The sequence below is a fragment of the Hoplias malabaricus genome, chromosome 4, assembly GCF_029633855.1.
Source record: "Hoplias malabaricus isolate fHopMal1 chromosome 4, fHopMal1.hap1, whole genome shotgun sequence".
Classification (NCBI taxonomy): domain Eukaryota; kingdom Metazoa; phylum Chordata; class Actinopteri; order Characiformes; family Erythrinidae; genus Hoplias; species Hoplias malabaricus.
In genome coordinates, this window is record NC_089803.1 from 48,661,033 (window position 1) to 48,805,211 (window position 144,179).

A 144,179-nucleotide genomic window follows, 5' to 3' on the forward strand; every position below is an offset into this window, starting at 1 on the left:
CTGGAATCACTGGGCGCAAGGCAGGTATACACCCTGGAGGGGGTGCCAGTCCTTCACGGGGCAACACAGACACACACACACACACCCCTACGGAAACTTTTGTGTCACCAATCCACCTACCAGCGTGTGTTTTTGGAATGTGGGAGGAAACCGGCGCACCCGGAGAGAACACACCAACTCCTCACAGACAGTCACCCGGAGCGGGAATCGAACCCACAACCTCCAGGCCCCTGGAGCTGTGTGACTGCGACACTACCTGGTGCATCACCGTGCCGCCCTCTTCCTAGAATCAATTTCCTTTTTTTTTCATGCTTCCCCTTAGTCCCCCACCTAAATTTATAAATTAACTTAACTCCAAGATTACAAATTTCATCTGAGATGGGGGGCGTGCTAGAATCAGACAGACTACTCTGCAGCGACGAAAAGAAGCAGGTGGACTTTCCTTGCCTAACCTAAAATTTTATTTTATATCCTTTCAGATTAGGGCCATGGCTTGTTGGTTAGAGAAAGATTCAGGAGTTTCTTGGCGATCTATTGAGGAAGCTATGATAAAACCTCATAGGCTTCAAGACTTACCATATACTGGGCTTGGACAAAAGCAAATAAGACTTAAGTTAGGAAACATTATGTCAACTACACTGAAAGCCTGGGAAATAGTGAAAAAGATTACAGGTGCCCCGGTTAACCTGGTTAAATTTAACTTATTTACACCATTGTGGCATAACTGCAGCTTTGTATCTATATATCCCCCTGGAAGGAAAAGGGTATTTTTACTTTTGGTGACTTGTTTGATGACTCTTATGATGGCTTATGTAGATTCTCAAAAATAAAAGAAAAATTCTCTATATCTGATACATCTTATTTTCTGTATCTCAGGTTCAGATCTGCCATGAAGGCATATGGAGTTCCCTGGGAGTGTCCAACCTCTTTACATCCAATGTCTGAATGGTTTAATTGTCAGACTTGTAAACAAGGGCTAGTAACAAGTATTTACAATTCTATATTAGACAGATCTTACTCTCCCTTGGATATAACCCTTAAATTGGAAAGGGAATTGGAGCATTTAGTGTTTCAGCCTATGTGGGATAAGATATGGCTTAATTTGACTACTACCTCGAAGAATCTAGCTCATCAATTAATCAACTATAAATGTATACACAGGGCTTATTTCACTCCATACTTAAGATATAAAATGGGTAAGGTTCCTACGCCTTATTGTACTGTTTGTAACAGTAAATCTACTGGTACATTTCTGCACGTTTTGGGACTGCAGTGTGATTTCTAAGTTGTGGGATTACATTCTATCTACAATTTCTGATATGCTTGTGATTCATATAGAGAAAAATCTATGTCTCTGTTTGTTGTGTGATGATAGTTCTTTTACCTTTACATTAGCTCAAAAGAGACAAATTTTCCTGACAGCAGCAGCTAAAAAGACTATTATATTTAATTGGTTTAATCCCAAAACACGACTCTCAAAACAATGGCTACTATTTTATTATGACATAGTCTCTCTTGAACTGACTACTGCAATGGTTAATAAAGCCAAAACAGCTACACTTGTGGGGTAGGATACTTTTAGATTAGCCCTTAAGGACTCATTACCCTATACCCTCCTTGTACACTTCTTTTCCTACTTCGCGTGACTGTGAATTGGATGCTTTTTTTACATCTGGATATGTTTATTTACTTCTTTCTGTTTTGCATTGAGTTGTATTTTTTTCTCTTTCTTTCTTTTATACATGTGTAAAAAGCAAATAAAAAATTGATCAAAAAAAAAAAGTTAAACTTTCATCATTGTCTGGCTTCCAGGCCCCTTTCAATAACAGGATTCCACAAATCACATAAATTCACCTATAACTCCAATATGCTTTCCCCCAAAAAATTACAAACCTTCACTTGCTTCATCAATATGAGGATCAGACGACATGATTAAATTGTGCCTAGAACAATGTTTACAGAGGTAGGTTTTGCTAATTATGCAAATTAGCTCAAGATCTAAGTGGGCGCAGCTTAATGATCCGAATTGCAAATTAGTTTGTCTTAACCCAAGGAATCAGGGAAAAAAATTTTAGTCTAAATGCCTCAGTGTGGAGATACAAACCTCAATGCGTTTCACTTTGCTATAGGGCCACCATCAGGCCAAGGAGTGTAATTGGATGAGTGATTTCACACCTGTTGTACTTTGCTGCCAAGTGTGATGTTTCAGGGCCTTATGGTTCTTGCTCCACATTGCATTTTGAATAGGATTTCAAACACAGTATAGAACAATATTTAGTCTTATACCTGCTAGCCAGAGAAAGTACTACATTCCTATAGTGTTGCTGAGCCATTCATGTTAGGAATGCACATTCAGAAATTTTTGAGCGAGTACTGCTATGTGGATATGTTTTTTATATATAGCAGCACAATGCCAAGCTGATCAGACTTGTGGGTGCTGAGATATGAATTTCTAGCTTTTACAGCTTTTTAGCTTATACTATATGTATTTTTGCACCAGCATTGACATGCTACTTCAAAATCATTTCAGTGTAGAATCTGAAATTTGAACACATTTGAATAAAGAAAGAAATTGTTACAGATTTTTAAGTAAATCATGCAAAAAAACAAAGAGATTCAATTTGGCGGCCATCGTGTATCAAAATTTTCACATTTATTTGTAAATTATTAATTATTATTAGCCCCTTTGTCTAATTCCCTAGCCTCTCTGTTCCCTTTTGTTAATTAAAAGCCTCCTGCAATTACCTCAGTTCCCATTCTCTGACCACCCTGAAACTCCCTGACACCCCACAATGTGACAGAATGACCCACCAAATCAAGGAGGTAGCGGGAGTTTTTGGATTGTCTATAGGACTAATCAAACTAACTGCTAGTAATCAGGGCAGGGACTCTCTATTGGATGGTTCCAGATTTCAGAAAAAGACCAAAAAGAAGTCCAAGAGTCCCGCTCCAACTTCCAGTCCCGCTCCTGTCTCCAGTCCCAGAGTCCACTCCAGAGTTCGAGTACTTTGGACACTTCTTTTATATATGTATATTTTATATAGGTATATGCCCGATAACTAAGGGCAAAATTAACTGAACTGGTTGGGTCTATTAGGCAGACATTGCCTGAGTTTAGAGCCATCAGCAATGGAAACCTCTCAGACTTCATATTTAAACTAACTATCTTGGTGAACTTGTTCCATGACGAGCTCCAAGTTACCAAACCTGAATGTCCAGAGCCCCCGGTTGCTCCAGAAGATCCAGAGCCTCCGGCCACTCCAGAGGATCCAGAGCCTCCAGCTGCTCCACAGCCCCCGGTCACTCCAGAGGGTTCAGAGCCCCTGGGCAATCCAGAGGATGCAGGGCCCCCTGCTTCCGAGGTCATCTCCGCAGGGCCCCCTGTTCCTGTGATGACGGCGAACTCAACCACTCCTGTCCCTATGAAGGCAGCATCCGCTGCTCCTGTTCCTGTAATGGCCGCAAATGCAGCCGCTCCAGTCCCTGTAATGCCGGCATCTGCTACTCCTGTTCCTGTGAAGGCCGCGAACCCTGCCAATTCTGTCCCTGTGATGGCGAAATCTGCCGCTCCTGTTCCTGTGAGGGTGCCTATTTGCTGCTTCTGTTTCTGAAATGGCTACGAAACCTGCTGCTCCTCTTCCCGTGAAGGTGGCGAAACCCACCGCTCCTGTTCCAGTAATGGCGGCGATATCTGCAACTCCCATGACTGTGGCCCTGGCCGCTTCTGTTCGTGGCCCTAAGTCAGCTCCAAGGACTTCGGGGCTGACTCCTAGAATTGTGCCCAGGCTTGCCTCTCAGGTTTTGCAACAGACTGATGCCAGTCCTGGGCACTCCCCTATGTTTGCTTTTGTCCCTGTGTCTGTTCCAGTTTTGGTCCCTGTTGTCTGTGCCTGTGTCTGCCCTTGTCTCTGTCCTGGTCCCTGTCACCATGTTCATGTCTGTCCCTGTAAATGTCCCTGTTCTTGTTCTCCTGCCTAATCCAGTCCTGTCTCTAGTCCAGTCACCTTTTCAGTCCCTTGTCTGAGCTTCTTTCCTTTGTCTTGTTTGTCTTGATTTCCAGGCTCCTCTCCTTTGCCAGCTCCTGGGGGGGTCTAGGTCTACCTCGGGAGTTGCGCATTTAGGACTGGGCTTCTGTCATGTATAGCCCTGTCTAGTGTTTTCCTGCTGTCTGTGTATCATTGTTTCCTTTGTCTGTCATGTATTTATAAGCACATGGCTCTTTGTTTTTGTTCCTGTCTTCCTGGTCTCACCTTTGCTCCTCCCTCTTGTGCCTCCTCTGTGTTCCTGCCCCCTAGTTATTTGTCCCAGGTGTTTCTTGTTTGTGTTGCCTTTTTATAGTCTACATCAGTGTTTCCTGTTTGTGGGTCATTGTGGTTGTATGTATGTTTGTGGTTCATGTCCTTGCTTAAGATTCTTGCTATGTTTTTGTTCTATGTTTATAGCCTTTGTATTTAGCCTCTCTGTTTTGTGTTTAGCCTGCTACTTGTCACGGATCACGGGGCGGACTGACAGAAGCGGACGCACTTGCTAAAGCACAGATAAAGTTTAATTAAAACAAAAGATATAACAAAACAACGACAGGCAACAGTAGAAACAACACAACTCGAAATGAAACTAAACTAACACATAGACAGACTAGACTGGGGAGCGCTACGGTGAAAGGAAACAAAACAACTAGATTTGAAACAACTAAAGTCAAACTGCAGAGACAGACAGACAGACACTAAATAACACGACTGATATGACAACGGACAAAGGAGAAATGTACGACAAACAGGACATGAAACAAGAGGGCTTAAATACTGACACAAATGAGACATGCCTGGACAGATAACGAGGAGGACGGGTTAACACATGACACGGACGAGGAGGTGGAACAAAGGCGGGACGAGGGCGGAGACAAGGACATAAACAAAACATAGCCATGTGCTAAAAGGAGCACATGACCGGGGACAATAGACTTGACAGGACGAAGGCGTGACAGATGCCCCCCCCCATGAACGCGCAACTCCCGGGGCGCGTACTCCTAAAGATCCCAGGAGTTGGCACAGGAGAGGGCACGGAAAACAAGACTCAAGACTAGACAGGAACAGACACAGGAACTGGGGACACGACAGGACCGGATAAATGAGATGGGACATGGGACATGACAGGAGACTGACAAAGGGGGGCAACAAGAGACTGAAAAAGAGACGAGAACGGACTGGACAGGACAGGAGTGGACACATGAGACTTGACGGGAGACTGGACAGGGTCTTTGACATTGGATGGGAACAGGGACTGGACAGAAGGCGGAATGCGGCATGGATAAGGGGACTGGACCGGGGGCAAGACAGGTGATTGAACACTGGACGGACACGGGGACTTAACATGTTTGGGGATAGAGGACTGGACATGATTAACAGGGGACTGAACATGAGGCAGGACAGATGACAGGACTGGTTGCTGGGAATGGACGGGAGCAGAGACTGGTGACGAGACAGGGGACAAGGCACTGGACCCGACAGAAACGTTAGACTGGACAGGGGTATGTGACTGGACAGAAGACAGGACAGGTGACATGACACTAGACTGCAACGGGGACTGGACTGGAGAGGGGACAGAAGGTTGAAACAGGGACTGGACTGGACTAACCGGGTACTGGACAGGACTAGGCAGGGGAACAGGGACAAGAACATTTACAGGGACCGACACAAACACAGTGACCGGGACTGGGACAGAGATGAAGGCAGACATAGGTACAGGGACAAGGACAGAGACAGGAACCAAGACAGGGACAGACAGGGGAACCAATATAACAGGGGGGTGCCCAGGACTGGTAAATGTCTGTGGGGCAGTCTGAGGAACCAGCCTGGGCACAGTTCTGGGGATCGGCCCCGAAGTCCTTGGGGCCGTCCCACGGACACGACCAGGAGCGGCCGGGGCCACAGTCATGGGGACAGGAGCGGCCGTAGCCACAGTCACGGGGACAGGAGCGGCCGAGGGAGCCGCGCTCACGGGGACAGGAGCGGCCGAGGGAGCCGCGCTCACGGCAACAGGCGCGGCCAAGGGAGCTGCGCTCACGGAGACAGGAGCGGCCGAGGGAGCCGCGCTCACGGAGACAGGAGCAGCCGAGGGAGCCGCGCTCACGGAGACAGGGGAACCTGCGACAACGTCCACGGAGGCAGAGGAACCTGCGACGCCGTCCACTGAGATAGGGGAACCTGCGACAACGTCCACGGAGGCAGAGGAATCTGCGACGTCGTCCACGGAGACAGGAGAAACTGCGACGACGTCCACGGAGGCAGAGGAATCTGCGACGTCGTCCACGGAGACAGGAGAAACTGCGACGACGTCCACGGAGACAGGAGAAACTGCGACGTCGTCCACGGAGACAGGAGAACCTGCGACGTCATCCACGGAGACATGAGAGGCGGGCGTCGCGCTCACGAAGACAGGAGAGGCGTGCGCCACGCTCACGAAGACAGGCGCGGCAGGAGGCGCCGCGCTCACGAGGACAGGAGCGGCGGGCACCGCGCTAACGGAGACTGGAGAGGTGGGCGCCGTGCTAACGGAGACAGTAGCGGCCGTAGGCGCTGTGCTTACGAAGACAGGCGCGGCTGGAGGCGCCGCGTTCACGAAGACATGAGCGGCCGTTGTCGCCGCGTTCATGGAGACAGGAGCGGCCGACTGCGCCGCTTTCGTGGAGGCCTCCAGACTTGCCAAGATTTCAAGCATCTCTTGGAGGTCAGGAGGGAGTGCAGAGAGGTGCTTGGAAACTGGGGCCCTTGCGACGATGTCCATGGAAACAGGGGGCCCTGCAGTGACGCCGTCCACGGAGACTGGAGAGGCGGGCGCCGCGCTCACGGAGACTGGAGAGGCGGGCGCTGCGCTCACGGAGACTGGAGCGGCTGGAGGCGCCGCGCTCACGAGGACAGGAGTTTGTGCTGCTCGTCGGGCTCACGTTGGAGCTGTAGAGGGTTTAGGGGGTTTCACAGGCGCACCCATTAGATCCCTCAGAGGTGCGCCCCTGTTAGCCCCACTTCCATAGTCCTGAGGTTGGAGGCTAACAGCCCCTACCCTTAACCCCCCCAAAAAATTTCCCCGGACCTGAGGGGGTAATCCAACATTGACAGGGTTACTCCAGCGCGTTTCTTACGGCGACTCCTTCGATTTCTCCCGTAGGAGCAGTCAATCGATTCAGGAGTCGACTCTATTGAAGTCCTTGACTCGATTAGAGACTGGATTATATTCGCCTGGACTTCTTTTAGCTTCTCGCTGGAATAATCCATTGAGTCTCGAATCGAGTCCTCTGTAGGAGGGAAAGGAACCGCGCCGGGCCTGGGCTGGAGCCGTGGACTCCATTCTGATGCTGTTCTTAAAGCCTCCTCCACTGGATATTTAGGGCTTGTTCGAAATGGAGTCCGGCAAATAGCACCCCTCCTTACAAAGTAGTCCAAGCTAGCTGCATCCATGTATGGGTCGTACATTCTGTCACGGATCACGGGGCGGACTGACAGAAGCGGACGCACTTGCTAAAGCACAGATAAAGTTTAATTATAACAAAAGATATAACAAAACAACGACAGGCAACAGTAGAAACAACACAACTCGAAATGAAACTAAACTAACACATAGACAGACTAGACTGGGGAGCGCTACGGTGAAAGGAAACAAAACAACTAGATTTGAAACAACTAAAGTCAAACTGCAGAGACAGACAGACAGACAGACACTAAATAACATGACTGATATGACAACGGACAAAGGAGAAATGTACGACAAACAGGACGTGAAACAAGAGGGCTTAAATACTGACACAAACGAGACACACCTGGACAGATAACGAGGAGGACGGGTTAACACATGACACGGACGAGGAGGCGGAACAAAGGCGGGACGAGGGCGGAGACAAGGACATAAACAAAACATAGCCATGTGCTAAAAGGAGCACATGACCGGGGACAATAGACTTGACAGGACGAAGGCGTGACACTACTCTGTTAAGTGTTTAGCCTGCTCTGTTTAGTTCTTGTTTAGTTTCCGTATTCTGCTCTGTTTAGCCACCTTGTTTAGTTGTCTTGTTTAACCTTCTTGTTTAGTGTTTACCCTTCTTGTTTAATGTTCAGCTTACAGTTTAGTGTCTTGCCCCTTTTGATCTGTTCTTGTTTAGTGTTTAGCTCCAGTGTTTAGCCTTTTTGGTTTAGTTCCCTTGTGTTCATTAAAAGTCTCTGCAATTACCTCTGTTCCCATTGATATCTCTGACCACCCTGATACTCCCCTACACCCCACAATGTGACAAGTGGTTGTACCAACCTTTTTGGTTTGGCAGGACCCAAGGAATTAAGGGGGAAATTTTCAACTTTACGCCTCACGTGGTAGGAGCCCTGTAAGAAAATGTGTTATCCCTTGCTGTAGCGCCTCCTTAAGGTCAAGGTTTTTTTTGCACCTGAGTAGCTGGAGGGTTTACTACCTACTGACCAAGTGCTTATGGTTTGGTCTGTGCAATCGTTTGTAGTTCAGATAAATATGGAGCTCCTAAAGGGACTGGGGGAAAACGACTATTGATTTTGCGTTCCTTTACAAAGATAATGCATTCCCTTGCAAATAGTTTTGCATTCCCTCGCAAACACAATTGCATTCCGAAATACTTTGTGGGCTCTGTAGTACTGTGCTTGCTGTTGATTAAGTGCTTGTTTTAAAGTGCAAGTGCATGGACAAAGGTTACGTGGACAGTATAGGCATACAGACAATGAATACAGTGTTGTTAACTTTGCTGTATTGTGAAGACAGGTGATGGAAAAGAATCTCTGCAGACATAGTTAAAGGTGTAAATACATCTTAATTTACAGAAACAGTGTCTTACGGGTTCTTAAGGATCCCGTGAGAGAGTTTTCCAACTCAGTGCACACACGTCTCTGGTCTCTACCCATTCTCTCCTTCTCTATATTCTCTCTCTCATCTCTATTTTCTCTCTCCCCCTTGGGTAAGACCCCTGCCTGTCTATATGATTCTTTCTCCTTTCCAAATATGGTGAACGTAGAGGTTGGTCTACATTTGCATGTTTAAGGGACTAAGGGAGGGGTAAAATTTATAGTCTTCAACCCTCATTGACAGCTTATCCTAAACATTTCTCTCTTTGGAGCACAGACACAGAGGATGCGTCTAAACATACAGAACAGTGAACATTTCTTAATACTGTGTTTAAGGCCTTATGTTTAAATATACCTTAACAGTTTCCAAACAGTGGGAGAGAATGGAGAGTGAACACCTGAATAAATGTGTAGCTATTGGTAGTGTATTGGAGTAATGTGTGTGTGTGTGTAAAAGTCAGTTCTGGCAGAAAATGGTATCCTGTTTTTACTGCAGCTTTAAAAAAACAGAATTCCCTGATAAAACAAAATGCATGGTGTAGCGACCGGCTCTAGCACCACAGCCATGTCTGGAGTCACGTATCTGTAAAAATCAGTCCGCAATATGCCCTGAGATCTGTGTTGCGTCACTGCCTTACACCATCCATCATGTTATTGAATGACCGGATATTTGCGAGAGGCTTTGCTTGGTAAAGGTTTTTCGTTAAGATTCTTAGCTTGACCCCTACCCCAGTCAATAACAATAAAAAAAAAACCAAGCTGTCCACAGTTTCACTTTCTTTCACAAAGCCGCCTACGTCTCATACACCTGTTAATATGGAGATACATGGAACTACGGCGTTCTGACTAGCACTTTCAGGATGTTACCAAACGTATATAAACTTGTTGTTCACAACCTCTCTGATGTTAGGCAGTTCCTTACACATGTATGAATGATGCGCACTGGCAATGAAACTATGTGAAAGTTGAGACAAATACATATATAATATCTGTTTCAAGTAGCTGGATTTCCCTGGAAACTGTAGTGTCCTGATGTGTTGACTGAGCCACAAAGACAATTGTGTATCATAAAACATTTGCAAAGGAGCGCAATGTATTTGCGAGGGAACACAGTTGTGTTTTTGCGAAGGAATACAATTATGTTTGCAAGGGAACACAAACCAAGTTTTTGTAGTGTTTTTAGGGTGGTCCTTGGTGTTATGATGTCTCTGTGGAGATGGAGTGTGAGATGGAGGAGTAGTGGGTGACAGAGAAATCAAAGAGCACAGAAATCACTCTGGAATTTCACCCTGGTTTCTCACCCAAATGTCCAGGAACCCCAAAGGGCAGATAAGCTGTGGGTGGTGGATCTTTCTCAGCACTGTAGTGACACTCATATTGTGGTGATATGTCAGTGTGCATTGTGCTAGTGTGCATAGGGGTAGTGGATGAGTGGGGGAATTTCTGGCCAGCAGACACATGACAGTGAGGCTTGAGTTACAGAGACAGCACAGAGCACAGAACTCACTCTGGAGTTTCACCCTGGATTCTGAACCAATGTTGAGGACCCCCAAAAAAGCAGATATGATTTGGATAATGGATCATTCTCAGCACTGCAGTGACACTGACATTGTGGGTATATGTTAGTGTGTGTTGCAGTCTTATGAGTGGATCAGACACAGCAGGGGTGCTGGATATTTTAACACCTGTGTCAACTCACTGTCCACACTGTTAGATACCCCTATTTTGTTGGTTCACTTTATAGATATAAAATCAGAAAGAGTAGCTCATGTCTTGCAGCAGTTTGTGTTGGTTGTCTCAGTGGACACAGGGCACTGTCAGCTGAATGTGTTTGGTTGGTATAAAATCCCCCTGTTGAAAAAATGAATACGAGAAATGGTTGGAGACAGGGTGGAGGTGGGAGTAAGTTTGTCCAACGCAGATCAACGTGGATTTGCGGGGTATATATAGGGCTTAGAGGAGGTGTTTGGGCATGGTCCTACTCCCAAAATTATGTTATTACATAACTTTAATTGTACTGTTGGAGGGTTTATTGTCTGTTGACCAAATATAAAGTCTGTCTTCAGTGCTTGGACCCCTAAAAATCCAAGCAAAAGCAATAGTGGCTCAAGCACCTTCAGTGCTTGGCCCCCTTAAAAAATGACATTACCCCATTACTATGTTTAGAAAAGTCTGTGTTTCTGGATCTATTTAAGGCTGGTTGTATAGCTCAACTCAATTACTAACATCACAGAACAAAACAACAGCAGATTGTTTTGAAGGGGACAAAAATCAACCTTTGTTTTTAGTCCATTATGTCTTCTGCTTTGATATGCTTTAAATACAGCCTCTTCGTAGGTAAGTCACAAAATGCATTTTGTCTACTTCTGGCCTCAGCAATACAGTAAATCCACAGGTATTTACAAATCATACCTTTGTGGAATTTGCATTTGTTTCAACTTCCAATAAATTATATTCTAACATAAAATATTTAAAAGTTCACCATAACATAAATATCATACAAAGATGCATGTGTAGACGACATAATGTTGCATATAACTTTTTATAGACAGAAGAAAGATATATATGAAAGACATTGACTACTAAATGTGGTTGTGGACTAAATAAATGGGTTGCATGCCACTTTTATTATATTTCCCATTGATTCAACATATATTAACTTCCATTTAAAAAAATACTAATGCCACCAGGCATGACATAATTACTCCATAATAATCTGAGAACTGTTATTTAAACTGACTGCAATCATTTCATATAGTTGTTAACTTTTACATTTATGTTTATGTTAATGCTGTCAATAAATGGGTGTTTTTTTTAATTGGTTTAATTCAAGTGTCATTGATGCCAAGCACACAATAGCATTAGGCTAATCCCTGAATGTGAATGAGGATGTGTGAAATAGCAACCCTTGTGGTTCATTTACTAATCATGAGTAAGTTACACTTTACAATAACAATCTACCGTAAAAAGTCTCTTAAAAAATAATAATGCTATAATGCATAATAAAGGCATCGCCGCGAAAATGTGGCCCAAAAATTCCAGTTTCAATCTGGCACTGCACATATAATATGTATGTCAAAACCTCAAATGAAAAGTGTAAAAACAATAACCAGTAATGTGTTCATTCAATTTTTTTAAGTAACAAAAGTACAAGGACAAGAATTTTTTTTTTTATTTCATGCCTATAACACATTCCCAAAATGTAGAGACGTAGACATGGGTATGAGTGTGCTATGTCACCTTTCCTTGCAATTACAATTTTTAATTTAGGCCATTCAAGCACCTGCCTTCTTTGTCTATAAATTCACACTGCTGTAGCAAGTGCAAAATTAGGTCTAAGTTTGTCTTGCTAAGATAAAAATTTGTCCCGTCTTCAGCTGAATGCTCAGTTAAAAATGAGCCCCGTCAGATTCAAAATTCTGCCTTTATTTACTCTCTCCTCAAACTGAACTATTAATGTTTTAGTCTATTAAAACATGGATGTAATGTGTAAATAAGGAATGGACAGGAGAGATCAAATGTGTGTTATAATTATAAAAAAGATAAAATTATAGCCTGTGTAATGTTTGTCTAAATTAAGGGAATGAATTACTACATCAAGGGAACAAATTATTAAATTGAGGGAATGGATTATTAAATTGAGGTAACAAATAACTAAAATGAGGGAAAGGATTACTAAATTGACGGAACAAACAAAGTCTCTAAATAATATTTTTCCACCAAGAGACTTTAGGGGCTCCGTACTTAGCTGAGTTTCAAACTCTGTCAACTTTTTTATTTTTTAATGGAGAAACATAAATGCTTTTCAGGCTTGTACATGTAAAGTACCTTAAGAGACTGAAACCTCTTGGAACTCACTTATTAATTTACATTCACTCACATCTGATTAAGATATGCACCAAAAAGAGTGCTATATTTTATTTCTGCTCCAGGGCTGATATTGTACTTCACATCAGTGACAAATTGTGTCTTTCTTTTGTAATTAAATTTGTACACTTTGTGAATACAGTTCCAAGACACTGGTGAACAGCGGTAAAAAAAAAAAAAACACCTTCTTTAGTAGCAATGGAAATTGCATTCAAGCTGATATATAGTCTATAGACGTGGAGGAAAAACACCTAAAACAAAATAATAAAATGTATAAAAAAATCCAATATCTATATTTGTTTTCTTTACCCACCCAAAATAAAAAAGAGAGAAAAGAGTGTGCTGAACACTACTTGGAACTATAGTATAAATGTATAAATACAGAAATGGCCCATGTCTTGGCTTGAGGATGACCAGCCTGCCTCATGATGGCTTGTTCACTGTTCTCTCCAACTCAATGACTTTAGGAGTCTCATCTGACAACTGAACAGTACTGCAGAAGACAAGAAATACAACACATGTATGTTAATATGGTCATGCTGTATATTTAACACAAAAATATATAAATAAATATATAAATAAAGATTTGTTTTTACATACAGGAATAAACCCATTATTCCAATATATTAATAATTTGACCAAAAGTTATCTACGTGCCCAAAATAAAAGTGGAAAATATTTTTTAAAGCTTGTTTTATTTTACAACCCTGTTTTCCAAAGTTATGTAAAATGGTGATAAAAAATAGTAAAAGAAAAATGTGATGTGTTCATTCACTTTTTAAATAAACAAGGACAAGATCTCCAATATTTTCACCCATGAACTTGTATGTATTTTGTAAAATATAAATATATATATATATATATATATATATATATATATATATATATATATATATGTGTGTGTGTGTGTGTGTGTGTGTGTTTTTGTTTGTTTGTTTGTTTGTTTTTTTCCTATAACACATTCCTAAAATGTAGACATGGGTACGAGTATGCTATGTCACCTTTCCTTTTAATTAGAATTTTTAATTTAGGCCAGTCAAGCACCTACCTTCTTTGTCTATAAATTCACACTGCTGTAGCAAGTGCAGAATTAGGTCTAGTTTTGTCTTGCTAAGATAACCAGAGACTAGTTGTGACCTTGATGGCTCTCTATATTTCTAATATATGCTTCTGATTTGTATAATCCACTTGAATTTAAACACACAAACCTCAGTGGCATGTCTGCATAGATTTAATGTATAGCTTTCTCTTTATATAATAGTGTTTCAAATTGCATTTCTTGGAGCATCAGCATACTTTTTCCAAGTCTGTGAGGCTCATTGTCACAGTAGTATGATGTCTCATAAAATATCTTGTCAGGGCTCAAAGATCACACATTTTCAACAGTGATTTCTGGCCCTGCCCAAAACAAACTTATTTTTATCTTGAATAATTTCACAAAATCTTGTGCTTTAAATGCCAGTAAATGTTCTTTTTGTGATCTCTTATGAATTTTCTTAGAATTAGTGATCCGTCTTGTCTTTCAAGAATGGAGCCTTTTGTGGATGTGTTTTTAAATAACTTCTTAAAATTAAGCCTACATTCACATTACAAGCCTAATTTAAACATTTCCAATGTTTTTTGTCACATTTTGCTCAGATTTGGTTACATTGACAGGACATAGTCATTAATGTACAGCGCCCTTCCTAAATATGGCACCCCTGGTTAAGAAGTGCTCTTTGGCTTCTAATAAATTATTTTTTTAATAATACAACAATGCAAAAAAAGAGAGAAAAATCTAAGCTTTAATTAAAATGCCTTTATTTGGTGTGAAAAAAATCCCACATTAAGAAATAAATCTTTTGAACAAAATCATGTGTGCCACAATTATTGGCGCCCCCTGGTGTTAGTACTTTGTACAACCTCCTTTTGCCAACAAGACAGCACTTAATCTTCTCATATAACTCTTCACAAGATGGGAGAATACAGAAAGAGGCCTCTTCGACCATTCCTCTTTACACAACCTCTCTAAATCGTCCTGGATCCTGGGTCTTCTTCTATGCACTCTCCTCTTCAGATAACCCCATAGGTTTTCTATTGGGATGAGGTCCGGAGACTGAGATGGCCATGAGAGGGGCTTGATTTTGTGCCTTGTGAACCATTTGGCCACATGTTTAGGGTCATTATCTTTCTGAAAGACCCAGTGACGGCCAATCTTCAGCTTTCAGGCAGAGGCCACCAGATTCTGATTCAAAATGTCCTGATATTTCAAAGAGTTCATGATTCCATGTGTCCTTACATGGTTCCCAGATCCTCTGGAGGAGAAACAGGCCCACAGCATCATCGATCCTCTCCCAAACTTAACAGTGGGCATGAGGTGTTTTTCTGTGTACTCATCCTTGGTGTTTACCCCAGACCCACTTATAGTGTTTGTTGCCAGAAACCTCTATTTTGGTCTCATCTGACCAAAGCACACGGTCCCAGTTAAAATCCCAGTACCGCTTGGCAAACTCCATCTGTTTACACTTACACAGTATAACTCAGAAAAGGCTTTCTTCGTGCATGCTGCCTGATGGTTGTTTGGGAGACCTCATAACCTCAAGAAGCCACCATTTGATTCAGTTCTCTTACAGTGAGTTTGGAGAACTTTTTACTTCTCTGACCATCCTTCTCACTGTGTGTGGTGCAAGATACACTTGTGTCCTCTTCAAGGCATTGTCACAGTTGCAGATGTTTTGAACTTTGTGATGATTGCTCTGACAGATTGCTCAGATTGATAAGGGCATCTGCATGTGAGTGGCTATTTTTTTGTAGCCATTGCCTGATTTATAAGTCGACACACATCTGCTTTACTTGAATAGTGTGTTCTCTTGTCTTTCCCATGTTTAAGAGTGAGTAAGAGAAATAGGCCTCTGTGTAACGCCATATTTATACCCCAGGGAAACAGGAAGTGATGAATTACTAATTTAAGGTTCCTAGATACTTTGATCCACTTCATACACTACAGTAGAAATTACATAAATGGTTCAAATACATTTATTTCCAAGAAATTGTTAAGGGTGCCAATAATTGTGGAACAGGTCGTTTTTATGGGAAATAATTTCTTAGTCAGGATTTTTTCTTGATTTATTTTTTCACTTGAGTTGAATGTTGTTTTTTCACATTTTTTTCAGAGTGAGATTATGCTTCTGCAACAAAACATTTATTCATTTTTTAAGGCTTTTAACACATTTTAACTAGGGGTGCCAATAATTATGGAGGGCGCTGTAAGTAACATTTATCTGGCTGTATTGCTAACATATCAGTCCCTGAAATGGCATGTATGCACACATACATGCATTTAGGTCAAACTGGGTCTCCAAGCCCTGTGTAGTGCATGACTTAGATCCTTAAAATAATGGCATCTACACACATACTCTGCAAAATGTCTAACACAATGTTTTATATGTAGCTATCACCCACACTGAGTGTGAGGCCAGCAATCAGTGCTGTAAACCCTCTTGCATATTGTCTCAGCAGTTTCACATCTGAAGAGTGCTGGTATTCTAGCGGTAGCAGTGAAAAATTAGGAATTTCATATGCAAATATTAATTTGTCTGAACATTGCTATATAAATAAAAGTTTGACAGATTTATTGGTAATGTGAATGTAGATTAATTCTATACATTTTTTTTTCCTAGTGTTTTGCAGACCTCAAATTTACAATTTTTAAATACAAAATTACATAAACAGGGTCTAAATCTAAAATATAACCAGGTTGGTCAATGTTAACACCGGAAATCTTTTATTGTACCTGATTTCTTTAAATACCTTTATAAAGAGATCTTAGATTTTATTTTATTGCATTTTACAAAATGCCTCAGCTTTTTTGTAACATGGGTTTGTACATACAAGTTAACAAACACAAGAATTTTTCAAGGGATTTTAGCATCTAATAGTCACCTGTGTGTGTTCATGTTTATGACAAGGGGTTTTTGCATATTTGTTCCATTGTTCTGAATGAAGGGTGGGTGGAGCTCTGTTGCCTGTGTCTCTGCCTGTTTGTGTCTGAGCTGCTGGTCCAAGTGCCATACGGCCATGACATTTACTTGACCATCCCACTCTGGATAGTCCCCACCCAGTCCAGAGGGTTGTAACTCCTCAATCCCCCGATGTTCCTCATAGGCTAGCAGGTTCCTGGATTTCACTGTTGAATTTTACACAAATTATAAATAACAGTCAACATTATGAAACTGTTAAGTGAGTTTATACAAATATAATGGTGTTTTCCACCACATGGGTCCAGCTCTACATGACTCAACACGGCTTGGTTTGTTTAAAACTTGCCACCTTTCCACTGGCAGGACTCACCCATGAAATGGAGTCGGTGACGTCAAAAAACCCTGTCCATAACAGGAATGGCTGGCTTTGAAAACCACAACAACTTTAGGCACTGTTTACACATCCTGTATTTGCATTTTGGACGGAACACAGCTCCACGCCCCATTTTTCACAGTTTTACTTTAACTTGTTCAGCTTTCACTGGAAATGTTTGTCTGCAATCAGCCTAAGGAGCATATAAACCTTTTAAAAATACCTCAAGGTAAAGTTACGAGCTGCCATTGTGAGTCCAATAAAAATAAATGTGAAAGCTGCTGTAACTTAAGAAATGTTATCCAGTGTGTTTGTGCTGAATTTGATTGAGCTCTGCATTTTGTGGTGATTGACATGGCTCTGGCCAATCAGCACTCTGTAGGCTTTACACGTCACCATTTAGTACCTACTCTGCAAGGTTGGAACCTCAGGTGAGCTGGGACTGAAAACCTACCCAGTTCTAGGGAGCAGATTTGGCCAGTGGAAAAGTCAAAGAGCTGTGCCGAGTCTTGTAGATACATGTATGTTTCATACAGACCACACCCGTAAGGGTTGAAATGGGTAGGTGAACTCAGACGTATTTTTGGGCAGGAGTTCAGGGTGGCTTTGCAATATATATATATATATATATATATATATATATATATATATATATATATATATATATATATATATATATATATAAAAACACACACACACAGTGGGAAAGTACATACACACTCAATCAATCACGCTCCAACTTCTCCACCATGCCCAAGACCAAAGACTTATCTAAGGACAACCTAGGACAAAATTGTAGAACTGAAAAAGGCTGGGATGGGCTATAGGACAATAGGGAAGCAGTTTGGTGACAATTGTCGGTCTGGGGTTCAATGCAAGATCTCACCTTGTGGGAAAAGGATGAGATAAGTCAGGAATCAGCCCAGAATTACATGGGAGGACCTGGTTAATGACCTGAAGAGAACTGGGACCACAGTCTGAAATCTGACCGTTAGTAACACACAATGCCGTCATGTATTAAAATCCTGCAGGGCGCACAAGTTCCCCTGGATCATGCCAGCAAACGTCCAGGCCCATTTGAAGTTCACCAATGACCATCTGGATCCAGAGGAGGCATGGGAGAAAGTCATGTGGTCAGATGAGACCAAAATAGAGCTTTTTGGTATCAGCTCCACTCGCTGTGTTTGGAGGAAAAGAAGGATGAGTGAACCCCAAAGAACACTGTCCCAGGCATGAAGATGGGGGTGCATTTCTGCAAAGGGGACAGGATGACTGCACTGTATTGAAGGGAGGATGGTTGGGGTCATGTATCACAAGATTTTGGTCAACAACCTCCTTCCCTCAGTAAGAGCATTGAAGGGTGAGTCTTCCAGCATGACAATGACCTGAAACACAGCCAGGGTGACTAAGGGGAGGCTCCGTAAGAAGCAGTTCAAGGTCTTGGAGTGGCCCAGCCAGTCTCCAGACATGAACCCAATAGAAAATCTTTGGAGGGAGCTGAAACTCAATGCTGCCCAGCGACAGTCCTGAAGCCTGAAAGATCTGGAGAATATATGTATGGAGGAGTGGGACAAAATTCCTGCTGCAGTGTGTGCAAATTTGGTCAAGAACTACAGGAAACGTCTGACCTCTGTAATTGCAAACAAAGTTTCTGTACCAAATATAAGTTCTGTTTTTCTACTCCCACTCCAGGGTGTATTCCCACCTTGCGCTCAATGAATCCAGGTAGGCTCTGGACCCACCACGACCCTGAACTAGATAAGGGCTACAGATAATAAATGAATGAATGTAAATGAATGAATGAATGTTTTTCTATTGTATCAAATACTGATTTTCCCCACTGTGTGTGTGTGTGTGTAAAAAAAAACATATATATACATATATATATACACAGGGTGGGCCTTTTATATTATGGATACACCTTAATAAAATGGGAATGGTTGGTGATATTAACTTCCTGTTTGTGGCACATTAGTATATGGGAGGGGGGAAACATTTCAAGATGGGTGGTGACCATGGTGTCCATTTTGAAGTTGGCAATTTTGGATCAAACTTTTGTTTTTTCAATGGGAAGAAGGTCATGTGACACATCAAACTTATTGTGATGGGATTATTCACAATTAAAAAACAATGGTGTGCATGGTTTTAATGTAACTTTATTCTTTCATGAGTTATTTACAAGTTTCTGACCACTTATAAAATGTGTTCAAAGTGCTGTCCATTGTGTTGGATTGTCAATGCAACCCTCTTCTCCCACTTTTCACACACTGATAGCAACACCGCAGGAGAAACGCTAGCACAGGCTTCCAGTATCCGTTATTTCAGGTGCGGCATATCTCGTATCTTCACAGCATAGACAATTGCCTTCAGATGACCCAAAAGATAAAAGTCTAAGGGGGTCAGATCGGGAGACCTTGGGGGCCATTCAACTGGCCCACGATGACCAATCCACTTTCCAGGAAACTGTTCATCTAGAAATGCTCAGACCTGACACCCATAATATGGTGGTGCACCATCTTGTTGGAAAAATTTAGGGAACATGCCAGCTTCAGTGCATAAAGAGGAAAACACATCATCATGTAGTAATTTCGCATATCCAGTGGCCTTGAGGTTTCCACTGATGAAGAATGGCCCCACTATCTTTGTACCCCATATACCACACCATACCATCAAGATGTGCAGCACCTAAAACTATGGATTCTGGAAACCTGTGCTAGCATTTCTCCTGCAGTGTTGCTATCAGTGTGTGAAGAGTGGGAGAAGAGGGCTGCATTGACAATTCAACACAATGGAATTGAAGAAACTTGTAAATAACTCATGAAAGAATAAAGTTACATTAAAACCATGCACACCATTGTTTTGTTTTTTTTTGTGAATAATCCCATCACAATAAGTTTGATGTGTCACATGACCTTCTTCCGATTGAAAAAACAAAAGTTTGATCCAAAATGACCGACTTCAAAATGGCCACCATGGTCTCCCACCTCCATGGTTTCCCACCTCCCATATACTAATGTGCCACAAACAGGAAACAGGAAGTTAATATCACCAACCATTCCCATATATATATATATATATATATATATATATATATATATATATATATATATATATATATATATATATATATATGTATGTATGTATATATAAAATCCCTTATATTAGTGCAACTACAGAAATGTAATACCTGTAGCAGTGTAGGACTCCTGCATGTTGAGTTCTCTGGAAATGTCAGTTTTTGTGACTATTGAGCAAGGACTCAATCCCTGGTAGAAGCTGCCCAGGAACACAGCAAAACAGAGCACTACAACCTAAAGAACAACAAATTAGATGCATTTATCACAGTGTCCCCACTTTATAATCCTACTGTTCTATTAGACTCAAATGAATATACTATCACTGGTATAACTTTTTTAGGCATGATTATGGTTTAACTAAAGCAAAGCGGACCAATACTAATCTATTGGTACAAAGGCAATACCCAATTTGCCCAAAGCAAAAGTTATTTTATTATCAGCATCAGTACTGTAATTGTTATGGATGTGTATGTCTTACATTTTACTCTCACTATCCATATGCTACATATTCTCATATTATAATCTGTATTATTTTTTGCAAGACTCTCTATATCAATACAACTACTCTGTGTCAATATGGCAGGTGTTCCCACCATGAGACATGTGGATGTCTGAGTGCTGGCCATTCTGCAAGAGCGAGGGACTTTCCCAGTCACCATGACTTGCAGAGTTTGTAGCTGCTGCAAAAGAGACCTGAGAAAGAGAGAGGGAGAGCGAGAGAGAGAGAGAGAGAGAGAGAGAGAGAGAATTTGGTACATTGGAATTTGGAGGCCTAGTCAACACCTTGAAGCATTTGTCATGTTCCTGGTCCTTAAATTATAATATATAATATACACTAAACAAATTGTCAAAACAAAATGAATGCAATGATGTGGAGATGGCAAATGTCAATATTTTATTCGTAATAGAACATAGATGACAGATCAAAAGTTTAATCTGAGTAAATGTAACATTTTAAAGGAATAATATGTTGATTCAAAATTTCACAGTGTCAACAAATCCCAAAAAAGTTGGCACAAGTAGCAATAAGTGGCTGGAAAAAGGAAATTGAACATATAACGGCTGGAAGACCTATTAGCACTAATTAGGTCAATTGACAACATGATTGGGTATAAAAAGTGCTTCTCAGAATGTCAGTGTCTCACTGAAGCCAAGATGGTAAGAGGATCACCAATTCACCATTGTTGCGCAGAAAGATAGTGCAGCAATACCAGAATGGCGTTACCCAGCGTAAAATAGCAAAGACTTTTAAGTTATCATCATCAACCGTGCATAACATCATCAAAAGATTCAGAGAATATGAGACAATTGCTGTGCGTAAGTATTAAGGCCGTAAAACTCTACTGGATGCTCATGATCTCTGGGCCCTTAAACATCACTGCACCTCAAACAGGAATACCACTGTCAAGGAAATAACAGAATGGGCTCAGGAATACTTCCAGAAAGCATTGTCAGTGAACACAATCCACCGTGCCATCCGCAGTTTCCAGCTGAAATTCTACAGTGCAAAGAGGATGCCATTTCTAAGCAAGCTCCACAAGCTCAGATTTTGGACTGGGCCAGGGGTCTTTTAAAAAGGAGTGTGGCAAAACGGAAGACTGTTCTGTGGTCAGATGAGTCATGATTTGAAGTTCTTTATGGAACACTGGGATGCCATGTCATCCGGACTAGAGAGGACAAGGATAACCCAAGTTGTTATCAACGCTCTGTTCAGAAGCCTGCATCACTGATGGTATGGGGTTGCATGAGTGCTTGTGGCATGGGCAGCTTGCATGTCTGGAAAGGCACCACTAATGCAGAGAACTATGTTCAGGTTTCTAGAACAACATATGCTCCCATCTAGACATCATCTCTTTCAGGGAAGACCCTGCATTATTCAACATGATAATGCCAGACCACATTCTGCAGCAATCACAACATCATGGCTACGTAGGAGAAGGATCTGGGTATTGAAATGGCCAGCCTGCAGTCCAGATCTTTCACCTATAGAAAACATATGGAACATCATAAAGAGGAAGGTGCGACAAAGAAGGCCCAAGACGATTGAACAGTTAGAGGCCTGTATTAGACATGAATGGGAGAGCATTCCTATTTCTAAACTTGAGAAACTGGTCTCCTCTGTCCCCAGACGTCTGTTCAATTTTGTAAGAAGGGGGGATGCCACACAGTGGTAAAAAATGGCCTTGTCCCAACGTTTTTGGGATTTGTTGACGCCATGAAATTTTGAAACAACATAGTTTTCCCTTAAAATGATACATTCTCTCAGTTTAAACTTTTGATCTGTGATTTGTGTTCTATTCTGAATATAATATTAGATGTTGGCACATCCACATCATTGCATTCAGTTTTTATTCACAATTTGTTTGGTGTCCCAAATTTTTTGGAATCTGGTTTGTGTGTGTGTGTTCTGTTTGAAAAATATAGAATGTAACTTACTTATTAGTACTTTCTAGATTCTGAACTTTTCTGCGTAGCTCACTGTTCTCATTGGAGCATGTTTCCACCCTGTGTACAGAAAAATGTATCATCATTTACAGTTGTACACACAGCAAAAATTCATTCATTCATTATCTGTAACTGCTTATCCAGTTCAGGGTCACGGTGAGTCCAGAGCCTACCCGGACACACCCTGGAGGGGGCACAAGTCCTTCACCGGGTGACATTACACTCACACACGGACACTTTTGAGTCGCCAATCCACCTACCAATGTGTGTTTTTGGACCATGGGAGCAAACCGGAGCACCTGGAGGAAACCCATGCGGACACACTAAGCTCCTAACAGACAGTCATCCGGAGTGGGTCTTGAACCCACAACCTCCAGGTCCCAGAGCTGTGTGACTGAGAGTGTCTCAGTCACACAGCTCTGGGGACCTGCTGACCTGCTGTGCCACCGTGACATCCAGTTAAGGCAGTGCTAATTCTGTTTTTCCTTATCATATGCTGAATGTAATCTAAATCTATTTCAATAATAATGCATTTTAAAAAATCAACCAGTTTTCAGTGTGTATTAAATATTCTATGGACTGGTTTCCCAGACAAGAACTTAACCTAGACACAGCATTTTTCAATTGTGATTTGCCATTGAATGGAGGATATAGTTCAGGATTAGGCTTAATCCTTGTCTGGGAAACCTCCCCTATATGTGTGGTAGTTACAGGGAAGAAAAGAGACATACTTTTTTTCAAGGGCATCCATGTATTCTTTCTTCTTTCTGCGGCTTTCTTGAGCTGAAATCTGTGATAAAATTTATGGTTTGATATTAAGTTTTCATAATTCATTCATTCATTCATTCATTATCTGTAACCACATATCCAGTTCAGTGTCGCAGTGGGTCCAGAGCCTACCTAGAATCATTGGGCGCATTTTCATAATTCAAATTAGCCTAAAATATATATTAAGCACATCTATTTATATATCATATAATTTTAATACATTTTCCTATTGAGGTATGATGATTTTAGACTGCCCCTAAATATCTTCTGACTTCAACTAGCCCAACGACAACCCATCAAATGTTTCACTCTGAAATAAGCTAATATACTAAGAGCACTTAAATATGTATCTTAAAGGCCCAACAACCATGTTCTCATAGAGCTGAAGGTAGACACAAGACAAATAGGCAACACAATGGATTTCATATTTTTTCACAAAGGATTGTATTTATCCTTTAATTAAAGATAATGCTTTTTCACTGTAAGTGTTTTGATTCATTCATTCATTCATTATCTGTAACCGCTTATCCAATTCAGGGTCGCGGTGGATCCAGAGCCTACCTGGAATCATTGGGCACAAGGCGGGAATACACCCTGGAGGGGGCGCCAGTCCTTCACAGGGCAACACAGACACACACATTCACACCTGCGGACAATTGGAGTCGCCAATCCACCTACCAACGTGTGTTTTTGGACTGTGGGAGGAAACCCACGCGGACACGGTGAGAACACACCTCACAGACAGTCACCCGGAGCGGGAATCGAACCCACAACCTCCAGGCCCCTGGAGCTGTGTGACTGCTACACTACCTGCTGCGCCAAGTGTTTTGATAAGTAAAGTAAATAAACCCTAACCCTAACCCAAGGAAGGACAAGAAACACTAAGCAAAGTTTTGATTATCTGAGAGGAGAGCTTTTCTTTCCCTCTTTGGTGTTTCCTTGTTGGCCTGCAATAAACTTCATTTAGGTCAGGACCAAACCTGGGTACTATACATTCACAGAAACTGTACTATACACTCACAGAAAAAATGTACTGTACATGTACATCATTGTCTCTAATGGTAAAAACAATGATAATGTAAAAGGTACAACAGTGGTTTTAAAGTCCAGTTGTGTTCCCTACATTCCATACTCTACTCCAGAAGGAGAGGTGAATATTTGTAAGCATTCATTTTAGGACTGTGTAAAATAAAACAACAACATATATGTCCTGGAGATTAAATAAAGCCTATGAAATTGACTAAATTTAAAATAAAAAAATAAAACTATACAATTAATACATAGAATGAATGAATATGAACCCTTGAGGGTACAGAGACAGTGAGTTTTTCAAAGTGTTAGACAGGAAAATACATTATGATTTTGATTGACATAGATATTAAATCTTTACTTTCTACAGTAGATTTATAGTAGATTTTCTAAATTTTCTGAATTGCTTTGTTCACAAAGAGTAGGTGTGAAAAAATGATCCCATACATCCACAGATACCTTGTTTTTTATTTTTCTGCGAATCTTTTTGAGGGCCTTCTCCTCAGACTTGGACAGAGGCAGTTTAGTTGGGACTGGGTATCCCTCAGCAATCAGAGTTCTTCTTTCTTCCTCTGTCAGCAGCAGAGGCCCTGAGCCCTGCAGTTTCTATCAGCAGAAAAGAAGCCACAAGTGAAAAGTTGTACAAGTACAAGTGAAAACTTGTACAGCAATCAAAATGCGACAGAAAATATAAATGGATAAAATTATGTGCATGAGTAAAAGTGAAAAGATGGAGAGAGGGAGAGAACGAAAGAAGGTTGTGGAAGGATTTGGGAAAATGGATGGAGAAATTATCATACTCACATGTGGGGCAGTCAGCAGGGGCGAGTTAGCGAGTGAGTTGGAGGCACGTGGTGCTACCTTGAGGACAGCAGGAGTCTGTGTTGGGCTGGCAGGGGCACAGGGATGAACAGGGCTCTGACTGCCCTCTGTGTCACTGCCATGAGAACTTGGGGGAGTAGGAGGCATTTGAAGGGCTTCCAGCTCTGCAAACAGAACATTGCGCTTAACTACCAGTACTTTGATGAAAGTTGCCAATCAGATTATGCTAAATAAACTTCAGATTTTTTATTCTTGTAATGTCAAAAACTGTTTGCCTTGTTTAAATGAAATCTGCATTAAATCACAAGTGTACCTTTAGGAGAGAGATTGAGGAACTGATCCACCTCATGTGGCTCCAGCTTAATATGAGGGCTAAATGTATTACCATCCTCTATCTGCAACACAGACCAGGTAAAAGCATTAACAACAAAAACAATAACTAGAGAATGCAGCTCTTAATGAATAAATAAAATAAGAAAAATAATTTAAAAAAAACATACTGTGTTGTGCCAGCTGCAAAACCTCGGACAAAGACTTTGTCAACATCTTAGCCATTTGAAAAAAAAAGCATGGAATAATAATATAGAGATTAAATATTGGAAGAACAATATTGTGTTTCTCAGTGGAACAAACTAATAATAGAAAAAATATTTTAGTACTGTTGCTAAACCCCTGAATCACAGATATATTGCTCAGTTACTAATATTTAAACTTTGAAACATAGTGAGTGACTATATGTATAGGCATTCAAACTTTAGATGTGTTTTATGCTAAATAAAATATGCATACATTACATAGGAATTTTAAGAACAATCCAAAAAATAAACAATGCAAAGAATTCCATATTTGTGAAGAGAGAAAATTTGGCACATATGTTTTACTTTATGAAGAAAAAGCTTGGTTAGCTAGATGGCGAGACTGGAGAAGATGTTCCTCTGCATTTTATCATTGCATTCATGATAGCTAAAACCAAATTATCATCTCCATCTGGATGGATTCAGCAATCTATGGATGAGATCAGTTGTTCCATTGTCCAACTTGGAGAGTCAAGGGGACAGAGACTTGACCATATGAAACTGAAGGGAAAATATCTGCTTTTAAGCACAGATTTTGCCCATCTTTAGAAAATAGTGTTAACTTTGACAGCAGTGTTAACTTTGACAGCAAATTCTGATTTAGTTTTAGTTATAGTCTTTTGATTAAAATGCCATTCAGTTTTAGTCATAATTTAGTCATCTGAATAGTTTTTAGTTTTACATTAAATTAAACATTTATTAACAAGATATGGAATATTATTGGAATATAATATTATGTTTGAAAGACCAATACACACACAAACAGAAATAACAAACCTTACTTATTGAGCATTACACTAACAAAATATTGATGACAAATAGGTCTGCTCTGCCTGAAAAATATATGCATTGTTCATTAATTATAATCATTCACAAGATAAGATGTAAAATATCCTATGCCAATCCATTAGAGCTTCACATAGGGCCCACCCCACCCTTTTCCTACCAGCAGCCACACAACTTCTATTGTTCCAATCCTACAGCTACACCCTAAGTTTGCTGTGGCTGTTTATCATCTGATCAGCAACCAGCTACTCTTAACATCTACGGTTATTCATCGAGCCAGTCACAAGTCCGCAAACCACCTACTACATCACTAGCTCTTCTTTCCATGTATATCTCCCCTGCGACAAACTAACCTTACAAGCTGATAGAATATGCTTCAGCAAGCTAACCCCTGTACATAATCTACAACTAGGATCTTCACCTACCCACTGTCCAAGATTTTGTGGAGTTGGAAGGACATCATAAGTTGCTCCAAGCAAAAATTTTATATGACCCACAATTTTTGCCAAGTGATCTTCCGCTTCTCTAGATTCTCCCAGTGGCCACTGGCCTTGTTTTGCCTGTGATGCTGCTGTTGTGCACCGCGCCTCCTCTTCCTGATAAAAAATAAATGACGTTCAACCAAAGAGGGCAGTGACTCTTTACAATTATACTCAAAGAAGAAATTAGTAAAATATTGGAACTATCAGTAAAGTGTACACAAGAATGGAGTTCTGCGCATGCGCCTTCCAAATCCGGCAGCATCACAAACTGGGTAGTGTCAGGGCTTTCCAGCCCAAAGTTTTGCCAAAAGGTTAATTACCAAAGCCTCATTGAAAGGTTCTCACTAGTTACACCTACTGTACAAAGGGATATGTGACAGACTAAATTAATCCTGAGCCAGAGTATCCTGGAATGTTATCATCCTCATCTTTGCCGCTTAATTCAGGGTCTAGGTCCTGTTTAAAGTAAACTATTTTTGCCACTCTATAAATATAAAAGTGTGTGTTTGCATGGAAATATTAGTTGAGTGTTGTGATGGTGGACACTCAAAATAAATACATCAATGATGTACACTGACACTGAATGCAGGAGTGCTTATGGAACCAGGAGTGCAAAAATGCTTATGGAACTGGAAGTGAAGAACCGTAAACTAAAATAATAATAATTATAATAAAAATAATAATATAGATAATAATATAGACCTATAATAGGTTTATTTTATATATATTCCATACTCTACTCCAGAAGGAGAGGTGAATATTTGTAAGCATTCATTTTAGGACTGTGTAAAATAAAACAACAACATATATGTCCTGGAGATTAAATGAAGCATATGAAATGGACTACGTAGAATGAATGAATATGTACACTGACACTGAATGCAGGAGTGTTTATGGAACCAGGAGTGCAAAAATGCTTATGGTGTGAAAAAGAAGTGAAAAAGAGTAAACTAAAATAATAATAATTATAATAAAAATAATAATATAGATAATAATATAGACCTATAATAGGTCTATATTATTATCTATTAATATATATATATATATATATATATATATATATATATATATATATATATATATATATATATATATATTGTCAAGTAGCCTACAAAACATTAACCTAATAATATAAGAGTTTTATCTTTTTCGTTATCTGTAACCGCTTTATCTGTAGTCGTGGTGGGTCCAGAGCCTATCATTGGGCACAAGGCGAGAATACACACTGGAGGGGGCGCCAGTCCTTCACAGGGCAACACACACACACACACACACACACACACACACACACACAATTGAGTCGCCAATCCACCTAACAACGTGTGTTTTTGGAATGTGGGAGGAAACCGGAGCACCCGGAGGAAACCCACGCGGAAATGGGGAGAACACACCAACTCCTCACAGACAGTCACCCGGAGCGGGAATCAAACCCACAACCTCTAGGCCCCTGGAGCTGTGTGACTGCGACACTATGTGCTGCGCCACCGTCCTGCCTAACAGTTTTATGCACTATAATTATAATAATAATAATTTATATAATCTATGATATAGTAACTGAACTTTAACCGCTAACTCTGACACTTAACCACCAAAAGCACCAAATAGCAACTCAAAACCCATCTATGGTGTCCCATAGAATCCAAGACCTCATTTGTCATCAATTACATGATTTTTACGGTACCAATACAAGCCTTGAGCCAGGGCTTCATCTGGCATGCCCCTTTTTGCTTGACACAGGTTCCGACGCCTCACTTCATATGTCACATCACTAGCAGCTAGCAATCTGATAAGTACGACTTTCGTAAACTTCAAAATACTTTTTTTTCTGGAACTCCTGCACCTAAAATAAAATGTCTGAAAACTGAAGAGTGAAAAACTTATTTAATTTTTTAATTAGCGAGTAGTGATAAAGCTGGTTTCTCTTCAAAATATATGAGAGGGTGACTCAATGGCAATATATTTGTTTATGACCACAGTTGATTATGGACTCACTGTAGAGGAAAAGTCATTTTATTAAAGACGACCTTTATAATTAACTCCTGGATAAAACTCTCCACAAATACGGCACAGTATGTAGATAAAGAGAAAGCTTTATCAATCTAGTGGTTACTTGTGTTATTTCTACATGAAGTGACCACAGAAATAAAACTCTTCAGCGTTAGATAACACTTTCGAGTTAGTTTCCTGATAAATTTGTACAGTGCAATGTGCCAAGTGTCTAGATGGCTAGCTTTTAATTTGTCCACTGAACAAGTCACCTTAGCGGTTATCGCAACAACTGCGCAGGAACTGCATACTGCAAACATACATTATCTGACTGCAGAAGCCAGTATTTTAAGACTTGTGTAGTGCACTGCATAACATATAACAAGGGAACAGATGACACTCAAAAACAATGGTTAGAGGTAAAATTAAGAAATGGGATTTACTTTGGTCACCTTTATGGCTATATCTGTATAAAGCAACATGACAAGTGTTATAGTTATACTTACCTCTTATTAATGAACCTATTCTAAATAGTTAAATATTCCAAAAAATGTCTACAAAGTAATACCATAGCACCTGCATTTTATGCAAAGATTATTTTTAGGTCATTTAAAAACACTGCACTAGTCTATGCAATAAAAGATGTAAATTCAACTCATTATTTCGGAAATATGTAATCTTTGTTCTTGATTAGAAAGAAAGAAGCCACAAAGGCCCGGTTTGCTGAAAGAGTTACAATATCATAAATTACATAATAGTGTGTGATGTCAAACGGTTTTTACCTTTACAACACTTGCCTGTGTGGTCTGTGGAAGGGTGAGTGTTAGAGCTGATTCAGTGGCCTTTGGCTCAATGGCAGGGCCCTCTGGGGACAAGGTGAGAGCCAGATTGGGCAGCAGGCCTGGAGACTCACAAAGGAGATGCTCCATTTTCAGCTGCTTTTCCTCCTGTTCCGCTGGCCAGTCTTCGTTGTCTGAGTCTCCTGCAGAAACAGCCCAAGTGTTCATCTTGATAGCAATGCAAACCTACACAATCACTGAACATTAAGTTGAAAAACCATTGATTTTGAAATTATGTCTAGAATTAAGTCTTAGATAAACCTGAGCCAAAAACATGGAGAATTTTATGAGAAAATGTATCAAAATATTTTGCAGGCACTGCAAAAAACTTAAATCACATCAGAATTAAACTTGCTGTCTGACCAACAATGACCAGGTACCAACAATAGGAGCTGACTAGGTAATGTAATGTAAAAAAATGGAATAGTATGGAATATTTACAAAAACATTTTTAATATTTAACAGTTAAAAACCAACAACAGATATCACAGTTAAGCATAGCCCCCTTGGATTTGTAAATATTAATATTTTAACACTAACTTTAAAATTGAGTGCAATGAACTGAAGACAGTGTTGTAAAATATTTACATAAAAATACTGAAAATGTGTATAATGCCCACACTTAATTAGAGAAAGCTGCTCACCAGATCTGCTGCCTGTTTCGACAGGCAGGTGTGACAGAGGGGACTGTGGGCGCGAGTCGCCACTCAGAGAATAGCTGTGCTCAGCCTGGATGTGTGGTGGCACTGGAGAAGATGGGATCAGCTCCTCCTCAGTGTCCATCATTTGTTCTTCTCTCCCAGATAAGAAGGGGTCACTCAGCAACTGGCCTAGCAAGGCCTCTTGTGATAGGTCATCCAGAAACTCAGTGAAATGCTGCAAGGACAAAACAGACGATGAAGTCAATAACTGGAGTATAGATGTGCATACAAATTAAATATAGTCACTTCAGCAAACAAAGTCCCTCAGGTCCAGCAGTAATCTATACTATATGGTAGGGGTGTAACACACCATTGTGACACAAATTTCATCACATGCTTCTTATTTAATGACCTTTAATCTAACTGTATTTTTTTAAAATCAGAATCACAAACATAATGAAAAGGCTCCAATCAGGACAGAAAGTAAGTAAGTTCTTAAGAGAGAAATGACTGTCTGCAGAGCTGCAGCACATCTGACTGAAAGGGTAAGTTAGAAAGTGCTGCCCTGCAATTGGAAACCAGTTGGACATCTTTAGGTAATATTTTTGCATTACTTTCCAAGTATAACAAAAGAGGCCAAACACTGGAGCCCAAGTACTGTATTCTATTATGCCTGTATTTAATTGCTCTGTACTTCCAGCATTGTACAATAAAGCATGTCAAACAGCACATGACTGTTAAAGGTGTCAAAGTTCTGTTACAATAAAAACACTTCAAGTTTTTGTTCCTTTTAATTTCTCCTTTTTTAATTGCAGAAAAAAATATATTTTTCTTTACAATTTTTTTTTGCTTCAGAAAAAAAACAGTTAAAGATACGGTTATCACAATCTATTCCTGTTTTGCCTTCATAATGTTGTAATCACATGTTCAGTTCTATTTTTCCTGTGTGAAGGGAGTTTTATATGTGTATGTTTCTTCAGTAAACATGTGTGCTCATTGAATCACTATTATTTAGTAGTAATCACTAATAATTAGTAGTAATCACTAATAATTAGTAAAGGTCTTTGTTTTTATATAAAGATGAGCTGTTTTATGAAATGTATGTTGCACTATTCTGTTTTACAAAGTGTTTCACTGAGTCTTTTCTAGAAAAGGAATGTGACAGGAGGATATGGGGGTGAAGTTTTAAAGAGTTACACTTCTGCATACAGGAGATCAAGGATATTTTTCTCATTCTAACTGTCACGGGTTTTAGTTGATACTTAGAATTCAGTTTCTGCACAGAACTGTTATCTCTTTCTTACCTTATAGGTGTCTCAGTTACAAAATAACCCCTTATATGGCAATGAAGTGTGTATAAGGTATTAAAAGAGTTTTTTCTTTTGTTAGAGCAGAGCAGAGTAGAGGGTTAGTGCATGCTTTTAGCTGCTCTCAATAAAGGTTACTCAAAGACCAGTTTCAGTCTCATTTCTTATTAGTTGATAATTTCCATGACACCTGCCATGATGTCAAAACAAGACAAAAAGATTTTGAGTTTATAAAACAATATTCACACATATACTGAAAAATGCAGTTGTGTTTGATCAAATAAGGATTTTGTGCCCTGTTTTTTTGGCAAATTGATGGACCAATAGGAAAGCTTTAACTGGTCCAATCAGATAGCAAGTTTGGTTTATCCAATTACAGTACTGCAGGCACACAAAGCTTTGGATTGCTGTCTGCCTCTAATGCTCTATCATTGCATGTGGACCTGCCTGCCATGTATCCACCACCCACTAGTAAACCTACCCAGAGCAGCGCCCACAGGTACAGAGTGATAAAATGTGGAGTTTAAGCAGCACTGGGCACTGTTGGAGTTATTCAAATTAATAAATATGGTTATGACATAAGTAAAAAAAAAAATTATAATTATTTTATTATTATACCAGACACATTATGTTTATGATTTACCAGACACATTATGTAAATGTATTTGCACAAAGTATTGGTATCGGTGATACCAGCCTGAATTTTACTCAGTATCGAATCTGAAAGGAAATCTATGGTATTGAACATCACTAAGGACCAGTGAGAGAAACTATCATAGTTTCATGTCTCATCATACACCTCCCCTCACACCTCTTGTTCCTTATTTCCTTGACCATCACCCTTATCACACCTACCCCCTCCCCTGATTTCCATTTTCTCTCACCTTTTCCCCCCTTCCTCTGTCTTACACGTTCTTCATCACCCTAATTCTACATACCCCTCCTTTCACTCCCCGTCTTCCTCCAATTCCCTTCCCCCACTACTCCAATGTATATAAGGCCCTCCTAAAATATTTGGTGTTAGACTGGATTGGGAACAGATTGGACTGGCAACAACAGTCACAGACTGGATCGGGACCAGACTGGATCGGGACCTGACTGGATCGGGATCAGACTGAACTGGTGACAAACTGATGACCAAGCTGTGCCCGTGCTTTTCTGCATGCACGTGAAGGAAACCTCTGAACCTCCAGTTTCTAAACTTCAGATCATCCTGAGATCATCCAGCTGTACTCATACATGGTCCTGTGTATGTGTAAATAAACTCCAGTCAACGCCAAACTCCAGTCTCCTGACTCTTCAATGCCAAATTTCTAACAGTTGGTGCCGTGACCCGGATGGCATACTGAATCCTTCTTGGTGAGTAACGCCATGATGAACTAAAGAGAAATTCTGGCAGAACCTTCCCCTATGCAGACTAGGATATAAGGAATATGAGTCAGTAAAATTATCCTGAAATTGTAACTGTGTTGTTACTGTTATCCCCTCAGGTGAGGAAAGACCAGTAGTTTGTAACTGTTGTTACTGTTATCCCCTCTATATGAGGGAAGGCTGGTATTTTATAAGTATTTAGATTTTCTGATCAAAAGAGGCCTGTTTGTGTTTCGTCGAAACACTGGCGTGTCACTGGTAAAAACCTAGTGTTTTGCGGCTGTTTTATATTCTTTGATCAAGAAAGATCTATTTGTGTTTGTTGAAACACTAGTGTGCCACTGGTAAAAACTTACAGTTTTGTGGCTGTTCTTATATACTTTGATTGGAGGAAAACAGTACTTAAAGTTACTGTTATCTATTAAGGGAAACTTTTGTTTTGTTTATTTTGTTTGTTTGCTTGTTTTGTTGTGTTGCCTCACCATGACTTCAAATGGCCAAAATGCTCATAAATATTGTAAAGTCTCCTGGAAGCCTATTAACTATAGAAATAGCATTAGTTAACATTAGTTAAGGGTAGGACTGAAATGCCTCAATGGACTGAACCAGATTTTGAAAAGGTAATAGACAGCATAGTCAATAAGCACATCAATGAGCAAAAGAGCAGTCAGTACTTTTTATCTAAAGGCTTTTCTGCAGACACAGAATGGAATTTTGAAGAATGTAGATCAGCTTTAGGATATGGTCATCAAACATGACTCTGCTAAAGAGTGCCATTATGTCTTTAAGCAGTACTGGAAGTACAAACTGAAGTCCATGGAACATAAGCTAGGAGAATCTGAGGACAAGATCTCTGAACTAGCTGATGAGTGTAAAAAGCATAAACAAGCTGCTATTAATGCACAGAAAACCTGTGAAAAATTTCAAAGATCACTGAAATCTCTTGAACTGAAACATGTCAAATGTAAAAGTCAGTCTTGTCCTTCACCAATAGGCCATCTACAAAATAAGTGTTGTTACTCAGATTTAAATCCTCCAGCAACAGCCAGATTGTATCCGCAACTGGTTGCAACCAACATGGATGAAGAGACTATCTTCTGAAGAGGACTCTGAGCATGGGCTAAGTACTAGCCATGGTAACCGTGTCTGTAGAGATTCTTTTCCATCACCTGTCTTCACAATATAGCACATAAACAACACAGCATACAGGAATGTACATGTAGAAGGGCTGTTGCCAAGCAGCACAGAATCTATAATTATGCTGCTCTGGGATGGATCATGAATGAGATCTGTCATTATGTACACTTATGGACACGTGGCAAGATGATTATGATCATTTTGTCCCAAACTGTGGCATAGCCTCCTGGAAACAGACTTCTGAGAAGAAAGTGGGAGGGAAGCGGGGCAGGGGAGGGGAAAGTGTGTGTGTGTTTGTGGGGCAAGGGGGTGATGTGAGAAGATGGCAGTGGACATTTTTAAGCATAAATCACAGAACCAAGTTGTGATATTCTAACCTGGATGTGACATACACATATCTACTAGGCCACTGTTATCATTTTAATTGCCTGGAAAAAAATGTATTATTTAGTACACACACACATACACACGCACAAACACAAAAGTCTTTAAAACACATGTATTGCCATTTTGCCTTTCCTCTGATAAATAACCTGTACAGTTAGGTAAACAACTGAGCCAGCATGCATAATTAGAGTATTCTACACTTTTACTTGTGGATGGAGCATTTTAAAAAATCTGTTGCTGGTATACATTTTTTAAGTAAATTAACCTTTCAAAATATCCAGATATGTGTGAACAAGACCTGGAAGTATTATATGTAGTCTCATAATTCATACGGGTTCTCTAGCGCTGCTTCTTGACTGTGATTGAAATTGATAAATTTAATATAATTTATTCTTTGTGCCAATAAAAGAGGCACTAATTTTGCACAATGTCTCTATGTTCTTTCTCTTATGTTCTCTATTATCTTTCTACAATATAATTGGAATCAGCATCATCATATATATGTGACAGTTTAGGATTGCTCAGGGATGGATGATCAGATTGTTATACCAGCATTCTTGAGTATATCAGCATATTTATAGAAAAGTGAGAACAGGATAACTTTAGAGAATAGGGCAAAGTGTAGCAATAGTATGAAGAAGGAAAGACACAGTCAGATATTGAATATGTGGGCCAAAGCTAAGACAACGGTCAGAGAGGACACCAAAATTTTTAACAGCAGCAGGACGGACTGGAGAATTATTAAGTGCAATCAAGAGGTCAAAGTGCACAAAACCTGATTTGTTACTAATCATCAATATTCATTTTATTAGCATTTCATTTTAGAACATCCTGTGCTAAAGAGTGTTAGATTTGTGCCTCTGAATAGAAACTGACAACTATCTGTTGGGCAGAATCTGTTTCATAATAGCATTGTATCAGTAAGGGCAATAGTGGAAATGAGCATGACAACAGAATACATGCAGATAAAGAATCAAGAGAAAATTATAATTTATATCATTGACTTCAGGAGAAATCATTAAGTTCAGGAGAACTCGCACACAATATGCCTCTCTATCCATCAACGAGGCTGCTGTGGAGAGGGTGAGCAGCACCAAGTTCCTGGGTGTGCACCTCACAGAGGACCTCTCCTGAACCATCAACACAGCATCACTGGCCAAGAAGGCTCACCAATGGCTCTACTTTCTCTGCAAGCTAAGAAGAGCAAGAGCTCCCACCCCGATAATGATCACCTTCTACAAGGGGGTATCCTAACTAGCTGTTTCACTGCGTGGTACAGGGCCTGCACAGCATCATGCCGCAGAACCCTCCAGCGTATTGTGAGAACTGCTGAGAAGATCATTGGTACCTCTCTCCCCTGCCTTCAGGACTTATACAGCTCCCGCCTCCTATGGAAAGCCCTCTGCTTGGCGGGTGATCCCACCCACCCACTACACAGTTTCTTCGGCCTGCTGCCATCAGGGCGGAGACTGCGTAGTCTCAGGGCTAGGACCAGCAGACTGAGGTATAGTTCCATCCATCAGGCTGTGAGAATGCTGAACTCTCTCCCTGCTCTGCACCCCATCCATGCACCCCCGCACACACTACTCAGCAACCTCATCAATTACCACCAATACCCAACTGTGACTTTGAAAATCAGGCAGGCACTCAACCATTTTAACCAGCCTCCAGGCTTCCTATCCCTATATTTGCACTACTGTTTACACCGGTCCTGTTTATATTGGTACTGTCACTTAAGATCCTCATCAGACCTAACTGTGACTTTTTCAATAGAACCGGTATGCACTTGTTCACTTTATTTACTTGTTATACGGTTATCTTGCACTATTGTCTACTCTGCCTTGTACATCCAGTATCCTACCTCCTCCTATTACGATTATTTTGCACTATTGTTTACTCTGCCTTGTACATCCAGTATCCTACCTCCTTCTATTACAATTCTTTGCACTATTGTTTACACTGCCTTGTACATCCATTATCAAATCAAATCAAATTTATTTGTATAGCACTTTTTACAACTGATGTTGTCACAAAGCAGCTTCACAGAATTCACATTCACAGAAATGTGAACTGGGAAAAAACCCAGGTGAGCAAGCCGGGGGCGACAGTGGCAAGGAAAAACTCCCTCAGCTGAGGAAGAAAACTTGGGAGGAACCAAGGCTCACAAGGGGTGACCTATCCTCCTCTGGTCAATCTACTGGTAATAATAGTAATAATTATCCTACCTCCAAATCAGGTTATTGTCTTCAGTCAGTGTCCCATTGTCTCATGTATGTCTATCAGTGAGCTGCTGGTATTGTATGTCCTGCACTTGTCTTCTGTTTGTTCACTTTCATATATTTATATACTTAGCTTGGTTGAATTTAATCTAATCTTTTGTTAAATGTTACTGTATCTTGGCGAGGAGAGTAATGTAATTTCAATCCTTTGTATGTCCTGTACATATGCAGAATTGACAATAAAACTCTCTTGACTCTTGACTTGACTTGATAAGAAATGGGTCTAAAATTTTCTGTTTATTTTGGGGGAATTCTGTTTATTATGGGGGAAATAAGACTTATTGAGAGCACAAGTAAAAACGTTTGATGTGAAAGTTTAATGAGATGAGAGAAGTGGAACTATCAGGGAGACAACACTGTAATGATGAGGTGGAAGTAGACCCAACACAATCTAGGGCAGTATTTTTAGTGGTTATAATAATAGAAAATATCTACTACAGATCAGAGAATGGCTGGGCTTACTTGGTCCTCCCCCTTTCTCAAGAAGGTTGCTGGACTATGGCTTATGTCAGTGGGTTCTTGAACCTGTTTTTTTTTCCCCCATTGATAGCACAGAAGACTTCTTTGTTTGCAGTGCATGAGTGAGGGCACAGTGTGTGCGCATGTCTGCAACAGATTTGACCTGTTCCCAAGTTCATTGCCAAATATAGAAGATTGCCAAATATTGCCAAGAAGCAAGCTCTTGAAGCATACATGCAGTATGTCTTAAGCATAGGCCTGAGCGATATAGGCAAAAATGTTATCAAAATAATGTTTTCTTTTTTGAGCGATATCAATAATTATTGCAACATAAAATGAATAGTCAGAGTTTCCATTGTCTGTAACCGCTTATCCAATTCAGGGTCACAGTGGTTGATATTATTATATTTTATTTTATCAGAACACAGTAAACATTCACAATATGCAAAATTACTCAAAATCACAAGGAAATAATTAACTAGACATATGTTTTTATATCACAAGCATCCCCTCACAATGTGTGACTCAACCAGTTGTCTAATTTCAAATTGTGATACTTTGAGCCCTGTTCCATTTTGCAAAGCTTGTATGTTTGTTTGGTCACTAAGTAGACCCCAATATTCATCATCAAAATACTTTTGAAAGTAGTTCTGAGGTGTCCGGTGTTCTCTGTCTGCATCAGGTGTGTACTGTGGATCCACATATGCTGGAACATCAAAAGGTTTAAATGCTGCATGCTTGAATAAGTGCCTTAATTGTCAAGACTGTTCAGCTTCCTGTAAAATATTTCATAAGGACCACCTTAATTAAAAAACAATATTTACAATTACAACTATACAGTGTACATAGCCATTTGTTTCTCAATCCCCTACTACAAAATATTCAGTATACACATGCTTGAAATTAACAAATTTTAAAATTCCAATGCCGTTTATTTTAACATTAAGCTCTGTATTGTTTAAGTTACCTCTTCCTTTCCATTTGGCATGTCCTCTGAATCACTGGAGTCCCTATAACGTTCCCTATTCTATGTATATTCATCCTCACTACTCTCAACACTGCAGTCACTGACGAACATCTTCTACTCTTAGGCCTTATCTTCTCATGTTACAGACATGAGAAGACAAGCATACCAGGAAATCTATGAACAATAATGTAATATCGATCATTAGAAGCACATACTCGCTATACATAGAATGCTAAAGTCAGCAACATTCCATAAACTAGTTCCAAATGTCCATATAGCTGGACATAAATTAGGGTGACCAGATGTCCTCTTTTCGGGACCTAAAAAATGTGTCCGGCCAGGATTTCAAAACTGTCCGAGATTTTGCCGTCCACGCTCTTCCCCCTGTCCCAATTCTAACAAAAAGCCTTAATCCCTTTCTTGAAGTGTGCACTTCGATGACATATGATGACATTGTTTTAGGTGAGCAAAAAGGGCACGCCAGGATCAAGTGTTCAAGGGGTCTTAGGTCAGAGCAGAAATGGGACACACTTCACCACACACACTTTCTTTTGCTTACATCTCTTTCAGCCAAGCTCAGCTCCACATCACAGTGTTTTATTGGAGCCTCAAACAGAAATGTGTTGAAAGTTGTTAAGGTAATTTATCATAGTCTCTTCTTCATATTTGGATAGCATTTCTGTGTCACACGGCCCTTTTACTTTCCACTCTGTATTTTACAAAAACTGAAAGTCGTCACTTCTGTCCCTATAACGGCAAAAATACACAGACACACCTGACCGTATTATTAAATTTTATTATGGATGCATTATTATTAAATTTCAGCAGCATAATTGCATGATCATTTGTGCTGCCAACCTGCCCCATGTGTCTCTTTTTTTAAATCTCAAATATGGTCACCAGTAGGTTGACCAGCAAGTGCGAGGGACATGCAGGCCAGAGAGCAGCACGTGGGAGGGGTATACACAGGAAGTATGCAGATACCGGCAAGTGGGAGGTTATGGTTAGCATTAGGGATAGGTTTAAGGTTACGTTGTCCCTCCCACTTGGAGGTGCCTCTGGCCTGCAGAGATACTCTTCTCCCAGAGAACAGGCAAAAAAGAAGATCCAGAACTACAGAGGCATGCCATCCTTGCTGACTTCAAGCGATCCAGTAGCTTGGTGGTGGGAAAAGAAGGAAGTGATGCCAATTCTGTCAGACCTTGCATGCAAGTATGTGTGTGTACAGGAATCTTCTACACTGATTTTTTCCACAGCAGGTGATACCATCAATCAGAAAAGAGCGAGCATTTTACCAAAGAAGGCTGACATGCTCATAGTTCATGAAAAGAACTTACAAAAACTGAACTGCAGTTCAGTTTAGGGAAAAAGATTTATAGTTTAAGCACAAGTAATGCCACTGTTTTTGCCACAAACATGCTCATTGTTCCAACAAGATCCAAATATAAAGATGGTAGCCTCTCATGGTGACAGTATGAGAATGAGATTACTCATATTGCCTGTTAAATAAATACGGTGTGTGAAAATGTGAAACTAATTATCCCTTTTTGTATTTATTTTTTTTTATACAATTAAGACAAAGGTACAGAAGAAAGCATAATTTGGGTATCGGTATCGAATTCAAAGTATTGTATCTGTATCAGTTTTGGAAATTCGAACAACACCCACCCCTAACTGTAAGAAACAATAACCTACTCTTCTTTGTATTAACACCCCTTCAGAACAACAGGTGCCAGCACTAGCTACTTGGACACCTCATATTTCTGCTCCTGCTCCACCTTTGAAGCTGTCAGATACATCCCATCCATTACTACATCACACAGAAAGTAGCACTTTGCCAGATGCACACAATTCACTTGCACAAAGGCTACCAAATGTACAGTATCCTTTTTGCTCTTTACAGGCGCTTAGAAAAAATTTGCTTGCACACATTTGTAGAATACATGGGGACTCTGAAAAAGACATTACTAAGGTCTCACATCTCTATAGTGTTTGTATCAATGCTCAATGTATCAACTGTGATTATTAGCCACCTGTTGTGATAATTGACCTCCACAAAAATGGAGTATTCAGCATGGCCAGTAAATTAAACGTTTAAATAGTTATATTGCATATTAAGTCATGGTACTTTACAGTAGAAATGTGAGAAATACAGTAGAAATGAAGAGTACAAAAAATATACCAATGTACAAATATGTAAACTGTATTGTTTAAAATCAAATGTAAACAAATTAAACAAGCTTATTTTTACTTTTCTATTTTTTTCTTCTTACAGTAAGTGACATCAAGGATCCAGCTAAGCAGTCTAATTTTGGGACATTAAATTAGAAATAATTGCCTGTGATTTTGTACCAAGTAATTATGTTTTATTGTATTTTCACTGTTAACTGTATTCATGTTACATATTTTTTCCTATGCTGGATGGGCTCCATGGATTGGAAGACATACAAGGAAGTATGAGAAAGTACTGAACACAGAATATCAGAAATTCTCCTTTGTGAAATCCAATAAAGAAAGTGAATTGTTCATGGTAACCCAGGAGCTGCTTGTAGACAAATTAAGAAAACAGAAGCTAGTTTATCGTAAACAAATGTTTACATGACTGCTATAATGCTAAAACACACAATGTACTTAATTTTTTTATACATTTTTAATTTTTACAAAGGTGGGCATTGTTGGAAAGCTGTGCAAAGCATGCAATATTGATGACGATCTCATTTTGAGACTCCATCGTGAAATGAAAAACAAAGAACAGACACACTTATGACAAAGTGTTTTTGGTAAGACTATTTAATTTTGAACTATTTAATGTCCCCATGGCATTGTATACAGCCTAAAATTCAATTCAATTCAAACAGAGTCCTCCAAACAAGTAACATTGTATAATGCTATACTAACAGAAGGTCAATGTGGAATGCACTGTGAAGCTCCCACTAAATTTGACAACATAAGAGTCTCTCAAACCTCTTGGGCACAGGCCATCAATCAGATTAAGATAAACTGGTATGTGCAAATATACCTTTATCTTGTTATTAATTTTAATAGGTTATGGTAATGAGATAAACATGCACTGAAACATGATTGTGTGTGCAGCTCTCCTATGTCCTGGACTCTGTATGGCCAGATAATGAGCTCATTGTCAAGATCACAAAAACCTGTTTGACAAAAGGAGACTTTCTGACTTTGGGTTTGTCTAAAGACCTTGACCTTTTTTTTTTTTTTTGCACGTGTTATGTCTCTTACTGATTGGAAACTGTTGTTTTGAAGTGATTGGAGAAATTGCCAAACCATACATAAGTGTAACTTTTCCAAATTTACTTTTTTGTCTGTGTGGGTTTCCTCCAGGTGCTCTGGTTTCCTCCCACAGTCTAAAAAACACACATTGGCAGGAGGTGGATTGGCGACTCAAAAGTGTCCATAGGTGTGAGCGTGTGATAGCGATGTGCGGCTCGATACTGGAATATCAATACCTCCGATACCAGATCTTTATGCTCTGAAATAGATTCTCAAATCAAAATATTGATACTTAAATCATTTGAGGTAATGTGTATCATTTACAGAAACACAGTGGAAAGTAACTAAATTATAGAGATCTTGTCTATATTATTTTAGCTCCACAAACAGCCAAGGAGCGGTTTGTGATTTTGTGGCAACACAACAAACACCTCAGGTTAAACCACAACACAGAATACAAGGAATTTATGATGTGGTGTATAATAGATGAGAGTACAGTGTCAGGTGCTGCTGCTAGGGCAAGACAGATGTCTCTTGTGGAGCCTGGTGGCAGGTGGCAGGTCTGCAGCAGGTAGCAGGCACTCTATCCAGAATACTAGGCTAGTGTTACTCAGATACCTGTTGGCAGACATCTTGTGAGTGTGTGTATATATAAAGCACATGGTGCAGTAGGTTCTTTGCGAAGTCTTGTTCTGGGTTCTGTCTACAATTCTAATCAATATCTCTATCTTATATCCTTTTCTCCTGGTTTTGGCACTCTGCTTTGGTTTTTGGTTTATGAGCTTTGGGAACGTATTTTTTGGATATTCTGTATAGATCTTTGAACTGTTTATTTGGTATTGGATTGTGGACCTGGATTGTTTCTGACTACGTATTTGGATTATTAAACCTGCACTTGACTTCTTTTTTTCTGTGGAAGCGATCATTATGCACTAAGCATTGTTGCTGTTGGAGTTGTTCAAATGTATAAATAGGGTTATGGTTAACGAAATAAACACATGCTTCAACAAATACTAGACAAGATGGATTAAAATATAACATTTTATCTATAAATGTAACTATAATTATTTAGAATCAGTATAATTTGTTTTAACTGTTAAATATTTTAAAATGTAGTTATTGACAAACCTATGCACTTCTTGTGACATTGTCAAAAATGTTTCATTTAATTAAATATTTTACTGGCAATTTCAATTTGAGTCACCCATGTGTGAGTGTGTCGCCCTGTGAAATACTGGCGACCCCTCCAGGGTGTGTTCCCTCCTTGTGCCCAGTGATTCCGGGTAGACTCCAGACCCAGATAAGCGGTTACAGACAATGGATGGATGGATGGATTATTGCTATAGATGAAGCAAGCCCAAAAAAGCAACTCATGCATTCATTCATTCATTATCTGTAACCACTTATCCAGTTCAGGGTCACGGTGTGTCCAGAGCCTACCTGGAATTATTGGGTGCAAGGCAGGAATACATCCTGGAGGGGGCGCCAGTCTTTCACTGGGCAACACACACACTCACACATTCACTCACACACTCACACCTATGGATACTTTTGCAACTCATGACTTCCAATATTTGTAAGTAACTTTACTAAAAATATAAAACCAAAGTCCCCTATAATATGCAGACCTGACAAACTTTTACATGGGGTGAAATTGTGCTATGTAAGTCAGCTACGTATTGACTAGTCAGAATAATAATTTAAGATATCATAAATCCAAAAGGCGAATTAGTTCAAGAGATCTGTAATTTATTTTAAGATATCTTAAAAGGAATTGAAATACCATTTTGAATATCTCTAACTTAGTTTTGACCAGTCATTAGTGTCATTCAAGATTAATTTAATTACAGATATCTACAATTTAGCTTCAGATATCTTAAAATATATTTAAGATATCCTTAACATATATGAAATTTAAGATATATTTAAATGGATTTTGACTAGTCAGAACAAATAGGCAAGATATTTCTAATTTACTTTTTGTTGATATCTGAAATAAAAGTTTAATGATGAATTTTTTCATTTACACTAGTCAACATGTAATTTAAGATATTTCAAATTGTTAGTTCACCTAGTCAAAATATTATTAGAGATATCTTAACTTTGAATGGTGGCACGGTGGCACAGCATGTAGAGTTGCAGTAGAGGTGCCAACCCCGGCCAACTGAGGTAGTGGATGGATGTAAAAATCTCACAAATGAATGGCTTTCTATATTGGTTTTTATTTGTTTGTGTTAAACAAATCTATTCCTTGTATTTACGTCCGCCTCTTCGTGTCTCTCTCCATCCAAGACAGACTTCTGCTCATGCTACTCCTTGAATATAATAAACATTTGAAGAATTTTAAAAGATTTTACTTGAGCAAGATGCTCTAGATAGATTTATTTGTACTTTTTTTTGTTTTGTTTTTGTGCAGCAACTGAAAAGTTGAAAGATGGATATCAGTTGTTTTGTCCTTATTTTTATTATTTTATTTGTACCATTTTATTCTTCCAGCTGTTATTTGAAAATGCATTCCCATTAGTGGGGAAAAACAATAAAAAAATAATTAAAATGTCTGTCTATTTTGTATTTTTTACAGAAATAATCTGTATACTCTTAATAACTTTATGTAAAAATACTTAAGAAGTAAGAGTTACTAATACAATGCTACAACGTTATTAGTATTCATATGTCATATTAAAAGCCATGGCTTATTTTGACATTGCATTGTTTGAGTAAAATCTACTATAGAAATTAAAATATATTTAAATTAGGGTGTTGTATAGTAACATTTACTGAAACATTTCTAGTTAAATCCATGAAGAATTGTGAGTTGTTTTTTTCTCTTTTTTCAGTGTATCAATAAGTAAGAGATCTTCACTACTTGGGGGGTATAAATCAGTAATTAATGGTTAAGTGTATCAGTAATAGTCATACATTAATCATAAGTTAATAGTATAATTAGTAGAACAGATCGTCACTTTACTTGGGGGGACATTAGTGGGGAGTTATTAGTGGGGAGTTATTAGTGGTTAAGTAACAATTAATGGTAAAATAAGGACCCAATGACATTTATAAGTCTTTATAATTAAGATGCATATAATGCAGATTTAGTAGTAGCATGTGAGCCATAGGTTTGAGATAGAGAGCTGTGACTGCATTTCACCCTCTACTGATCACACTTTTTGGTAAAATGAGAAAACATGTTTTCAGAAATGTCTCAATGATTTTATGGTATTTTGTAACTAATATTATTAGATGATTCTGTTCTGTATAGTCAGCTTGTAAAAGGTTTACACTGAAATGCACACATTCAGACAAGAATTTGATCGTACAGACACCAAATATAAAACTGATGACAAAACTGCAAAATTTACATGCGCTCATTTTTTATACAGATGTGAACTAAAACATGAATTAAACATACAACTTTAATGAATATGGACCACTGTGAAGAAATTGTGACAGTTTAATGTGTGGAGGTAATGGCAAGTCAATTAACTTAATAATTGTTGGAATTAACACATAAGTATATCAACTACAAAAGACTAATGCTCAGTGAACAGTAAAATAGAGTATGATGAACGGTAATGAAAAGAAAATGAGTAATTAATTATTAGTTAACTTATAATTAATATTTATTTGGCAAACCTAATCAGGATTAACACATAGGTACTAGTGAGTAATCTCAGTAATTCTTTTAAAAGGTAAAAATAATTAGTTAATTAGCAGTTAATTAATTAACAGTTAGTGAGTACAAAAGCTTTGAACCAATGAAAAATTAACCTATCAATTACTAATTAATTCTTAATTAATCAATAATTAATAACAGTTAATGCTGATTGAACAGTAATATGTAGATAAATGATGAGTAATTAATTAGTTATATTATAATCATTGATGATAATATGATATAATCATATCATCATACATATGCTGATAATAATTAATGATTATTTTGTGACCCTTATTTTAAAGTGTTACCAGAATCTGCAAGAAGATTTCTCTGGTACCCCTTCTGAGGAGTTTGAATGCCAGTTTTATCATGGTCTGAAGAAACTGTATTCATTGTATAGTGTTAACATACTGGAATGTTCTAGTAACTTAAGTCTTTAACCATTGATTATTTCTTTTGTCTTGTGATATAGCAACAGCTTTGACCTGGTTACTCTAGAGAGCAGATATGCTGGCTTCTATTGGTAACGGAAAGAAAGCAAAGTGGGCACTACGGTGGAATTAGGATTCTAAAGTACTGCATGCTAAATCATCACTCTCCAGCTGAAAGTTTAACAATACCTAAAGCAAATTGCAAGGTCTCATCTAGTGAGTGGAAAACAGTAACCGAGCAGAGTGGCAGGGTGTATTAGTTTCTAAGTGCATGTGCTGCAATTGAACATCAGATGACACTGGACGTGTGGCAAACATGGTCAGTGTTGTTCCCTTTAATTTATATTTTTGCAACATGCTCAATAGAGCAATGCAGCAGTAATTCTACACCAGGTCCAATTTCAACAGCCAACTCCACCCATTTTCTCTGTCAGAAAATGCTAAACTGTCTTTTCCCGGTTGCCAGAGCCTCTGATGTATTTGTGTGTTTTAAATACAGAATATGCGTAATCCTGACTTCCAAATCTGCATATGCATTTTTGTTTTTACTGGTGCAAACATAACAGTACCTTCCTGGGTATAATTTTTTTCACTAAAGTTTCAACAGTAATTTGAGTATAATGTAAATAAGTAAACAAACAAGAAAAAAAAATACTCACCTGTGCTGTTTCATAATTTACATTTTTAAACAGTAATTGTTAAACAATATATATATATATATATATATATATATATATATATATATATATATATATATATATATATATATATATATATGTTGTTCTTAAACTAAAGGGACTGAAAACATACCCTTGAGAGTATAGTTTTCACAGCTGGAAATGTTCTGCATGTCTTAGGCATGGAGTGGCATCTATGCAGCATACGGAAGAGATACAGTGGGATTCCAGGGAACATTCACAGGTCTATTCACACATATGCTGACTGTACACACATATTACCTAGACTGTAATAGGGGGCTAGCAGGGTAATGACCAGGACACATGTTATGGAAAGCTCCTCTGGCTAAAGTCTAGAAGGTTTCTGGGTTACAGTACATGTGTGTAAGAGGATTTAGTATGGCAGAAGTGTAAACAAGCAGGATGGTGTGAGTGTCAGAACAGTAATATGTGCCATCACATTTTACTTGATAAGAATGGAAGAAACACACTTTCACCAGAGACATCATTCTCAACCATTGGATCTGTTGTCTAACCTACAGAAGGTTTTAAGCTATTTAATTCTCCCAGAAGCAACAAAATTTACTATGGCCTATAGCCACCTCTAAACATCACCTCACCTCAAAATGAAAAACTAATATTCCAGCCTGTCACTTGTTCTTGACTGCCCATATAATGTGGTATAAACAAAGAAAATCTAAGGTCTTAACAGATTTAAATAAGGAATAAAACAAGAGAGGAATTAGAGACAGCGACAGAAAGAGTTTGTGTGTTTATACAAGAAACAGGCCAAGCCTAGGCTCTGGTTGCAGCACACAAAGAACACTGGATCAACTCAAGCAGGTCGACGTGCTGAGCTTGTACATACAGGAGAAAGGGGTAAAGTGAGTATGCATTATACAAACATTGCACATCCGCTAAGCCTCTGGCAGCACAAAAACAGGACAAGCTGTGTCCTCTCAGCCAATAGGGAGGGCACAAGGACAAAAAGGACTGCTCTGTGACAAGAGGTCTAGTCCTACTTGAACACTAGTCTTTTTCATATGATGTAGATGGTGAAAGACCTTAACTTTTTGCACTCAGTTGCCTTTTTGAACTATTGTACAATTCCCTCACAAATTTTGAAAGTGGTGAGCCACAAGATGTTCAGTATATGGTTCTTTTATACCTTTTACATTTAATTGTTTACAGTGCAATGTTCCAAATTATTTATCAAGAATATATATATTATTACATTATATATAAAATAAAATTATATATATTACACTGTTATACAGAGTAATACCATAACATTATTTCCACTTCCTCATCTCTATATTTACTGTCCATTCTCCAGCACTTTGAGGTTTTACAAGTTCTTCTTCATCAAATATGTCCTAAATGCATATAACGGTGTTTGGAGTTTGACTTTGGGCTGCTATAAAACATAACTTTTAGACAAATAGAAAAATATTCAGTTAATGTACAAGCAGTCATTCACTCAAGTCTCAGTCATTCAAGACTTTGTAAATGTAGGCTAACTATGCTTGGATTACCACTATTCATAGTGTCTGTGTCCTTCATCTGACTTTTTCAATTCTTAGCAGTGTAACAAGACTAAAGCCACTAAATTCACACCTATTAATATGCATCTTGGGTTATCCAATCACAAATGATTGCCAAAATGTACAGCCATTCACACCTTGTATTTAAATCCCATGGGAAGGATAAAACATAAATTTCATATTAACAAATTTCTCCATAATATTTTGGCATAAATACAGGAAGACATTCACTCAGTTTCTTGAAAACAAAATGGAAATGTGTGAGTAATGTGATCAACACATTTATTAGACTATTGTGTATGTGTATGTATGTTGTAGGATATGTTTAGTGTAAGATGTGCTCCTATTTTTATTTCAGTTATAACTTTCAATAACCTGTAGTGTGTGCTTAGCAACAAGGCATATGCATGCGGACATCTGACTTTTAGTGTGTTTTGATTTTCAACTCTGTTAATATTTCCAGACGTGTACTCCAGTCTTTAGACAGACTCCCACACCACACACAATGGCACTAACCTAGGCAAGTGGAAACAAGAACACGCTTCTTTTGAGTCATGCAAAACCAACCGCTGATTCTTATTTCAGAACCACTGCACAGCTGAATGCAATGGAGGAGAACAAAATCTGATCAGACCTGTCATGCAAGCAAACAGACATTTGCGCTAATTAGCTCTGTGCTTGTGTGACTGGAGAGAAGGAAGGCCACTCAGAGAGGGTTGGGTGGGATCTGTGTGAAACAGTGCCCTATTCACTATTCACAGTGCATTATTTGGGATTCTGTCATTTTGTATTTGTACCCAAAAAAAATTTCGGTGCAATCAAAAAAAATTCCACAGTCACAGCAATAAGTTGTGTCACTTTAGAAGGTAGCAGATACCTATAATATACTACGCTGTATAAGATTCAAGGGGGTAGGTGGAGGGTTTACAGAGTGCAGAAATGGCGTTTATTTCACATACCTCTAACAAATGTATGTAGCTGTTTCACTTGAATAAATAAATTAGGAATTAATACTACAACCATGTACACTGAGTTTAGAATGAATACATCCTGTCTGAAATAATATTATTTTGCATGACAGAAATATAGGCAGTAAAAAGCAATCTTGTAGAGTTAAATACAACAATACAACCAGGCCCAGAAATATATTTTTAATGCAATAGATTTATTAGGTACTTCATAAAAAATGTGTGAATTCTTTCATATGTGCAACAAAATTCACTGGTTATAGAAGGCTGGTTGCATGAAGTTTTTTCATTCATTCATTCATCTGTAACCACTTATCCAGTTCAGGGTCACGGTGGGTCTGGAGCCCACCCAGAATTTTGGCCACAATGCACTCTATAGGGGGCACCAGTCCTTCACAGGGCGACACACACACACACACACACACACACACACACACACACACACACATTCACTCACACACTCACACCTACGGACACAATTAAGTCGCCAATAGTGGAATTAAGGATCAGTACCATGTCTAAACACTTTTCCTTAAAGGAAAAATACAATGTAAGAGAATTGGCTTGTTTGTCTGGTGGGCTCCCCCTACCTGCTGCTGATTGTAATACACATTTATAGTATAGTCGTGAAATCAAGTCTCACATCCATCTATCTATCTATCTCTCTCTCTCTCTCTCTCTCTCTCTCTCTCTCTCTCTCGCACTGTGCACAGACAAGAACTAAACATATAAGTACACAATAGACAAATAGGACAGACAATAGATGAGACACTGTATATGTCAGTTAGTGCAGATTCCCATTTAGTAACGAGATAGATTTGGGAAAGAAGCTGTCCCTGAGTCTGTTAGTTTTGGTCGGTATGCATCTGTAGCGCCTACCAGAAGGCAACAGGTTAAGGAGGTGGAAGCCAGGATGGGTGTTATCCTTCAGAATGTTCCTGGCCCTACTGAGACAGCGAGAATTATAGATGGAGTTTACGGAAGGCAGAGAGCAGCCAATGATTTTTTCTGCAGTATTGGTCACCCTCTGCAGTCTCCTTCTGTCAGCCTTTGTGCAGCTGGAGTGCCACACTGTCACAGCATAGGTCAGTAGCCTCTCCATGGTGGAGCAGTAGAAGGTCACCAGCAAGTGTGTATGTAGTTGCTCCTTTCTGAGCACCCTCAGAAATGAAGCCGCTGCTGGGCCTTCTTAACTAGTGCAGAGGTGTTGACTGTCCAAGAGAGGTCTGCAGAGATGTGAACTCCAAGGAATTTGAAAGATTCCACTTGCTCCACATGTTTGCAGTTCATGTGTAGGGGGCAGGAGCAGTCCTGTTCCGCCGGAAGTCCAGGATGAGCTCTTTAGTCTTGGTGAGTGGAGTCACCAAGTTTCAGGACCTCATCTCTGTAGGCCGTCTCGTCTCCCCCTGTAATCAGTCCCACCACCATTGTGACATTAGCAAATTTCACTATGATATTCTTTGGGTGGGCAGGACTGCAGTCGGATGTGTAGAGTGAATAGAGAAGTGGGCTCAACACACATCCTTGGGGGGAGCCAGAGCTGAGGGTATGGACGGAGGAGAAATGACAACCCAGTTTAACCTGCTGGGGTCGGTTGATCAGAAAGTCTTTGATCCAGTAGCAGGTTAATGGTGGACGCCCCAGACTGACTAACTCGGGGATCAAAAAGTCCGGGATTATTGTATTAAAGGCAGAGCTGTAGTCAATGAAGAGCATCCTGACATAGCTCCCCCGTTTCTCCAGGTGACTCAGCCCTGAATGGAGAGCGATGGCTATTGCACCTTCTGTAGATCTGTTAGTCCGGTATGCAAACTGATGCGGGCCTACAGTAGGGGAGAGACAGGCTCTGCTGTGTTTCAGAACCAGTTTCTCAAAGCACTTGTCATTGAGACTGGTCATGGGTGATTTTTTGGGGACTGGGATAATGGTGACTGATTTCAAGCAGGCTGGGATGACGGCCTGCTACAGTGACAGGTTGAAGATATTGGTGAAGACCTGTGCTAACTGTTCAGCACATGCCTTAAGCACCTTCCCTGGTACACCATCCGGGCCAGTAGCCTTCCTGGGGTTCACAGCACGAAGCACCCATCTCACATCCTCAGCTGCAAGAATGAGTGGGGGGGAATCAGAGACAGAAATGGATTGTAGTGGGAGGGTGGGTGGTGTTGTAGTTAAGAGCTCTGCCTGGGACTCAAAGCAGGCACAGAAGCAGTTCAATTCCTCTGCCAGTGACCCACACAAGATAGGCATCAACACACCGCTATGCAACTGGATATTGGACTTTCTCTCCGATAGACCCCAGACAGTTAGAGTGGGAAAGAATACCTCTCAAACCATCAGGACGAACACTGGGGTTCCTCAAGGCTGTGTTTTGAGTCCCTTGTTGTTTACCCTGATGACTCACGTCTGTTGTGCAAAGTACATTTCCAACCATATCATCAAGTTTGCGGATGACACGACAGTGGTGGGCCTCTTTAACAACAATGATGAGGTGGCCTATAGAGATGAAGTGAACCAACTGGTGGACTGGTGTGACAAAAACAACCTGTTACTGAATGTCAGCAAAACAAAATAAATCACAGTTGACTTCAGGAGAAAACGCACGGTTCACACTCCACTCATAATCCGCGGCAGTATCGTGGAATCTGTTAAAAGCACCAAGTTTCTTGGAGTTCAAATTACAGACAACCTCAGTTGGACAAAACATACTACCTCTCTCAACAAGAAAGCACAGCAGCGCCTCCACTTCCTGTGAAGGCTGCGGAGGGCACATCTCTCCCCTCCTGTCCTCACCACCTTCTACAGGGGCACCATTGAGAGTATCCTGACTTGCAGTCTCCCTGTCTGGTATGGTAACAGTACAACTGCAGACCAGAAGTCTCTCCAGAGAGTGGTGAGAACAGCAGAGAGAATCATCAATACCCCATTCACATTCCTATACCAGCTGCACCAGTCACGCTGTCTCAGCAGAGCCACAAGGATAGTCAAGGATACTACCCACCCTGCACACGAAATATTCAAGCTTCTGCCCTCTGGGAAGCGTTACCGCAGCATCCAGTGTAAGACTGCCAGACTCTGCAAGAGTTTCATCCCTCAGGCCATCAAACTTTTGAACTGTAAAAGCTCATACAACACACGCTGACAATTACAAAAAAAAAAAAAAAAAAACATCACCCTTATCTTGATATAAATCCATGTATACTATGTATACTACAATAATGCAGACGTGCAATATCTGATGTGCAATATATTAATATTTTATACAGCACAACTTACATTCATTTATATACCTGATGTGCAATATTCATTTGCAATATTTTTCTGCTTCATGCATATATTACATTCTATGCGTATACCTATTTATTTATACACACTGCCATTCCTATTATTTAATTTCATAGATATGGTGCCTTATTCTGTGTAGTTGTATCGTCTATAGTTGATTGTGAGTTTGTCTATTTAAATTACGTATTGTCTTATTTTACATAGCACATTGGAGTTTAGAGAACTGGAATCTCGTTTAGTTGTGCACTGCTGTGTTGTCTAAATGACTATAAAGTTCACTTTAAATTGATCTGAGTCACCGGATGTCGTAGCACAGCCTTTGTAATTGCTGATGGACTGGATGCTCTGCCAAACCTGTCGAGGGTTGTTTAGCTGCTCCTCTTTTGTCCTCTTGTGCTGTGCTTTGGTGATTCTGATGCCTCTCCTCAGGTCGGCGTGAGTGGGACTATATAGTGCTCTGTCACCCGATCTGAAGGCTGCATCACGGGCCTGGATGAGCATGCGGACTTGGTTAGTCATCCATGATTTTTGGTTTGTATATACCCGGATTGATTTTTACACATTGACCATATCCATGCAATATCTGATGTAAGTACAGTTTCTGTGAATGTTGCCAGGTCTTCATGGTGGAAGACTTCCCACTGTGTTTGCGCAAAGCAGTCCTGTAGTGTGGCGAGCGCGTTGCCACAGCTAGTTGTAATTCTAAATCGTCCATTTTGTGTATCATGGATCTGGCATTTGAGAGATAGAGGCTTGCTCTATCTTAGTTTCCTTAGCTTATTCAGCCGTCCAGCCCTGCAGCCCCATTTTTTCTTCCTCTCGCCATCTGAGTCGCTTGCCAGACCCGATAACAATCCACGGAGACCCTGCTGGTCTCATTATCTCATCCAGAATGTTGTGAGTGCGATGAAAATCGCTACAGATGGTCGTTTTCTGTTGAAAACTGATGTTCAGTAAGTCCACATGGTTGTAATATTTGAGTTCGTAGAAGACATACAACATACCAAGACAACACACAAAAAAACACAAAATAGTACACCGTATTATTATAATCATAAAGTTATAAAAATCATGTAACTTTGGCAGTGGTCTAGCTGTTATAACCACAGCAACTGATAGAAAAGCACCTTTTCAGAATCAATGTTAATGCTAAAAAGTGAGTTAATGTAGGGAGCTGTGGTCTAATGGTTAGAAAAGAGGTATAAAAATTGGGGGCGGTGGATCTCCCTCAATCCACGGCTGAGGTCCCTTGAGCAACTGTTCCCCAGGCGTAGGGGATGGCTGCCCGCTGTTCTGGGTGTGTGTTCACTGCCACAGATGGGCTAAATGTGGAATATATGTTTCGTTGTACATTGTACAATGATAAATAATTACACATTAATCCAGCTAAAGTTAGCAGGTGCTACCATTGGCCCTCGTTCATCAGTAACTCTCAAAAACCTGATCCTAACACAGTCCCCAACAAAGTGTGGGTTCCACCAACACAAAGTGTAACTCTAGCTATTTCATTCACACAGCAACCAGAGAAAAGCAATTATTACCAGAATCAATGTCTAAAGTGAAAATGTGAGCTAATACAGCTAAAGTTAGCTAGGGTGACCAGACGTCCTCTTTTACCTGGACATGTCCTCTTTTTTAGACTTAAAAAAATGTCCGAGCGGAATTTCACAAACATCCAGGATTTTGTTTTTCTAGAGCTTACATAGAATTGAGAGAAGCGTTTTGTTCACAAACGTGTCCCCCCCTCCCCTACTCCGTTTGGTTCACTTGAGTGAGAAGGGGGAGTAGTGAAGTAGCCTAAAATCTTCAGATTGCATGGTCTGACTGTAGAGCCATCGTTATTGATTGATAACGTTCTCTGTAAACATTTAATTGGTCGGTCTGCACGTCAGTAGTCCTTGTTTACGTCAGGCAAAGCTCATGTACCTACCCTCATCTCGAGCAGCTATATCGAAACGTAAATGTAAGTTCTCAGATGAATTAAAAAAAGAAATTCCCATGTTTTCCCGTGTGTAGCAAATAAAGGTGTAAAGGACCTAAAAGCACACATAGGTTCAGCTAAGCATACAACGGCAGCAAGGGGCGAGAGTTCTTTTTTAACTCTTGTAATTAACTCTTGTACAGCTGCTCTCTTGTTCTCTCTTTCTTGCTCTCTTTGTCATAATGTCTGTACTGGGAAAACACAGCTAAAATCTTCTTGTAGCACTGTAACCACCCATGAGAGTTGTGCCATAAAGCATTACGCTTTTAAAAATGATAAAACATCAATAAAATAATGTTGGCTAATGTTCTATGGCTAAATTAGTTTGCATTGTAAATGCAGGTGAAATAAGCTAATAACATCCTTACCACTAGTGGCTATTTGTAAGACATTGTGTACACTGACTGGATGAGAATATAAGCCTAGGTTAGTAGTTTTATGTCTTCCATTCTCAACTGTATAGTCTTAAATATAAGAACACTTTTTTAAAACCACCATTCACCAACAATACTTTGGACCACATTGGTCGTCCAGTCCTTTTTCTCATTGGCCCAGGTAAGACGATTCTGGCATTGCGTCTGGGTCTTGAGTGGTTTGACACAAGAAATGCGACAGTTGTAGCCGATGTCCTGTATACATCTGTGTGACTTCAGCAGCAGTCCACTCCTTGTGAATATCCCCCAAATTTTTAATGGCCTTTTCTTGAAAATCCAATTTCAAGGCTGCAGTTATCCCTGTTGCTTGTGCACCTTGTTCTACCACACTTTTTCCTTCCACTCAACCTCCTATTATTTACATTTACATTTATGCATTTGGCAGACGCTTTTATCCAAAGCGACTTACAAAAGAGGATCTAACATTCGAACTACAGTACAAATTATACAAAATACCTAACAATAAGTGCAATATGCCAGGAAGTAATAAGTGCATTAAAGAAAGACATTCAGTGCAAAAGATACTCTCGGAAGAGCTGGGTTTTCAATGATTTCTTGAATGCAGAGAGGGTTTCTGTTGCTCTGATAGTGCTTGGAAGCTCGTTCCACCAGCGTGGTACCAGAGATGAGAATAGCCTAGACTGACCTGTACGGGGGGTTGGTCGTGTTAGTTGGCGCTCCTTTGAGGAACGGAGAGGGCGGGCGCTAGCGTATGGTTTTAAGTGTCTATTGAGGTAGATGGGAGCAGAACCAGTGAATACTCTGAAGGCCATCATTAGTGATTTAAATTTGATGCAAGCAGCTAAGGGTAGCCAATGCAGCTCAACTAATAGGGGCGTGACATGTGCTCTTTTTGGTTGGTTGAAGACCAGGCGTGCTGCCGTATTCTGGATCATCTGTAGCGGTCTCACGGCACAGGCCGGAAGACCTGTCAGGAGGGCGTTGCAATAGTCTAGACGGGAAAGAGGAGCTGTGTTGTATGTTGAGTTAGGTATGGCCTAATCTTCCTTATGTTGAATAGGGAGAAGCAGCACGATCGAGCTACAGCGGTAATGTGATCTGCGAAGGTCAGCTGGTCATCAACCATGACACCTAGGTTTCTTACAACCTTGGTGGGAGCCACCTATTAATGTATGCTTGGATACAGCAGGAGTGTGTCAATGACTGCATTCTGGTCATCTGTCAAGTCAGCAGTCTTCCCCATGATTGTGGAGCCTACTGAACCAGACAAAGGGGCCATTTTAAAGGCTTAGGAAACCTTTGCAGGTGTTTTGTGTTGATTATTCAAATTTTCAGAGATAATGACTTATTGGTTTTCATTGGCTGTAAACCATAACCATCAACATTAAAAGAAATAAACGCTTGAAATAGATCACTCTGTTTGTAATGAATCAATGAGTTTCATTTTGAATTGATTTACTAAAATAAACTTTTTGATGATATTTTAATACCGCAACCCTGAAATAGATTAAGCAGACAGATGATGATGATATTTTAATTTATAGAGATGAACCTGTATGTTAAGCACAGGGCTCTGCTGAATCACTCCTCTCAGCAACTCACTATGCCCTACCAATAAAGTATATATATTATATGTACAGTGCCTTGCAAAAGTATTCGGCCCCCTTGAACTTTTCAACCTATTGCCACATTTCAGGCTTTAAACATAAAGATATGAAATTTAAACTTTTTGTGAAGAATCAACAACAAGTGGGACACAATCGTGAAGTGGAAGGAAAAGCACATATGCTTGATATTCAAAGCATTTTTAAGAGTTTCGTTTCACCAGCAGAAGATAAGTTACATATTAAGTTGGGGTGTAAAGTATATTCTAAACCTTACACTGAAAGGAGGTAATGTAAATTTAATTTAAAGTTTTAAATTGAAATTGTAAACTTAATAATTGAATGTAAATTATTATTATATTTGATTTAACCAGGCAAGTCATTAAGAACGGCTTCTTATTTACAATGGCAGCATGGCAAAAGGCAAAAAAATATGAAAGAAAAGGTCAAAGCAGAGGACAGAGGACAAATACAAAATGCAGACAACAAAAACTAAAGTGGCATAAGTGAATGTCTCACTTATCAGTTTCAATTATCTTTTAAAAGTTTGCAAGAAGGATTTTTAAAAGCAGACTCATGGATATATTTATGTGACACAGTAAATTCAATCTGCATCACAGACAGTTACAGTACATCCTACCCAGTAGTGTGAGTTTCACAATGAAATGTTTTAATGAAAGCATCCGTCTTTTAAGTGTTTGTGTGCGCATTAAACACTTCTCTTCCTCTGAACAGAAGCGGAAGACTTCTAAAGACCTTTAATTGTGCTTTTCCACTGCATGTAACCTACACGACTCTACTCAACTGGACTCGTTTGCGTCCAGGACCACGAAATGCAGAGCTCATTCACATCCAGCACCATTTGCTGGTTGTTAAATCTCTTAAGTTACAGCAGCTTTCATGTTTATTTTTATCAGACTCACAATGGCAGTTCGTAACTTTACTTCAAAGTGTTTTGAAAAGGTTTATATGATCCTTGTGTTGATTGGCGATGTAAAATTCCAGTGAAAGCAGAACATGCAACAAGTAAAACTGATCTGTGAGAACTGGGGTGCAGAGCCATGTTTAGACCAAAAACTAAAACAACAACCGAATACACAATGAATAAACAGTGCCTAACTTTACCACCACCGTTGTTGACGTTATCAAAGCCAGAGATTCCTGTAAGAGATGGGGTTTTGTGACACAACCGGCTCCATTTCACTTCTCCACCATTAAACAGTACAATAATAATTAAAGCATATAGTGGATGATGCTCAGTTTTGCTGTGCTGCTCTGCCTTTGTGCTGGCAGGGAGTGCTCATGTTGGCTGTTTACTCTTCCCATGCCATGCATCTATCCACCATATTAAGACTGCTGTTAGGTGCTCTTGCATTCCTTGGACGTCACTATTCTCTGTGTATTACACTTTCACATACTCCGTTTGCTGACATTCGTTTCTGTGCTGCAGCACAGTAAACTTTCCATCCAATCAAAACTGACTGAATAAAATTAAATAAAACTTTTAGTTTTTAATCAGTTTACACTAAAAGGATGTGGCAATGTAACAACAGATAAAAGAATAACCTAATATATTATACTAGATAATTTAAGTTAAATTCTGTCTATGTTCGACAGAAATGTTTTGTTTTGAAAGTACATCCCTGATTGCCCACCAATCTTCATTATTTTAAAAAATGTTTTTGTTTGCCCTAGATTTTCCCAATTCATGTGATGGAATCCAGGGCCATCACTAGAGATTAATGATTAGGGGGGCTAAGCTTTAACCAGGGGTTAGGGTTAGGATTAAGGTAAAAATATATATATATATCCAAATTATCTAATGCAGTGGTTCTCACGTACCACCTATTATCAGACTAAAACCTATGTACAACCTAAGTTTTTTTGTTTGTTTTTTTTTACCACAGAGACGTGCTCTACCTATGGTTCTTCCTCTGTTCTGGGGACGTAAGGCAGAATCTTGCTTGAATTTTTCCATGTTTTGTTGCTTTTTATTTATTTTAAATGTGCATGCTTAACACAAAATGATCTAAAACAATTACTAAAAATTATACAGAGAATACAAATAACTATAGGCCTAAACTGAATTTTTTAAACACAATTATACATTTATGAGAACATACATAATTTATGGGCAATACGTTTTGAAAAAAATAACAAGAAGAGGTCTATTTAATATCAGTTTTGTCCTTTTTATAATAAAATCCAAATTGCTCACATCCAGGCATTCTTTACACAGATTTCTCAAAAAACTGGGAGATGGGTTACCTCCCTGGAAAAAAAGCGGAGGAATGTTGTCCCCACATATGGCAGGCTTTTGGGGCCAAAATCGTCTTAATTCTAATGCCTGTACACATAAAAATATTTCAGACGTAAAATATGTGCGTGTTGATGTATTGAGACGTATTTCTTTTATGTGTACAGACGGCATGTTTTTGCATCTGCAGAGGTTTTTTTTCCGTGTACAGACAGCATATTTTTATGTCTAGTGTTTTTTTTGTGTGTGTGAAGACATAACTGTACAAGATCTTGGCCTTTTCAGTAAAGTTGCAATCTGTCAGCAGATGGCAAAATTTTGAATAAAGTTTGAATAAAGTTGCAAAGTGAATGTTTTATTAACATGCTGCTTTATTTTTTTACAAGCCGTAGGGTATTTTCTATAGTCCAATTGCTTTAGATTTGATTGTGATACAAGATTGTGATATGATAAATGTAGTATGATGTAAATATACATTTAAAGTATTAAATACCATTAGGTTATTTCTTTGAATAAGCAATTAATTTAATTTTTAAAAAGCAGTTTAAAATATAATACAAAAATGAAGCAAAATCAGTATGTAGACACATATATTAAATGTAATGCTAATAAATCTGTAGACACTCTAAAAGTGATCCAGATCGGTAATTGTTATTTCGGTCAATAACGAGCAGCCATAGTAATTTAGACGTGAAGTTTTCAGTTTTCTTCCGGTACCATGTTCAAAAGAAGCATGGAAAATATCTGGTTCTCACACTGCCATGGTCATGTTTGTATAACAGTGCCTGTATGTGCATATAATCTTCCACAGCTACAATTGTCTCATTATAGAAATGATTGTTCCTTTAGCAGTATTCTTCAAATGATAGTTATATATGTGGACACCCTGTAAAGATTTTTAAACTGCTTTATTGTGTAAACCTGTCATCTCATGTCTTTGTACCAGCGAGCTGTGTGTGCCATGACAATATTGAGACTTTTGAAATGTCAGAAAGAAAATAATAATAATAGTTATATTTTTATTGCCATATTCAAAATTTTACTGCTTTACACACAACATTAACAGTAAAACAGATCACATAAATCACATAAAATGGGAGGTTTTTTTGTCAGTACTGTCAGCAATATTACACATCTGTGAGTGGAAACAATATGTGGACCGTTAGGTTTTCAAATCAAATAAAATTTATTTGTGTAGTGATTTTTACAACTGATGTTGTCACAAAGCAGCTGCACAGAAATCCAGTAAAGATAAAAGTTTTAAAATGAAACAAAAAGCCCAGAGGTGAGCAAACCAGGGGCAACAGTGGCAAGAAAGTGTGCATAAAACGGAAATCTGCTTTAATGGCTCTGCACTCAGATGCATATCTGCTGGAGCATGGCTGGAACTGGCCAGCCTCGTGCAGTACACAAATACTCTTTTGCAATTCAAAAGAAAATTTTGAAGAGCCATTTTGTCAAACAAATAAACAAATTACATCATGTCAGTTAAGGGAGAGCCCTGGCTCTCTCTCTAGAGCTCTCCAGCTCTCTACAGGCGTCAGTCTCTCTTATGGCTCTCTTAAAAAGTCTTCAGCCCCTCAAGCGTGGTCCAAATAGAACAGGTCAAATAAGCCTACTTTTAGTTAAGAGCACAGTACATATACATTTCGTACTCTCATGTGTAAATAACGTAATGCTATGTTTGTCTGTATGTCAAGTTTAGGCAAAATGTTGTAACATGTGTAAGTGTCTCAGGAATATGGTAAGCCAAACTTTGCACATTGTCAGTTTTTGTCACTGTCCCTTATTCATTCACATGCAGATATATTCATATTATAGTTCACTGATTGGCTATAAGGTGTGAAGAGGTATTAACGCATCATATTTTGCCATCTGTACACGTACATATGTGTCCAGGCATTAGAATTAAGAGGATGTTGGCCCCAAATGAATGCCATAAGATATGTACCTGTTAATGCATCTTGAATGTGTTAACACATTAAGTTTGTGTATCTGGGGTTTTTTCCTGTGGGAAAAGTTCTGAATGATGTATAACAATAAAACTCTCAGAAAAAAAAGGTGCGGTAGAGGTACAATATTGGTCACTAAAAGTACAAACTGTGTAAATGTACCTTTAAAGGTACAACAATTATTTTCCTTAAAAGTATATTACATTCTCTTCTACAGAAGAAGAGATACATGTTTGTAATCTTTCATTACAGAACTGTGTCATATAAAAAAAAACATAATAAAAGTCCTGGATATGAAAAAGGGCGTATGAAATCAACACATTTTTAAAATCTACAATTATAATAAAATAAGGCACAATTATGTTCCCTAAATAAAGGTACAAATATGTATTGTAATGTATTTAAATAAAAATTTTAAGTCATTATTTAAATCATAACTCACATATTTCATGAACATGAAATGAACATATATATTTCCTCCACCAGCATCACGTAGTGACCTGGCCACTATCCTGCAAGAAGAATGACTTAAAATCCCTCTGACCACTGTGCAGGACTTGTATATGTCATTCCCAAGACGAATTGATGCTATATTGGCCGCAAAAGGAGGCCCTACACCATACTAATAAATGATTGCAGCCTAAAACCAGGTGTTTCAGTTTCATTGTCCAACCCCTTTGTGTATATACAGTGTAGTACATGGTGTACAAGTCACTCACTGCAAGAAAAATAGAGATTTTTGTTCAATGAAGTTTAATGATGTTTCAGGTTTTTAATGTAGATATATAAGTAGATATAAATAAATAAACAAATGAATAAATGAATGGGGAGTCTGGAAAGTACATTTCACTCTCGGTTTGTGTTGACAGTATTGTTTAGGCCGTATGCAATTAAAACTATGTCCATCATTTATCAATGTGAATGAGTTTGTGTCACACCCATAAGGTGAGAGAATAGTGATGCTTGTTTGATTCAAAATTATGAAATGCTTTAGAATCAGAATCAGAATCTCTTTATTTCGCCAGGTATGTTAGACATACTAGGAATTTGTCTTGGTGACAGCAACACATGTATGACATGTAACACGTACACAGACTGTTAACAAAACTTTAAAAGAGGTACAATAAACAATAAATAGACTAAAAAAATACAGTTAAGTACTGGAAAAAAAGAGCGTTAAGACATAAATTAGACAACATAAAATATAAAATCTATACTGTACAGATATGCGTATGAATATAAATGTTTCCAGATATTCCTAAAGTAGGTTATATTATATATTGTTGTAGAAGTTACAGAAATAGAACTTCTGTACAGCTGTGCAAAATAGCATAGTGCAAGTGAGTAAAGTGTCCTGTTCAGTGCAGTTATGTCCAGTCGGTTTAGTTCAGTGGTTTGGAGACTCAGAGGTGTTCACTGTGGTTGAGGAGAGCTACAGCTCTGGGAAAGAAGCTGTTGGCATGTCGTGTTGTGCTGCTTTTGATGATCCTTAGTCTTCTACCAGAAGGGAGAGTCTGGAAGAGGTGATGTCCAGGATGTGAGGGGTCAAGCATAATTTTGCGAGCGCGTTTCCTCACCCTGCTGGTGTGGATCTCCTGAAGCGTTGGCAGGTTACATCCAATGATCTTCTCTGCTGATCTGATGATGCGCTGGAGCCTGGCTCTTTCTTGTGAGGTAGAGGAACCAAACCAGGTGGTTATGGATGAGGTGATGATGGACTCGATGATCGCTGTGTAGAACTGGATCATCAGGGTCTGTGGCAGGTCAAATTTCTTGAGCTGTCTCAAGAAGAACATTCTCTGCTGAGCTTTCTTGGTGATGGAGACGGTGTTCCTCTCCCACTTCAGGTCCCTGGATATGGTGGTGCCCAGGAACTTGAGTGACTCTACAGTGGAAACTGCGGTGCCCTTGATGTAGAGGGGGGATACAGGGGGTGGGTTGCGTCGGAAATCCACCACCATCTCTACAGTCTTGTCTGTGTTCAGCAGCAAGTGGTTGTCACTGCACCAGGACACCAGCTGACCAACCTCCTTTCTGTAAGCAGACTCATCACTATTGGCTATGAGGCCCACCAGAGTGGAATCATCTGCAAACTTCAGGAGCTTTACAGCTGGTTCCTTGGAGACACAGTCGTTGGTGTAAAGGCTGAAGAGAAGGGGTGAAAGAACACACCCTTGTGGAACTCCAGTACTGAGTGTTCGAAGGTCTGAGGTGTGTTTCCCAAGCCGCACATACTGTCTTCTGTCTGTGAGGAAGTTTGCAATCCACTGACACATGGAGTCCGGCACTGACAGCTGGGACAGTTTGCTTTGAAGTAGCTGCGGCACAACGGTGTTGAAAGCCGAGCTAAAGTCAACAAACAGAACCCGAGCGTAGGTTCCAGAGCTGTCTAGATGCTGAAGGATGAAGTGGAGAGTTAGGTTGACCACATCATCAACAGATCTGTTTGCTCTGTATGCAAACTGCAGGGGGCAAACAGATCTGTTGATGATGTGGTCAACCTAACTCTCCACTTCATTTTTAGAACAGTTAAATAATTATATGAATATTTACAAATTTAAAATTAAAGCTAAGGTAGGTGATTTGCCTTAAAAACATTTATTTTGTTATATTTCTGTTATATACTCGAAATTAGCATCCTTATTTTTATCATTAAAACAAAATTTTAATATATTTAACATTCAGTTTTAGGTTGACATTGGGGAAAACATTTAATCACAATTTGAAAATCCATAATAAAGTTATAGAACCAATTTTTTACAACAGTACTGCACTGATTGACTGATGTACTCCAGCCAAAAACGTGGAAATAATTATTTTACTTTGAGACTCCACACATTTATTAACAGTTTTGAGTAAAATCTGTTTAAAACTTATTATTTAAAATGGGGGATTCTCCAACTTTCACAAATTCACAAAACTATCAACTTTTATTATAGTGCCTGGCTTGGTGTGATGTAAAAGTAATGTTTGAGTGCCATCTGATGGTCAATAATTATTATCACATTACAACATCATGCTCCGGTTTCCTCCCATGGTCCAAAAACACAAGTTGGTAGGTAGATTGGCGACTCAAAAAAAAGTGTGTGTGTGTGTGTGTTGCCCTGTGAAGGACTGGCGCCCCCTCCAGGGTGTATTCCTGCCTTGTGCCCAATTATTCCAGATAGGCTCTGGACCCACTGTGACCCTTAACTGGATAAGCGGTTACAGATAATGAATTAATTTGGACTTTCATCACTGTGTGGTTTCCAAGTCCCTCCCAGTAACTGATTGAGCATGCCTTTAATAAAGCATCTAAATAAGGCTGTAACTAAGGAACACTTTACCCAAATATTACAAAACTGCATAGGCTTGATCCAAATATTTAATTCATCCACAAGATATAGGTAGAGAATTATAGGCATTCAGCTTAGAAATGCAAACACAAATATATTTGAATGTAAACTACATTATTTTTACCAAAACTGGACATATGTGGTTTTAGTGGAATCCTAAGGACCGGAATTTTTATAATTATGAATCAAATGTTGGACTTTCATCCCTGTGTGGATTCCACACCCCTCCCATAATGTCCCCTCCATAATGGATGGCGCATGTATTTAACAAAGCACACTATACACTATATAGCTCTAACTCAGGAACACTTTCTCCAAATATTACAAAATTCATAGACTTGATCTAAATGCATATCAGATGACATGATTAAATTGTGGTACAACTGCATCCCTAGGTACTCACAGCATTTAGAAGTTATGAGGCAAAACGCATTTACGTGTCAAAACTAGTCATTTTTCTATCCACCGAGAGTCACACAAACTACACCTACCTACCAATTTTGGTGCTTGTAGCTATTATGGTTTTATTACGGAGTAATTTCTTTAGAAGAAAACAAAGAAGAAGAAGAAGAAAAGTCAGAACAAAAGTAATAGGATTCTACTCACTGAGTGCTTAAACCCTAAATATTGGTTTTGTGTTTGAAAGGTGGAAGCATAAATAAACATAAATAACATAAATACTGTACACTACTGTACATTATGTAAGTTGTATATATACATATATATATATATATATATATATATATATATATATATATATATATATATATATATATATCAGCTTTCAACAGTACATGAGTTGAGGTGGTGAAGCTCACTGGCTTATTTGTGTTTATTTATATGCAGAGTTGGTCAAGAATTTCCTGGGGCCCTAAGCAAACATTTTTAAGGGGCCCTCCTACCTGAACACTGTGAGCCATTCTGTAATAGCTGCAGCACTTGAGGTGGAATAGAAAAAAGGCAGCTGTAACTGCTTCACTGTTTTAGGTGTAACAAAAACCTTAAATATGCCGGTGATTGTGTGAATATCACAGAAGCATTTAACCCTCCAGTCATGTTCACCTCCTGCCCCTTACTTTAGTGTTCCCGGTCAAAACTGACTGGTCTGTTTTGGCACAAAAAACATTTTTCACCACCAAATTTTTATTCAACTTACTTTTTAGCTGTGATGTGAACAATGTTTCAAAGTAGGGTTTAACATGAATTTATAGAATTAGACATAAAATAACAGCAGTGAAAATACAAATAGGCACTGAAAATATATTACAAAATGAACATTAAATGTGGGTGGCACGGTGGGGCACGGTGTGTCTCTGTCACAGCTCCAGGGACCTGAAGGTTGTGGGTTCGTGTCTCGTTCCAGGTGACTGGCTGTGAGGAGTGTGGTGTGTTCGCCCCTTGTCCAAGTGGGTTTCCTCCCACGCACAAAAAACACACGTTGATTGGTGACTCAGGTGCCCGTAGGAATGTGTGTGTGTTGTCCTGTGAAGGACTGGTGCCCCCTCCAGGATGTGTGTTCCTGACTTGCGCCCAATGATTCCAGGTAGGCTCCGGACCCATCTCAACCCTGAACTGGATAATTGTTACAGTCTACATAAGTCTTGTGCTGGTGCTGTTGAATAAGAGGAGTCACCAAAGCTTTTCCCAGCTCTGCTAGGAACCTCTTGAAACTCTTCCCCTGATTCCAGGTCGATGGCTGTCCACACCACATATCCTTGAATATCAAGGATGTTGTGAAACAGGGCCACAAGCCAGGTCTTCCATTTCTGAGACATCCTCCACTATCTCTGGTTCAGTTTCAGTGCCCTCTTCATCATGTCCAAAAACCTGGACCAGAACCACTTCCACAGATAACCACTTGGTCAGTCACCTACTCATTGTGCTCAGAGTAAAAGGAGCACAAGGCAAACATCAAGCTATACATAGGAGGTCTGTGTGAAGATTATATATTGATTAGTCTGGAAGTTGTGGTTCACATGGGGGACTGGCGCAAAAGCGTGGGAAAGAGATATGTTCCAGCTGAGAGAAATCTCTAAGCCTTTGCTCTCATCTCAGGTCCAGGAACAAATTATTCATGTTTTCAAATAAATTCGCCTAGACTATTGTAACTCATTGTATTTGAGCATAAATACATGGGCATGATTACAGCTGGTACAAAAGGCAGCAGCTAGACTGTTGACTGGCACTAGGAAAAGGGACCACATCACTCCAGTTTTAGCTTCACTCAGTTGGCTTCCTGTTTATTATAGGATTTATTTCATTTATTGCAGACTTAAAATGTATCTTTTTACCAAGGCTTTTAACATTTTAGATATACGTTGTATGTTTGTGTTATGTTATCTTTGTTTTATATATATTTTTTATTTTTTTAAAGTTTTATATTTGTACAACACTTTGGTCGAATTGTCGTGTTAAACGTGCTATAAAAAAAACTCACCTACGTGTAAATTGGGGGAGTGGTTTTGGGAGGAGGTCTTTTTTCCTAGGATTTTTTCCAAGCCCACCCACACTAACTTGCTTCTATAAAATCACCATACCCAAGCTTTAAACGCCAGAATCTTTAATAGTAAAAAACTTCCGGTTACCATAGGGATCAGCTTGCGTTGCTGTCTTCTCACAGGTCACGTAGGGTTCGACGTAGCCGTAGGTCAGCGCTTAGTTGTTATGAATACATAAGGTGAAACTAAGGGGGTACATGGGCTTTATGTTTTCGTTGTCAGCTATAATGTGTGATATTAGTCCTATTATGAATATGTGCATATGCCCAGATTTGAGGCCTCCCATTGGTGGAGACTTTAAAAAGTGTAAACGTGTTCTTTTTGGTCAAGTTATCACAATTAATGTATTAATTACGCGCACAATATTAATAACGTGTTAACATGTTTAGAGCCCAATGGCCTTCGATAACAATCTGTCCCTCGCTCCGGCTGAGAAAGAACTGCATGTTTGTCTCAAACCATCGCTATAACAACGTGACCTTAATATACGGATCAAAACGCGTCCCGTATCGGTTCAAAACTGAACGATTCCGTATTAAACATGAAACCGACTCAAGTATTAACACGTCACTGCTTAAATTAAACAATGTTAAGATAAGATGTATTAACAGATTAAAAAAACACTACTTACGGTACTGTACATAACATCATTTTCGCAGGGCTCTGACAGCTCACTGAGGTTTCGGTCCCACTGAATCAAAGGTTCACCAATCTCCAGTATTTCCATGCCTCCTTATGGATTATTTCAATAAAGTTACAAATCAGAACAGTCTAGCGCTGGGCGAATGTTTTTCTTTCAGTAAAAAGCTCATAAGACAAACTCTGCTGCGAAGCATCCAGCCAATGACACTGACGACGACGCTACTTCTATCTCGTCCCACTTTTGTTTAGATAAATCCGGTAACTTGATTTGTCGGCAATTCGCGTGTCTGTTGTTGTCGAATGTTAGTAACACATCTGACCACCTACGATAATGTAAACAGATAGTTTTGGCCTAACAAAAGCTCAAACGCACTTCTCGATTTTTTCTTTTTCTCTGACGCCTCTCTCCGAGTATCTGGAATTTGGGGGGGTGGGGAAACAGTGGGAGTAACGACAAACTTATTCTCTTGTGGTTTTAAAGACGAGGGTTATTATAAGGAAATCAAGCGTCTCTGATCTGTAAGCGAGTAACACTGATGCTTATTTCATAAAATCCAGTTAGTCGCAAATGTTTCTAAGATCAATACATAAACAAGGACTAAAACTTTTTAGAACCCACCCACAACAATCTGAACCAATCAGATAAGCGCATCCCATTACGCAGCAAAAATGTCTTTAACTCTCGACAGACAGGAGCTTTAGCCAATGAAGGTAGAGTAAATTCTTTCGCATTTCATTGCCTTCTCCAAAGTCCAATCACGCGACGTGTGTCTCATGTCTTCGGCGAACCGTAGAAAGCCAAGTATCCCCACAAAAGAAGAACCGCCTCTAAGGGCCCATCCTTCAAAACACACCGAGTGGTTAGTGTTAGGGTGGAATTTTTGTACTCAATATGGTTATCAATTTTAAAGGCATTGGGATGGTGACGGTGATCGTGTTCATAAGGTGTAAACAGTCATTTGGCATATATTGTTAGATATGAAAGGTGCACGTTTAAACAGGAAAGCGGTGTATTAAACTAGATCCGTTTATACATTGTGGGGAAAGACGCGGTGATGAAAGGATATGTAAAGAAATTTCCACAAAAAAATTTAAAACGTAACTGAAACCAAACATAAAAACATTTAAACAAAAATATCACGGACAAAAAAAAAAAGAAAACCTGGATTTTGGTCATTTTAACTATGCCTATTGGGGAAGACTCTCAATCTGTGTTTTTATTTAGATGTATATGTTTGTATCAGTAAAACAACATAAATGCATTTATAAACAAAGGCACGTGGAAGTGCTGTTTGTTATAAAAACATATGAAAATCTGCTTTATTACTATTATTTCCATTTTCTGTCAAATGTGTAAGTGAATGACAGGTAAAAAAAAAAATCACTCAGGAACAACTAACTCTAACATAACAAAAAATATCTTCCATCTTCTTGTTTTTCCAGACCTTCAGAAAACATCTCAGGCTCTATCCCGTACATTGTCACTTAAAAAGACAATATTATCTGTGGAAAGAAAATAATTTACAGTTTAAGTATAGTCAAACCTCTAATATATTTTGCCTTAGATTGTCCACAAACATGATCATTTTTCACTCATCTTGAAAATTGAACAAACTCCCTGAATAGCTTCAATAAGGCATTAAAGTCTAAGCACCACTTAATTGACCTCCATGAATATTTAACATTATTTTAGTTACTGACATATATAAGTATGAATTAAAATGAAAATGCATGCTTAATTTGCTTTAAAACTGACAATTTTATTAAATTGACAGAAAAACCCGAGCTCACTACGAAAATTCTTGAACGCAACCGTGACGTCACTGGTGGACAACAGCTAAACAATGCCGCGGTAAAACACTTTTATGACTGACTGTTATGACAGTATCTAGCTAGCTAAATAACCAACATTATTCATGACAATAGCCTAGCAATAAGCTAAACTCAAATTTAGAGGTACCGTTATTCTTGTAAATGTGATCGAAGTTGAACTCGAATTCATCCGACACTATAAACCTCCGTAATGCAGCTACGTAGCGCAGTATAATGAGCCAAAAATGAGTTTAGCTAGTCAAGCTAACATTAACTAACACCAACTAAAACAGGCGAAGTAAGTGTCCTTACCCTGTTTACCTCCATGTTACAGAGGCTCTTGAACACTTTTCGTTGGTTTCCTTACATGCCAATATTGTTGGAAAAGTGCCAGTGAAATGAGCACTACAGATAACGGAGTGAGTGGATGGTCTTTCCATCCAAGTGCCCGTTTAAAGTTGACAAATTTAGTCCATTTTCTGGATATTTTGGGATCTTTGGGCCATTTGTACACAGATGTCCCACTGTACATTGAGTGATTGCAGCCAAAAACAACACACCTTTTCATCATTTTGCATTAAATTAAGTGCAACTTCTAGAGTTGTTGTCCACCATCTACGTCACAGGCAAGACGCCCATTAGAGTTTCCGAACACCGTTAAAAGTGGACCAACGGTCTTCTAAACCTTATTTCTTGAATTAGTAAGACATAACTTACTTGACTATCAATAAACACAAGTTAGGAACTCAAATTCCACTGTATTTATTTGTTTGATACTTTCATACAGCTGGTACTTAGCCTTTAAGTATTTAGCATGAACAACGCAACAATTTTAACAATGCAACCTAGTGATGCAGATAAAATACGATGCAATATCGAACCTGCAATAATGGTAGTGGCCTGTCGCCGTACATTGTTTTTATCAACATACTCTCCATAGTCCAACTTCCCCTCAACAAGTATCCGAGACCTGAAATTTGTTTTATAAATATAGTACATTAAATACATGACAACATCATTGTCCAAAAGCTGTGCAAAAAAAATAATTAATGGACATAAGTAATTTTAGCATAGTGGCTAGCATAGGTTGCTTACCCTTTCTTTACATACTGATAAGCCACATCCCTTAGACCTGGCTTGAACACAGATATTCTGTGCCATGTTGTTTTCTGACTGATATCTCCTGTAAAGCCCACATAAAAAAAAATACATACACACACACCAGATAATATAATAAATCAATGTTGGGCTCAAGAATTGTGTGGAGGCAGATATTACCTGTATTTACAGACTCTCCCTCTCCTGAGCGCCACATCTCATTAGTTGCCATGGAAAAGATGGTGACTGGATTTCTGCCCTCCACCTGTCTCATAACAGGGTCCTGCCCCACCCGACCCAGCAGCTGTACTCTGTTAATTGCTGAGATGTAACAAGAAAGCGAGACAAATAGAAAGTCAGCAGGATAAACAACATGCAAAAAAATAATAATAAATAAATAAATTATTATATATATATATATATAAAAGCTCCATTAAGCAGTTTTTTATGACCAGAGGATTGAATAATAGTTGTTTTTCCCCTCAAACTTTCATGTGATGGTGAGTGTACTTACATCTCTCCAAAATGAGACTAGTATCTGTGGAACTGTACCTAATAGTTTCTCTGAATATCTGTTAAACACAAGCAATGACAAATGTAATTAACCACATACACAAAACGGTGGCTATATGTTCAAAACTTGTAGTTACCCAATTACCTGTGTTGCCAAACTCCTAAACATTTTCACTGATTTCCTTAGCTGACTCTTTGACTGATGATTCTAGGGAAAAGGGATTGCATTAAAAAATATTTTTAAAGGATTCCATTCCCAAAATGTGAATATAAACGTGAAACTTTATTAAAAGAACCCAAAAGGTATCCATTGAAAATTGCACAGCAATACATCAGAATGTCTTATTTGTATTCATAGGTCTCTACAAAATCTAAATGGTCAAAAGCCCAAATCTGGAAATTATCTTTAATAGGGATTACAATTAAATTATTTATTTGACAAAACTGTTTTTGCTATGCAGAGGATCTAAACATGCCAGACTGTACTACCGCAGCAGATAACTCTAATGTTAATAACCACCGTACAAAATGACAAATACAAAATATTTGGTATAAGCTTAAGAGCCATCTACTGCGCAGAAAAGCGCACCACGTTTTAAGGTAACAGCATTCATCAAGCATTTAATTGTGGAAGCGTTTACTCTCGTCATATAAGCTTACACATACACATGCCCTAGATTCACTAAAGCTATGAATCGTTTCCCATTTGCTGAACCTCTAGAGACACAGAAATGGTAAAATATATTCACTGTCGTTTGACAGACGGGTCTGATCATAAGAAATCGCGTTACTAAGAAAATCTGCAAACATCGCACTAGCCATGGTCTTGTGCTGTCTACAGACTATTTTACTTGTAATGGAAGTAAGTGCGTCGCCAGCAAACACGTAATATTTTAATAGATACTTGAGCGTAAGTAAGAATTTATGCATCAACTACAAAGTTACTCCGTCTCTAGGAAACATGCGATAGTGTATAATAGAACTGTATAAATCATACATAAATAAATGTATGATTTAACGCCCTTGCACCGTGACAGTGACCTCAGCTCCATTCCTGTAAAGTAGATGATGTCACACAAAAAAGGGAACATGTTTCTAACCTGCACGATAGAGGCCCTGAATGTAGTCTTTCAAAACTGAAGAGTTGTACATTCGCTGTTTGTGAAACCGACCTTACTCCCGCTCCTCAACACAAAAGCAACATCAGACTAGCGTTTCAGTCCGTTCATTAAAACATTCCCCGGTATTATACGGCCGGGATCCTAGAAAGTTCCGCTCTGAAAGGATTTTTTATTGGGTTAGAAAAGTGTTGTAAAAAACAATTTTATTACTTTGTGTTTGTTGACAAATATCCTTAAATGATGATTAGTTAAATTAGCATTTATAACTACATACTCATTGTGTGAAATCCTGTACCCTATATGCATGTATATGAATGACTCACCAGCATTTACATTATGAATTACTTACACATGTAGTTAAACATTTTTGCTTGATTCTGCACTATTAACTCATATGATAATTACTCCTAAAAACATATTATAAGCTAACTTCACTATATGGCATGATAACTTGATATTTACACACAGTTTTAATTCTTAACATCTAACCTCGAACAGATGTGCACTCCAGAATTGTAACACACTGACATCATAGTGTTGGGCATGGAGGCGCTGATCTGTAGCTTCTTCTTGTGGCCTTGAAGTGTATTTCTGACTCCCTAAATTTTAGTCTCTAGGGAAAAAGTGCTGAGAAGAGAGGCCCATTGTCAGCCTGGCCGGATAATGAATGTCTTCAAGGTCACAACAGGTACCTGAATATTGCACGTGAAGAGCTGAGTACTAACACGTGAAATTATGCATATTAATATACGCTAATCAGCCAGAAACGCCTCACCACCAGGCTATACGTCATCATGGGTATAACTTTTTGAGTCAGATGATGGGAGGTCAGAATTTTCACTTGGGAGGGGTATTAGACTGTTCTCAATGTGTAAATTCTCCTGGATCCAGTATTTTGGTAAATAAATACTTTGATTTGCTTTGAACTTCACTCGACTGGTGTCTGCGACTCTCTCGTAACGGACATGCCTCCCCCGAAGAGGGAGAGTGTATTTTGGACCTTTTTGTTATTTTCTCATTAGTTGGTAAATTTTAAATACTTTGAGAATGGTCCAAAGAAACATTTTTATCTTCAAATTGGTGACCCCGACGTGCGGGAGGTCCAGACTGGACATCTTGGGACTCCTTTCCACTCGCGGCCGCAACATACTAAGGTGGGTGTGCAGACCCTGTTTTATTCAAATTCTGCATATTGGATTTTTTAAATTGGAGTGGTGTGGAGCCCCGAGGGTGGTCCGGAGTGAGGTATAGAGCGAATCAATTTGTTTAAAAATTTGGGGTTGTTTGTTAAAAAATACAAAATAAAAAAATGATAATAATAAAAAAAAAAAAAAAAAAAAAAAATGGTATAGATGGATGTTGTGCCCATCTGAGACAGAGTGGTGGCGTCCTCAGCTCGGAACCTGACGAGGTTTCGTGTTAATTGCCTGGTCTAAGGGTAGGCCGTGAGAGTTCGTCTCCTCAGAAGTATATTCGAAGCGGATGTTGTTCCCGCAAGCGGATGCTGTTCCCGCAATTTGGTGGATGCTGTTCCCACCAGGGGTTATTGTGGATTTAAATAAAATTTATGGTATATCGGTAGCGGATGCTGTTCCCGCAATTTGGTGGATGCTGTTCCCACCAGGGGTTGGTTATGTATTTTAAAGATATTTGATTGTGTATTTTGTGTTTTATCTGTTTTAAGAGGCTGTGCCATTATTAGAGGCTGTTAGCATGATTGTTGTGTACGTCTCTGCTAGATAGAGGAGTGTTTTGCTGTCTGTGTGTATGTGTATGTGTCAGCTGAGTGTGTGTCTTTCTCCCCCTCCCTTTTCCCATCTTCTGTAACTATGTGTGTGTGTTAGCTGAAAGAATTTTTTTTGGAAAAAAAGGGAGAAAGTGGGGGACTGATCAACCCCCTTTCTTCTGTGGTTGCTTGTGTGTGGGGAGAACTAGTTTCTCCATGGGCTGTAAAAAGCCATGAATTTTTTTGTGGGTGTGTTTAAAGAAAAGTGGGGAAAATCTCTGCCTACAGAGTGTCAGAGAGAAAGACTGTCAGAAAGAGTGAAGAAAGTGTTTGAAGAAAGTGTTTAACGGAAGTGGGGAAATGTGATAAAGAATGAGAGATTTAGAAATTAATAGGGAAAGATATTTGTAATGGTAACAATTATGAGCTTCGTTCAAGGACAGTTATTTAAAGAATATGAACCTCAATAAAATGAGGGGTTTGTTTATCTATGACAATGAGCCTGAACGGAAGACGTTTTAAAACAAAATATATAAAGTTAATTAAATGAGCTTTCTTGGAGACTATACATTAAGAAAATATAGACAATGAGCTCCAGAAAGACGTTTTTAGAGGTTGAGAATAGGTGAATAGAAGAGCAAGGTGTAAAGCTGAGTAATTAATATGATAAATTGGGGAAACTGTAAGGTTTAAATATGGGAATTAAAGGGAAAATTGTTAATTGAACACTTGCTCTAATTTTGAATCTGGTTTCTTTGATATTGTTAATTTAGATTTGTGGTAGATAAAATATATTTGGTATTTTGTTTACTGCTTATTGTAAACAAATGTTTATCCTATGGTAGTTTGTCTAAAAATTTATTTTCTGCCTCGGTTTGAACTTTTTGTTCATCATAAGATATTTTGTCACTTGCTATTTCTGTAGTTCTCAAAATTTTGTTTTAACTTTTTATAATATATCTTGTAATTTGACTGCTTATTGATGGTGTGCTGATGTTTGTTTTGTTCGGTTGGAAATTGATACTCTACATAATAGGCACGATGGTGGCTTGTTGACTGATAAGTGTGTTCGGTTATCTAAACTATAGTCTTTGGTTTTTTCTGTTTATTACAAATTCTATTTCATACATTGGTGTTATTTGCGTCTGACTAAAGAGCTTTTTCGGTTCGTGGGCCGGTTTGATACTTAATGTACATTAGGCTTGGCTTGCTTCTAAATCAATACTGTGTTTGAAGACACGCACTACGTTTCTTATCAGCCTGTGAAATTCTTCACAGGGCTGAGGTGGTTCTGCTTTTCTTGGCTGAGCTTGAAAACTTGACTTTAAAACTTTTCTTTTCTTTTTTATATAAACTGAGCCGGAAAGCGCTAACAACACAGATTGTTACATTGAAAACACCAGGTCCGTATACAAAACACAAGGGGGAGGGAGCTACTGCCCCGCCTCCGCCATACAACATAGGCCACGTCCCACCAGCTGACATCATCCTGCCTGTCTTCAGTGTAGACTCGGGCACAGTGAGTTTACAGAGACAGACACACAAACGCAGACACAGAAGGGAGGGGCTGGGCTCTGTGAGCAGGCAGCACACACAAACGCATGCACAGAAAATCTTTTTGAATTGCGGAGGCCACGAGAGTCAATTTTAATTGCACACACAAATATTAACACCGACTGTTCTGACATTATAGATACCACGGGAAATTATATAGAACAGGATAAACCGCGCCTTCACCATAAACAAACACTGAAAACACCATTTAATAACCAGATGCCACGAAAAACTAAACAAAACATTAGGATTAAAGCAGATTTAGAGGGCCATGTCACAACTGTTGATGACTCTGACCATGATGACGGACACATAGCAGATGATGAGGACAGTGCAAACGGACGATGTGGTGATAGACGGATTACTGATTTGAACAATACATTGCGTATCATGGAAAACCTCATATTAGAAGAAAAGAGACAATTGAAATGAATACAACAGACTTTAGAACGCACATGCACACCTCTGACAAAACAGACATTTTGAGACGAAGCACTAGACACCGACACTCGCCTGACAGATATAGGACTGACATTAAGGTCGGCACTATGTTTCCATTAGTGGCCACTAGTACAGGAACATATTAATATGTACCATTAAAAATTAGATAATAAAGACAAGGAGACAGTTAAGATACAAAGGGACCTACTAACTGTTCAACTAGCAGAAGCCAGGAAATCTATTAATGATATTAAAAAGCAAACAGGGTCTGACACCATGATGCCTATGACTGCAGTACCACAACCAAACATTCAATCATCTCAAACATACATGAACACAAACATATATGCCAACCCAAACAGGGCCACCACAAAACCCACCGTATAATTATGGATTAATTTCATATTTCCCATATCAGCCCTACTCATGGGGCAGGTGGCGGGGTAATGGTAGGTGGAGGGGCAGGGTCCACCACCAGACCGGGGCGTGCCTAAGATGTGGAGCTTTGGATCACTGGGCAGCACAATGGAGGGCACCACTATTTACTGACAACAGCTATCCACACCAGGTTCTACACCTACAGGCGGCACCACAACCGGAACTATCACATCTTCCTGCTGGCCAATACAGCATGGAGCCGTGGGGTGGACATTGACGGGGCCCAGAGGAGCACCAGGACAGCAGGGCCAGGGCAGAACCCATGCTGTCATTAACTGTGGGGGCCTCCAAAATCACTTTTCTGGCAGACACGGGAGCCACATTGTCAGCCATCAACACAGTATTACCCGCACACCTGATGAGACCTCAGCAGGATGAGTCGGTAGACATTTACTGGGGTTTAGTGACTGGACAGACGGACCTGTCACCACCACTAATTGACTTGTTACAACAGTGGTCGCCTTGGATTACAGCCATGGCACTTTATGTTCCTCCGCCGACCCATTCCGTGTCACCCTGTTCTATGATGTAGGGGGAGATTTAACTTATTATGAATTTTTTCAAACAGAATTAGAGGGTACAGTGTGGTCGGTTGACACCACAGGGATTTATGTGGGTCTTGAAGGGGTGGCATCTCCTGTTTCACTAACACCACAACAACATTATTGGTAAAAACTGTCTGACAAGGCGGCACCACACATTTCACTAGCTCTCCATCAGAGACAAGAGGCCAAGCAGTTGGGCCCTATGGTAAATAGAGCAAATGAGGCCACGGATTGGGTCTGGACCCAGCTGCCTGGTGTCATGTTTTCAAAGTCAACATAGACATATCACATCACTGATAACTCACCAATCTTAGTCACATTGCACCATCAATTGCTGCCTAGACACCATGGTTGTGAGGACTGTGATTATCTACAGATGGAGGTATTATTAGCATCACTACCTGACACATTGTGGTCCACAGGACCAGATGATGTATGATACACTAATCAGTCACCTGTATCTTTTTGTATGAATATTACACAACCAATTTGGATTCCCCAATATAACCACAAAACCAGAGACTGTGTAAGACATGTTAGCATTTTTAGAACTGACTGGTTACAGCAGAAAATACATTACTGACTTTGTCGGACGAACATAACCTTTTAGGGACATGGTGAAATAGGGATGAGAAATTTGTCTGGTAAGCTGAATTGGACGGTGGAGTCGGTACAGGCGTTTATAGACGTTAAACAAACCTTATCAGTTGCAGTTGACTTAGCCAGACATGACTATTCACTACGTTTTTACATGGATGTTTCTGAAACAGACACTGTGATTAATGGTGTACTGTTTCAGAAAAAGGGGGAACGCAGAACTGCTAGCAGTAATTTCAGCATTAGAAGTGGCACATATAGGAAAACAACAGACACTGGAAAATCTAAAACAATGGTGGCACCCATACATGTCAGCATTAGTGGCTGATTACATCACTAAATGTCAGATTTGTAACACTCAGAACATAGCAAAAGCATTTAAATTAGCTCCAGGAAGGTTTCCATTGCCAGATTATCATGGACATGAGATTCAAATGGATTACACAGATATGATTGACCCCATTAGGAGATATAGATATCTCCTGGTCGTTGTAGATAGATTCTCGGGGTGGGTGGAGGCATTCCCCACTCTGAGGGAAGATGTAAAATCAGTCTGTAAGTTTCTGATTAATTGTTGGATTCCAAACCATGGGTTTCCTAGGAAAATTTTTTTTTTTTTCAGATAACGGGAGTCATTTCACGAGTAAAACACTGCAGTGGGTGGAGCAGTCGTTGGGGCTGCACCATAGCTATGGTTGTGTGTATCATCCTGCCTCACAAGGTCAGGTGGAGAGGATGAATCAAACTTTGAAAACCAAATTAGCAAAAATCAAACTGGCCACGGGCATGAATTGGCTTGAGGCCCTTCCAATTGCTTTAATTAGTGTCTGTAGTTCAGTAAATAGAACTATAGGATTTACTCCTTTTGAATTAGTGAGAGGCATGCCATTTCCGGGCCCCAACAATGCGCTTGCGTCCCCCCAGAAACCACATCAAGCAGAGTACCGGCAGCTATATGAAGAACTAAAAGCTGTTTGTTAAGATTTCTCTATACAGGTGCAGGAAAGGAGAGAAAGAGAAGAAACGGAGGAGAAGGATCCAGAAGTGACAGTCTCACCCTGGGTCCTCCTGAAGGTCATCAAGCGGAAGTGGTACGAACCTCGCTGGACAGGACCCTACCAGGTGACAGAGAGAACAAGTTGTGCAGTCCGGCTGAAGGGTAAAGGCTTATAGTGGTACCACCTCACACAGTGCAGAGCCGCACCGACACCTAACATCAAACATTCACTGAAGGAAAACAACACCTCAGAAGAGGCTGATCAAGCAGCCTCAAACAACATAGGGGCAGAATAATCCCCTGAGGCAGGGGCACGACAAGGAAAGTCTATCCTTGCCCCCAGCGCAGATCCCTACCAACGGATGAAGAATACACTTTAACACATACACATATAGGGCTCATTGTAATCTCTTAGTCCAGAGGGTGAGTGGTAGGACAGAGGTGTCCACTCCTAACAGGAGCGGTGTAATTGCCCGCTACCACCACAATCTGCCATCACGCTCTACCTAAGTCACTCGCCAACCCGGGGGTGACCTAGGCAGACCAACCTAACATTAATCGCTTACCATTTATCTAAATGTATTGACCTGTGTTGTGAAAAATAATTTTATTACTTTGTGTTAGTGGACTATTCTTCTTTACAGGTTGCTTGGACTATTAATTTTTTTTTTTTCCTCCTTCTTTCCTTGCAGGTTGAACTTTCTAAATGAATTTGTAAAAAAAAAAATAAAAAAATAAAACGCACCCTGTAACATTGACACTTACACATATAAGGGTTTAGATAATATTTTACTAAGTAGAAGGAAACTTGGTGGGGAAACACATTGATTGTTTAATGATGGCTTGGTATGGAAAAAGGGGGTGGGACAGGACAAAATACAGATACCATTACCAACCAGTACTTCCTCCTGATATTCTGATATGGCTCCAGGTAACCATAACCATTATCCTTTTGGGTATAATGATAATAACACTGGCCATTGTCTCAACACAGGAACAATTAACAACGGGAGAGGGAACAGTTGTCAATACTTCAGCGATCGTACGCCCGGCAAACGCGACAATTAGAGACCCGACCTCACAGCTAAACAGAACCAAACGATCAACCATCTCTCAGCCTAAATCAAAATGCATCAGACGCTGGGGAGGTATCGAATTAGACTATTATTGGGGTGAGACAACCGCATGGACAGTGAACTTATGTGAAGTGGTTAATTGTGGCAAAAATCAGCTGGGGCATAAGGGGGAGCCGGTGTATTTGTGTTGGTCTCGTGACGACAATATTAAATGTAATCAGAACACCGACCAAGCAGCTTATAAGGCTAGACCCTGTAACAAGTGGGAAGATGTGATGAGGTCAACACATGTTAACTGGAATCCGACTACACGTTGGGCGACTCGTGAACGGGAGAAATGGAAAAGACTTAACATACAGAGGGACAATGGTCCAATTTCCAATTTAATAACTATTGCATTGGAGTGGCAAGCCGGCCCTAATGGGGAAAAGTCTTCAGCATTTTTCATAGGGCTCGGGGTAGATGTAAGTGGTAATGACCCTGTGGGATGGATAAAGGTCGGAATTAAAAATAGACCAACAGCCGACACCGTTGAGGACACAAAAAACATGACAGACAACAGTGAGGGGGATCGGTCTATATTGGGAACAGATTATTCTACATGGACAACCGAACAAATCGTAAAATTAAGCACAGGGTTTGAAGGGAGTAACTTATGGATCAAATGGATAAATGCGCAAGCCAGAGAAGCTAACATGGACGGGTGCATAGCATGTGCGGCAGCCAGACCAACATTGTTTTTAGGTCCAGCCCCATTATTTCCGAGGGAAGACCCAATAGGGTTTAAGTGTATGATTAACTTAACACGTATGGCCAATCACGCTAATTGTACTGCATTGGTGAACATTTTTCCAGTCATAGCAAACAACACCGGCTGAGGGCCATTGAAGATTCCTGAATCAGGTAACTTCACTTGCTTTAACCATACAGCAGGCAACGAGACAAGGAGTGCAAAACACTTAGGTAACATAAATCTTAAATGGTGCCACACTATATTCAATCATGACTCCGGTAACTCTATAGGGCCATGGGCTAGAGCAGGACTGTATTATTATTGTGGAGGGTTAACTCTATTGCTCAGACTACCCACGGATAGTCACGGCCTCTGTGCTATGGTCAGACTAATTTCCCCACTCACTATGTATGGCGCGCACAAACCAACTCTTAATCACAATAGGCTTAGACGATCAGGTGACTATGACTTCGACTTAACTAAGAACAAGCCCACTTATATAGACGCAATAGGAATTCCTCGCGGAGTGCCAGACGAACATAAATTGGTAGATCAGATAGCGGCCGGATGGGAAAGTATTTTCATTTGGATCAAGCCAAACAAGAACGTTGATAGAATTAATTACGTAAATTACCAAGTAATGAGACTGGCTAACATCACTGGAGCAGCAGTAACTGGTTTATCAGAGCAACTAGCTGCAACTTCACTAATGACCATACAAAATCGTATAGCTTTAGATATGGTACTCGCTAATCAGGGTGGTGTTTGTCATATGTTCGGAGATGTATGCTGTACTGTAATTCCAAATAATACGGCCCCAGATGGAAAGGTGACTAAAGCCTTAATGGCCCTAAAATCCATGTCTAGAGAGATGGCAGAAAACACGGGAGTAGACAATCCAATCACTAAGTGGCTAGAGAAAACTTTCGGACAATGGAAAAGCGTGTTCATATCTATGGCTTCAGCCGTAGCGGTATTCGCCGCTATTCTAGTCACGTGCGGATGCTGCTGTGTGCCCTGTATTAGGTCCCTGATAGAAAGAACAATAACACGCATGATGGAGGGCAAAGATTCTCCACCACCATATATGTTACCCATACTGGAGTGTGAGGAAGAGCAGGAGGAACTACTGTTGTAAAACAATTAGTCTGGGAGATAACAAACAGGGAAATAATGTCATTTCCTCCTGTTGACATGGTTAAAAAAAAAAAAAAATAATAATAATAATAATAATTTTGGCCGCCAGGGGGCAGGGGGGTCGTGAGAGAATTTTTCCTGTCAAAAAATTGGTTGGTTGGCTGCCCGACAGGTTTTCGCTCTCACAGGTTAAACACATGTCAAAAACATGTTTGGAGGATTTAGAGTGTGATGACGTGTCTTGGGGACACGTCATAAGGGGGAATTGTTGTAAAAAACAATTTTATTACTTTGTGTTTGTTGACAAATATCCTTAAATGATGATTAGTTAAATTAGCATTTATAACTACATACTCATTGTGTGAAATCCTGTACCCTATATGCATGTATATGAATGACTCACCAGCATTTACATTATGAATTACTTACACATGTAGTTAAACATTTTTGCTTGATTCTGCACTATTAACTCATATGATAATTACTCCTAAAAACATATTATAAGCTAACTTCACTATATGGCATGATAACTTGATATTTACACACAGTTTTAATTCTTAACATCTAACCTCGAACAGATGTGCACTCCAGAATTGTAACACACTGACATCATAATGTTGGGCATGGAGGCGCTGATCTGTAGCTTCTTCTTGTGGCCTTGAAGTGTATTTCTGACTCCCTAAATTTTAGTCTCTAGGGAAAAAGTGCTGAGAAGAGAGGCCCATTGACAGCCTGGCCGGATAATGAATGTCTTCAAGGTCACAACAGGCACCTGAATATTGCACGTGAAGAGCTGAGTACTAACACGTGAAATTATGCATATTAATATACGCTAATCAGCCAGAAACGCCTCACCACCAGGCTATACGTCATCATGGGTATAACTTTTTGAGTCAGATGATGGGAGGTCAGAATTTTCACTTGGGAGGGGTATTAGACTGTTCTCAATGTGTAAATTCTCCTGGATCCAGTATTTTGGTAAATAAATACTTTGATTTGCTTTGAACTTCACTCGACTGGTGTCTGCGACTCTCTCGTAACGGACATGCCTCCCCCGAAGAGGGAGAGTGTATTTTGGACCTTTTTGTTATTTTCTCATTAGTTGGTAAATTTTAAATACTTTGAGAATGGTCCAAAGAAACATTTTTATCTTCAAAAGGAACGTGTTCGTAAGTATTTTAAAAATAATAAATTGTAGCGTTTAAAACTGATTTCTGTTTATAACTGTTACATATATATTACATATTCAGACCCGTATAAAATGTTTGGACAAACAGAAGCACGTTCAGTTGAAGACTGATAAAGCTGCTGTGCTAAGAGCGCCGTTGTTGGTTATTACATGACGTTATAAGAACGACATACAGGGGACTTTTTGTGTGTTATTTATATATGTCCTTGCTGTGTTTTATGGTTCTGGTTTTATTATTTTGTTTATATACTAAACCTGGACCCTTCATTCAACTGGAAAATGTAACTCCTGCATACAGATAATAAAAATAAATAGGATGTATAAATGTATATATATAATAAATGTATATGGGGCGCACGGTGGCGCAGCAGGGAGTGTCGCAGTCACACAACTCCAGGGGCCTGGAGGTTGTGGGTTCAATTTCCGCTCCGGGTGGCTGTGAGGAATATGGTGTGTTCTCCCCATGTCAGCGGGGGTTTCCTCCCACGGTCCAAAAACACACCTTGGTAGGTGGATTGGTGACTCAAAAGTGTCCGTAGGTGTGAGTGAAATATGTGTGTCTGTGTTGCCCTGTGAAACACTGGCGCCCCCTCCAGAGTGTATTACTGCCTTATGCCCAATGATTCCAGGTAGGCTCTGGACCCACTGTTACCCTGAACTGGATAAGTGGTTACATATAATGTCTATTTCACTTTTGCTGTTTCATATAAATCATATATTGTTTGTGTGCAAGCTCACAAAATTTTTTGATTTTTTTTTTTGCCAAGTGCAGTATATTCCAACTTAGTGCTTACTTAAGATAATACCTACAGAAGATGAAAACTGGAAATCCACCAACCCAACAAACACGGTTATGTTGTGACAACCCATTTTTTTTCTGTTATGGACTATGATTTACAATGCATTTTTAATTTAAGTATACCCTTTTTATAGTTATGTATTTATTCTCTGTATAATTTAATGCAACCAATGTTTTATTAACAGTTTTGTTCATAAAGATATTCCAGGTCTAAATATACTGAATTACATCTACCCATAATCACCTGGTCATCAAATTTTCTAAGAAAACTTTCATCTTGTCTCTGGTCTTAATACTGTACATTTTGATATAAAAAATGTATTAAACATAAAACCTGAAGAGGAGGTAGAGAAAAAGACAGAAAGACAAAAAGAACACATTTAGAGTATCGATTGAATATTACATTCCACTATCAAAATAGTGTTAAATTTGCACTTAATATCAGACAAGTAAATCTAAATGAACATTTACTTATTCTCCCAAAAAGAGACAGGGCCACCTTTCCTTCACAATAGACCAGAAGCTGCTCGTTGACTACTACTTTTCTTCAGAGTGAGATTGTATTTTCCATTCTTGAATTCCATTCTTGTCCATGTTCTTTTTCTCCCCATCATTTTGGAGGTATGCCTGCTCTCTGTCTCCAGTGTGGCATCATCTACCAACAAGGTTGTCAGGAAAAAGGTTCATCTCTGTACTTTTGATCATTTTACTCTATCCCAGTTTTGTTCATGATTCTGAGAGAGGGAAGTCTTAAATGCATGGGTGAAATTTCTGTAACACACTTCTAAACATTGCTCTATTCATGGTTATTCCTGTATGTCACCAGTATGTGTATTATGTATTGTTTCACTGCAATTTCATTTGGGATCAATAAAGTGTTATCTTATCTCATCTTATAAGATTGTAAATAGAAATGTGCATTGCATTCCTAAAGCAAATTTGACATTCCTATCACATTTTGCCACTTTTGCCATTGGGGGTGTGCAAGTGTGTATTTGTGTTGCTTTGTTGGTAGGATTTAGGTCTGCTTTTTTATCTTTGGGTCTGAAATACATGGTTGATAAAAATAATTAGTATTTGAATGGAATAAGCATTTCAATCTATAAATAATGTGGAATAAACCTGCTTATCTAAATATATTTAGATAAAGTAATAGTATTTTGGTATTTGTGTGGAATGAGTCTGAGCTGACAGAAAGGAGTGTTTGTTCCACTTTTCTAGAGGGCAGTGTCACAAACACACAGGTTTCTAGAAATATGAGCCTCAAACAGCAGTGGTCCTGCTAATACAGACATATAATGCAGATATATAATGCCACAATGCACTGATGTTAATGTGCTCTCAGTGCAATGCTCTTCAAAATGAAGTTTACCAGCTGTATAGAGAGTGTTTTTGTGACTTCTTAGCATTTACTTCATAATTTTTTTTAACAAGAAACTTTTACACTTACAGGTGCTGGTCATAAAATTAGAATATCATGGAAAATTGATTTATTTCAGTAATTCCATTCAAAAAGAGAAACTTGTATATTATACTCATTCATTACACACAAACGGATATATTTCAAGTTTTAATTTGATGATTATAACTGATAACTAATGAAAATCCCTAATTCAGTATCTCAGAAAATTAGACTACTGTGAAATGGTTCAATACTGAAGACACCTGGTGCCACACCTGTATATGATATTGTAAGACATGCAGCCATTTTGCTCAGAGATGCTCCTAACAAGGGAATGGTAAACAATGAAATTAATTCAGCATCACTCCCCTCAAACGGTGTGAATAAGCTTACAGAAACCTCTCACTAAAATACCAGCCAGCCCTTTACATCAGAGTAAAACACTAAACATGACCAAAATATCCCCAAACAAATAAATACTATGTCAGTCAAACTACTGTTTGTCAGTGGCTATTGATCACATGGCCTAGCTGATGCTAGTGGGCGGAAAAAACATATATATAACAGTAAAACACTAAATCACTTTTCTTTTGCTTCTCAGGAATCAATGCTGTATTCAAGCAGCAGTAAGTGTTCAAAACAACTTTTTTTAATCATTTTCCCAAACTAGTGGTGGACAAAGTACACAAACACTGTACTTGAGTTAATGTACAGATACTGAATGTAAAATACTACCCTATTAAAATTAGAAGTCCGTAATTTAGATCTACAGTAGTGTAAAAGCACAAAAGTATTTAACTTCAAATGTACTTAAGTATCGAAATTAAAAGTACCATGATTTATTATGGTTCCATGTCCTATTATCATTCTTGTAACTAAACTCATACTTAATCAATGCATTGTAGGTGAAAAGACTCTAGTGTCACTTTTGGTTCACTGGTCTTTTAATAGTCATTAATTAGTCTGACACCAATGGCCAAAGATTTACAATGAATGTTACATCAACTGTCACATACACTCAAGGTGTTTCCCCTCCAAACCAACAGATGTCGCTGTTGCCTGAGTATTAAGCCCAATTTATGATTCTGCTTCGAACATACGCTATAGGACACACATCAAATTATGGTTGGGCGGTATAACGATACGGTCTGAAAACAGGTGGAGAAAAACACAAGCGCAGTAACCCTCCACAGTTGTAAGTTTAGCGTTGAGATTCGGTTAAAAGAGAGAGGAAGAAAGCTGTAAACAGACAAAATTCTCAGAAAATCTTTAACGGTGTGCACTGTTGGGCTGTGTTTAGCTAAATTCACTTGACTTTGTGCTCAGTGCAGCCTGACAGAGCATCCCCTCCCCACAGTAATACCATATACCATGATAATATTTTGAGACGGTATGAAAACTTTGGATACCGCCCATCCCTACATCGAACCAAACGCCGTAGCCTGACTCACACCTCTCCAGAAATAACTAACTAACTGCGTCACATTGATGCAGACGGCAATAACTGTTATTGTCCGCAGTCTTTAAGTTGATTTGAGGAAGTCCAAAAATATGAACTCCTCCACACTTCATAGAGGGCAGCAAATTTACTACTAGAGATTTCCTCAGACATTAGTTTGGATGTCATAGAATGAACAAAAAATGTTAAACAAAGCTAAAATACTGACATCTCAGAAAAAAAATTGAAATGAGGAGTGGGAACACAAGTGAAAATGTGCCTGCCCTCCTCCAAAAGTGCAGTTCTGCAGTGCTGAGCCAAGATCAGCAGAGGATCTATTCTCCCTATTACAGCTCACTGAGGCATCTCAATAATGTTGAAGCTGTATTTTTAAGGTAAAAAAATATTACATAGAGTTGCTTTAAGTACTCAATTTTGTCTTGATAGTTACTAAATAGGCCTATTGTTTGAGCTTCTTTTGCAATTATGAGACAGTTGTTTCTGGCTCAGATTTTTGCCTAAAACTTGGTTTTTATTTTTGGATTTGCCTTTTGTTTATCTTGCTGTACTGATTTTCAGGTTTTGACCTCACTTCAAATATTGTGTTAACTTACACTGTAAATTGTTAAACACTTAAATAAACCTGCATCTGATTCTCACCCTCAGTTTGGAGTGAATAATGACTTTGACAGATCCATAAACCATGTAATATGAATGAATAGTAGTCACTGACTCTAACTAAACGGTACAAATACTTTTGTTAATTCATAACGGTTCTAAGAACTGAATCAAGTGATTACTTACAGTCTCAAATATGCACAACAGTTAAAATAAGAAGTCTGCGCCTTGTTTTTACGTGGAGAGACATGATATTTGTTTGTTTTAGCACTCCAAATGTATCTATCCCTGTCCTGGCAACGGTCCTGGAGTGTGGGTAAATTTTTATATAATTATATATATATATATATATATATATATATATATATATATATATATATATATATATATCCTGAATAAGCTTTCAGGAGCAACTGCGCTCCCACATGGAACGGGCTACAACGCCACGTGACATCAAAAGAAGTCTAACAATTCTTATATACGTATCCTTCCTATGACTTTGATCTTGTTAATCAAGGTCATAGCATTTTACAAACTTCCTTACATTCTTGAAATCCCTGATATAACCTAACCTAGATTTGTAAAGATGAATGTTTGTTCTTGTTTAAATTTTCACGAGCAACATTCGGTTGGATAAACAGTTGGTAAAGGATCCTAACTGTTTGGTTACTTGACTTTGTGACTGAAACACTGTGGACCAATCACCAGCGGCTCTGTCAATCTCAGAACTCAGAAAGAGGAAAGAAAGAGTACTTATTATTTTAAGTATTATTAGTTTGTTATTTTAGTTTATTCCTTTCTTTATTGCTCCATAAAGTTTCCATGCTAGAACTGATCAACAGTGTGTTAACTTGATTCTGGCCAAGCAAGTATATCAGCTCACAGATGAAAGACAACAAAGACGCTTGACCAGAAGGCGTATTCTGAGTGGCCTCCCTCACAGAACAACCATGCTTGCAGAGCCCAGCAGACTGACTTGTGAGGTCTTCCTCCTGGTGCCACACATCAGTGAGTGGGTAGACCACCCAAGACTGTCGCTCTTTGGACCCGGATTATTTGCTTGGGGCTGGCGGCCATGAAAACCACCATTGTAATAAAATAAGGCTCTCTTTCAAATGTGATCTCAGAGTGGATGCCAATTCCAATTATTTGATAATTAACCCCCCCTTTTAGCTACTAGTTATAACTTAGATATTAGTTATCACACTCCACATTTATCAATTCCATCTTATCACACATTATTGAAGATCATATAAGGGTTGTGGTTTGCCAAATTGTCCAGTCTATGAAACTTTAATAATTAACTGTCTGTTTTGAATGTTATTGTCATCCAAATAATTACGCTTTATATACTACACTAGTGTGTTGTGTTTCTGTGTGGAATTTGCTCATTTAAGTTATGTAAATCCAGGTCAACAAACTCTCTTTTAATCTAGAAAACTGCATATTTCTACTTAAACCAAGTTATGTGCATTACCCAATCAGTGGAATTATTAATAATTAATTAGTAAGTAATCATTGACTAATTATATAACCAACTCCGCTACGTGTATCTTAAACTACACAAGACAACCCCTATAAAGGAGTGACTCTGTAGGTGGTGACCACACACTATTCCTCTGTTCTGATCCTTTCTAGCTGATATTTTGGTCACTTTTGCATTTTCTCTGACCCCTAGAAGTAGCATGAGGCAGTGTCTTCAACCCACATAAATTGCTCAGGTAGTGCAGTTTATCCAGGATGGCAAGAAGGTATGTCTGTAGCAAGAAGGTTAGCTGTGTCTCTCAGCACAATGTCCAGAGCATGGAGGAGATACCAGGAGACAGGAAGGGGGAAGGACCGATACCTCCTCCTTTGTGCAAGGAGGAACAGGAGGAGCAGTAGCAGAGCCCTGCAAAATGACCTCCAGCAGGCCACTAATATCCATGTTTCTGTGCAAACTGTCAGAAACAGACTCCATGAGGGTGGTATGAGGGCCTTATGTCCTCAAGTGGGGCTTGTACTTACAGCCCAACACAGTACAGGGTGACTGGCATTTGCCAGAGAACACCAAGATTGGCAGATTCGCTACTGGTGCCCTGTACTCTTCATGGATGAGAGCAGGTTCACGCTGAGCACGTGACAGACATGACAGAGTCTGGAGATATAGTGGAGAAAGTTCTGCTGCCTGCAACATCCTCCAGCATGACCAGTTTGGCAGTAGGTCAGTAATGGTGTTGGGAGGCATTTCTTTGGAGGGCCACACAGCCCTCCATGTGCTAGTCAGAGGTTTCCTGACAGCTATTAGGTACTGGGATGAGATCCTCAGACTCATTGTGAAACCATATGCTGGTGCAGTGGGCCCTGGGTTGCTTCTAATGCATGACAATACTAGGCCTCATATGGCTGAAGTGTGTCGGTATGTTTCCTGCAAGAATGAAGCTATGGACTGGCCTGCCTATTCCCCGGACCAGAATCCAATTGGGACACATCTGGGACATTGTCACATTCCGTGCACATCTGTGACATTGTCACATTCCATCCATCAATGCCATGTTGCACCACAGACTGACCAGGATATGACTGATGCTTTAATCCAGGTCTGGGAGGATATTCCTCAGGAGAACACCCGGCACCTCCTCATGTGCACTCCCAGGTGTTGTAGGGAGGTTATACAGGCACATGGAGGACACATACACTACTGAGCCTCATTTTAACTTGTCTTGAGGAATTTGGAAGTTGGATCAGCCTGTAATTTGATTTTCCACTTTGATTTTGAGGACAATTCCAAATCCAGACCTCCATGGGATAAGCTGTAAGACTTGTAAACTCCACCACCTAGCATAACACAAATTCACTGCAATGACACTTTTCGAGGACACTTGGTCACTTTACTCACTTGACGTTTTATCTCACTTAGGACACTTTGCTACAGCTATTCATTCATTCTTACCTTCTGTATTCCATATTTATATTGTTTACCATCCATATTCCATTCCATATTTATATTTATTTTGTACATATCAATATTTCTTTCTTTTATATAAAAAAATTATACTATTCTTTTTTTAAATTATTTTAATGATACAAGTCATTTAAACAGCAATACATTTAGAAACAAACATGAAAGAATGAAACTGCAGTGTTTCAGTATTTATACCTGCTGATGGAAAAGAGAATTGCAGATTTGAAATGCAGGAAGCAGCAAGCTTATATGTGAGGATGGTGGCAAGTTTACACAAACAGGGCCAAAACATACATAAATTAATATGTTACCAATGTGGTTTTAAAAATGTAAGAATGCCAAAGTGATAAAATATACTAATTTAGGAAAAGTTATAAAAGAAGGTTTCTGGGATTTAATTGCATGTGGGGGGAAAAATATATTGTCACTGCAGTCAGATAAACTCATTTTAAAAGCTCTTTGGGTGAAACTGGGTCTTTGACATCACAATTTTGTTACACACTATGTACCACATGTGATCGGATAACAATAAAGTTTCCTTGAATCCTTGAATTTTGATTTACATTGATAATTTTTGTTATTTTGTTCTCAGCGCATTCCACTATGTAATTAATAAAAATTTTCAACAGGAATATTTAATTTATTGAGATCTAGAAGTCGTTATTTTAGTGTTCCCTTTATTATTATTTTTGAGCAGTGTATATATGTATACACACACACACACACACACACACATACATATCTTGGAATTTGTGCACACATGTTAAAGCAGAGCCAGCAGCATGGAGAAGTTGATGGGACGTTCCAGTTGTTCTTCTGTGTAATGCATAGCCCTGAGCCTTTCAGGTGGAGAGAGCAGAAAGGCCACAGGACCAACACGCTGTTCTACACAAGTGTCACACAGAACACCACCTTTCTCCACACCATTCATCTGAAACACACACACACACAAGCATCTACAGAATGACACCATAAACACACAATGACAGTATGTAGGCCATTTGGACAAAGAAGAAACTTACATATTTTATAGGGAGTTTACACATGGTGAGGGATGAATCTTTAGTGATCTGGTTGGGACACTCTCTAGTACTGCATCTCACAGACTCCTCTTTATTCAGAATAGTAACGCACAGCTCAGATTTCAAGAAATATTCCTGTAGCAAAATAAATTAAAATTTTTTATTTAAAAGGAATACTAATATTTTAACCTTAAAATAATAGCTTCAAAATAATTGTAATGCTCTACTGACATGTAATAGGGAGAACAGTGCCTCTGTTGTTGCTACTGTGGGCTCAGCACTGCAGAAACTCCTCTATAAAACATCTGGAAGAGGGTAGGAAACCACTTCCTCCCTACCCCTCCCAACAAATTTAAGTGCTGTGCTATATATATGAATTACGCTAGAACAGGGGTCGGGAACTTTTTGGCTGAGAGAGCCATGAATGCCACATATTTTAAAATGCAATTCCGTGAGAGCCGTACAATATGTTTAAAACTAAATACAAGTAAATGTGTGCATTTTATGTAAGACCAACACTTTTAAAGTAAAACAAGTCTCTGAATTCTTTTTAATAACGTTATGCTGTTGCTAACCAATGATGAATAAAGTACTTCTTACCATTACTGCGACTTCTTGTGCTGCATGGTTTCTCACAATTGCTAAAGCACCAGCAAAGCTAGCCGAATTCCAGTCACCTTGTTGGGTCCAAACACGGAGTTGCTGCTGACTAGCTTGCACTATGCACAGTAGCTTTTGACATGCTTTCTTCCTGCTGTCCCCCACAGGATATTTCGATGCAAATGTAGTATGGCGTGTGTGGAAGTGCCGCTTTATATTTGACTGTTTCATCTATGCAATTTTATCATTGCATATTAAACACACTGCAGAACCTGCTCTCTCCACAAAGGCGGATTCTTCTGTCCATTCCTGCTGAAAAGTATGATACTCTTCATCTTTTTTTTCTTTTAGCCATCTTCTTCGATAAAAGGGTTTCTGCAATTAGCTAGCTGACTACTTAATTAAAAGGAGGGAAGTTTACCTCCTGACTTCACAACCACCCGTGTACGTTACACACTGTCCAATAAAAGTTTGGTGTTGTGCCGGAGGACAGCTATGATTGAATCTAGCCACCCACAACCATGAACATGAGCGGTTGAAAATTAATGGATTGAAATGCATGAGAATGTTTTATATTTTTAACGTTATAATTTTTTTTATTAAAGATTTGTCTGCGAGCCAGATGTTCTCGACCCCTGCCCTAAGAGAAGCTCAGAAGCATGAAATCCAAATCCAGTGTTCCTTTAAAATTTCAACAAATTAACAGTTTGTCCATTCTTAAGTCTATAATCCATTGTTTCCAAACAGAATCAGTTCAAGGTTCCCAACCAGTCTGGCGTTAAACTTGTATTTTCCACATAAACTGGCCCCAGAGGACAGACTGTTTCTGATCATGATTTTTCTGGATCTTTCAGTTGCTTTTGACATCAGTGGGCGTGTCAAGCTTAAGAAACTTAAGAGACAGAGCCTCAAATAAAGTGTTCAGGCGACATCATCTACACAGGTGCATCATATCTCTCTAATCTGAACCTTATGTAAACTAAGAATAAACAATAACCTGTCATGACCAAGTCTGTTTATTTATGGCTCTGGCACCAAATCATCACAACGGAGCAACCCCACAATGCTCCCAGTTGATGACATATCCTTGGTTCCCATCTAAACTGGTGGAAACATGTGCCAGTTCGCTGGATAGCAACAAGGTTCCAAGAACCAGGACAGAACCAGTTGAAGAACAAGAGTTCTCTTAGTGGAAATGAACCAACAGTTTCCTTCTAAACTCCCTGGCCAATCTATTAAGTTGCATGCAGTCTTTATGTGACTCTGGGTGTCTAGGTTTTCCTTTTCAACCCCAACCCTTCTCTCTCGGGAGACCACTCATACTTGTTCAGTCTCTTATTATCTCAAACACACACTCATCACTGGTCTTCATCTGTTGGCCATCAAGCCCCTTCAGCTCAGCCAGAATGTGGTAGCATGAATAGTCTTCAATTGTCTCAAGTTCTCTAATGTTACACCACTGCTGAATTACTTTCACTGGCTTCTACTCACATGGTCAAAATTGTTGGTACCCCTCGGTTAATTAAAGATAAATCCACAGTTGTCACAGAAATAACCTGAATCTAACAAAAGTAATAATAAATAAAAATTCTATGAAAATGAACAAATGAAAATCCGACATTGAAATTGGTGGTTCAACAGAATTATTTTAAAAAGTAAACCCATTAAACAGGCCTGGACAAAAATGATGGTACCCCTGAAAATAATGTGAACAAAGGGACATGTTAAATCAAGGTGTGTCCACTAATTAGCATCACAGGTGTCTACAATTTTGTAATCAGTTAGTGTCCCTACTGTGAAACATGGAAGAGGCTCTGTTATGTTCAGGGGCTGCTTTGCTGCATCTGGCACATGGTGACTTGAATCTGTGCAGGGTACAATCAAATCTCAAGACTATCAAGGGATTCTAGAGAGAAATGTGCTGCCCAGTGTCAGAAAACTGGGTCTCAGTCGCAGGTCATGGGTCTTGCAACAGGATACTGACACAAAAAACAGCTAAAAACACCCAAGAATGGCTAAGAGGAAAACATTGGACTATTCTGAAGTGGCCTTCTATAAGCCCTGACCTAAATCCTATTGAGCATATTTGGAAGGAACTGAAACATGCTGTCTGGCCAAGGCACCCTTCAAATGTGAGACAATTGGAACAGTTTGCTCTTGAGCAGTGGGCCAAAATACCTGCTGAGAGGTGCAGAAGTCTCATTGACGGTTACAGGAATCATTTGATTGCAGTGAAGTTTGTTCAACAAAATATTAAGTTATGGGTACCCTAATTTCTGTCCAGGCCTGTTTCATGAGTTTATTTTTTTAAATAATTCTGTTGAAGCATGCTTGAAAAGCAATGTCTTTCACTGGTTAGTTTTCATAGATTTTTTATTTATTACTTATGTTAGGTTCAAGTTATTTCTGTGACCATTGTGGGTTTTTCTTTCACTAACTCTTTCACTAACTCCTATCAAATTAAAAATACTACAAAGCCAAGAATGGACTGACTGCTCTCTACATAACAGCAAAGGTCAAATTCCAATCTGTGCCTACTTTGAGGTCCAAGAATGGCTTGTCTTGATCTGCCTACAGTCAAATCGCCTGGGTGACAAGCAACAAAACTCTTCTCTCTCCTGTCTCCGAAATAATGGAACAAGTCTCTAAATTTCTTCAAATACAGAATGAAGACTCATCACTTTGTGAAGTATTTAAAATGACCAATCCTCAAGCTTATTAAAACATCCTGAATTTTCTTGTAATGTGTTGCAATTCAATGTGTAAAGTTTTTCTCTTCCTGTGGGCATCAGCAACTGTTTTGGTGTAGTGATTCCTTTAATTTTATTTTGTATTAACCTCTTTAGGGATTAGCATTAACTCCAGAATCTTAGTATTTTCTAAATAGGGTGACAAAGCACATTCGTAAATCACTTAGAAAACAAACTCACTCCTGCAAGTGTGAGAATGTTGCTAACACTCTTGGTGATGAACAGTGCTCTCCTGGCTCGGGTCACTGCCACATATAGCAGGTTCCACTCATCAGCATCAATGCTCCTTATACCTAGAAACAAGAAAACTCAGTTAATACAAATATGTAGTTAGTAAAATAATAACAATAAGAATTGATTATATAAAAACATGTATAAAAAAGGTTTAAGATAATTATTATTATCTACTTTACAGAATTCAGTAATAGGATTTAAAATAATAATAATATTTTATTATTATAATAATAATATTTTTTTATTATTTTATTATTATCTAATAATAATAATTTATTACAGGACCAATCACAAGTTTGCCATTTTGGCATTATATGTAGAAAGAGGCAAATAGCCATCTGGCAGAATCCTGACAGTGAGGCCAACTTAACGCACTTTTACAAACAAGAAATCTCATACAAAAAGGGACGCATCCTAGCAAGTGTTTTGTTGCTCAGTTACCAATTTAAATTGTATAACAATTTATATTTTGACCCTGCAATCCAGCTTAAATGCTGTTGTAATTATATTTGATTAATATTAAAAAGAATTTCTGATCCTCTTTTCACATTAAAATGTGCTCATAAAATTCTGCTGCCTAGTTATAACTTTAGAATGATTTTACATTCAAACATTTCCTTTGTGCTCTAGGAACCATTTGTTGTTAACATGCCTCTTATAATATAAAGAAAATGCTGGTCTTATTTCTCTAGTGCTGATTTTATTTTCAGCAAAACAATTTAAATAAACAGATCTTGCAGTGTTTGTAGTACTAACAGTATATTATATACTAAAATATGTTTATCTAATATTTTTCACACTTAACAGTTGTGGAAATAGTCAAGGGAATAGTCTGTTTTTCTGTCCGAGGCAGGTAGCAACAGTGTTCCAAAGCTTTGTGTGACAACAGTGATGTGATTGGATAAACCAAACTCACATTCTGATTTGACTAGTTAAAGCTTTTCCTATTGGCCAATCAGTTTGCTGGCAAAACAGGGTCAGTAATCTGCATTTGCAAAAAGAGGTTCACACATACAGAATTGGAGAGGTGCGTACAGATTTGTTCTGTCAGTCACACTCAAAAACCATATAAAACTGCCATATATTGCCATATAAAACTGTCTGTATTGTCTCTTGCAATGCGTGTCTGTTAGGCGATGAAGCATGGCATCCACACCTCCTTGGTTGAGCATCGCCCCTGATTGGTCTACAGACTTGATTGATGTGTCATTAAATCTGAGAGCCCAAGTTACACGGTCATAGCAGAAATCCACGGGGGGCATATTTAAATTATTTTTTTTCCATTTGCTATACTATTTTGAACTATCTTTTTAAGTACTCTTTAAACAAACGTAAAGGATTACTAACAAGTGGATTGATGTTAAGACTCAAATTTGGGTTTGTTTTAAAAGGGACAACCTAAACGCTGGTATGCTGTGTGTGTGAGAATTGCTTGTGTGCTCTTCAGGCTTCGTGGCGCCACAGTTTTGTTTTTCCTTTTTTGTGAGGAAGAGATCTCATGTATGGAATAATGAATTCCTTTGGTTTTTATTCAGTAGTCATACATTTTAGAGCACTCACTTTCATTATCGGTGTCCCGAGTGTGTAAACAACGTATAAGAACTGCAGCGGACTGAATGTGCATTAGCAATCAATATCCAATGATCTTCCTGTGATGGTGTATTGTGGACAAATTCTTATCCTTCACGATCTGACATTGCCATATCGCACATCACTAAATGCACTCTTTGGTCTGAGCTTATTCTTTATCTTGACATTTTCAGTAAGATCCTGGACAATTTCAGTATTAGATGAAAAAGAGGTATTTGTTACACTTTCTATCTCTGAGTTACAAATGATTATTAATTACTTTTAAGGTGTTTATAACCCAATTCATAGCCAGATAGTAAACATGTTTTTAAGCAATTTATAAACCTTTAGAAAAGTAGTCTCATGTGGTACCATTTTCCAATTAGTAGATTTTGATGGATAGTACAGCTCGACAGGAAAATACCCTCCACACACACTCCATGCAAAAGTTCAAAGGAATATTTGAGGTTTTTGGGTGTGTCAACATATGATAATTGACATGCTATTTTATAATTATAAAAGTAAAAAGTAAATGATAAGTACTCCAGTTATTTACATATTTACAAACACAATAACATCATGATTAACAAATGATGTTCATAAAGTGAAAATAAAAGAAAGTTAAAAAAAAAAACACATCGAATTCTCCTGTTAATATTATACTTTTAAGGTAATATTAGGGAATGACACTGTCTTTCAAAACAAATATACAGAGTAGATTACAGTTAAATAATAAAAAAAAAGACTTAAATGTACTTTTATTTTTATATTTACTCAGTATTGTGCACAGATATACTCCATCAACTGACATGCCACTAAACTATTTAATTATCCAAAATATTTTTTAGCTGTAGGGCTCGAGTTACCTAAATCCCATATATCTACATGGAATTGAAGAACATGTGAAAGGACAAGGTGGTTATCAAATCAAATCAAAATGTATTTATATAGCGCTTTTCACAACTGATGTTGTCACAAAGCAGCTTCACAGAATTCCAGTAAGACAAGATTTGACATGAAATGTAAAGACAAATGTAAAACCCTCAAGTGAGCAAGCCAGGGGCGACAGTGGCAAGGAAAAACTCCCCCAGCTGAGGAAGAAACCTTGGGAGGAACCAAGGCTCACAAGGGGTGACCCATCCTCCTCTGGTCAATCTACTGGTGATGATAGTTAGTAGTCCATGAGAACTTCAGTGTAGGGACAGCTTCAAGGCACTTGGTGGTTGCTGGAGCGTGGGCAGCTGTCTGAAGCGTGGAGGAGGATCTCGACACTCATCCATCAGTGTCCAGACAGACAGGTGGGCAGTCGTTTACTCAGAAAGATGTAAAGGGATGGAATTAGTTTTGAACTGTTTTGTGTTTGTAAAGTAGAAAATATGAAAATTTCCAGAGTGTGGCTAATGACTCCGGCAGATCTGACTATGACAGCTTTAACTAAAAGGAGAGAACCAGGAGGACACACAGACACGGGAGCATCCTGAAACACTGGCATCCCTCCGCTCCACCGTCAACAAACCTGTGTGTGATCGCGAGAAGCGGCGGGACGACAGCACCAGCGTCTCAGTATACTATAATTCCCTGTGTCCATGGACCCCCCGGATCTGCCGCCTTTATTTGGAGCATTAGCTACCAAATGATAAACTAAACAAATGAGTTTTTAGCCTACATTTGAAGATTGCGACTGTGTCTGAGTCCCGAACATTTTCTGGAAGATCATTCCAGAGTTGGGGGGCTTTATAAGAAAAGGCTCTTCCCCCAGCTGAGGCCTTCTGAATTCTGGGAACATTTAAAAATCCAGTATTCTGTGATCTGAGTGAACGTGGAGGCTCATAATAGGAAATTGTATCTTGAAGATATTCAGGAGCAAGCCCATGTAGAGCTTTATATGTTAATAACAAAATTTTGTAGTCAATGCGGAATTTAACAGGCAGCCAATGAAGTGATGATAAAACTGGGCTGATATGTTCAAATTTTCTAGTTTTAGTGTGGACCCTAGCTGCAGCATTTTGAACTAGTTTTCTTAAATTGCTGCTGGTGCATCCTGACAGTAGTGCGTTACAGTAGTCAAGCCTTGAAGTAATAAAGGCATGTACTAATGTTTCTGCGTCCTGGAGGGATAAGGCATTTCTAATCTTAGCAATATTGCGAAGATGTAAAAAAGCTGTCCTAGTGATACTACCTATGTGTTGATCAAATGATAAATCCGGGTCAATTATGACACCAAGATTTTTTGCTGCTGAACCAGGTTTAACTGGAAAGTTAGCTAGATTTAAAATTAAATCTGATAATTTATTTCTTGTCACTTTTGGACCCAAAAGCAGGACCTCTGTTTTGTTGCTGTTTAGAAGGAGGAAGTTACGCAACATCCAGCCTTTCACGTCTTTTACACAGTCCTCTATTTTCTTTAATCTGTGTTTGTCATCGGGCTTGGCTGAAATATACAATTGTGTGTCGTCTGCGTAACAGTGAAAGTTAATGTCATGGTTTCTTATAACTGTGCCTAGCGGTAACATGTATAATGTAAATAATAATGGTCCTAAAATAGAGCCTTTTGGAATTCCAAATCTTATTTTAGAATAATTTGAATTGAGATTGTTTACTTTTACGAATTGATAACGTTCCGTTAAGTAAGATTTGAACCATAATAGGGCTGTCCCTGTGATTCCAACCATGTTTTCTAACCTTTCTATGAGAATATTGTGGTCTATTGTATCGAAGGCTGCGCTTAGGTCAAGAAGCACCAACAGGGATACGTGGCCTTGATCAGAGGCAAGAAGAAGATCATTTGTTATCTTGACTAGAGCTGTCTCTGTACTATGATGTTGCCTGAATCCAGATTGGAATTTTTCATATATATGATTCTTATGTAGATATGAACTAAGTTGTTGGGCCACAGCTCTTTCTAAGATCTTAGACAGAAATGGCAAATTAGAAATAGGCCTGTAATTAGACAGTGTACTAGCATCAAGATTTGGTTTCTTGATCATAGGTTTAATAACTGCTAGTTTAAAAGCTTTGGGTACATGGCCCAGACTAAGCGATGAGTTTACTATAGTTAAAAGAGGATCAATAATAGCTGGTAGTACTTCTTTGAGCAACTTTGTGGGAATTGCATCAAGTGTGCAAGTTGTACAGTTTGCGGAGGTGATAATCTTCTCTAGTTCTAATTGTGGGAGTGGGTAAAAGGTTTCAAGTCTTTCTTTTACAGTTATATTATGTTTTATTTCATTCACATCAGGTGGCAGCCAGGATGGATTTGATCCTGTGGCTAGAGTTTGTTGTCTAATATTCTCAATTTTATTATTAAAAAAGTCCATAAAATCTTTACTGGTGAGAGTTGCTGGAATTAGTTGTTCAGAACCTGCTTGATTTTTTGTAATTCTAGAAAACACACTAAACAGTGCTCTTATTTTTATTATGGGAGATCAGCGAGGCCAGATATGCTGAGCGAGCTTTAGTGAGGGCATTTCTATACTCTATAAGGCTGTCCTTCCAGGCAGAATGGAACACTTCAAGCTTGGTTGATCGCCATTTCCACTCTAGTTTTCGTAATGTTTGTTTTAAAGTCTTATCGGGTCTTATCGTTATACCATGGTGCGAGCTTTTTCTGTCTTATACTTTTATGTTTAAGTGGTGCTACCTTTTCTAAAGTAGATCGACAGGTATTTTCTAGGTAATCAGTTAGTACATCTAGGTCCATTGGGTCTGATGGAGTTGGAACTGGGGTCGATAGTTCTGGTAGGTTTTCTATAAATTGTAGGGCGGTAGATGGTTTTATTATACGCCTTGTAGAATAGCGAGGGTTCTTACATATATTATGGATAAAACGTAGCTCATATGAAATTAAGTAATGATCGGAGATTGCTGAGGATTGCGGTAAGATATTAATTTTGTCAATGTTAAGACCTAGTGTCAGAACTAAGTCTAAAGTGTGGCTGCAGTAGTGTGTAGGCCCTGTTACATTTTGAGTAATACCAATAGAGTCTAAGATTGAGGTAAATGCCTTTTTTAGTGGGTCACTTTCCTTCTCAAAATGGATATTGAAATCTCCTACAATTATAACTTTATGATTGCAACTTTATGGTGTTTATTAGATCACCAAACTGGTAAACCAATGCAGTGCTTCTAGTAGGTAGTTAGAACAGTATGGAGCTAATTTAGGGACTAAAGTTTTGTTCATTTGCGCATAATTTTTTTTTTTCAGTTTAAATAGAATTTTGATTCCATTCTGGATTTTTTTTAAATACATAATTTATTTATATTCATTTCCCTTTCCTGTATATTTTGATATTTGAAGTCTTATATTTTTCTGCTGCAGACTTCATGTTTTCAGATTCCTATCTTATTAGGGGTCCAAGCACTGCAAGTGCTGGAGCCCTATTGTTTTTGTTCCGTTTTTATGGGTCCAAACATTGCAAGTGCTGGAGCCCTATTGTTTTTGTTCCGTTTTTATGGGTCCAAATACTGCAAGTGCTGGAGCCCTATTGTTTTTGTTCTGTTTTTTCCACTTTTTTTTAGGGATCCAAACACTGCAAGTGCTGGTCAGACCCTACAAAAAAGCCTCAAGAACCCATAAGCTCCGCCTACTTAGATTTTGAGCTAATTTGCATAATATGCAAAATCGCACATATTTTTGAGCGCGAACTAGTCTCTGGAAATGTACCCAATATGGACATATGTGGTATCAGCAGAATCCTAAGAATCTGAACTTTAATAATTATTCAAAAAAAGTTGGCATTTCATCTCTGCTCGGCTTCCAGACTTCGCCCAAATACAGGGGTTGAGCTCGCGTTCCAAAAATCACACAAATACAGCTATAACTCACAAACGCTTTCTCCGAATGTTATGATACTTCACATGCTTGATCCCTATAAGGGCTGGAAGCCATAAGTACTTGGCTGTGCAACTGCAAGCCTAGGGGGCGCTATAACAGCAAAAAAATTGTTACGCTTCACAGGATTGCCGATTGACATGTCGATTGGTATGCATGTAGTGGGTGATGAGCTGACTTAGATTCTATGACGATGATGTCATATTCAAAAAAACATGGCCGCCATTGACCAGTCAAATTTCAGCAGCTGTTTCATGACCATAACAAGCTCCTATCATCATGACACTTGCATGGTATGTCCATGGCAGCACTTCCTAAGCACATAATTTTCATTACGATAGCCACTAGGGGGCGCAATTCAAATTTTCTACATGAAAATATGGAATATCTCAGTGAAATATAAACATATTGACAAGCAGTTTGCTTTATTGCATACTCTGCATAGTGTCTTACAACTTTGCAATTGCAACTATTGTCAAAAAATGCATAGTTTATCCACAACAGTCAGGTATATGAAAATGGAGCTTTTCGAACTCCTCTCTGGAAATTTGTCTTACCAATAAAGAACTGGTATTTTTGCAATCTGTATAGACTGTAGGTCAATAATTATTAACAAAAGTTGGAATTTTTGACACGCTGTTGCGGCAGTATTTTAACAAATATGCATGGGCGGGGCTCCATGCACTCTTTGAGCTATAACTACAACAAACTTCACCTAAATCAAACACAACTTGGTGCACATATGTAAGTCATTACTCTGAAGTACTCTGCTAAATATGCCCGTATTGCGCAGAAAGGGGGCGCTACAATTAGACAACAACTGGTTGCATAGGTTCATAATTGATTACACTGCCACCTAGAGATGCAGTACCAGCAAGATGAGACAGATATATTCCAAAGACCATGGGAAAGGAGCTTTTGCATTTTCATAACACTAACGCATTTGTGAGTTATAGTGTTTCAAAGGTAAGCTGCACAGCTCTAAAGTTCTACATTTTGTTGATAATTATTCAAATTCAGGTTCTTATGAATATCATGATACCACATATGTCCATATTGACTTTTGATCCAAGCACTAGTTCATGATCAAATATATGTCTGTTACATCTCATCCTGGAGATTCTCTCTATGTAGAATACCCCCTCAGCCCCTCATTCTCCTCCTCACACACAGACTGTCACCTCTCCCCCTCCCCTCCCCCCTTCCAGTCAGAGAGGGCCAGAGGACACAGACATTTGAAAGCAGATCTAAACAAATCAACAATACCATCATGACCACCTCATTTTAAGTTGAGGAAAGTTAACCTGCGTTAACTTTCACTGTTATGCAGACGACACACAATTGTATATTTCAGTCAAGCCTGATGACAAACACAGATTAAAGAAAATAGAGGACTGTGTAAAAGACGTGAAAGGCTGGATGTTGCGTAACTTCCTCCTTCTAAACAGCAACAAAACAGAGGTCCTGCTTTTGGGTCCAAAAGTGACAAGAAATAAATTATCAGATTTAATTTTAAATCTCGCTGACTTTCCAGTTAAACCTGGTTCAGCAGCAAAAAATCTTGGTGTCATAACTGACCCGGATTTATCATTTGATCAACAAATAGGTAGTATCACCAGGACAGCTTTTTTACATCTTCGCAATATTGCTAAGATTAGAAATGCCTTATCCCTTCAGGACGCAGAAACATTAGTACATGCCTTTATTACTTCAAGGCTTGACTACTGTAACGCACTACTGTCAGGATGCACCAGCAGCAATTTAAGAAAACTTCAACTAGTTCAAAAGGCTGTAGCTAGGGTCCTCACTAAAACTAGAACATTTGAACATATCAGCCCATTTATCATCACTTCATTGGCTGCCTGTTAAATTCCGCATTGACTACAAAATTTTGTTATTAACATATAAAGCTCTACATGGGCTTGCTCCTGAATATCTTCAAGATACAATTTCCTATTATGAGCCTCCACGTTCACTCAGATCACAGAATACTGGATTTTTAATTGTTCCCAGAATTCAGAAGGCCTCAGCTGGGGGAAGAGCCTTTTCTTATAAAGCCCCCAGACTCTGGAATGATCTTCCAGAAAATGTTCGGGACTCAGACACAGTCGCAATCTTCAAATCTAGGCTAAAAACACATTTGTTTAGTTTATATTTTGGTAGCTAATGCTCCCCCATAGATAAAGGCGCCAGATCCGGGGGTCCATGGACACGGAATTATAGTAAACTGAGACGCTGGTGCTGTCGTCCCGCCGCTTCTCGTGATCACTCAGGTTTGTTGACGGTGGAGCGGAGGGATGCCAGTGTTTCAGGATGCTCCCGTGTCTGTGTGTCCTCCTGGTTCTCTCCTTTTAGTTAAAGCTGTCATAGTCAGATCTGCCGCATTAGCCACTAGCCATTTAGTCATTAGCCACACTCTGGAAATTTTCATATATTCTACTTTACAAACACAAAACAGTTCAAAACTAATTCCATCCCTTTACATCTTTCCGAGTAAACAACTGCCCACCTGTCTGTCTGGACACTGATGGATGACTGTCGAGACCCTCCTCCACGCTTCAGACCAGCTGCTCACGCTCCAGCAACCACCAAGTGCCTTGAAGCTGTCCCTACACTGAAGTTCTCACGGACTACTAACTATCATCACCAGTAGATTGAGCAGAGGAGGATGGGTCACCCCCTGTGAGCCTTGGTTCCTCCCAAGGTTTCTTCCTCAGCTGGGGGAGTTTTTCCTTGCCACTGTCGCCCCTGGCTTGCTCACTTGAGGGTTTTACATTTGTTTTTACATTTCATGTCAAATCTTTGTCTTACTGGAATTCTGTGAAGCTGCTTTGTGACAACATCAGTTGTGAAAAGCGCTATATAAATAAATTTGATTTGATTTTACTTTCAGTGTTCGTGTTTTCAGCTCCACTGTCCACAGGAGCACTTTGTAGATCTAAAACTACAGAGAGGGGTGCACCTCTTGCTCTGCATACTTTCATTGCTCATTTTCACATGTTCTTCAATGGTCAGGACACCTATAAAGCAGATATGCAGAAAATGTATGACCTACTGTCTCTGCCTTTTTTTATCTATAATGTGGACTAACGGAGTATGTGTGTGTAACCGTGTAGACAGTGAGTAGACACAGGTTTTAAAATTATCCAGCAGCACTGCTCTTTCTGATCCACTCATAAGAGCACAATACAAACTGACATACCACCACAATGTCAGTGTCACTACAGTGCTGAGAATGTATGAGCTACTGTCTGAATTTATGTCTATGAGTTTGATCAATAAAATAGGTGTATCTAAAAGTGTTGACAGTGAGTGGAAACAGTTGTTAAATTCTCCAGCAGCACTGCTCTGTCTGATCCACTCATAAAAGAACAATTCACACTGCCATATCACCACAAAGTCAGTGTCACTACAGTGCTGAGAATGTATGAGCAACATTCTATGAATTTATATCTAAAAGTTTGACCAATACATTATGTGTATCTCAGTGTGGACAGTGAATTGACACAGGTGTTAAGATCTCCAGCAGCACTGCTTTGTCTTATCCACTCATAAGAGCGCTACACACCTGCCATATCACCACAATGTCAGTGTCACTGCCGTGCTAAGAATTATCCATCACCCAATCTTTCACCCTGGCCTTCAATGGTCTGGACACCCATACTGCAGGTATGATTCAGGTGTTGGAGTTTTACATCCCTCAGCTTCACTCCTGGACTGAGAATAGTCTACAGCCAAACACATCCAGCAGACAGTGTCTTGTGTCCACTGATGACGGACTCGAGTACAAGCAACTCCACATCATATCTGCTGTTTGTGGGTCCTGAACATTAGAGTGAGAAACAGGGTGCAACTCCAGAGTGACTTCTGTGCTCTATACTGTTTCCGTCATCCGCTACTCCTCCATCTCATGCTACACCTCCAAAGAGATGCCAGAACAGCAAGGACCACCATACAAACACTACACAAACTTCCCCAAAATTCCCCTTCTATCTCAGGACAGCTCATATGCTGGCACATTGTTTTCTACCAGTGAATACCAGCTTGGACCCCGGGAATTGCCGCTTGCGGCTATATTTTATTTTAGTTTCATATCTTTTTTTTCCAGATTTTTATTTTCACTTCCAGATTCTGTTTTTCCCCCACTTTCGGATTCTTGATTTTCAGTTTTAGACTTTTGGCCCTGTTCTGGTGTGTGAGGTGGGGCTGAGAGGAGTGTGGTATAATGACTGACAGCATATCAATGAAGGCAGAGGACCTTCCTAAATGTTGACTATGAGAAATATCACTGAAAACTCACGTTATATAGAATATTCAGTGCAAACATTGATTTTTGTGAAAAATATCCTGTTAGAAAACATTTGACACCAATCGCAGTACAAGAGTAAATTACATAAACTACACTAGTAGCTATATCTATAGCCATCGCCAGCAAAAAGCTGGTGGGTAACTAAAGTGTGGCTGTAAAACTACACAATCTGGCAGAGTTTATCCCTCTTGTAATGCGATTGGTGCCGAATGTTGTCTAAAAGGGCTCACTACACAGGTCTATGTCACTAAAATCAATGTTTTACACTAAATATTGTGTATAACATGAGTGTTCTGTGATATTTCTCATAGTCAACAGTGAAGAAGGTCCTCCGCCTTCATTGTTATGCTGTCAGTCATAAAAATATACCACGCCTGTTTCAGCGGATGTCCTGCCTCCCATGCCAGAACAGAGCCAGAAGTCTGAAACTGAAAAACAACGATCTACAAGTGAAAAAAAGATACAAAAAAAGACAAGATTGAAACATTAAAAAACATTAAATCATAAAGGAATATAAAAGACTTCACATATCAAAATATACAGGAAAGTAAAATTAAAAAATAATTTATTCCAAAAAAAATCCAGAATTGAATCAAGATTCTTTTCAAACAGGTTTTTAAACAAAACGTTTGATACATAGAACAGTCAGGTGACTGGAGCCCTGTGCTTCTAAGTATAAGTAGGTCAGATCAGCACAGCAGTTCTAGTGGGAAGTCTTTAAAAAATATCTTTTAAAAGTAAAAAGTAGTTTTTTGTTGTGACACTAAGATAAACAAATTTTAGCTGCAATGGTCTATAACACACGTGTTATCCCATACGAAAAAAAACAGCACCAACCTGGACTTATATTCATTCTCTGTAGGTTGTGTCGGGAACAAGGCACTTTCACAAAGTCATCAGTCACAACCACAGTGTCAAACTCCAGGCCTTTGGATTTATGAACTGTTCCCAGAATAAAATCTGCAAGACCAGAGGTAGAATCATTACACAGGAGAGATGATTGATGACTTGAGTGGATCCTGTTGACTTGTTTGCAATTTCATTTAACTATATTAGTATAAGTAAATTCTAACTCTTTGAGAAGGACCTGCACAGTGTAGACTTGTTTGGTTGCAGTTGTAGATGCGGTCCACCAGCTCAGGAATGCGTGCACTGTATTTTTCAACTGCAGAAAGCTTGCCTTCCAGTTCCCGGTCTTCTGTATGTGTAGCATACCTCTTCAGGCCTGCGTAACCCCCCAGCTTCTTATTACAGAATGATCGGATAAATGGGTCCCTAATCCTTAGGTTATCTGTGGGTAAAGAACAAATATATACTTTCGATGGAACTATAAGTAAAACACGGCAACATGAGACGTGCAGGATTGGAAATGAACAGGACTGAAATGGACTATTCATGATTTTAATTTTGCCTGTGTGACTACTGTTTGAAAGAATAGAAATCAAACTATATTGATTTCAGTTTATTTCAGTTCTGTATAAAATGAGGAAAGAGATAAAAAAAAAAAACATTTCAAACTAGAACTATGACAACTTTTCTTGCAAGAGGACCCAAGTATATTTCGACCTCATGCACACTGATGGGGATAACCAATGAGGTGAGGCAAAAATGTGGGGGACAAAACATTAAAACCCTCACCATACCCAAGGATCAATGAGGGGAATTTCTAAAAAAAAAAGTAGAATCTTGTGAATACCAAATTGTAGTGTGATATGATGAATGTGTATTCATTTCTAATAAGAAATTTGACTTTCTGAGATTTGATTTTAAATATCCAGACTTCAGCTGGTTAAAGTCTCCAAAGTCTCCAAGCCACACAAGCCCAGATGGGAATTTCAGATAACAGAGAGCAGGCTCGTAAACCACTCTCCAGGGACCTTTATGACCCAAGGCCACACAGGGTCAAGAGAAGAATCGTTTGGGAGACACTCCTGAGGATCAGTTTATGCGCTGTGTAAAACTGCTTAATGAAGAACTTCTCAAACTATAGAATTAAACCTTAATTTCCATTGTTTTAAAACTATTTGAAGACACATGTGTACAACTGTTTGAAATTAATTCCATGTGGACAATCAAAATGGGTGACATTAATTATTATATATGGATTAATTAAACAAATCCATGTGTTTAAAGTCATTTCTTTTTTATATGAACTTATGTAGAACCAAGGCAGTCACATACTCTGTGTGTTATTCGGTTAAGAATTGTGTAAAACATGGTTGTCTTAATATTACTTTGTGTAACATTTCATCTTTTATATTACAAAAGTATGATTCAGAATCCTGGGACATTCATTCAAAAAGAGATGGTCTTCAAGCCTTTGTCTTGTCAAGGGTCATAAATTTTATGTGATGTCACTACCAAGGTACAGGAAACAGCCAATCAGGAGCAAAAGAGGCTCCAATCAGGTCTTCAAGGCGGGTTTTCTAAATTCTGGTTAAAAAGCCCAGTGAGGTCAAATGAGAAAGGTTTTTCTTTCCACACTTTTTCCGCCCTCTTCACACACCTTTGTGATGGAAATAATTCATAATAAATTAAAGGCATTGTTAATTTCATCTATATCAGCAAAAGCCATATATGCTTGTTTGTGTATACGTTGTTTTCCCTTCTTGAACACTCTGTGAAGGCAGCGTGTGTATGTGTGTCAGATAGTGGTGTGCTGGCAACCTTCAGTTCCCTTCCTCTCCGTTGAGATAACTGAAGCTAGTCGAAACGGTCTGGAAGGGGACTTTCGGAGCAGAATGTGTCAGAACATCACAGATGGTTAGAAACAGAGTGAACACTTGCGTAATATAACTTTGTTCATGGACATATGAGACAATAGAATAGTTGTTGTATAATTAGGGAAGGGCTAGGGGTATAAAGGCTTTTTGAGAAACTGTCCCAGGGGAGAAGGAGAATAGAAGGGTTTATGCATTGCATTTCCTTACTCCAATAAATTTGCTACTCACTTTGATACCGACTCAGTTTTTCATTTCTGTCACAATATTCAACCACAATTTGGCGTCACGAACAGGAGGAGCAACGGACTGCAACGGAGGGGAGAGAAGTGAACAAACACCAAGGACGCTCTCCGGCAGAGACTGGACCCAAAGGCAGAGGATAATCCCACAGAGCAAGGGAGAAGTACCGCGGGGATGAGTGTCACTGATTGTCCCTCCGCTCGCAGTCCAAGCCTCATCTACGAACACTGGTGGTGAGTGACAGACTGAATAATTTGAGAATAATTATAGTTTAATCTTTTCCCCTCCACCTTCCCTTAAGCGCTCAGCCCTGGATAAAGTTTAGTTGCATGACGGTGTAACAAACTGCGTGGCAGTCGGGGCAGGACGCTCGACAGCGCAGTGAAAGAGTAGCCTGCTCAGAGCGAGGCCTCTATTGGTAGACGTATCTTTAGAGCAATAGGTCCGGACCGTGGGAAAGAGTGCTAGTAGGTAAAGGGAGGTGAGACTTGGTTGTTGGGGCTAAATTTCTGAGTCACTAAATCAAGTGAGAGAATAAGATGGGATCCCAATTAGCAAAAGAATTATGCTTTAACACACACACAAAAAAAAAGGTTCACTCTGGCTCTTTTTAGTCAGATAAGACAGGATTATGGCACTGGTAGTGTAATGTATGTCCTATAGTGGATAAAATATTTCGGATTTCCGAATACTGGGAGCCTCAGTGTGAAAGACAGGGGAAGGGGGAAAATCTAAACCTGTGTCTCAGTGTGTCCCAGTTGCTGCAGATCCTGACCTTGACGCCGCCCCGCCAAGGAGACCAGCGCCAACGAGAGACCAGAACCTGGCTGAAGCAGCACACGAACAAGCGGCTGTGAAACAACCTCCTCCTCCTTACGTCCAACCGTTGGGACATGATGAAACAGACGACTTTCTTCCACTTCCACCACCCCCAGCGCCTGAACTCTACCCTGATGTTCAGCAGTTACTCAGGGAACTGGACAATAGGCTGAAAGGAGACATCCCACTTGCATATAAATATTAGCTCGCCCTTCAGAGGCCCACACAACCAAGGAGAGACTGTTCAGGACTATCTGGTTTGCTTGACCAGAGTTCACACAGACTTCAGCAGACTGGTCGCACCTGCAGCAAGAGTGGTTGATGCAGAACACGTGACCCCGTGGGTAGCACATCTGCACAATAGCTTCCTACTGGGTCTAAAGCCAGAACTTTCCAGCACTATTAAACAACATTGTGTGGGGTATTCCAGACAACCCCTCAGAGAAGACCACGCCAATCATCACAAACGACTTCTTAACAACAAAACAAAGACACTTTGAATCAAGCCATGACAAAGGAGGGGTCGAGGGTGAAGTGGAGGCAGAGGGGGAGGATTTGCAGGTAATGGGCTAGCTTTCCAGCCAAACGTGGATCAGAGCATCAGAAGCAACACACCACGAGTAGTGACGGGCGGCTGAGGGGCAGGATGGTGAAACGGGACCCACTGACACAGCAAAAAGGGAAGTACCCTCTTCTTATCCCCTATTTTTCATTAGTGCAACAACTTACAACATGCCCATTAAGTCAGTAATAAGAACTAATGTATTTTATTGTGAAACAATAGACGGAAAAATCGCAAGCATTAATGGGAAAAGGGAGAGAAGTGGTCGGAACTATTAACTCTTTTAACTATAGTAAACTCATCGCTTAGTCTGGGCCATGTACCCAAAGCTTTTAAACTAGCAGTTATTAAACCTATGATCAAGAAACCAAATCTTGATGCTAGTACACTGTCTAATTACAGGCCTATTTCTAATTTGCCATTTCTGTCTAAGATCTTAGAAAAAGCTGTGGCCCAACAACTTAGTTCATATCTACATAAGAATCATATATATGAAAAATTCCAATCTGGATTCAGGCAACATTATAGTACAGAGACAGCTCTAGTCAAGATAACAAATGATCTTCTTCTTGCCTCTGATCAAGGCCACGTATCCCTGTTGGTGCTTCTTGACCTAAGCGCAGCCTTCGATACAATAGACCACAATATTCTCATAGAAAGGTTAGAAAACATGGTTGGAATCACAGGGACAGCCCTATTATGGTTTAAATCTTACTTAACGGAACGTTATCAATTCGTAAAAGTAAACAATCTAAATTCAAATTATTCTAAAGTAAGATTTGGAATTCCACAAGGCTCTATTTTAGGACCATTATTATTTACATTATACATGTTACCGCTAGGCACAGTTATAAGAAACCATGACATTAACTTTCACTGTTACGCAGACGACACACAATTGTATATTTCAGCCAAGCCCGATGACAAACACAGATTAAAGAAAATAGAGGACTGTGTAAAAGACGTGAAAGGCTGGATGTTGCGTAATTTCCTCCTCCTAAACAGCAACAAAACAGAGGTCCTGCTTTTGGGTCCAAAAGTGACAAGAAATAAATTATCAGACTTAATTTTAAATCTAGCTAACTTTCCAGTTAAACCTGGTTCAGCAGCAAAAAATCTTGGTGTCATAATTGACCCGGATTTATCATTTGATCAACACATAGGTAGTATCACTAGGACAGCTTTTTTACATCTTCGCAATATTGCTAAGATTAGAAATGCCTTATCCCTCCAGGACGCAGAAACATTAGTACATGCCTTTATTACTTCAAGGCTTGACTACTGTAACGCACTACTGTCAGGATGCACCAGCAGCAATTTAAGAAAACTTCAACTAGTTCAAAATGCTGCAGCTAGGGTCCTCACTAAAACTAGAAAATTTGAACATATCAGCCCAGTTTTATCATCACTTCATTGGCTGCCTGTTAAATTCCGCATTGACTACAAAATTTTGTTATTAACATATAAAGCTCTACATGGGCTTGCTCCTGAATATCTTCAAGATACAATTTCCTATTATGAGCCCCCACGTTCACTCAGATCACAGAATACTGGATTTTTAAATGTTCCCAGAATTCAGAAGGCCTCAGCTGGGGGAAGAGCCTTTTCTTATAAAGCCCCCCAACTCTGGAATGATCTTCCAGAAAATGTTCGGGACTCAGACACAGTCGCAATCTTCAAATGTAGGCTAAAAACTCATTTGTTTAGTTTATCATTTGGTAGCTAATGCTCCCCCATAGATAAAGGCGGCAGATCCGGGGGGTCCATGGACACAGGGAATTATAGTAAACTGAGATGCTGGTGCTGTCGTCCCGCCGTTTCTCGCGATCACTCAGGTTTGTTGACGGTGGAGCGGAGGGATGCCAGTGTTTCAGGATGCTCCCGTGTCTGTGTGTCCTCCTGGTTCTCTCCTTTTAGTTAATGCTGTCATAGTCAGATCTGCCGGAGTCCTTAGCCACACTCTGGAAATTTTCATATTTTCTACTTTACAAACACAAAACAGTTCAAAACTAATTCCATCCCTTTACATCTTTCCGAGTAAACGACTGCCCACCTGTCTGTCTGGACACTGATGGATGACTGTCGAGATCCTCCTCCACGCTTCAGACTAGCTGCCCACGCTCCAGCAACCACCAAGTGCCTTGAAGCTGTCCCTACACTGAAGTTCTCATGGACTACTAACTATCATCACCAGTAGATTGACCAGAGGAGGATGGGTCACCCCTTGTGAGCCTTGGTTCTTCCCAAGGTTTCTTCCTCAGCTGGGGGAGTTTTTCCTTGCCACTGTCGCCCCTGGCTTGCTCACTTGAGGGTTTTACATTTGTCTTTACATTTCATGTCAAATCTTGTCTTACTGGAATTCTGTGAAGCTGCTTTGTGACAACATCAGTTGTGAAAAGCGCTATATAAATAAATTTGATTTGATTTGATTTGAAGAAGAGAAGAAAAAAATAAATAAATAAAATACAAAAAATAAAAAAAAAGGTGTCCAGGGTACGTTTACATGTGGCGCAGTGTTGATGAACAGGGAGAAACTGTAAGACATTTTCTATCAGAAGCAGAGAAAATGGTGTCAACTACAGCACTCATATGGAGTGTGAAGGGAAATTTTTAATGTATCAAGGATGTTTTTTTCTGTTTCTGTACGAAACTGTTATGTTTTTCTCTCTGATAGGTGGCTCAGCGAAGAAAGAGGGTTTTTTTTGTTGTCTGTCTCAGAGCAGAGCGGGACAGAGCAGAGTAGAGGGTTAGTGAATGCTTTTAGCTGCTCTCACCCCTTTTGGGCTCCTGCTAATTATAATGAGGGTACATGGCAAGCCATGGAGAAAACCTCTGCATTATACTATGCTTGTGCACCGAGCAGTGCAGCTGTTATCAGGACACCAATTGGACTTTCAGACACCTCAGCTGGAACACCCCTTTGAGGAGGAGCTAGCTGGGGTCCCTGAAACTTCGTGGGCTAAAACTAAGGATGATGTAGGGTTAATTAAAGGGTGCACACTCGTAACAATCACTCCAAACAGCTCTTATAGACCTAAACAACACCAATACCCTCTAAAACCTGAATCCATAGAGGATATAAAACCGGTTTTTCAATCTCCATTGAAAGCAGGGGTAATTATTCTATGTCCGGACTCCACAGTTAGAATACAGTAGTATTCTACTATAGAATATAGTCCCTGTAAAAAAAGCCCGGCCGGGATGAGTGGAGGTTTGTTCAGGATTTACAGGCAGTAAAGGCTGCAGTTCAATCTCGAGCACCCAAAGTAACAAACCCCCACACTATTATGTCCCAAATACCTACAGACCACACACACTTCACAGTAGTAGTAGCAAATGCATTTTTTTAGTGTACTGGTACATCCAGATATGCCTGGTGCATGGCTTACGACTTACATGTGTACATGGTACATGTGGAAGCAGAGTAATTTTCTGACAAGCTCAGGCACAAAATTCACAAACTGACAAATTATCTACTTTCTGCTTTACTACTACCATCTCAGATTGCAGTTGTGAAATGCATGGCACACACCTCAGCAGATGATTTTGTCAGCAAAGTAAATGCTTTTACAGACCATTTGGCTAAACACACAGCTTGCACTACCCCGGTCGTCGCCGTTCAATTTTTTGTGACAGACCATGAGAAACCAACCCTGCGGGATATTCAATCCACTGCCTCCGGAACAGAACGAGCTCAATGGTCTAAATTGGGGTGTACTAAGCAAAATGATGTATGGGTCAACACTACAACGAACAGACTATGTCTCCCAAAAACATACATGAAAGGGCTGATTGCTATTGCTCATGGAAGATCTCACATGAGCAAAGGGGGGATTATAGGGATGATAGCCAAACATTGGTATGCACCTGGACACTCTACACTGAATTTTTGTTCAGCATGCCTCACGTGCGTGCAAAACACACATAGGCACACACAAACCCTGTCGCAACAACCTGTAGGTCACCCCCCAGCGACAGAGCCATTCCAACATTGGCAGATTGATTTTGTGGAGCTGACACCAGCAGAAGGGAAGCGGTTTCTCCTGGTCTGTAAATGGGTTGAAGCTTTTCCCACAGGTACCCAGGATGGCAAAGCTGTAGCTAAAACTACAGCTGTAGGTGGGGCCTGCCACAGCACGTCTCGAGTGATAATGACACTCCATTTGTACATACAGGCCTAATTAGTCTAACTAAGTACCTAGGAATAGATATGAGAAAACATTGCAGCTACCACCCTGCTAGCGCTGGGACAGTAGAAAGGGTTAACAGAAACATTAAAAATGGTCTTGCAAAAAAAAAAAAAAAAAAAAAAAAAAAAACCCAAACAGGCCTTAATTGGGTTAAGTGCCTCCCTCTGGTTCTCTGGCAAAGCAGAACCAGACCACAGAAAATAACTGGTCTCAGTGCCTTGGAGTGTTTGGCAGGCCTCCCAACATGGGGTTAGGACCATCTCCGCTTGATAATCAGTTGCTGTATCACTCTCTCACAACATATTGCATCTCATTGTATTAGACGCTTCTGTCTGTGTCTAAGCAGGTGAAAGCATTGTTGCCGCAACCAGCCGATCAGCCCTTCCACAACCATAAACCAGGTGACTGGGTGCTGATAAGGGACCTCCGCAGAAGAAGGTGGAACCAGCCCAACTGGACCGCACCCCACCAAGTGCTCCTAGTGACCCCCACAGCCGTGAAAGTGGAAGGACGAGGGACGTGGGTACACCACACTCACTGCAAGAAGGCTCCAACCTCACCTGAAGAAACAACTTAAGAATAATTATAATGATGGTCAAGTTTTTTGGTGAAGTTTGTGTAGTGTTTGTAAGTTGGTCCTTGTTGTTCTGGCATTTCTTTGCTGTCATCCGCTACTCTTCCATTTCATGCTACATCTACAAAGAAAAAAAAGAAAAAAAAAACAGCAAAGAGCATAGAAGTCACTCTAGAGTTACACCCTGTTTCTCACTCTAATGTTCAGTACCCCCAAACAGCAGATATGATGTGGAGTTGCTTGTACTCGAGTCATCAGTAGACACAGGACAACACCTGAATCATACCTGCTGTATGGGTGTCCTGACCATTGAAGACTAGGGTGAAAGCAAGCAATCTTTGCAGAGCAAGAGCGTAGCATATGACATTTCCTGATACAGGAGCCACACTTTAAGACAGATTTTGTAGTGCTTTTAAATGTGATCCTTGGTGTTCTGGTGTCTCAGCAGAGTTGGATTGTAAAAAGGGGTAGTAGATGAGTGGGTGAATTTCTGGTCTGCAGACAGGTGAACGTGGGGCTTGGGTTATAGAGACAGCACAGAGCACAGAACTGACTCTGGAATTTCACCCTGGATTCTGACCCAATGTTCAGACCCCCACAAAGCAGAGATGATTTAAGTAGTAGATCATTCTGAGAACTGCAGTGACACTGACATTTCGGTGATAGGTCAGTGTTTGGCGACTTCAATAGACTTCAGAGTCGCCGAGCAGCTGAATAGGGGAAACGAATGCCCGACGCGTTCTGCTGTTCAAACACCAGTCCAAGCTTCAGTTGATGTTGCTTTATTTTATCAAATCTTCAACGTTCAAACATTAAAGTATCAATGAATCGGTCCACAGAAATCCACGATCGACAACGGTATAAAATCCAATTCAATCAGTTCACAGGCAAAAAATATTTACATCGGCCAAGGTTACAGCGTTTTGGACGGTCAGCAAAAAGTAGGCTTCCCCCATCACCCACTCACTTCCTCTCATCTAACGAGTGAACAGGTGATATTACAGACCATTACCGCCACCAACACCACGTGACCCAGTTAGCGCACGTCATCCCTTAGGTGCACACAAACCCAAAAAAAAACCCAAGCCTATGCCTGTCCTCAACATTCCAGCCCCTAATTATTACATTACCACGCAGTAATAATTATACATCTAACACCACAATCAAACACACAAAAAACACGTTACATCACAGATTCTCAATGAAAAGGAAGAGAATCATAATAATAATAATAATAATACAATGCACTTAAAAATCCATCCAAGTTATTTCTTTTCTTCTTCTTCTTGTCAGTCAGTCATAGGCCAGAGGTTACCAGCACTTAGCCTAAATATCAAGTCAGTTTGTGACATATATCTGTAGTGTTGTCAACATCAAGTCATATTGTAGTCCTATCAAGTTGGTTCCAATATGTTGTCATAAGTCAGAAGCCTCCTGAAGAAGGCATAGCTTCGTGATCGGTCTACGTACAAGGCTGGTTGAGGTCTTAACCCAGACCTGACGTACAAGTCCTTTCTTGTCTGGTGCAACTGCCGTGACTCTGCCAATTATCCAGGAACCACGAGGGGCAGAGTCATCCACTATGAGAACCACATCTCCAGGAGTAAAATTGCGTTTATTCTGTGCCCATTTCTGGCGCTGTTGAAGTTGTGGCAAATATTCTTTAACCCATCTTTTCCAGAAGAGGTCAGATATGTATTGGACCTGTCTCCATCTCTTACGTGCATAAAGATCATTTTTCTGGAACAGACCAGGTGGTAAGCATGGATTAGACTTGAGAAGGAGGAGGTGATTTGGTGTTAAAGCTTCCAAATCATTTGGATCATTGGATTCCTGTGTAATGGGCCTACTATTCAGGATTGACTCCACTTCACACAGAACAGTTTGAAGGCCCTCCTCATCCAAATACTGTGTCTGCAAGGTGGAGTTGAGAACCTTTCTGATGGAGCGAATCAACCGCTCCCATGCTCCTCCATGATGCGATCCAGTTGGAGGGTTAAAATTCCATTTAACCCCCTTCAAAGCCAATGCATCAGCAATCCTTTCCTGATTCCACTCTTCCATAGCTTGTCTCAGCTCATGCTCTGCCCCCACAAAGTTGGTACCATTGTCGGAATGCAGTTCTTGAACCTGGCCTCGTCTCGCAATGAAACGGCGTAAAGCGTTAATAAAAGAGTCAGTATCAAGAGATGAGACAACCTCAATATGTACAGCTCTAATCGCCAAACATGTAAAGATGGCTCCATAACGCTTCACAATACTTCTCCCACGCTTTATTTCAAATGGGCCAAAATAATCCACCCCAACAAAGCTAAAGGGAGGTTTCTCAGGGGTCACTCTACTTTCAGGCAAGTCAGCCATTTGCTGCTGGCCTAAGGATCCATGAAGCCGTCTGCAGACCACACAACTTGACATGATGCTTCTTATCAAGGTGCCCGCACCAGGAATCCAATATTTCTGATGCAGCCTTGAGAGAATATGGTTCCTACCATTATGACCCACCTCTTTATGGATATGCTGTAAAATGAGATTAGAAATATGAAGATCCTTAGCGATTATGGCAGGATGTTTGGAATTTTCTGACATAACAGCCCTACTAAGACGTCCGCCAACTCTGAGCACACCATCCTCTAAAACAGGATTCAGTTTATAGATGTAGCTGCTTCATTTCACGCTCTCTCCCCTTTGGAGGCAGGAGATTTCTTCAGCATACCTTTTCCACTGACAGAACTTTATTATTTGCATCTCAGCATCCTTAATCTCTTCCAATGAGAGAAAGTCGTTACGGAACTCCACCTTGCGATGAGCATCCTTACGCTGAGCTGCATCCGATAAAGGCTGAAAACGTGCCTTGTCCTTTCCATAATGCAAAAACAATGTCTTAAACCTCAGGATCCAACCCATCACCCTGACAAGGCGTATCCAAGAAGAGGTACGACTAATTAAATCAGTCAATGGGCCACCATCATCATCTGCTTGCAAAACATTAATAGCGGCAGACACTTTGACTTCAGGATCTTCATGTGGAAGTTCCTGCATGTTCTCTGGGTTTACAGGCCATTCTTTCTCTGGCTGCATAAGAAATGCGGGACCAGATATCCATTCAGTGTTAATTAAAAAGGGCTCTGCCCTCATACCTCTGGAAACAAGGTCTGCCGGGTTGTGTGTTGTGTTCACATATCTCCACTGGGAGGCCCTGGAAACCTTTAAAATCTCGGACACTCGGTTCGCTACAAAAACACGAAACCTAGATGTCTCATTATTAATATATTTCAACACCGAGGTACTATCTGTCCAAAACACTGAATCTAAGAGAGATAGCCTTAGCTCCCTCCTCCACAGTATATCCATACGAGCTGCCACCACAGCTGCCGTCAATTCCATACGAGGAATCATTACTAGTTTTAGGGGTGCCACCCTGGACTTCCCCATTATAAAGGAACTGTGGGTGCGTGAGCAACTGTTACGCAGGAGCAGGTAAGTAACAGCACCATACCCCTTCTCACTTGCATCTGCAAAGTGATGTAACTGAGCAGTGGTCACCTCTCCAAAGTCAGGAGGTTTTAAACATCTTCTGATGCTAATGTTGTCCAACAGATGCAACTCTCCCACCCAGTCTTTCCATTCTTGGGAAACTGCGAGTGGTATAACGTCGTCCCATCCTATCCCCTACTGGCACAGATCTTGAAGAATCTTCTTGGCTGTGAAAATAACGGGAGCAAGAAATCCCAGAGGGTCATAAAAGGAGCTCACTGTAGAAAGGATTCCTCCGCGGGTCATTGGCCTGTTTGGGAGGGATATGCAGAACTTAAATGCATCTGACTGCACACACCACCGCACTCCCAACGCTCGCTCAACGGGTAAAAGGACGTTTCCCTCCATCACTACCTTTTACTATTAAATGTGTTGGAGGAGTGTCGCATAGACTTCCGAAGACAGGATCTGTTGCAATTTTAACTTGACGCTCAAGAAAGAAAACAATATCAACGAATGTAGCTCTGCGATGCTGCCTCTCCTGGACGTCACACGCTACTGTTCGCCATTTGTCTTTCAACTTATATGGTAACCTTTTAATCACAGCAAGCATATTGGCAGGCGTGTTCAATTCAGAGAGGCCATGAACCTCTTCCATCGCATTGCAACACCCACGTAGAAACAAACAGTATGCTTGAAGAGCCTTTCCATCCTCTGATCTGATTAATGGCCATGAGTGGACCTTGTTCAGATAAGCAGATGCAATTACATGTTCATTTCCAAAATGATCATACAGCAGTGTCTTCGCCTTTATATATCCAGTACCATCAGACATATGTTGACAGCTCTTGACGAGTTCATTGGGCTGCCCCCTGGTATACTGTGCGAGGTAATGCAGGCAATCGTCAGCATTGCCTGTTTTTGCTTCTATGACCTGTTCAAACGAACGCATGAAGGCATGGAAATGCAGAGGATTGCCATCAAAGACTGGAATTTCTCTTTTAGGCAGTAACGAAAGACTTTGTTGATAGACCAGCATACTAGTTAATTCACTTTGTTTCTCCATAATGGAAAAAAGATTTTCACTGGTTGCTGGGCGAACGGTTGGCTGCAGTGGCAAACCTGGGATTGTGCTACATGGTCTTAAAGGATCAGAAGGCCCCCTTAAGAGAGGTGCAGGCTTATCCCTTTTCATGCTTTGCTGCACTGGTTTAACCATAGGCTTCACATTTCTAATAGTTGTATTTCCTTTTAAATTAATTGTCTGTGGAAAAAAGGTCTCTGCATCAGTATTGAGGATTTCAAAAATTTTTTCCTTCATTTTAAAATATGATTCCATTCCATTGGATTTCCGTGAAGCTGTACTACGCGCAGTGGATCCAATTCTCAGCACATTGACCTTTGCAACAGTTGCGGCGATGTCTGCTTCAAGTTGAAGTTGTTCTTTCTTTCTCCTCAATTGCTCCTCCTGTTCTTCAATTGCATGTTTTTCCTTGAGCATACGTTGACGTGCGAGCAAGGCAGCCATTTCTGCTTCTGCCTTGAGATGTGCAGACGTAGCTGACGATACCTTTGAGCTTAACTTGCTGCCTTGATTTGATACACTATCGGATGGCAACACATCATCATAGATGTCATGCTGAAGATTAGGAAACAATTGAGGTTCCTTTTCAGCGTGGTCTTGAAAACCCATTTCCCCCTCTAATGGGGTTTCTTGGGATGGCACAGTGTCAAAAAATGGCCTGCTTGAACATTTATCGACCTCAGAAAGCCATATTTTAACATCCTCAATAAACCCTTTATTGTACTTTATGATGCTTGAAAACCATGCATTTTGCTTATCTTTCTCATCAGATGGAATTAAAGGCAGCAAGGATTCATGCAGTGCACTGGCATCCTCAAACAGATGCATTAATTCATCAAGCTGTGATTTAACCTGTGAATCATTTTTATCATCCTTCATTAGCTCTTTAAGAGACAGAATTACCCTTTTCATTTTATTCACATGCCTTTTTCTTCCTGTCTGAATTATTTCAATTTTATTTGCAATGGCTTTCCCAGTAAGAACAACTGATCTTTTATCCTGTTCAGTTTTCCCAACGACAGATGCAGCTTGTGATCCGCTCATTTTTAGCATTCAAACAAAGAACATGCAAAACCAGCTTAAAGGCGCCTTCAGTATCAGTAGCAATTTCTTAACAGCTCGCTAAGCACACGCAAAGCCACAACACACATGCCAAATTCCCAATGAACTTCAGGCCTACACACAGCTCTAAACGGCAATAGCCACAGTCCAACAACACAGCGACAAGCCCGTCACAACGTCTTCTCCTGGAAGTAACCAAACTGCGTTCAAACAAGCAATAGCCAAAAAACAGCACAAGCACTGGTTACATACCACTGTTGTCTTCCCGACTCTCTCTGGCGGGCCGCTTTCGTTGGTTTAATGGCAGTGGTGTGTGGGCTCGCGTCAGCGTTCAGGCTGTGCACTGAATCCGGAAGCCTCCGTTGCCGTATTTTTTGCTGACAAATGTTTGGCGACTTCAATAGACTTCAGAGTCGCCGAGCAGCTGAATAGGGGAAACGAATGCCCGACGCGTTCTGCTGTTCAAACACCAGTCCAAGCTTCAGTTGATGTTGCTTTATTTTATCAAATCTTCAACGTTCAAACATTAAAGTATCAATGAATCGGTCCACAGAAATCCACGATCGACAACGGTATAAAATCCAATTCAATCAGTTCACAGGCAAAAAATATTTACATCGGCCAAGGTTACAGCGTTTTGGACGGTCAGCAAAAAGTAGGCTTCCCCCATCACCCACTCACTTCCTCTCATCTAACGAGTGAACAGGTGATATTACAGACCATTACCGCCACCAACACCACGTGACCCAGTTAGCGCACGTCATCCCTTAGGTGCACACAAACCCAAAAAAAAACCCAAGCCTATGCCTGTCCTCAACAGTCAGTGTGTGTAGCGCTCTTATGAGTGAATAAGACACAGCAGTGCTGCTGGAGATTTTAACACCTGTGTAAACTCACTGTCCACACTGAGATATTTTTTTGGTCAAACTTATAGATATAAATTCAGACACAGTTGCTCATGCATTCTCAGCATTGTAGTAATATTGACATTGCGATGCTATGTCAGTGTGTATTGTGCTCTTATGAGTAGATCAGACAGAACAGTGCTGGTGGATAATGTTAAAACCTGTGTCCACTCACTGTCTACACGGGTACACACACATACTCGGTTGGTCCACATTATAGATAAAAAAAGGCAGAGATAGTAGGTCATACATTTTCTGCATATCTGCTTTGTAGGTGTCCTGACCATTAAAGAACATGTTAAAAGGAGCAATGAAAGTATGCAGAGGAAGAGATGGACCCCTCTCTGTAGTTTTAGATCTACAAAGTGCTCCTGTGGACAGTGGAGCTGAAAATTTGGACACTGAAAGTAAAATAAGGAGATGGTCATAATGTTATTGTTGATTTGTTTAAATTTGCATTCAGTTGTCTGTGTCCTCTGGCCCTCTCTGACTGGCAGGGGAGAGGGGAGGGGGAGAGCTGAGAGTCTGTGTGCGAGGAGGAGAGGGAGGGGCTCATGGGGGATTCTGCATAAGATGAGATGTAACGGACATATCATTGATCAAGAACTAGTCCCTGGATAAGAACCCAAAATGGACATATGTTGTATCATATGAATTGTAAGAACCTGAACTTAGTAATTATCAAAATAAAGCTCCTTTCCCATGGTCTTCAGAATAAATCTGTCTCATCTTGCTGGTACTGCATCTCTAGGTGGTGGTGTAATCAATTAATAACCTATGCAATCAGTTGCTGTCTAATTGTAGCTCCCCCTTTCTGTGCAATGTGGTCACATTTAGCACACTACTTCAGAGTAATGACGTACATATGTGTACCAAGTTTTCTTTGATTTGGGTGACATTTGTTGTAGTTATAGCTCAAAGAGTGCAATGAGCCCCGTCCATGCATATTTGTTAAATAACTGCGGCAACAATGTGTCAAAAGTTCAAACTTTTTTTGATAATTATTTACCTACAGTCTATACAGATCTCAAAACTACCAGTTGTTTATTGATAAGACAAATTTCCAGGGAGGAGTTCGAAAAGCTCCATTTTCACATACCTGACTATTGTGGATAAACTATGCATTTTTTGACAATAGTTGTAATTGCAAAGTTGTAAGACACTATGCACAGTATGCAATAAAGTAAACTGCTTGTCGATAAGTTTAATTTTCGCTGAGATATTCCATATTTTCCTGTTGAAAATTTGAATTGCGTCCCCTAGTGGCTATCGTAATGAAAATGTTTCTGTGCTTAGGAAGTGCTGCCATGAACATACCATGCAAGCCTCAAGATGATAGGAGCTTGTTAAGGTCTTGAAATAACAGCTGAAATCTTATTGGCCAATGGCTGCCAAGTTTTTTCGAATATGACATCTTCATCATAGAATTTCATTCAGGAAATCACCCACTACGTGCATACGAATCGGCATGTCAATCGGAAAATCCTGTAAAGCATAACAAATTTTTTGTTGTTATAGCACCCCCTAGACTTGCAGTTGCACAACCAAGTAGTTATATCTTCCAGCCCTTATAGGGATCAAGCATGTAAAGTATCGTAACCTTCGAAGAAAGCATTTGTGAGTTATAGTTGCATTTGTCTGATTTTTGGAACGTGAGCTCCACCTCTGTAATTGGGCAGAGTCTGGAAGCCAAGCAGTGATGAAGTTCCAACTTTTTTTGAATAATTATTAAAGTTCACGTTCTTAGGATTCTGCTTATACCACATATGTCCATATTGGGTACATTTCCAGGGATTGTTTGTGCTCAAAAATTAGTGTGATTTTGCATATTATGCAAATAAGCTCAAAAGCTAAGTGGGTGGAGCTTATGGGTTCTTGAGGCCTTTGAGGGTCTGACCTGAGGAATCAGGGAAAAAAAGAAATTCGCCTCTACACCACACGGGGTAGGAGATACAGACGTAAACACGTTCCGCGTCGCTATAGCACCTCCATCATGCTGATCGGACTGATTCTTTGCGCCTGAGTAGTGAGAGGGTTTACTACTACTTGACCAAATGACAAGTCTGTAGGACCTACATTTAGGGCTGCCCATCGCATTTCATTGGAGAAATAGAACAAAAAAAAAAAAAAAAAAAAAAAGCGAACAGAACAAAAACAGAACAAAAACAATTGGGCTCCAGCACTTGCAGTGCTTGGATCCCTAAATATGATTGATTGGAATCAAAGGGGCAAATGTGATGGAAATGATTCATAATAAATTAAAGGCATTGTTAATTTCACCTATATCAGCAAAAGCCATATATGCTTGTGTGACTAACGTTGTTTTCCCTTCTTGAACACTCTGTGAAGGCAGCAGGCTTATGTGTGTGTGTGTGTGTGTCAGATAACGGTGTGCTGGCACATCTTGACCTTCAGTTCCCTTACTCTCTGTACTGAGTTAAGATAACTGAAGCTAGTTGAAACGGTCTGGAAGGGGACTCTCAGAGCAAAATGTGTCAGAACATCACAGGCAGTTAGAAACAGAGTGAACACCTGCGTAATGTAACTTTTTCCATATGAGACAACAGAATGACAGTTGTTGTATAAATAGGGAGGGACTAGGGGTATAAAGGCTTTTTGAGAAACCGTCCCAAGGGGAGAAGGAGAATAGAAAGATATATGCATTGCATTTCCTTACTCCAATAAATTTGTTACTCACTTTGATAGCGACATTTCTGTCACAATTTTCCACCACACCTTCACTCCACTTCACATTTTCTCTTTTTAAGCCTTTTTCAAGGCTAAAGAGAGAAATGACTCAGGTTTGAAATGACTCTGCAGGCTCCTCTGCAGGCATCAGACTCTCATGGCTTTCTTAAACAGTCTTGGGCTCCTCAAGCGTGGTCCAGATACAACAGAAGTTCTATTTTAATTTTATCACTTGTAGAAAACTATAGTTTAAGAAAAGTTGTAGTTTAACTCCAGCAAAAATTAAATGCCACTCATAGCATGAAGGAGACCTCAGACATTCAAAGTGATGACAACAGTTTTGTGGACCAGCAACGAAGACGGCCACATGCACCCTCAGAATGACCTTCTGCGATGAGGCCCAGGAGAGACCTGCATGCATGCGTGTCTCACAAGGCGGCAGATAAGCGATGACGGAGAATCCCCACAGAGAACTTCAGAACGCCACCAGCTACGACGGAGGGGTTGGCGTCTCTCTAAAAAGGGGGAGAAAAAGAACACCCGCGGCTGAAGGCTCACGTCTGCAGTTCTCCAGGAAGCCACGCCAGAAAACACCGCGCGTCAGCGACATACTCCCAGTCCATTTCCCGGGATACGTATTGCTCAGGAGGATTTCAGTGCTCAGGAGGTTGGTGCTGAATGCTTGCTAGGATAAACAATAGCCTTTCTAGAATTTAGGGTAATTATCATAAAGAAATTTCCTCATATATTAATCTCCCTGTTCCCTCATGTATCGCTGTAATCCATTTCATTATATGAATATATAATCAATATTCATTATTTGATATAACAATTAATAAACCAGTTGTGTGATAAAACCAGTCATCTAACATGATTACCTACTTGTCCAAGCTAAAATTGGACAGGTAAAGACACTACATATTATTTAATGATTCCCAAACATGGAGCTTATCAAAATGAATTAAATAATTAATTATTAATAAAATAATAATTAATTATCATTGACTCTGCTATGTAGTGCTTATGCCACCGCAAAGTGTGCATACTTTTTCCACTACAAAGTCTACATAACTATTATCAGGCACCACCATGCTGAAAACATTTTTTGGATGGCATCTAACCACAAATGTGTCTGGAGTTAAATCACTAATGGTAATTTAATTGGTATTTCCTATGATCAGATGAAACATAAAACATAAAACGTATTAGCAACAACCACTCAAGGTGGGTTTGGTTTAAAGATGTATAATCAAAATATGCCCAATATTAAGTACAATAGAGGATGTGTGATGTTGTGGGGTTGATTTGGACCTCCTGAAATACCTGGAAATTTTAGTTCAAAATCTATCAACTGGTGGATCTTCCAGAAGGACAATGTTCCAAAATCAAGCTTCTTTCATGCCCATCTTAGTCCCCTGATCTAAAACCCATAAAAACTGTAGGGTCAGCTAAAGAGATAATTGTTCAAAAGAGGACCTATGATATGCCAGGAAGAATGAAAAAAAACCTTCTTAATTTTCATTGGAAGTCAATGTAAAAATATTTTATTCCAAGTAATGTTAGAGCATTTCTATTGGTCCATTCATCATGATATTTTCACACAATATGGACAGCTGCTGCATTCAAATTATGTATTAAACAAAGAAACTGTCAAAAATGCAGATGTTTTTCATTGTACAGTGATGATATAGTCAATGTAATCATAAGAGCTATAAAGGCGTTTCTATAAAGATATTTAAATACATCACTAACCTCTCCTTCGTTTTTCTTCTGGCTGCATTAGAAACCAGATATCCAGGATTTTGTTTAGGCCAAAATGTTCAACTCCCTGAAATATAAGAACTGGATTTGAATCTGTAAATCTTGAAATTTGTATAACATTTCAGAGCAGTGTCAGGAGAATTTTTATTGCTGATCTACACTACATGGATACAAAATTGGGACATGTTTTCTTTTCATTGAATTCAGGTGTTTCATTCAATCCCATTGCCACAGGTGTATAAAAACAAGCATCTTGGTATGCACTGTCATGTGAAAGAATGGGTCGTTCTTAAGAGCTCACTGAATTCCAGCCTGATACCAAAATTGGTCTCAGCCAACACCAGTGTCTAATTTTACAAATGATCCCAGAAAAACAGAAGCTGTTATGGTGGTTTAGGCGGGACAAAATCCATATTAATATTTATTGATTTAGAATGGGATGTCATAGAAACTCCTGTAGGTATAATGTGTAGGTGTCCAAATAATTTTGTTTACATAGTGTAGCTGCCGGTTCAAAACCAGATTTAACAGTATTTGATAAACCTACTCCAACAATATGAATCTTGCAGTTGGAGTTGGTGTCAGTTAGACGTACTGCTTCACTAAACAATGTCAAATTACAGCGACACAAAATGGCCACTTTTCCTCTGTCCTTGGTCTTAGCCAGTTTTATGGACTCCAGTGTCTCTTTATCCTCTCCTCTCACACTTCCTGGAGAAACACACACACACACACAAACTGGTTGTGCAAAAATGGTGGCCATTTTGAAGTCTGCCATTTTAGATCCAACTTTTTTTTTTCCCAATGGGAAGAGGGTCATATGACACATCAAACTTATTGGGAGTTTCACAAGAAAAACAATGGTGTGCTTGATTTTAATGTAACTTTATTCTTTCATGAGTCATTTACAAGTTTCTGACCACTTATAAAATGTGTTCAAAGTGCTGCCCATTGTGTTGGATTGTCAATGCATCCCTCTTCTCCCACTCTTCACACACTGATAGCAAAACAGCAGGAGAAATGCTACCATAGGCTGCCAGTATCCGTTATTTCAGGTGCTGCACATCTTGATGGTATAGTGTGGTATATGGGGTACAAAGATAGTGGGGCCATTCTTCATCAATGGAAACCTCAAGGCCACTGGATATGTGAAATTGCTACATGATGATGTGTTTTCCTATTTATGCATTGAAGCTTGCACGTTCCCTGAGTTTTTCCAGCAAGATGTTGCACCACCACATTAAGGGTGTCAGGTCCGATTATTCCTAGATGAACAGTTTCCTGGAAAGTGGATTTGTCGTCAGCTGAATGGCCCCCAAGGTCTCCTGATCTGACTTTTATCTTTGGGGTCATCCGAAGGCAATTGTCTATGCTGTGAAGATACAAGATGTGCAGCACCTGAAACTATGGATACTGGAAGCCTGTGCTAGCATTTCTCCTGCGGTGTTGCTATTAGTGTGTGAAGAGTGGGAGAAGAGGCTTGCATTGACAATCCAACACAATGGGCAGCACTTTGAACACATTTTATAAGTGGTCAGAAACTTGTAAATAACTCATGGTACTCGTCAAGCCACTCTTGAACAAGAGACAGCATCAGAAGCGTCTCGCTTTAAAAAAGGTCTGGACTGCTGCTGATCTGTCCAACTTTATGGAGACGCAGATTTCATTTTCCAACAGGACTTGGCACCTGCACACTGCCAAAGCTATCAGCACCTGGTTTAAGGACCATGGTATCCCTCTTCTTAATTGGCCAGCAAACTCACCTGACCTTAAGCCCATAGAAAATCTATGGGGTATTGTGAAGAGGAAGATGCAATACGCCAGACCCAACAATGCAGAAGAGCTGAAGGCCACTATCAGAGCAACCTGGGCCTCTCATATAACACCTGAGCAGTGCCACAGACCGAGATCGACTCCATGCCACACTGCATTGCTGCAGTAATTCAGGCAAAATGAGCCCCAAGTATTTTATGTTTATACTTTTCAGTTGGCCAGCGTTTCTAAAAATCCTTTTTTTTGTATTGGTCTTAAGTAATATTCTAATTTTCTAAAATACTGAATTTGAGGTTTTTATTAATTGTCAGTTATAATCATCAAATTAAAAGAAATAAACACTTGACATATATCAGTCTGTGTGTAATGAATGAGTATAATATGCATGTTTCACTTATTAAATGGAATTACTGAAATAAATCAACTTTTTCATGATATTCTAATTTTATGACCAGCACCTGTATATGATATTGTAAGAGACACAGCTATTCTGCTCAGAGATGCTCCTAACAAGGGAATGGTAAACAATGAAATTAGATAAGGGAATTCCATGAGTGTGCAGAGAGAACAAAATTAGCCCAATTCAGCATCACTTCCCTCAAACGGTGTGAATAGGCTTACAGAAACCTCTCACTAAAATATCAGCCAGCCCTCATGGATACAAAGCACACACGCTAAACATGACCAAAACATCCCAGAACAAATAAATACTTTTAAAAACAAATACAATTAAAAACTTTCATGATATTCTAATTTTATGACCAGCACATGTATATAGACAGACATGTGAACAGCAGAATAAAAAAAATCAGATTTGCTCACAAAATCAGATTGATGTACTTTTATATGCTGTGTGAACGAAGCTGAATATCTTTATATTAAACCTACCGTCCTGGTATCCACCAACCAAAATGTTCTTGACTTTTTTGCATACATGTAGTATTGTGGCACCAATATATGCAATCTCATAGCCAAACCTAAAACTCTGTAAAAGACAAAAACAATGAAATACCCTGGTTAAGCTTTAAGGAAAAAGTAAGGTGTAGCAAAAATTTATATAATGCTATCCCAAACAAAAATCAAGTCTAGTCTTGGATCAGCTCACTAAGCTTGCACTCAGTGTTGAAAAGATGGCTTCAGGAGCTATGTCTTCACAAAGATAAAAGATGCCTGCATATTTGGAAATGAAAGTAGCATTTCATGCCACAGGGTGATCCCTTTTCTTAATCTGGTTATTTATTAATAAAAGAACAGAATGATAATATACTGTTTGTCAGCTAAAAATATGATTTGTCAAAAAATATGGTCTTTTTCTATACATATAGTGATGTAGATATGCAGAAATTTGTCACAATTTGAAACTTATCACAATGAAGTCCCACATTGTTTACAGAACCTCAGCTTTAAACATAACTTTAATTTCTCACTTATCTATATTGGTGAAGAATATTACAATTTAATTCTTAACTGAACAATGTGATACTGCTCAGGGCAAACAGCAAAAAACAACGGAACTGCTGATGGAAAATAAATCAGCAATGCTCTTGTGGTTTATGTTAATTTAATAGCAAATACAATGTGAAAAATAAATATGTCAAACTTGAAATAGCTAAGCACTTGCATTTAAAAAAAATTGTTCATGTGCATCATTTTTATTTATTTATTTTTTTAAACACAATTTCTGAAACTGTATATACTGACCATAATTAGATAGGGTATATACACACCTGTGTTAGACAGAATACATGTGTATGAGGAATGGCATATAATGCATTAATAGCTCCTCTGAAAGTGTAGATCTGCTGATGGGGATCACCAACCAGGATCTTTCCACAGTGCTGGGGGAGCATGATGTCCATGATGACTGAAAAACAATATAAGCAAAACACCCAGACAGTACAGGTAGTTATAGTCATACCAAAATGTCTGAAAACAAAAAATAACCGTGAGTCAGCAGATCCTGTACCTGGGTTGCAATCCTGAGCTTCGTCAATAAAGATAACATCATAGTCATCCAGCACAGGCTTCTGCATCTGCCACAGTTTGAGGTAACCTGCATGAAACCCAAAGTGTGGGTTTTTTTATTAATATTGATGAACTAGGGCAGCATGGTGACGCAAAAGGTAGTGTCAATACTGCACAGCTCCAGGGTCCAAGGTTTGTGGGTTCGAGGCCCGTTCCGCATGAGGAGTGTGGTGAATTCTCCCCGTGTCTGCATGAGTGAATGTGTTTGTGTGTGTCGCCCTGTGAAGGACTGGTGCTCTGGACACACCACGACTCTGAACTGGATAAGCGGGTCCAAGATTAAATAAAGAATAAAGATTTTGAATTCAGTTAATTTTGATAAGGAGGAGTTTGATCTGTTCTCCCCGAGTTTCCTCCGGGTGATCCAGTTTCTTCCCATGGTCCTAAAACACATATTGTTAGGTGGATTGACAACTCAAAAGTGCCTGTAGGGGTGTGTGTGTGTGTGTGTGTATCGCCTGGTGAAGGACTGGCACCCACTCCATGGTGTGTTCCTGCCTTGTGCCCAGTGATTCTGGGTAGGCTCCGGACCCACTGCGACCCTGAACTGGATAAGTGGTTACAGAAAATGAATGAACAATTTTAATAAGCCTACCATCATGGGTCATGTAGTATGCCATTTCTTTGGTTGCCTCCAGCACAATCATTTTGCTCCAAATGTGCTGTGCATCATCAGCAAACAACTAAAAACATGTAAGACATCACTAATAACTAAGCATTTTTGGATTGATCAGCATTGTTTTCACATCTTGTAATAATTTTAGTAGTCTGCATGCATTAGTTTATCACCAAAAATACGTATAAAATGTAACATTACAAGCACAACCATGATAAACTACTCCAATCCTGACGAGTGACAAAAAAATCTAAAAAAGCTAAACCTTATTGATTCTGTGGCTTACTTGATATCATGGCAGCCAAATTTAGAACCCCCATCACAAATCTACAGGAAAATGCTGCAACAAATATGACTTAAGAAAAATCTATCAATAGATATTTTTTTCGTCACCACCTCAGAGCACATTCATCATAAAAAATACAGATAATGGTAAGAAATATGAAAAAGAGTGGACAGTAGCTTTAAAGTTTGCAGTGGCAGTTTGAACTTATTTAAGTTAATTTCTTAGCTGCAAAATTCTCTTGCCACCACAAAAAAGAAACCATTTTTTTATTCAACGCATCCTATTGCCTGAAAAAATAATTTCTGTACTGCTTAAGTAACGAACACCTTTCATGTTTAGCAAACAATTCCCAAAAAATTTGCCACATTTTTCATAATACAATAAAATATTTTTAAACCTTTTTTTTTTTTTAACTGACAAATCACATCAAATCAGTTTGATTTTAGAATGTGATCCTTGAAGCACATTACAAAAATGTTGGCCACAGACACTGTCTATGCCAGGGGTCAGCAACATGGGGCTCTTTGATCCCTCTAATGCGGCTCAGCTTTTGAAAATAATTAATGAGGATTTAATTAAAATGTATTTTATTTTAGTTCGTTCATTTTCAAAATGTAATTCTATGAAGATTATGGCGATCTTGTAACATCTAAATTATTTTAATATTTAAGTCGCTCTTAATACACGTCACAACATCCAATGTGCGGTTTCTTGAACTTTTTAACAGCAGACTGCATGGCGCCAGTAAAATAATGACACACAGAGGGGACAGCATTTTTGTTTGCTGCCAGTGGATAAGTTCTGCGTTATTTTCCATAACATTTACATTTATGCATTTAGCAGACGCTTTTGTCCAAAACGACTTACAAAAGAGGATCTAACATTCAAACTACAGCACAATTTATACAAAACACCTTACATTTGAGTGCAATATGCAGGAAGTAATAAGTGCATTAAAGAAAGATTTCAGTGCAAGAGATACTCTCGAAAGAGAGATTTCTTGAAGATTTGCGGAGAGGGTTTCTGTTTTCCATTACTACAAGGACTCAAATACACATTGAGTATTTTACTTAACCGTCAACAAAAAAAAACCCGTTATGCGCAGTGTTATTTCATTTAAAATTTCAAAAGGGTTTTGTGGCTCCCAGTGTTTTCTTTACTGTGTGAAATGGGTCCAAATGGCTCTTTGACTGGTAAAGGTTGCTGACCCCTGGTCTATGCAAACTAAGATTAGCCATGGCTAAAAACTTTTTACCAAACTACAGGAGAACATTTTTTTCCAGAATCACCCTGGTAACGTGAACTAACCTAGATCACCCTATAAGCTGGGGCTGAAGTGTGCTCATACTGGGGAACCCTGATAAAATGTGAATTATGTGCCACTTAAAGGGCACATCCTCTCAAACTCCCCACCAAATTCCTCAAAAAATGATTTCTAATTTGGGTTTTCCTTCAGAACATGATGGATAGGTTTTGGTATTTCACATTTGCTCCCATCCTAATAAATTGTAAATTTATTATGAATTACAGACATCAAAAGTTTTGTGTTACACTTTTTTTGGCTTCATCTGGGTGTTCATCAAGGCCACTGGTGTTTCTGTACACATCCGGGACGTGCTGGGTGCCAACGTGCATGTCTGAGGAGGCGCAGAAATTGTTGATAGTTTGTGTCACAACTTTTGCATTGACAAAACCTCCACGCCCTTCAGGAAGCTTCCAGGCCAGTGTAAAGGGGTGCACATTACTGCCCAGCTTGCCCAGCTTCATGTACCTGTGGTTAATCACATTTTCAGTCAACAATCTAGACAAAAGGTCTGATTTGCAAGCAAACAAAATTACTGTCAGCTACTACCAGTGCTGTGTACTACCATTAGTTTTCTTAAGGAACACTACAGTAATAAAAGCTAAATATTACATCACCTGTGTCCAATAGCTTTGAAAGCCATAGAGTGAATGGTCCTGCATTCCACATTGCTTGGGAATCTACATTTCGCCTCCATTGCCACAGATTTGTTGAAAGCAATGTACAGAAAACGCAAGTTTGGCCTTTGCTGGGCGTACTTTACCAGTGTGGTTGTTTTTCCAGTGCCTGGGATAAATTTTGAAAGTAGGAGTTTTTTTTATAGAAATATAATACAATTGTAATTAAAGGATATTGTTAATTAACAAAATTTACTTAATAAAGATCAAGAAATGCATAATATTTTGCCCTTTCACAGCAAAGCACAGCAAACATTAAAAACAGAGATTATTGGCACCTTGATTATTTGACTTTGTGGCAAGGTTATAATATGGTAACACTGTCAAGGAGACCTGTAATCAAGCTGGCGCAGCTAGTACTCAAAAAAAGGAACTGGTAACTTGTAATTAAACATTTAAAAAAAACTGTAGTTTTCTTACCTGCAAAGGCCATGATTTTGACAATGTGGTCATTCTGTATATCATGTTTGAGGATTTGCTGCTGTTCATTTGTGACTTGAAACTGCTCATCTCTGAACATAGATAGAAAAACCAACCAACCAAAACAACAACAAAATCAGTCTAATCAAGTTTCCATTAATGGTTAACTACATTTCCCCTGTAGCTCCAGCACAAAACTACATAAACTTGACATATACCATGTTTTGCTGACTGAAGGGGAAAATAGTGAATTTGATTTTATGCCATTGCGTTAATACCCTCCTACCTTCCTTTACCAAGGCTCAGAGGTGAGGTACTGTTCTCCATCAAGTGCAGCACATAAAAAACATTGTAGTGCCACCTTAGAAAAAGATGAGAATATTTGATTAGGAGGTTCTCAGTCTTTCTGGCTATAAATAAACCACCCTACATTTACACTGTGAGCAATATAATGAACAATACACTTTTTCAAAAAATGCTCATTACTATGATATTAATTTTGATCACTTAACCAGATAGCCCTGTCATACCTTTTCAACTGCCTAAAGCAGCACTGTTATACTTGTTACTTCTTACCTGTTACTGATGTTAATATTGGTATTCCTCATGGCAAGGAGCAGGGTGGCTACAGCCCACAGGTATTCAGAGACATCACTTGGGGTCAACAGATATCCAGAAGTACACAAGCAAGCCACAAGATCCAAGACATTCTTCGCTCCTTCGGCCAAGATCAGCATCAGGGCCATGACAGACCATGGGTTAGGTCCCTAAAGTGCATAATTATTATTAGTTTGCTCAAAAAATATTGATTTTAGTTCTCACTTCCTAGAGATCACTTGACCAAAATTCAAGCCAAAAGGGTAATTATTTACAAGGTTTTTTTTTTTTGTTTTTGTTTTTTTATGGAAAATAGCCAAAATTCTTACTATTAAAGAAACTTCACAGAAGCTTCAATAAGTAAAAATGATATTAAAAGGACAATAAGTAGTATTTTACTTTAAAATTAAAGCTTCAAAAATATTGTGATGCTCCATTAACTTTTACAAAGGAGAACAGAGCCTCTGTAGTTACTATCTGGGTTCAGCACTACAGACCTCCAATATATAGCTTTTGGAAGACGGTAGCAACTCCCAACCCCCTCGCATTTAAGGCGTAAATATTACTTACACTCTGCATCTGTAGAGTGAGCCCAGGAAAAAACTATTTTTGTAATGCCTAGGATGGACAGAAATACCTGTGGATTTTTCATATCTAAAATAAGACAAGTTTGATCTTCTTCAGTCTCTCAAAGATGAAAAGATGTTCAAGTACTGGTGGCAACATTTCTGGAGGTCTACCAGGTTCTGTATTATGAGGCTTCTAGATTTCAGTATACAGCGGGTGAAATAAGCAGTGAACACATCTCCAATTTTCTAAGTATACAGTGGGGAACATGGCTATTTGATACACTGTCAATTTTGCAAGTTTTCCCACCTACAAATAATGGAAAGGTTTGTAATTTTTTACTGTAGGTACACTTAAACTTTGAGAGACAGAACCTAACAAATTCCAGAAAATTCCATTGTATGATTTTTAAATAATCAATTTACATTTTATTGCATGGAATAATTATTTGATCACCTACCAACCAGCAAGAATTCTGGTTTTCACAGAGCTGTTAGTTTTTCCTTAAGGATCCCTCCTATTCTGCACTAATTACCTGTATTAATTGCACCAGTCTGAACTCGTTACCTGTATAAAAGTCATCTGTCCACAGAGTAAATTAATCAAACTCCAAGCTCTCCACCATGCCCAAGACCAAAGAGCTGTCTAAGGACACCAGGGACAAAATTGTAGAACTGCACAAGGCTGGGATGGACTACAGGACAATAGGCAATCAGCTTAGTGAGAAGGCAACAACTGTTCAATATGCAACAATTGTTAGAAAATGGAAGAAGAAAAAAAAAAATAATAATAAAAAATAAAAAACACAAGATGACTGTCAATTTTCCTTGGTCTGGGCTCCATGCAAAATCTCCCCTCGTGGGGTAAGGATGATTCTGAGAAAGGTCTGGAATCAGCCCAGAACTACACAAGAGGACTTGGTCAATGACCTGAAGAAAGCTTGGACCACAGTCTCAAAGTTGACCGTTAGTGACACACTACACCATCATGGATTAAAATCCTGCAGGGCACACAAGGTCCCCCTGCTCATGCCAGCAAATGTCCAGGCCTGTTTGAAGTTCATCAATAACTATCTGGATGATGCAGAGGAGGCAAGTGTTTGGAGAAAGAAGAAGGATGAGTACAACACCAAGAACACGGTCCCAACCGTGAAGCATGGGGGTGGAAACATTATATTTTATGGGTGCTTTTCGGCAAAGGGGACAGGACGACTTCACCGTATTGAAGAGAGGATGGATGGGGTCATGTATCGCAAGATTTTGGCCAACAGCCTCTTTCCCTCAGTAAGAGCATTAAAGGTGGGTTGTGGCTGGAGTTTCCAGCATGACAATGACCCGAAACACACAGCCAGGGCAACTAAGAAGTGGCTCTGTAAGAAGCATTTCAAGGTCCTGGAGTGGCCTACCCAATAGAAAATCTTTAAAGATATTTACTTTCCTCACACTCTTCTGCAATTAACCGTTTATGTCCTCTATCCTCTAGGCCTCCAAGATCCTCGCCACTTGCCCCAAGGCTTACAGATTACAGTTCTTCACAGCAACCGGAGAGAACTAAGAAAGGCAGAGCGAAAGTTGAGGAAATCCCAGCTTGACTTGGATTTTCATTCCTACCAATCTCTCCTATCTAGCTTCTCTAATGAAGTTACTTCTGCAAAGTCGTCTTTCTACAGGGGGAGACTGACATCTGATCCATGCAAGCACTTCAGAGTTTTTTCCTCTCTCCTCAAACACCCATCTTCCCCCCTCACCCTCTTCTCTCACCATGGAAGATTTTGTCACCTTCTTTGAGATGAAGGTTAATAAAATCCATCAGTCTCCCATGCCTCCACAAGTAGTTGTCATAGTTCTTTAACCTGCTTTGCCACCATTTCCACAGGTGATGTCATAAAGCTACTAAAGTGCAGCTTCTCAGACTTCAGCAACTACAGAGCAGTATCACTCCTTCCTTCCCTCTCAAAAATTCTTGAACATGCAGTCTACAATCAGTTGTTCCTCTTTCTTACCAAGAACCAGGTCCAGAAACCCAGTCTGGCTTCAAGCCAGTGCACTCAACCCAAACTGCCCTGTTGCAGTTAATGAGAAGCTCCACGCAGCAAGATTTGTTGTTGGTTCTGATTCTTCTGGACCTTTCTGCAGCTTTTGACACTGTCAAACACAAGATCCTCCTGTCGATCCTCAACAACCTCCGAAACACTGGTTCAACATGGAAATGGTTCGAGTTATCTGGAAGATCACTCTTACCAGGTAACATGGAACGGATCTACTTCTGCTTCATGCAAGCTCTCCACTGGTGTCCCTCAAGGCTCTGAGCTGGGTCCTGCGTTCTTGTTCTCTTGGTGATGACTGACATTGGCCCCTTCAAGATCTTGCTATCTCATTTGTGAACTCCTCAATCATTCCATCTAAAGATGCAAGGAGCCTTGGTGTGATTCTGGATGGCCAGCTATTATTTGCAACACATATCGCAAATCTGACTCAGTCATGCAGATTCCTATTGTACAACATCTGGGGGATCCGACCCTTTCTTTCTCAGGAGGCTGCCCAGGTGATTGTCCAGTCTCTAGTCATTTCAAGGCTTGAAGACTTCAACACAATCCTGGCTGGTCTTCCTCTGCAGGCCATTAGGCCCCTTCAAAAGAATGCAGCTGCACAGCTTTTCTTCAATTTCCCCCACATCACTCCACACCACTGTTGCACGCTCTTCGCTGGCTTACTGTAGCAGCACACATCAGATTTAAAACTCTCATGCTTGCGTACATAACCAAGAATGGACCAGCTCCTCCCTACCAATGGAAAAGAGTCGGACTACACATCGATACCTTTGAGCTTCCAGTACAGCTCGAATTGACCTGCAATAACTAAAGTGACATGGAGGACTAGTGTCAAGACTCTTCTCAGTCCTAGGGCCCAGATGGTGGAACGCAGTTGCACTGGCTGTCCAAACAGCAGACACTCTTGCAGTCTTCAAATGCAGACTGAAGACCCATCTTTTTGTGACCCACTTACATGAGCACTAATCTAAGTGCTCACCATAACAGACTATTTTTGCACATACACTGCACTTAACTCCTTTCTTTCTAGGTATGAGAACTGACTAGTTTTTCCTTCTAGGTTTGAGCACTGACTAGACTGTATTGGAATTTTGTTCTTTCTAGGTTTCAGCACTGGCCCTTGTTCTGACAAGCGCTTGACATCAGAGAGAATTTGGACCCTAAACTATTTGTACTAGCTAGGGCACACATTCTGTCTGAACACTAAGCACTTTTGTGAGTCGTTCTGTAAAGTGTCTGTTGTATACTGTATATGTAAAATGCTTGAAATTGTAACTGTATTTCTTTCACAACAAATTGCTATCCAACTGAATAGTTCACTTATTAAATGGAGAAATAAAAAAGTCACAGAACCTAAAACAAACACTGCTCCGCACAGACTCGCTAGCAGCTATGCATGTGATAATGATTGGAATTCTGATCATTTTATGGTAAACGAAGATCATATGACTTGGCTCACACAGAAGTACCGACTTTATGGGTTCCCAAACGGCTCTTCACTATATCACAGCGGAGAAAATCACCCTAACATTCTGCCCTGGTTAGGAAAGAAAGAAATGAATGAATGAATAATCGGGTGGCTCTTGGATGGGGCCTGCTCCCATCAATCACCTAAAACGCCTGGCTCAAATAACACATTTGTGACCAATACACTGCTAGATAGTATGTGAGTGTGATCTGCCAGTATGTTTTCATGTGTGACCTGCCTCCCCCAAAGACACAGTAAGTTGCAGGAAGTTTTAATGAACGCCAGCTAGAAAAAAAACAAATACAAATGATGGATAAGATGAGGACAAAACCCACTAGTAGCCTTCTACAAAGTCTACAAAAAGAACCTGCAGCTTTTTGTACGAAGTATTAAATAAATTTCAGGAAGCCTGTTCAATACTTTTTTCTTTTGTCATTTCTCATTATTACACATAATTCATGGACATCTATGGTTTGATTTGTTTGCATGTGTAGATTTGATGGGTTGTTACCGTACTGCATGGTTGTTTTGACTGGACCTTAAAATGACATTTACACAGCATCATACACATCTTGTAACAATTACAAAAACATTTGCATTTTACATAATGTTTATGAATGCAAATATATGTTATTTATTCTTATAAAAGTTCTGTCCTACACGGTGTCAAAATCTAAAAAAAGATCTAGAGCAAACCTAAATGAATACATACTACTTGAATATTTGATGAGTGTTTGGGGAAAACTAATACTTACAAAATACTTACCCCATCAACAGTTTCCATGTCTGGCAGCCTTTGCTTTATACATGCCTCTGCCTGGGTATAGAGCCGATGGCTTTTTAAACACAGCAGAACGTCGTTTGCATTCACCTGTCTATTGTGTTTAAACTGGGACATGTACCTGCAACAGAACAGCAGTCTCTGGATACAATGATATTACATTTATGGACTGCAGTTAGATTTTGTAGAAGCCTAGCCTGGCTTTCACTAAGTTAAGCTGGTAAATGTAGATCTGAGGAATATTAAGAATAGTAAAATGCTGACAAAATTTCAGCAGTTTCTGTTATTTTATAGTTCTGTCACTTTTGATTTTTAACTTTCAAGATATTGATTTCAGAAATATTAAGTGTATCTAACAACTTAATATCTAACAACTAACATCTAACAACTCTAAATAGTTTAAAACATAATATCTTCAAATTAACCTATGCTGCTTATTAATTTAGCCTTGAGAAAACCAAGCCTAAGCTATGGCACGTCATGAGCACTAAAGAGGACATTTAAAGAGGGAGTAGCTGTCAACCCTTAAAATGATCTGAGCACAAGCCTCGCCTCACCTCACCATGTTCAGCACACACAGATCATCAGTTTTAATGATGCTGTTGTCTTTGAGAATGGCATTCACCTCCTTTACTGCTTCTTTCTCCTGCTTCTCATATCTGTAGTATAACTTCTTCCACGGCACAAACTACACCATAAAAAAATAGGCCATTTTACACATGATAGTTACAAAGATTTTTCTTTTTTCTATGTATTTATGCTAATAAAAGAACCAGTCCTATCTAAACATAACCTAATTTCAAATTTAGAATAGTGAGGCACAAGGAACACACCTTAGGATTTGAGACTATTTCCCTCCATCGCCTGCAAACCAGACTGATATGGCAGTAGAGTTCATGTGCTGTGAGTTGAGCAAAAATTACACTCAGAATCTCTTCTGGCAGGTCCTGAATTTGTCCCTGGGGCACAACCAGATTTCTATTCACTCCAAGAAGTCCAAAATGAGCATCAGGGAGACTGTCCACAGCCTCAACCATTTCTTCCTCCTTCTTCACAATAACATAAGAGTGCCTAGCACTGAAATCAGACTGCAATGGAGAAGCTTCCCAACTGCTACAACCTGCTGCACTCCGTTCCTCCTCCTTTATTTGATATACTCCCATTTGAAACTCTTCATCATCGAAAAACATGTCTTCAGTAAATCCTTCCAAGTAGTTAATTGTCACTTCTGGTTCCTTATATTCCTCTTTTTGTAAAATGCGGTTATTTTGTTCATGCTCTATCTTGACTGGAGGATTATCATTTACTTTTTGGGGACTGCTGCTGAGGACTCCAGTTGAAGTGAAGAATTCAGTTATGCTACGATCTGATGTTTTAAAAAAAAAAACCAACAAATTAACATTTTTGTAAATACAGTAATCTAATACAAGACAATGGCCAGCAATTTTCAGAGTAGGGATGTAAAATCTCTTCTTTAGTAAAGTTATAATAAACAAATAATACTTATACAGCACTACATTTATTTGTACATATTTGTTTAGTGATTTGGAGCTGTGTCATCAGACAGGAGGGATAGCAAGAAAGCAAAACAAAAAAAATGAAAAGAAAAATAGAAACACAATCACTCATTTATTTACTCTTTTCCCGTAACTACTTTGTACTGTTCAGGGTCACAGTGTGACCGGAGCCTAGGCAGAATCACTGGGCGCAAGACAAGAATACACCCTAAATGGGGCACCAGTCCATCACAGGGCATCACACACTCCGATCCTGCTACCAGCATGTGTTTTTGAGCAAAAGGAGAGAACTTGAGAACCTGGAGGAAATCATTGCAGACATAGAGAGAAGACACTGAATTCCTCATGGATAGTGACCCAAGGTTTGAGGGTAGAGGAGCGAGCTTGAAGCCAGAGGGTCGCCGGTTCAAATCCCAGGACCTGAAAGAAAAATTCATTGACAGCTGAAGTGCCCTTGAGCAAGGCACTTAACACCCAACAGCTCCACGGGCACCAAGGTGGCACCCTGCTCAGATTGTGTGCGTGTTCAATGCCCCTAGTGTTTATAAAGAACTGCTCACTAGTGTGTGTTGACTACCAAGGATGGGTCAAATACAGAGAAGCAATTTCCCTAAGGGGACCAATAAAGGTTTTCTTTTTCTTCTTCTGTGTTTCAACAACACAACAGTATGTGCTATAGAATTATGAGATTAGCTGCACAGTGGCTTTTCTATGGCACATACTCATCAATTTTTATGACAAAACAAGCAAGCATTTTTTATGGGAATTATTTTATTAAACATTGTTCCAGGGTACATTTTATTGGAATTCTATTATTAAATGTTGTTCTAGATTCCAGTCCTCCAGATCCAGAGCTAAAATCTTCAGTTTAGTCATTATAATGTATAAGAATGGTGTGAAACGATTCATCAATCCTGGCCCTAAACGAAGGCTTAAGCACATTAGTGCATTCCCTTTCTCCAAACATACCTGGTCCAAAGGATTTACTTAATATTGAAAAAAGCCACATGCGCTTACCTCTTCTTTTTCTGGGAATCCTTGGTTGAAGGCCATAATTCAGGTCACTGCCCATGGACAGACTGCCATTCTTGCTTCGGCTCAGTCTGTAGCACTCTGAAGCAGACAGATGCCTTCGCTTGGCCTTTCCTACATATACAGATACATATTAATAAATAATGTGGAGAATGGATGTATTGGTGAGTGACATTTCCAACCGAGGTATTTTGCCTTCAACCAAAGCATTTTGTTTAATCTCATCACTTAATTGTTTTTTAATCACGCTTTCCTTAAGAGATACTTAAATCAGCACTTGTATTATTAACACAGCTTTTAACACCCTCATCATGACAGATATTACAGTTTCATATTTCTGCAATCGTACTGCTCTGTGTTTATATGCTGTTCTTTGTTAGGTGATTTACACTGACCAGGATCAATTCCCACTACTCTCAGTTTGCTCACCAAGGACTAGTATCAGAATTTTGTAAAACATGTTTTGTGACAACACTGGTTGTAAAAAGCACTTTATGTATAAGCCTGAACTGGATTTCCAAACAGGGAAAATAATTTCGCTCTATATCTACTTTGAAAATATTTAAAAAAATTAAAATACATGAGACGTTTAGACCTTTGTCAGTTAGTGCTAAATATATCAGATTAATAATTACAGCTTGTTTAACATTGCTTCGCTGGTGTATTTTATTATACTGAAATACAGTAGCGGGAATTTAGCGTTATAGTACTGAAAACAAACTACATTTCCGAATCAATCGTTACCTTTCAGGGAAAACTCCATGATTAGACCCGACAGGCTGAACACTTAAAACAATCGGGATACGTAAAAGCTAGCAAATCTAACTCAAGGCTAAATCCAAACGAATCTCTGTTCCCTATATATTGCACTCATGAAACAAAGGTTTCTGTCCTCACATAATGCAATATACAACTAAAAAATATCTGGACATTAGAAACACGATTGCCCGTTTAAACATTTAGTTCACTATTTGGAAATGAAACAATATCTTCAAATATATAATGCACTATACAGGGAACAGTGAACCATTTAAGACTCAGTCACCATCAAATCACTTGTAAAACTTCCGGAAAAATCTCGTCATCCGTTTTCATAATTAAGGTCTTGTTCACAAACGCAAATCAGTAATTTACATTTAGTGACATGGATAAAATAAGCCCACTTAAAAATTATTCATTTTAAAATTAGAATTAAGCAACGCATTTTTGTTTGTCCCCTCAAAACCATTTTTTGTCTTCAACAGATATCCTTCACATAAATGGAATGCTTGAGACATACAGAGTCCTAGGTGCTTTTATTATATATAGTATATATATAGTGTTATAGCAAGGCCAATACACAAATGGTTCCCTAGTCCCTTCCTACTACACTTCGTGAGTTGATTCAGCGACACTTAAAGAGACAGTACTTCTATTTTGGGGATTTGGGGATTTAGAGACGTCACTGATGAGAATGTGTATTTGCATTGAGCATATGGAAGACTACTTTGGATAAATCAGACCATGTGTAATCAGACTGGAGTATTCAGAGTTCAGTAAACTTTCTCTGAAGAAATGTCTTCAGAGGATGTAAGACAGTTATATATAGTTGTCACTTTTATGTTCATGATTGTACTTAGGGTTAATTCTTTCATTGTCTGTACCAATTATGCAGTTTAGGGTCGCTGTGAGTCTGGAGCCTACCTGGAATCACTGGGCACAAGGTGAGAACACACCCTGGAGGGGCGCGCCAGTCCTTCGCAGGGTCACACGCACTCATATATTCACTCACATGCTCACACCGATGGACACTTTTCAGTAGCCAATCCATGTATGTTTTTGGACCATGGGAGGAAACCAGAGCACCTGTTGGAAATTCACACGGATACGGGGAGAACACACAAAATTCCTCAAAGACAGTCAGCCGGATCGGGGCTCAAACCCACAACCCCAGGACCTTGGAGCTGTGTGACAATAACACTACAACTGAGCCTCACAACTCATCCAAGAACAATACAGCAGAACAGTTCTTTCTTCAGCACACAATGTTTTCACTTCATCAGGCTGTTCAACCCAAGAACAGCTGGCAGCCAGTTTGGACTTCACCCAGCTGTAATTGCTCAAAGGTCTTCACCTGCACTCATCCAAACTACACCCTTAACCAAATAAGAGATGTCATCAGTTTTCTTTGTCAGAAACTATTTGTGTATAAATATTTACCCTTAAATAAATTATTATTTTTATATACCTGTGATTATTCTTTAATATTGTTGGACAATATGTTATACCTGTGAAATGTCTGTGAAAAAAAATGGACATTGGCCTCATTTTCAGTTCATGGTTGGAATATTCAAGGCCCATTCTTATTAACATTTGGTTTAAAATGAACAAATCCTAATTTTTGTGTGATTTGAGGTAATTGTTTGGACATAAGAAACATGGGAATAATCAAAACCAACTCCTTCTGTCCAAACAGTTACCTAGAAGTATACATATGTTCTAAATAACAATAAAAATCTATCATGAAAAATAATAAAAAAAAAATCTGGTGTTATGGTATAAAGAAGAATACAGGTCAATGACAGCCCCAATCAAAACAAGTAAAATACTATGTATTAAAATTATTCATAGTCTGAAACCTCTTATCCAGTTCAGGGTCGCACTGGGTCCTGAGCCTACCCAGAATCACTGAATGCAATGCAATGTTCATTTAGCAGCAGCCTGATCTATGGCATCGGGTCCAATTCAAAATTCGTGAGCGAAGAAAATAATTTAGTTTGAGGAGAACCCATGTCAGGCAACAAACAGTGCTCTCACAAACGGGAAAATATTTCCCGGGAGGAAAATACATTTTGAGTGAAGAAAACCCCACAGTCAAGAGAGTGCACAAAACTTTCTCTCCCTGATTTTATATAGGTGTGTGTGTATTATTATTATTATTATTATTATTATTATTATTTTATTATTTTTTGCAGTACACAAGTGTGTATACTACACAATATATATTATAGTCTTTTGCCTACATTCTCACATCCACCTACATTAATTTACCATGATAGCAGAGTATACACGCCTGATAGCATGCAGCTAGCTCTGTTAACAGGGAATAGAAACGAAAGTTTATTGAACTTGTGAAATAATTCCAGTTTGCCAACATTTTGAGTTTTCTGCTCATTAGCGCAGCAATGTGCACTATGCACACGGTATCGGATGTTAATCGAAGTCTCATTTGCTTTTGTGAGTATGAGTAAATGAACGGGGTATTGAAATACGAAATAGCGAAATAAATACCTATCATATCAGTATTCATGCATCTCTAGTGTGAGTGTGTGTCACCCTGCGAAGGACTGGCTCCTGCCTTGCGCCCAGTGATTCTGGGTAAGCTCCAGACCCACTGCAACCCTGAATTGGATAAGGGTTACATGAATGAATGAACGTGTGGAACTGAAATCGTTCCAACTTTCCCCTGTTTTAAGCCTTCCCCTTTTCATATTTCAAGTGCAATATGTTTACAGTTCAGCCCTTGAGTATTTATTTATTTATTATTTTGAAATATTTTTAATCTATCTCAGTACTCTTTCTGCTTCTTTAAATGCTTGATGAACGTTTTCATGACACGAGACCTAGGTATCATTAATTTTGTGTTGTAATAAAAATTATGTTATTTGTTCCTTGTGAATTTGAGTGCATACTATAGGTTGTGTCTGGATAATAAATTTTTTATATTGCATAGTACTGAACATTTGGTATTTTCAGTCTACATTTTATAGAAGGATGTCCAAAATGTTAATTGTGTGCTAAATATCAAGATTAATTAATATACAGGGTGGGCCATTATATGGATACACCTTAATAAAATGGGAATGGTTGGTGACATTAACTTCCTGTTTGTGGCACATTAGTATATGGGAGGGGTTAAACTTTTCAAGATGGGTGGTGACCATGTCGTTTGGCCGTTTTGAAGTCGGCCATTTTGGATCCAACTTTTGTTTTTTCAATGGGAAGAGGGTCATGCAACACATCAAACTTATTGGGAATTTCACAAGAAAAACAATGGTGTGCTTATTTACAAGTTTCTGACCACTTACAAAATGTGTATAAAGTGCTGCCCATTGTGTTGGATTGTCAATGCAACCCTCTTCTCCCACTCTTTACACACTGATAGCAAGACCGCAGGAGAAATGCTAGCACAGGCTTCCAGTATGGGTTTTTTCTTTAGATTTGGCTATCTTAGGAGGATATCTGTTTGTGCAGGTGACTATTACTGTGCAGAATTATTAGGCAACTTAATAAAAACCAAATTTATACCCATGTCACTTGTTTATTTTCACCAGGTAAACCAATAAAACAACACAAAATTTAGAAATAAACATTTCTGACATTCAAAAATAAAACCATAAACAAATCAGTGACCAATAAAGCCACCTTTCTTTACCATGACACTCAAAAGCCTTCCATCCATAGATTTTGTCAGTTGCTTGATCTGTTTATGATCAACATTGCATGCAGCAGCCACCACAGCCTCCCAGACACTGTAGGTCTCACATTTTATGAGGGACCACAGGTTCTCTATGGGGTTTAGATCAGGTGAACAAGGGGGCCATGTCATTATTTTTTCTTCTTTTAGACCTTTACTGGCCAGCC

General features: G+C 39.4%; 3 protein-coding genes across 8 annotated transcripts; all 3 read right to left on the reverse strand.

Annotated features, from left to right (window-relative positions):
• Nucleotides 1-11,408: 11,408 nt before the first annotated feature.
• creb3l2 (cAMP responsive element binding protein 3-like 2) lies at nucleotides 11,409-67,861 on the reverse strand. 4 transcript variants are annotated; one of them, XM_066667179.1, is made up of 13 exons: nucleotides 66,859-67,861; nucleotides 30,505-30,736; nucleotides 29,804-30,003; nucleotides 26,979-27,149; nucleotides 25,506-25,587; nucleotides 25,175-25,356; nucleotides 24,830-24,976; nucleotides 23,305-23,363; nucleotides 22,565-22,633; nucleotides 20,722-20,821; nucleotides 20,239-20,362; nucleotides 16,641-16,884; nucleotides 11,409-13,212 (listed from the first exon to the last, which is right to left on the reverse strand). In XM_066667179.1, exons 1-13 carry the CDS (start codon nucleotides 66,952-66,954, stop codon nucleotides 13,143-13,145), a joined length of 1,776 nt encoding a protein of 591 aa, XP_066523276.1. In that variant the 5' UTR covers nucleotides 66,955-67,861; the 3' UTR covers nucleotides 11,409-13,142. The 4 variants fall into 4 exon arrangements, with proteins under 4 accessions (XP_066523276.1, XP_066523277.1, XP_066523279.1 ...); XM_066667180.1 differs by lacking the exon at nucleotides 66,859-67,861 and adding an exon at nucleotides 66,315-66,842; XM_066667182.1 differs by lacking the exon at nucleotides 26,979-27,149 and having other exon boundaries at nucleotides 11,410-13,212; nucleotides 29,819-30,003.
• Nucleotides 67,862-68,183: 322 nt separating this feature from the next.
• ssbp1 (single-stranded DNA binding protein 1) lies at nucleotides 68,184-71,536 on the reverse strand. The gene is made up of 7 exons (XM_066667183.1): nucleotides 71,393-71,536; nucleotides 70,438-70,500; nucleotides 70,294-70,351; nucleotides 69,960-70,100; nucleotides 69,777-69,864; nucleotides 69,563-69,651; nucleotides 68,184-68,372 (listed from the first exon to the last, which is right to left on the reverse strand). Exons 2-7 carry the CDS (start codon nucleotides 70,459-70,461, stop codon nucleotides 68,329-68,331), a joined length of 444 nt encoding a protein of 147 aa, XP_066523280.1. The 5' UTR covers nucleotides 70,462-70,500; nucleotides 71,393-71,536; the 3' UTR covers nucleotides 68,184-68,328.
• A 17,642-nt stretch (nucleotides 71,537-89,178) lies between these two features.
• fbxo18 (F-box DNA helicase 1) lies at nucleotides 89,179-141,384 on the reverse strand. 3 transcript variants are annotated; one of them, XM_066667106.1, is made up of 21 exons: nucleotides 141,240-141,384; nucleotides 139,542-139,670; nucleotides 137,841-138,373; nucleotides 137,565-137,695; nucleotides 136,993-137,128; nucleotides 132,121-132,311; nucleotides 131,831-131,905; nucleotides 131,545-131,636; nucleotides 131,065-131,233; nucleotides 130,696-130,915; nucleotides 128,838-128,925; nucleotides 128,184-128,270; nucleotides 127,945-128,081; nucleotides 127,106-127,202; nucleotides 124,992-125,155; nucleotides 124,436-124,511; nucleotides 105,450-105,653; nucleotides 105,200-105,322; nucleotides 93,600-93,712; nucleotides 90,070-90,204; nucleotides 89,179-89,978 (listed from the first exon to the last, which is right to left on the reverse strand). In XM_066667106.1, exons 1-21 carry the CDS (start codon nucleotides 141,364-141,366, stop codon nucleotides 89,811-89,813), a joined length of 3,195 nt encoding a protein of 1,064 aa, XP_066523203.1. In that variant the 5' UTR covers nucleotides 141,367-141,384; the 3' UTR covers nucleotides 89,179-89,810. The 3 variants fall into 3 exon arrangements, with proteins under 3 accessions (XP_066523203.1, XP_066523204.1, XP_066523205.1); XM_066667107.1 differs by lacking the exon at nucleotides 141,240-141,384 and adding an exon at nucleotides 140,301-140,600; XM_066667108.1 differs by lacking the exons at nucleotides 139,542-139,670; nucleotides 141,240-141,384 and adding an exon at nucleotides 138,824-138,930.
• Nucleotides 141,385-144,179: the final 2,795 nt, after the last annotated feature.

Bases quoted from the DNA above. Each gene is read 5' to 3' on its own strand.
- creb3l2 (XM_066667179.1), bottom strand. From the start codon at position 66,954: ATGGAAATACTGGAGATTGGTGAACCTTTGATTCAGTGGGACCGAAAC. The intron at 27,150-29,803 runs GTAAAAACCGTT...ATTTTTTATCAG, and splicing joins CACAGGCAAGTGTTGTAAAG to GAAGAGGAGGCGCGGTGCAC. The intron at 24,977-25,174 runs GTGAGTATGATA...TTCTGCTGATAG, and splicing joins CCCTGCTGACTGCCCCACAT to AAACTGCAGGGCTCAGGGCC.
- fbxo18 (XM_066667106.1), bottom strand. From the start codon at position 141,366: ATGGATTGGCTACTGAAAAGTGTCCATCGGTGTGAGCATGTGAGTGAA. The intron at 125,156-127,105 runs GTAGGTTTAATA...GTGTTTCTCCAG, and splicing joins GGTTGGTGGATACCAGGACG to GAAGTGTGAGAGGAGAGGAT. The intron at 89,979-90,069 runs GTAAGTTTCTTC...TGTGTGTTTCAG, and splicing joins GTAAACTCCCTATAAAATAT to ATGAATGGTGTGGAGAAAGG.
- ssbp1 (XM_066667183.1), bottom strand. From the start codon at position 70,461: ATGTTTAGGAGTTTGGCAACACAG. The intron at 70,352-70,437 runs GTAATTGGGTAA...TGTGTTTAACAG, and splicing joins TTAGGAGTTTGGCAACACAG to ATATTCAGAGAAACTATTAG. The intron at 70,101-70,293 runs GTAAGTACACTC...GTTACATCTCAG, and splicing joins TAGTCTCATTTTGGAGAGAT to CAATTAACAGAGTACAGCTG.